The sequence below is a fragment of the Uloborus diversus genome, chromosome 3, assembly GCF_026930045.1.
Source record: "Uloborus diversus isolate 005 chromosome 3, Udiv.v.3.1, whole genome shotgun sequence".
NCBI lineage: Eukaryota > Metazoa > Arthropoda > Arachnida > Araneae > Uloboridae > Uloborus > Uloborus diversus.
This window is the reverse complement of record NC_072733.1, coordinates 191,544,676-191,670,262: the sequence shown is the minus strand read 5'-3', so window position 1 is coordinate 191,670,262 and position 125,587 is coordinate 191,544,676. Positions and strand designations below refer to the sequence as shown.

Here is a 125,587-nt window from a genome sequence, read left to right as displayed (position 1 = left end):
AGTTTTTCCATTTGCTTTTACCGGCCCGTGGGTCAAAAGAGGTTGAGAAACACGGAGTTTGAGCACGATCAGAGGAATTAAAGCAATGAGCACTTTTTAACTATGTGAAAACTCTGAAATATGATCAAATGCTGTAATTACAAGTGTTAATCATTTCCAGTACTGAGTTCAATGTGAAAAATGTCCAAAACGTAGAATATCATGAATAATTACTAACTAATCACATAACTATAAAAAACACACACACAACTGTATTCAAAAACGCACACAATACGGGGGAGGGGGGAGGAGGATCTACAGTAAGGGTGCCATTTCTCTCTCCGAAGGTTCATTTTTTTTCACCGTCTGCCTATTTTTTTAAAAGGTGCCTGTTTTTCATCCTATTTAGAGGTGCCATTTTGGCTCCGTATTGGGTGCCGCTGGTGAATAAGCGTTTCTCCCCTGAAAGGTGCTGAATGCATCCTGTAGTTTTAACAGTGCAAAAACTTTACTTACCAAGTCATATAATCAATTCCATCTCCTCTCCCCTCCCCCCGTTTTTTATTGAGCAATCACGATTGCTAATTGTTTCCATTTGACTGTCCTTGATGTTTGGTTGATTTTTCAACTCCGTCCTCTGTAGGCGCGACTCCTCCTGGTCAGTGGCGTCCATGTTCTACACACACACACGCCAACGTGCATACACACATGTCTGCGCAAATACAAAAGCCTACACATACACATCTGTACACACCTAACCGTCCAAGAGGAGGTACAAGATCCATTTCTAGAAACAAATGAGTAGGGTAGTAACCAATGAGTAGGGTCCTGTAGCAACTCGTGATTGCGAAAAACAGAACTTGAATTCAAAATTTCAGAATTCAAATTAATTATAAACTTAAAGTTTTTTTTTTATTTATTAACAATTAGAAGCTGCTTATGTTTTTGAAGGGTTTTTTTCCTCTCTCTCTCTTTAGCTTTGTATAATAAATATACAAAAGGCATTTGAAAATGGAAATTCTTTAATTGTTGTCTGTGTCATGTAATGCTATAAATAAATAATGACATGTTTGCAACAACTGCTAAGAAACAACTCTGTGGCTGTTTTGCCAAAAATTGATATGTTAAATTTGACATCTTTTCAGGAGAGTGAAAACAAAACATGATATGTAGAGTTTTTAACTTTTGGTGCATAAATGTATGAAAGTTTTTACTATATCATGTTTGGTAGTTAATATTTTTTCCGCTTAACAAATTCTGGCATAGAAAAATACCAATCTTTACACACATCATGATCGGTAAAGTAGAACATGGTCAAATTTGACCTATCATCATTTAGCAAATAACCACAGAACTAAATTAAGATTCTAGTTAGGTATGTATTATGATTAATCGTACCTTTGCTAAAAGTAGTGTTTGCACACTTTTCAATGATAATACTGCTACCAAACTGGGTTTTTAAAAACTATTTATGTACTTTTTTGTTACAAATATTTCGTATCTGCTTCAAACCGTTTAGTTGACAGTGTACAGAATTAATTATTTTGTTATGAAACCATGAACTCACATGATACAAAACTGATCATTCTGATACAAAACGGTATTTTTTTACTGATACAAAACTGTTTGGTCTGATACAAAATTCGCATTTTCGCTGATACAAAGCTGATACAGAAATAAATTTTTGATTTTCCACCCCTGTGAAAACGGAAACGAATGAAACTGAATTAAAAAACACTGCTCTTATACAGTGGTGCTCCTTTCATAGGTGTAACCCCCTCCCCCCCCCCCCCCCCCCCCAAAAAAGAAACTTTTACTGTTTTCCTTAAATATGAAGTTCATACAATTTTCAGATTGCTCATTTGTATAAACTCTTAAATTCACTTTTGATGTCAGTCTCTAGATGAGTCAACTGGAGCAGACTTACCCCCTTCCCTCCCCCTACCTCGTGATGCTACTTTCTTATGTTTTCTATGCAAAATCTACTTTTTGTTTATTTGAAAAAACTGCATGTATGTCATAGGAAAAGCTTTTCTTTTATGAAACTAATGGATTGGTATCCTTAAAATAGTGCAAGAACTAAAATACAAATTGTACGACACGAGTTTGTAAATAAAATTAGAATTTCAAGTTAAATGAATTTTTAAGTATGCATTAACCTAGGGGTTCTCAAACTGGGTGCCGCGGCGCCCTGGGGTGCCGTTGGAAGAGGTAAAGGGTGCCACGAAGTGTCCGTCGTATCAATATAAATGTAAAGTGAGTGTGCCAAATAATGCCTGGTTGACCAGTAATGAAATCCTCCATTTTTTGATACAGTCTAACAAACATGCAGTAGATCCTCTTTCATCGTCATCAAAAAGTCTAACTGATGATGAAGCATTATCAACAAGCCATTTTTAACTACCAGGCAGCAGTATAGCAAAATTTGTTGCAGAAGAGACGTCAAAACCATCTGATCCTATTTTACGGTAAATTTTGTTTCTAGATGGTTCCCTGAAGTTTAACTAGAATGAAAAAAAAAAAAAAAAAAAAAAAGTTGCATACAGTTCTTGAACCTGAATTATGTAGATGATGAATTCAAAAAGAAAAATGTCGTTGGGTGCCGTCATTTTTTCCCGAGGTTTGATAACTTAGAAAAGTAGATTGTAGTACGATAGGACCGTGGCCCGCCTTATTAACACTTATCCTTAGAATATAACACCAGAGTATTTGGGGGGAGGATGTGATCCTGTGCTGCATATGCTGCACATATGTGTGCACGGTTTGGGGAAAAAACCTGAAAATAACGACTTATAAGTTGTTTGAAATGAACTAGGGTGCCGGGTGCCATGAGAAAACTCTAAATCTTCAAAGGGTGCCGCGCGTCGAAAATGATTCAAAGCGTGATGGATATGAAGGATACTTAATGTTTTAGTTTTTTAACATAATGTACTATTAATAAATGAAAATTGTTTACTTCTGCATTAAAAACATTTTTTTTCTTTTTTGTGCCTAGCAATTAATCCAATCAAAGTTAAAATTTAAAGTGTTGCATTTCACACTTGTCAGAAGTCCTGAAAAGAAATGAGGTAAGATTCTCTATATTTCTTTGAATTATTTTCTAGTTTCTCCAAGTTTTACCTCTGTCAACGTATTTCATAACATTTTTTATAAGGTGCCTATGCTTCTTGTGCGTGTTAGTTAGGCTTGCCAGACGTCTCGGTGTGTCCGGAACAGTTCCGGTTTTCAGGCAAAATCCTGGTGTCCGAAGCCAGTTAACTTCACGTCCCCGAAAAAGATAAATTTGATTACAGATCAGGGAAGGACTGGGACCCCTAAAAGGGCGGTGGACAAGCAACTCAAGAGGGAGCACAGTTTCTAAAAAACATAAACAAAAAAAGGGGGGGGTGCATAGTTTTAAAAATAAAGCATTACTTAAAAAAAAAATCTTTTTAATCTGCATTTTTGGGATGGTCTCTGCCAGGAGCATAAGGTGTTAATGCCCCACATGGTGAACTCTGGAGCCCCTATCTGCCGCAGAAGAATAAGAACCGTAACTTGGTATTTGTATTGTTTGAAATGCTTACACCGAAAACTCTTATTTTAAAACGTTTTTTGGAGTGGAGAAAAAAAAAGTCTATTATAGTTTATACTGTTACCTTTTATTTGAATCTAGAACATGAATTTAAAGCATGCAGCCCAGTACAAAAAAGGGGGATATATCCGAAAACGCGATGTAAAATCGATGTCACATAAGAAAAGAAAGAATAATCAGAAAAAAAGAATATTAGGTAGCTCACTGTTTTTTACGCTAAAAACGAATTTTAAGCATTTGCCTTATTTGTTAGTGAAATAAAAAATGCAACATTTTCATCAACTGCAGTCAAATCAGAGCATTTTAAAAAAAATGTGTTTTCTTCATTCATCAAAAAAAAAAAAAAAAAAAAAAAAGCAATTTCTATGCCTTACAGAAATTTCTAACGTATGCTAACCGTTCATAAAATCCGACGCTAAAAAACTTTTCTTTAAAAAATCCAAGGGAAAAAAATGGGAAATGACAGTTGTATAGAAAATAATAATCAACCAAATGCTTTGTTTTAAATCGCATTTTATTGCTTGACAAAATTAAAAGAGAGAGAAAATAACAATTTGTCTCTATCAACTGACTCTCTCAATTGATTGCTTTATTTTATAGTCATAAAACGCACTATTGAAGAGAGAACCAAAATTTTAGTATGTCATTCACAAGAATTTGAATTTTAAATTCATCTTCTAATCGTTTGTCTTTCATTTTGAAAAAACAAAAAAAAAAAAAACAAAAAAAAAAAAAAAGAAAGAAACTTACTAACCCTAATGGCAATATTGATTCTGTTATAGCTTTAAATGAATTTATTAAAACAAATTTTAACTAATCCAGGAATTGTTACCTTTGACTTCATACTTTCGTCCAATATTTGCGTAACTATAAGGTAAATAATGTTGTCCATTTTTAAAATTACAATAATTGTTTTATTAATTTTATGAATTATAGTGAATTTAGGACAATTTTGTCAGTAATTTATCTTTACTGATACAAAATAATATTAAACTGGGTTAAGTTATGAGTAAAACAAGTTGAAATTTTTCGAGTTTATGATTGTGTCTAACATTGCGTGTAGTTTAAAGTTTGTTATTAATTTTGAAAAACAAAGCTACTAACGATCAGTGGGGGCAATTTTTTTTTCATTTTTACTTCCTTTTACAAAAAAGGAAGTATTGTATTTTCGAAAAAAAATTTCACTCAAAAATCGGCTTTAATTTCCATTTTGCTCACCCCCGAATGAATGTTGAGTTTATTTTTCAATCCGACCACACGTGGATATATGCCTAGGAACGTACAGACACGCGAAATATCCATTTTGACGATCCCCGAGTTAATTACAGCGAGTTTTCTCGTGACATCTGTATGTATGTGCGTATGTGTGTATGTATGTCGCATAACTCAAGAACGGAATGTCCTAGAAAGTTGAAATTTGGTACGTAGACTCCTAGTGTGATCTAGTTGTGGCACCTTCCTTTTTGGTTGCATTCGTATGCTCTAAAAGGAGTCCCCCTTTTTTGGGGGAAATCATTGTTAATTTCGATGTAAACTCAAGTGGTGTTATAATTTGGCGGACACTTGGCGATATATCGCCAGTCTTTTGGTCGCCAACTTGGCGACAAATTTGGCGATTTTGTTTATTTATTTATTATTTTTTTTAAATCTGGTTTCAATTTGGCCACTGTTGGTGATATATATGGAGTAAACTATTGAATCATATTAAAACTGCCAATAATAAGACAATGACATTAAATTGGAGTAAAAGGAAGTCATGTGATGCACACATCAGCTCGTTTGGTATTAAATTAACTTATTTGAACACAACATTAACGTAAAATTTTCTAATTACTTTAAATTTTTTGATTTAATTGATGAGAAATACTAAATTTAAAACAATTTTTCAAATTATTCGTTTTTAATTGACGGAAAAAGTTAAATTGAGTTTAACCAATTATTACTTCATTCCAACGAGTTTATATATTATCTGAGTAAAATACCTGCCCACTAACAGTAAGTATAACAAAGGGCATTTTACTTAAAAATTCGTCTCAAGAAAATAGCAATAGGTGCTACTCTGACGTAAGGATTGCTCTTTCCAACGTTAACTTCCTCTTTGTTACATCCCTTTGGTATACCTCTGAAATTGAACATCTATTATTGAGTTAAACAAAAATTTTTTAGACGAATTAACCCGAGAGAAAATCTCTATTGTTTCTACTGCTGTTTTAAAATCTGGATTTCCAATATCCGGACAAAAGATTGACAACAAGGATCTTATTAAATTCATATGTGGGGAACCGGTTCCTCCACCCAGGAAGTTTCGAAAAAGCAGTTGAGCGATGACATCTTCTCTTTTTCTAGTTGCTGAATGAGATAACCACTTTTAATATTTACGACCGGGGAAACAATCATATCGGTCGGAAGAAGTGTGTGCTTAGTTGCGATAAATTACTCGTCCCATGACTTCGAAATCACTTTTTAGCCGATGGAAATGTCACATTTTCGCACGGTTCTGACATTTTTTGAAAGCATATATCCCAATGGCCCATGTAACATTTTCATGCTGCCCGAAAGTGGATAATTGAGGCAGTGAGAAGCAATGGGATGTACGTGAACATTTTCAAGTTTTGAGTAAAACACGTATAAAGATAATTTCCTTGGTAGGCTTCTATTGATTTTTGTATTTTTTTTTTCTAAATCATGCTGTACAGCAGCACCTACCAGGGCTACTAGTACTATCTCTTGTCCCAAGACATAGGAGAGGTTCACCTACCATTTGTACTGGTTATCTTCATTTTTTAAATTTTGCCACTTACATCCCTTTGCTTCTCACTGCCTCAGTTGAACTCACTTACAGAAGTTAAGCTCGGATCGGTAAATATATCGCTCACTACCTCTGAAGCAAATTCAGGCCCGGATCTATAAATTTTGGGCCCCCTGCAACAAAATCTGTAGAGCTTCTCAACACAGGCCAGCAGTGTATATTTGCAACATTAATGAGTCTAAGTGCTAGTTTGTTTTCAATTTCTTGGTTCATTGGGGCTCTCAATGACGTGGGTCCCCAGCACTGCGGGGTCTACGGGTACGCAGATCTGGGCTGGAACAAATTGCAGCCTCTCTGACGAATTTACAGCTTTGGAGGCCGTTTGCTATGAAGTTTTGAGGGCCCCAAAGCCCCACATAGGGGAGGCAAATGATACAACAAAATTAGGGGCCCGATATGGAACATGGATGTAAAACTTAGTTTTCAATGTAAAATTCACAAAACTGCAAGAGGGCATGTACTGGCAGAAATGTGGCCCGTCAAAAACGTTGGTTCTCCTTTGTCTTGTACTCTTAAAATAAGAGTTTGAGAAACGGTCTTTTCGGGGATCCTGTGGTGCCAATTTAGATCGACTTCCGGAAATTAACATTTTTCTTTCTGTGCTTAACTTTAGGAGTGAGTTTTTTCCGAGGAGAATGTGTGACAAAGTAATTAGCTAAGGAAAGTTTTTTTTTTTTTTTTTTAAATCAAAATGAGTAAATTGGAGATTTAATTTGAAAATTACAGAATATAAGGAAAGCACAATGTATTTTAGAATAAAAGCTGTATTGAAATGTAATTTTGAATTTTTTAGTAAATTTATACCTTCAAATATAAGTGAAAAATGATCTGTTTGCTCCATACCGCATGGGAAAAAGAAATAGTTAGAAATATTTTCTAACTAAGTATTTTCACTTGTTTATTAAAAATATTTTTCTTCGAATTTGTTAAAGAACGAGTGAATACATAACTAATTATATTAGATAATGAAATAATTATTGAATGAATAAAAATATTTGATTATATAAATGGGAGAAGAAATTGTTGAAAGATAAATGAATGTGAATGTTTAAATAGATGAATGCTTAAGAATTTATTAATAAAGGAATAAATCAATGACTATCTAATTGAATGAATAAATGAAATAAATTTTTCTACTTTGATCCATTCACTTTGTTCTGTATGCACTTGACAAATTGTACTACACAAATAAAATCTAAGCATGTCTAATATTCAATAAGTACTGCACACAATATCAGTAGGTAAAACAATTTTTAGTGTGCCACACAGCATAATAATTTTTAAAAATGGCTTGTATTATCATTTCGATTGATCATGAGAGGAAACTTTTTTTTTTTTTGAATGGAATCAACATGTTTAATAACATAGTGAAATTATTTCCAGGCATGTGGTGCAGCAATACAGAATAAAATACTCAGTTAATTCGTTATTTCACTTAATCCCACATTCCCCTAATACTTTTTTTTAATGATATAAGATAGCGGTTTGTCGTGTGCATTAAAATAAAAACTACCTTTTTATTGTTAATTTTACCCCCTTGTTTGAATATTTAAAGTTATTATTCGCGTTTTCTATTGTTAATTTTGCCCCAACCTTATGGTTTTTCTGGGATTTTTCCGACGTTCAAGAATATTTTCGAGTTGTTTTTTATCTTTACGAAAAGAAGTGTAATACACAAAATGATCTACCAATCGCTCGATTTCGATTTTTTTTTTCAAAACTTTCTGAAAGTTTTTTTAAGGACCAAATTCAATCATATACCCAAGTTTTGATACATCCTTGACTGGGAGTTTCGCTATCGCTTATTTAATCGAGTTGAAAATTTTGTAAAACTGTATATTTTACCCACATCTTAATTGGATATGGTATGGTACATTTTTATTTCTCCAATGTTTTCAATATTGTATTATTTTGACCATTTATTGATGCTTAGCAAATTTTTGAATTTGGCATTTTGCTGATTCCTTTTTCATTTCGGAGATCAATTTCGCTGCCTCTTCAAGAGTTCCTCTTGTCTTAAGGTCTTAAATGTTTTTCTCTTCGTCAGTTACATGACAATTATAGGTGGTTTTAAGTTATTTAAGGTTTCTATTTCCCGTTTGGTAAATAAATCTTTTAATATGTTTTGGACCTTATTATTTTCTTTTGGTCGATTGCGAGTTGGGTGAATTTCAATGTCGAACTCGCGTATAACGAGTGCGAAGGGACCGCGTTAATTTCTCCTTATTACCGAGTGCTTGTAAAAAGCGGGTTTGTAGCAGATTTAAAAAGAAAAAATGCATATTTTATTTGATTTGAATCTGTACTGTTCTAAAGAAATGAGTTAGTTTGCTTTGAACTGGCTTATTGTCTCTATCTTGCGTTATTGTTTTATGAAGAATTTTCATGGCGCTCCGAAAAAAAAAAAAAAAAAAAAATTCTGGGCGTTAAAAAACTATGGGTTATGGTGAAGGTGGTTCAGCTTGAAATTCTCCACATTCGTTGTTATTATAATCTCTTTCATTCATCTATTTTAGCTTGAACGTTAGTTACAATATAATCAATAGCAGGGGAATGTGGAGCAAAGTGAAATATAGTTAAGTTGACTGAGTTTTTTTCAAAATGAGCAAATTGGAAATTTGTTTTGAAAATTGCAATACACAAAGAAAGAACATTGTATTTTATAATAAAACTTGCATTGAAACTTGTCTTGATTTCGAATTCAGAATCGTTCTCCTGCTCCGTCCCGGTTCTGAAAATTATTGGCTTCAGGAAAAACTTTCTCGATTGCACTTGTATTATTAGCATTTTCGTTTATAAACCAGTGATTGCTAGTATCTCAAAGATTTAAATTAGTGATAGAGCTAACATCTACTTCCACGTAAAAAACAGATTCAGTTTCATTTTATTGTAGATTTCATATTTATTGAAACACCGAGCTTCATTCATATGCAAAACTTCACTGAAACAATTGAATGAATGGTGCTACTATTTCATTAATAACACTGCCCATCTTGCAGCAATGAAATTGCTATGCATTGGATATTTCTTTCAAGCAATAATTAGCAAAGGCCCCTTGGTTTTTGTTTGGGTGTGATTCTGCGCAGGGCTTGATTTCTAACAAAATAAGTGCGAGAGGATTGTAGTTTTCAGAACTTCTCCTAACCTATTGGGACCACCATTTTTCATCACTAGAAGAAAAAAAAAAGTTGGGCACAGTAGGCCTTGGCCCTCACGGGTTGTCGTGCCAGAGTTTGGTTTTTAGAAGAAAAAAAAATGGAAGTGGCGACTGATAAATTTGTTTCAACTCGCCATTGGGGACCAGCAAAACTTTTCAATCTTGATCTTTGCGAACCAACGTTGCAAACATCTTAAAAAAAAAAAAAAAAGAATTATACTCACGTGTTTTGTGGTTATATGAAATCCTTTTATAAATGTATTTAGTTGTGTGAGCTTCGTAGTGGAAGTAATTAGAGCTCTTGGATTGTTTTCATCCTGTAGTCTGAAAAATAAAAAAATAATGAATAAAAAAAAAGGTCAAGGAAAACCTAAATGTGTAAATGTTTTTGAAAATCAATGGTTCATCATTTGTTTTTTCCTTATTAGAAAATAGCAAATAATGCACGATTAGGATCATTATAAATGTAATAGTAAATGATAACTATTAGGATTTGTCATGGCTAGATGATGGCGACTTTTCCTAGCTAGTATTCTTTGCTATGTTTTCCGTCTACCAATTCACCATTCATTCTGCTTCTTTTACATACTTGTGTTTTTAAACAAATGTTTCTGATATTTTTCTCTTTGTCCCTCAAAATAGGGTTATGGTTCGTAACTGTGTTAATCATTTTCCATTTCCTTACCCTAATAAACAGGAGATGGTGACGCCTATAAACAGAAATAAACCGTCCGTATGCGTGACGGCAGTGGCATAGCAAGGGGGGGGGAGGGGGATAACGATTCATGGCGCTCCCCTTCCAAGTGCCAAGACTGTGCAGGGCTCAATTTAGAATATTTAGGACATTAGGCCAGTATGGGCTCCTTTGAATAGTACAATCGAAAAAAAGAGCTGTAGAGCTGCAACTGCACACTTTTTTAAAAATATTGTTATTGCATATGCTACACGTTAAATTACACTGAGGAGGTAATCTATCTTATTGAAATAGTAGATCGCAGAAACTGACTGTGTTGATGCTAAAATAAACATTGCTTTACACTTTACTCGAACGCCCATGGTTTAAAACAATAAAATAAAAAAATGATAACCATATTGTTTATAATTTTCTTTAAAGTCCATCAATTTCGGGGTCCCTAGGCCCAGCTTTATTGACTAAAGGGTTAAGGCCCTGTATTCAGTAAAAAGAAAAGTTAGTGTTTGCCACTGACCACAGAGCGAGTAAGTTAAAAGAATATCGATTGAAATATTGGGAATCGTCACCTCAAAAAATAAATTGATGATCTTAAAGTGTACAAAAGGAATAAAGTGATTGATAATTTTTTTCCATCAAAATCAAGATTATACTTTACGAACTAATTTATTAACAATGAATTACTTTCAGTAGTTAATGCATTTAGGATTATTAAGTTCAACTTTAAAAAAATGTATCGCTTAGGGCTTTGATTTTAGGTGGTCCAGGACACAAAAATCGTCAAATTTTGCAATTTTTTTGTCTGTCATTTAAAAAACTTCTCTGTTTTTTTTTCTGCTTAAAAGGACGTTTAAATCTTGTTTCTACCTTAATTAAAACGAAAGATATATTTATTTTTGTTGCATGCATTTAACTAATATTATACTTAACTTTAAAACTTAAAACGCGTTTTTCCCCATGATGCAATTTTTCCCGATTTTTTGCATTCAAACTCAAGAACTGATAAAGATAAAGTAAGAAAATTTGGAGCATATCTTTTTCAAATAGTTTACTTTAATTTTTTTTCGGCAAATTTGAAAAAAAAAAAAAAAAAAAAAAAACTTTTCTACACAATATATGATTTTCTTAAAAAGAAAAGTATGTTCGAATTTTTCTAAATTTTTCTTCAAATATTTTCTATTCTTTATTGAATTAATGTTTTGTAAATCGCCGAATAAAAATTAAAGTTTATATATTTGTGCACATTTTTTTGAAAAATAACTTGAAAATTGACCAAAAATATTCTGAGTTTTAGCGATTTAAAGCAACCCTATTTTTTTTTCTAAAAAAAAATTGCATTTAAATTCAAAAAAATAATATTTTTGTCATTATTTTGCTTATTAAATAGATGGTAAATCAGTGTAAAAAATTTCAAAACACTGAACTATTTGATGAAATTTTTTTCGAAATGTGCCCCGGACCTCCTTAATTTTTTTTTTTTTTTTTTTTTTTTAAAGTGGCCACTAAATGAAATTGTTGCTTCTGGTGACTAAAGAATTTCTGCAGTTTTTCCCTTTAGTATGCAGGTATGCGTGTGCTATAAGTGAACTCTTACCCCCAATGAATTTTTTTTTTTACAAGGCCTCTCTGCTTGGCGGGGGATTCGAATGGGTTAACTAGCCCCTTGTTGGGTTGAGATTAAATATCGATCGCGGCTTCTTTTACGAAAGGCTTCATTTCCTTTTGTTTTTCAGCACCGAACTGGGGATTTCCTGGGGTGCTTGAATGAGTGGGCCCCATCTGCAGTCAGCTTCACCTGATTTTTCCCCAAAAACCGATTCCATCTGTCGGATTTCACTTTTCTGGGAATCAGGTTGCTCCCAGGCGCGCACCCCCCGCACCTGGTCCCTCTCTGCTTCGTTACGCTTGCGTAAAAAAGCTCACAACTTCGGAACCGTTTCAAGGTTTGGGAGGCACACGCCTGCACACAATGAGTGCTCTCGACCGAAACTCTGCTCAAGACAACACTGCCCTTGCCTTCAGCCTTCCTCTTAATTGCTAAGCTGACCAGAGCCTCAATGATTCTTTCTCCATCCTTCGACGCATCCTTTTCTGCATCGCATTGGAAAAAGACTTCGCGCTTTGGAATTGGCAGTCTGGGACCCACTGTCACATTTGGATGTACCTCTCTGACAAGGATCATGACTTTGTGGTGAGTGCCTCTAATCGTTTCCAAGTTCAGCAGAATTTGCTTATTCATATCGAAGTTTGAATAAATTCCATCTCTAAAATCTCACGTTGCCTTATTTTACATGTTTTTAAATATTTGAAAGTTGCATGCATTAAAGACATTTTTGAAAAATTGATTTTTTCCCCCGTAACATTTAAAAAACTTTTTAATTGCGCACTTCGTCATTAGTCATTGTTATATTTGTACGCAGTAAAAAAAAAACCTCATGATTAAGGATTTATGATATGTGTTTATGATTATGATTTATTATAAAACAGTTTGTGCGAAGTAACAATATTTGCGTTATATCATTGACCATTGAAAATAAAAATTTATGCAGTTATGAAATCAAGAAGCGTAAACTGCCGTATGAATGTAAAGGGCAATATCTGCAAATTTGTCATTTGTTTTTGCGTTTTTGTTACGTATTTGTACTCTAACTTTATTGTACAAGCTTGCTTATTTGGTTTCCGCTGAAACTAAAACGCGAAAAAGGCGTCAAATTCCAACACTTCCCTATCATTTGCATGGAATCCAAAATGCATTTTTTCAAATACCTTTTCTGCAGATACTGCTCTTTACAATTCCACAGCTGTTGATTTGCTCATTGCGTCATTTATCATTGAAATGCGGTTGTTGTTGTGTGCCAGCTAGGCTGGCAATTTTGAGTGCGCTGCTTTACTTTGCCTATCGTATCGTAATTTGGTGTGAAGTCCGACTTCGAAATTACACACATGTCATAAGGACCCGTTTATGGTGTAGAAAATCATTCACACAAAGGAAGGGCTTGAGAGAGAAAGTACATCTATGTCCGAGCCGGGATTCGAACCCGGTACCTCCCCATCGCAGTCACTCCTCTGACCACTAGACAGGGCGGACGGCTATCATTGAAATATTTAAGAGAGATGGGCATCTAAGTAGCTACAAAAAGCCCATATTTCATTGCTAGAAAATCGAAGTGAGTGGGATTTTTTTCCCTCTCTCAAATAGTTCAATTTTCTTGCATTAATAAGGGGTTCTTATTATTCCGAAACGAGTATGTAATTTTAATTTAAGTTTTGAGCTAAACTGCGCTGGATTCATTAATGCCTTACCAGCAACGCAAGCTGGATTCATTAATGCCTTGCCAGCAACGCAAGCTGCATTCATTAATGCCTTACCAGCAACGCAAAATACTCTGAATTCTGCTTGCAGGTGTACTACTTTACTTGAAGGAAAATGACATAATATATCATCAAAAATTATTGGCATTGCATGAAAGACGTTATCACTTAAAAAATGAGCTGACGTAAAATTATTTCAACGAATTAAAATAAAAAACTTTTTCGACCGGAAAACGCATTTTTTCATTGAAAATTACATCTATATATATAAAAATGAATGTTTGTCTGTATGTCATCCATGAACTCAAAAACTACCCGGCAGATTTGGCTTAAACTTTCACCGTTTGTAATTTTTAGTACTGGGAATGTTTGTAGACCAGTTCGAAAAAAATCCGATCATAGTTCCTTTTTTATTCCAATTTAAGTCGCAATCCATTGGATAAATACGAATAAAATTATCGGCTGCAGAAATTAATTCGCGTGAAAGATCTCATTGATAAGAAGTTAGCTGTTGCCATTTTTCTTGAGTTTGAACAAATAAATTCTTTCTTTATTGTTTTATGGCTTTTCATGCAACGAGGGGATTTAAAACTTTTTCTATTTGATATTTTTAGCGATTGATTGATCTTGCAAACTGCGTGAGTACAAAATTTGAGTATAGTCACGGCTTCACTTGATACCTGGACCGAGTATTATGAAAATTGCTATACATATGTATTTTTCCACGGAGAAGGTTCATAATATGCTCATTGAAGCCACTCGCCACCAGGTGGCACTGCAGAGTAGCAACTTCTGCCCCGTTCAACCGATTGTCATGAAAATCAGTATAATGATGTATTTTTTTTGCTGGCGTAGCAACGCGCGTCGGGTACAGCTAGTTATTTATATATTTAAATGAAATTTTTGTTTTCATAATATTTAGCTCTGAAGTATTTATAACTATTCGATCGTACTCAAAATCAATTTATTTCAATTTATAGTCTAATAATATGGCTTCAAAATAATGGAATAATATGTGTAAAACTGGCGCTCTCATCGCATTGCAAACGCACTGTGACAAAATACGAACATGACATTCACCTATTTTCCTTTTCCCCCCAACGAGCTAAATTTCTGTTTTAGCTTTTGTAGATAAAGGTGTTACTTTTTAACAAGAAGAACTTTCACGGACGCGTGATTTGTTGGGCGTAAGCACATTGTGGGCGAGCGGTTGACGACCTCAACCCTGATTCCTAAATACTGTTTATAGTTTTCATGAATCGTATTGAAATAGCGTTTTTTGATCATTCAGAAAGAAATGTTTTGTACTTTTTTCGGTTGCATGCAATATGTGTATGAATAAATCTCGTGCATTAATGTAATCTATTGGGGGAAAAAAATTGAAAAACTCTCACTTAAAAAGTTAAACTTAGACAAAAAAAAATACATAAATAAAAAATCAATGTATTTTTAATGAAGTATCACTCCAAAGCAAACACAGTAGTTTGCATTCATCTAATCTACATACAAATTTCAGGTTTTTTTAAATCGTTGATTCAATTGCATCATTGATGGAGGGTAACGCCGCTCATGGTAGAGTAACTGCATTCGAAATTAAGTACGACAAAAGTCACATCAGGTGTTGATGCAGAGGATATTCATGTGGGATCATACCCCGTTCTACCCAACTTTAAGCGATCAAACAAAGTCTAAAGCTGTGTTTTGGAGACATGTTCAGAAAAAGTCACCCTGCGCTCCCCACTTATGCCCAAAAATAACAATTATGACCCCTCATCCTGAAATGACTCCTCCAAAACCAGAAGCTGGATCCGCTCTTGAGATGCATATTTAGTAGTGTGGGCTGTTCACAATACTGCATACGTGGCGTGACCACCAAATGAGACGTTACACAACTATTTAGCTCATATATTGGTAGCAAAACAATGTTTGGTTACATACTCCGAATTTTCCGAAAAAAAAAAACAGCAAATTTCTCTCTATGTATCCTGTGAAAGCAAATGTGGTAAATAACCATTTGAAAATAATAAAGTACTGTCCGTTCTTGAAAGCAAAGACTACTTACTACTCAGGACAGATTCCACTTCAGAAAGGGGTGGTAGGTTGAGGATGGGCACTCACTGCTCGCACTTGCTGTCTTTGAACACGTTATTTTGAACCTTTTACTTCCGGGTTTTCCTCCCCATTTTGATAAAATGACAGCAGACCTGACGCATGCGCAAATTGGCGCTAAGTCTCGGCTTAGGAAAACGAACAGTAAACTTACATACTAGTTAGATGTTGTAGAGTGTTATAACAAAGCAATTGAACAATAATAATGTGAGGTCACAAAACAGTTTACTCCCGACAATGACTATAACCTTAGTGGACACTTGCAATAATGTTGGCTTTATGAGGGTACCGACATCAGGTTTTCTATCTAGTTCTGCTTAGAGATATTTTAGTGAGCGTGATTGCCCGCTAAGCGTTATTAACCTATTTTTCCCTAACCAATGTACGTTATCACTAATGTATTTAAAGTCATACATTTAAAACTGTTGCACTCAAAAAAGTTGCTGGGTTTCGTTTGTTTTTCGCATTTTTGTAACAAGTTGTTCAAGAAAGTCACTTTAACTCCAAAGTATTTCAAGTACACTATATTTTACTCACTGGATATTTTGTGTTTCAATACGAACAGGAGAAGAAATATTTGTCTTGACTAACTGCAGTACCTTGTCTCTAGTCGATTAATCTTAAAATTCGGCCAAATCACAACTCACGAATGTTTCATCTCATTTTAAGAAACATCTAGTGTCTTTCTAAAATGTTAACACAGAATATCAGCCATTTATCATTATGTTTCAAAATGCTGAGAATAGTACTCCTGACATGATTTTAGCGTGTCTTTCAAAGGTAATGAGCATGTGCCAGTGGAAAGTCTAATTGTTTTGTGGTTAAAAATCAGATCTGCGTTTTGTCATGCGTAATAATTGAGCATTTGGAGCAAAAGTGATGTTGGGCAATTTTTTGATAATTTGAATTTACACCATCAAAATTTGTGGAAATCGCATTCCACTTCATACGAAAGTGTTGCAAGTCTATGTTCAACCATTTGCCGATAGACAGTCATCGTAAAACAGAACAGCAGTAGTGTTAGGTGCAAAAGTAGCTACTGAACCATTCAATGACCCTAAATCTTACCTCAATTGACTTACATTACTTTTGCTCTAAACGGCTCAATTGTCGATTTTAAATCTTCTTAAGTCTTCTTTTTTTTTGCTTTACGAATTAAATTGTCAACAAAAGTGTAATAAGGATTATGTTGCTGATTTAGTATTTAACCTTGGAGACTGATTACAAGCCATCATTAATGAATAAAAGTAAAAATGTCCAGTTTTAGATGCGAAATGATTTAACAAATTTGCTCATGATATTTCCCGATTTCTTGATTTAGATACGCTTATTTTCTGAAAGATTTAGTTAGTAGTCTGTGGAACAAAATAGAAAGGGAAGATTAAAAAAGACCCTGTTCTGATAAATTCGATATTTTTTTTTCTTTTTGTAGTTGTTTCAAGTTTCATTGGAAAATGTCTTCGTCCATGTAAAAAGATATTTTCTTTACATTTATATCAGAGTAAGTGTTTTTCGAGTTTTTCTTCTTTTTTTTTCAAATTTCAAAAGTGATTTAGTCTTTTCCGGTTTGTTACGAATCAATTGTTTCTCTTCTTGAATGGCACTTCACTCTTTTCTTCGCCTATTATCAATTTAAGATAACAAAAGTAAATTAAGAAAATAAAAGAAAAAAAAAATGCTTGTAGATTTACTGCTTCACATAAAAATTAATGGGGGTCAATCAGGGTCAAAGGGTCAGGATAAATGCCATGTGAGGGTGTTAGTAAGTTTTAAAATCTCAAAAATGCTGTCTAATTGCCCTTAAGTTATCAATATGTTAGAATATTTTAAACGGCTTACGTTTTCCGCCATTAACGCAGCCGAATTTGTCTTCGTCTCATTAAAAATAAGCCAGTAAAAAATGGTGTCACTTTGGTCCTGTCGCTGTGTTCGCAACCCAAGGGGAACAACACACATTTGATATTCATTTTGTATTTATAGAAAGACTACAATTCGAAGTTTGTCTGCAATCAAAACGTAAATAAAATATGTACAAACAAAATGATCTCAAAATATTTAGAAATGGAAATATAAATTTTGTGTGTACATGCAAAATGTTTTTTTAATGATACCTCTTGGAAGACCCAAAAGCCTCTTTCGCGTATAGAGTATGGGTTTAAAATAAAAAGGAGCTGTTTCTTTGAGAGAGAGGTACTTAATTGGGGAGGAGTCAGACTGGTCGCATTAGATGGCAGCATTTCCTCCACAGTTAGGGTATATTGCTAAAGGGGGGGGGGGGTGAAAAAGTCTCCAGATACTCAGCATCAATGACAACCCCCTAGTGGCCGATGACAGGACTTATGGACCTACAGAGATAACAAGCTTGTACTCCAAATCTTCTTGATGGGTATTTGGCGGCGTCGAGCTGCGATCCCGAGATCCTTAGATTCCGAAATCAATGCTGTACTCATTACTCTACCCACCTCCATAGCATGTTTTAAACTTGTTAACTCGTTGTTACATCACACGTAGATAAATCGTATTTTAAATGATTCAAGTGTATATTATTAACATATGCTAGAGTAGAAGTTTGCCAAGTTCAAGTGAATAAGTTTCGTTTGAACGAAAGTCTAGTCTTTGTGCTTCACGCTTTTGTATTTTATAAAAGTAATGTCTGGAAACAAAAACTATTATTAAATTAAAGACAAAGAAAACGCCTGACTCAAATGAATCTCAGCTAAGAACTCTTGATCACGCAACCTTAAAAACATAAAATCGATTTCTCCGTTTAGAAGAATACGACAAATACACATGTTAAACTTACAACTAAAGATCAAGCACAGAAAGGGAAATTTTTCTGGTCGCCAGTGGGGGAGTAAAAGTAAATTTATTAGTCGCCGTTCCCTTTTTTCTAGTCAAAACTTCCTTTTTTTTGTAGAAAGGTAAAGTTCCAAACAAAACAACAAACTAGCTTTTAAATTAATACTAAAACAGAATATATCAGTTCAAATAAGAGTTAATATGACATCAACGACAAAACAAGGTCAATTTACTTCAAACCAACTCAATCCAAGTCAGTTTTATCTGTAAATGATGAAAATACTGCTAATTATAAAAAAAAAGAAAACAAAAATGAAGACGTACAATGTGAATGTTTTTTAAACGGAAGAAAAAAAAATGTCTTGGAAATAGTAAGTGGGCTAAGCGTGAAATGTTTTTGTCTGTAATGTAAAAATTTTATAGTTGGTAGAGCTTATTTTGATACTAAACACTTCAATTTCATACCCGTTTATTACAATTTTTCTGGTACAGTAAGGAGTTCAATATGTAGTTTATTTGGACTATATTACAATTCGACTCTAATTCACTTAGTTCTTTTTAAAAACTCTGAAAGGGGATTAATGCCATATCCTCCCTTTTTTATGCTAATGGGTGAAGATACGGTGCGAATTTTCCCTTGAACTTGTTACAATTTCGCTTCATTCTCATTACCCCCACTTCCTTTTTATTGAAATTTGATTTCTCTTGATATTCAGTAAAGCTGGTCTCGCTCGAAGCTTCGTTGCTTTTTGGGCGTTTTCTTTTGGTATGGCTTTTCCAGATGTGCTTTGAGTTTATCTCTTCACGTGCTGGTCTTCCTCTGCGAGGGTTTTTAACGCAGCACCATGGGCATAGGAAGTAAACGATTAAACGTTAGAAGCACGCACGCCCAAAGTGAATTCGGATTTTAAAACTGGAAAATAAACTTGTAAGTAGGTTTTGAGGCTTTTTACCTAAATTACAAAGTAATAATTCAAAAATAACTTCACTTTGTGTTACTTCACGCTGTAATGCAACTATGCAAAATAATGCAAAAAATGTAAATCCCTTTTTTTTAATTCGGTGTTACGTAAGTGATTGTGCGTGCTTAATTACATTATTTTCTCCTGTCTCTATCATGACAAAGCATTGGGATAAGAAAACAAGAGTTTTACATTTCCCGTTTATCTGCAAAAAAAAAAAAAAAAAAAAAAAAAAAAAAAAACATAAACGTTTCGTTGTATGTTGCATGGTGAATTTTATCAGTGAAGTTAAGGTACAGAGGAAGAGTGGGTACAATGAGACACAAAAATTCAATTACATTTTTAATAATGAAAAAAAAAATTGAAAACAATTTTTTTTTTAATTCTACAATATGCGTTACTGTAATAGGTATTATAAAAGTAAGTTTAGAAAATTAACGCGAAAGAAAAATAAAATGAAAACCAAATGTAATTTTGTGTCACTGTTCCTCCAGTGAGTGAGAACAGTAAGACACGGTAAATGGGAACAGTGAGACACACATTTATCGAGATAGCGGATTTTGAAAGTGACAAAATTGACCAGAAAAAATATGAATGCTTGTTGCCGTTTGTTTTATCCTAGGTTACTGGCCTCATCAAGTCACATTAAAAAAAAAAAAAAAAAAAAAAAAAAAACAGAATCTGGTTTTCCATTTAAGGGCTATAATGCACGTGATGAAATTAGCGGGTCTTATATGACCCGAGGGCCGTAGATTGGACAAACCTATATAAAAATACTCTCGATAAAGTATCTTTCAAACAAAGGAAAAAAAATCAAAATTGGTTCATTTGTAGGGGTTGCTATGTCAAACACACACACACAAGTCGCATTTATAATCCACTTCCATTTTGTGTCGGGGTTAACAACTAAAGTTGTATAGATTAAATACGAAATTGAAATAAAAACGCCGTATAATTTATATAAAATCTAGCAAATACATCTATATTATTTCGATCTAATGGCCATAACTCCATTCAATACTCTTACTGTGTTGGTGCAGGGTTTTCAAACTTATATTGCTACTATTTTCGTCAACATTGTAGTTGTAATTAACTCCACTCAACACATAATTTTCCCATTTCGTACATAAAAGTACCATAGGAACAGTGAGGCACAAACTCATGGGGGCTGTCTCACTGTTCCCTCACTGCTATATCTGAACTAAGTAAGCGCCATTTTCATCCAAAGAAAAATAACAAGATCATTTTACTGCTAAAATGAACGTTAAATCACAAGCTAATAAAAGATGACTAACAACAAATATCAAACAAGGAAATAAACAATACAGCAAGCAGTGCAAAAAATTTACTTTGATGGGGTTAGATTAAGATGACGTAGTTATTTTTCTCAAATTTTATCTGAACGCAACTTTCTTTCTGAAATAATGTTCACAGCATGTTGATTTAACTTTTAAGATATTTGAAGAAACGCTTTTTGGATCCATACTAACAACAGTAAAAAGCTGGAATTTGACGTTTTTTTCGTGCTTCATTTTCAGCGGAAATCGAATAAGTAAGCTTGTCCAATAAAGATCAAGTACAATAAATGACAGAAATCAAAAAAAGAAAAATTAAAAAATTTGCAGATGCTGTGGTTTACTTTGCTTTTAACGCCACCTATCTAGTAATATTTTAACTTTGTAGTAACACATGTAGTCTATTCAAGACAAGGAAAAAAAAAAAATACTTCTGAAAATCATAGAATCTGATAATACAAGATATTTTCAGAAATTGATACTCATATTGTAATATTTTGTTGTAAGTCAACAATTATTTTTGGTATTATTAAATGGGTCATTCCATATAAAATCAACAAATTTTCTGGAGTGAAAAAAACCCGTTTTTTCAGTTTTTCTTAAGTTTAAGGAATTTTTTCATAGTAAAAGACTGCCAGTATCGGCTCATTTTTTTCTGTACTTCTAGTATGCACAATCAATTTCAACAGAAAAAAAAATAGTTTCCTACAGTAAGTTCATCATCGGCTTTTTTAGACTCGCAATGACGAAAACGACCTCATTAGAAAATTTCTGTTGGCAAATCGTTGTTGAAAAAAAGCCGTTTTCGTCTTTTCAAGCCTTAAAAAAAAAAAAAAAAAATCGATGATGGACTTACTGTAGAAAACTATTTTTTTTCCTGTTCTAGTTGATTGTGTATACTAGAAGTACAGAAAAAAAAACTAAGCCGATACTGGCTGTTATTTATAATGAAAAAAATTGCTTAAACTTAAGAAAAACTGAAAAAATGGTTTTTTTTACTCCACAAAAGCGACCTGTGGAGGTAGATGATGAAAATTTGAAAATGCTAGGGTAAGAAGTCGTTACACTGCACTTGAAAACAAAACAAAAACTGTCTTGTTTTTCTAGGGCGTAGAAGAGATATAAGCCTTTAAAGCAATACAATAATAACTTTTGCACACTTCTTAAAAAAGGCCAAGTAGACTGGATCAAAAAAAAAAAAAAAAAAACATATAACCATGTTTCATTGCAATATATTTCCAAAATGAAATTTTCAAAAACAAATAGTTTTTTATTTTTATTAACTATATTTACAAAGCATATTTTTTGCCAAAAACATATGCTTTATTTAAAGGTTTGTATCTCTTCAACACCTAAAAACACAAGACAAGTTTTTGTTTCGTTTTAAAGGGCAATGCAACGGCTTTTTACTCTAGGATTTTCAAATTTTTATCACCTAACAAACATCCCGTTTTTTGGGGAGTGAAAAAGCCCATTTTTAATTTTTTCTTAAGTTTAAGCAATTTTTTCGTCATGAAGGACTACTAGTATCAACCTATTTTTTTTCTGTGCTTCTAGTAAGCATAACTAACTACAACAGGAAAAAAATTAGCTTCCTACTAAAAGTCCCTCATCGACTTTTTTAGGCTCAGAATGACGAAAACGGCACTTTTCAAATCATGATTTGGCAACCGAAAATTTCTAATTAGGCTTAACTTTTTTTTTTCTGCACAAAAAAAAGTTCATTCTTATTTTTAAAATAAGATGTGTTTGATCTTCTTACTAATTTAAATAAATTTACCAAAGCTTTTTGAAAAAGGATCAAAAATACCAAATTTTACTCATCCGCAGAGCAAAAAAAAAAAAAAAAAATAGCTATAACTCAGGAATAAAATTTTTCCAAAAATAAATAAATAAATAAATAAATAAATTGATAACAGTTTGGGGGTACAGAATATTGATACATATTACCTACGAAATTTCATCAAAATCAAAATTGGTGCGGCACGGCCCATTTGTTGATTTAATATGGAGTGACCCAAATGATAAAAGTTCTTGTAATTAACACTTAAAAAATTAATTGAAACCTTCTAATATTCGATGCAGTTTTATTATTAAGCTTATTTGTATTTTTATACTATTAGACAAGTACATGCGGGGCAAAGTGAAATACTTAATTCCATTTAATTATTAAATAATTATTTAATTTATTCAATCTAATTTATTAATTTAAAGTATTCTTTATTAATTACTTTATTAACATACCTGAATTTAGTAATTCACTTATTTTCGTGTTCATTCACTCTTTTACTAACTCATTTATTTGTCCTCATGCATTAATTAATTTATTTATATAGTTATTCTTTTCTTTTTTTTTTTCAGTATCTTTTCATTTATTCATTCAACCTTTTATTTACTGATTCATTTGATTAAAATTATTTTTTATAATTGAACAGAAAATATTTAGTTACAAAAATATATCATTTTTCACTTTGCTCCATGAAAAATAAAAAAGTGAAAAATTTATACTTTTCTTTTTAAAGCGAAAATTTGCTGTCCCCCCCCCCAAAAAAAAACATATTTCAATGCAAGTTTTATATAAAAAAACAACAAGGTTCTTTCTTTACGTACTGTAATTTTCAAAACAAATTTCCAATTTTTTTCATTTTGAAAACTCTCAGTCATCTTAACACTTTGCCCCACATTCCCCTATACAGGGTGTTCCGTTTTAACCCGCAAGACCTTTATATTCGCAACCGTTAATCCTAGATGCATACTTCCAGTTGCAAAAATGTTCAAAATCAGATGTGGAGTTAAAATATTGAAAGTTTGAAGCAAAAATAAAAATGTGTCAAAAATACAGAAGTTAACTTTTTATATAAGGTATAGGTCCTGTAACTAATATTTAGAGAAATAATCTCCATTGATAACTACTACTGACACAAAAAAACTTGACATTTGTGATTTGACAAGCTCAAGGAGATATTCCATTTAAAAATTTTAAGGGACCATACAGAAGATTAGATTAGAACTTATCGCCCTTTCAGAAGAATGACAGGGTGTCGAAGTAAAAAAAAAAAAAAAAAACCCAAGGTATTTATATTTTTCGTTGCTATTCAAAAATAAATGCAAATGCTATGTCGTGATACACAAAAACACACTACAAAACCTCGAACAATTTGAAAAACCAACCTTTGCACACATATCATTTTAAACACTTGTTAACCACTATATTTTCCCTCAAAAGGTGTTATTGACGGCGAGTGAAAAGTGGTGTAAGTCACTAAACGCTACGTTTCATATCTCGGTGAATATTGGTCGTACTAATGTCAAACTTTTTGCGTTGGAATTATTTTTCAGTGGAGATTATTTCGCGTCTAGAAATAAGTTAGGAGACCTATAAAAAGTTAAGTTTTGTATTTTTTGACTTTTTATTTTCATTTCCATTTCAAACTTCAATATCTTAACTCTGCATCTGATTTTGAACATTTTTGCAATTCCATACATCTAGGACTAACGGTTGCGAAAATAAAGGTCTTGGCAGGTTAAAACGGAACACCCTGTATAATGAGATGAATGAAAGAAGAAGAGTACAAATGCTACCGTAGTGCACTAGTGCATCAACCAATATATAACTAAAGTAGATTATTAATTTTCAAAATAAGAAAGTGGCAAGTATTTTAGCCCTTCAACAGGAACAAAAGCCTCCTTTTTTAAAAATCTTAAACTCATTTTCACTAATGAGCCATTACTATTCTTATTGCATTCAAATGGGAGCCATCTTTAAATAAGATTTATTATTTAAAAGAAAATTACTACATATTATTCTAGGAAGCATTTATGAGATTTTGACTTTTTTTTTTATAAAGTTGAAAAACTTATTCTACTGCTGAATCTTATTTATAGTCTATTCTAGACTAAATACTAGTGAGCAATTTCGTTATATTCTGTTGGTAATTTACGAGCAAAAGCTGCAATCGGAAATCTTACTCCTATTTAATGACGTTGAAGGTTAACTTGGGACAACCAAAGAGTACTGTAAACTTTTGATAGCTCCCATTCGTTTCAACAGAAATGCATTAAATAAAGCGTTTCTTACACGAATGTTATCTTGACGCGTTATTAGTTTCCAACACGGTATCGTTGTAAAATAAATAGACCGTATGTTATTACCCTCTTTGTGTTTACTTTATTGTTGCTCAACTCATTCAATATTTCTTTTGTCACATTCAGAATAACTTTTCATGTTTAAATTGAACTGAAATTTGTTTTAGGGTAGTTTGTATTTTCATCTAAATGCTGTGTAACAGGAAAATTATTTTACAGATTCTAGTAGGCGAGGAAAAAGTAGAAAGATATTTAATCAAAAAACAAAGGAGGGTAATTGTGTGAGGGCGCAAGTGTTTTTAGGACTGGTTCTAAATAAAGATTTACATTTTGCTCGTAGTAATACGCATTGAGACACAATTAGGTGCAATTTGAGGCTTTATAACTATTTCCTAATTTTTGCTAGATCTTTCAGCAAAGATAAAAAGAAAAATAGTTTGAATTTTGAAATCTTGAATTCAAATTATGTTTTTCGCAATCATGAATTGCAAAAGAACCCTAATCATTTGGTTTCTTGTTTTACTAATGGTTGATCGCAACCATAATTTGAATTCAAGGTGTCCAAAATCAAATAAACTCCAGGGGCTGGATACTGTTTTCGCGCAGAAAGTATTGGGTAAAGTCGAAATGGTTGGGTGTAAATAAAGTCGATTCCGAGGCACATGGACGCCACCGCCCAGGGGAAGGGATATGCTCGTGGAGGCGCGTGCACCAGAGGAGTTTGCATTCTAAACATGGAAAAATAATATCAAAGAACATCAACTACTGTCTAATAAAATCAATAAGCAATAGCGATTGCTCAAAAAATCAAATGTAGTGAAGAAAGCTTATGCCATGAGACCATAAGTAAGTATTTAGTTCGGAGAAATGAATACAATTTCTAAAGTTCTATGTTTGAAATATTACACAATTTATGGCCTACACATTGTGTGTGGTGTTTAACATTATTTTGATATTAGATGCATCAACGAACAAGATGTTAATTCCCATGGTGTTTATGCATGCTCGTTAATCCACACGATGCAAAGTAATGCATTTGTGTAAATAAGGTTTAAGGTGCGATGCGAAAATTTGTCAAATTAAAGCAGTACCGTAACAATGGCTGAAAAGTTTTTCGTAATGATGCTCTAATCTTAGCTTTAAAAAGATATTTTAGGATAATCAAAATTTCTAAATTCATCAGAAACGAAAATGTAAGGGGGCGGGAGGGGTGATTAAGGGCTGATTTTGACGACAGGTCAAAACAGTCAACTAAAAGCTGACAGAAATAGGTTTATTTGAAAGCTCAATACTAGAGATAGAAGTTGAAATGTCCCTCGAACTGAATTTCCAAGTTTTATTTCATTTGCTTATTATCTTTTGCAAGTTATATTTTTCTATTTGCTTAATAAATAGTAATATTAATTATATGCGTATATATTTTTAATGTTGAATAATTTATATTTTATTTATTGAAAAAAAGCAAGAGGGTATGAATTTTGATGATCTTTTCACGAAATCGTTTTTCAGGAGTACTCGCATATAAAGATCAAATATAATAATCCCTTCGTGCTAGTTATAAGCGAGTTCGATATATGAAAATTATGTATATCGTGGAGTGAGCATTATAACTAGATAACTACAATTCAATTTATTTCATACTGCTTTGTGAAAAGCTCAGCAAAGTGATGTTTTTTGCACGATATTTGGAGAATGTGAAGACATTAATTAAATGCTGTCAAACTACCATTTCTAAATTTTATTAAATCTGATATTTTGAACAAAAATTTTAAACAAATGTAAAACACTCTATTTTACCGAACTCATAGTTATTTAGTTATAACACTCAACTCACGGTATACTCACGCACACACATTAAATGTAGGACTGGCTGGGCTTGGGTCCCCCCCCCCTCCCCCAAGATCTAGATTCTTGGGGTTTCAATAGAGATCATGGAATTTTTGAAATTTTGATTGAAATTTTCCGGATTTTGGGTTTATTCACAAAATTATTCAAGATTGGGTTTTGACGACAGCTTGTAAGTTTCTGACTCGACTCAAAAGTCTACCTACAAATAATGGAAGCACTCTATTTTAAAGCTGTGGCGTACCTAGCAAAGGTGACACCCGGGGCGGTAATTTTTTGTGTCACTCCCCCTACAAAAGCAAAAGAAAAAAAAAAGCATTTGAAAAATGAAATTCGTGCGATTTTCAGGAAACAGCTACATTTGTGTTAGAACGAAACTTTAAGTGGGCTAATGTACAAAAAACAAATAAAAATGGGGGTCCGGGGCGTTGTTTTAATTTGTAGTTTTAAAAATTTATTTTAGCTTCATATTTTTCAAAAACTTGCAATTCCACTTTGGGTGTCACCCCCCAGACGGGTGACACCCGGGCGGACCGCTCCCCCTCCCCCTGTAGTGAGGCCACTGTTTAAAGTAGACTTTCAAATGGCACGAAAAGTGTGACATTTAAGTCGAGGGGTGAAAGGTCAATTGAAATGTGCAAGAGATGGTCAACTTTCCCGCCTTGTGTTTGTGTGTGCGGGGAAGACGGATGCGGCGTTCGGAGCATCAGGAAGTAGTATGAGGAGTGTTTGTGGGCCCACGCTGCCCCAAACCTGATTCTGAAATTGGACGTTAGGGAAGGCGAGAAGGTAGCTGCCAGTGTCCTATCGGAACCACGCCGCGCTAGCATCATGCGAACCAGGTAAGGAGATGCTTTCTTCTTCTTTTCACGATGCGCTCGACTTTCAATGGAATGACCGGTGCAAGTGAATATTTCAATGGGGTGCTGCTTTTTTGTTTTCCAGCAATAGAGTAAATATTCCTGTTTTGGATAAGTATTTGTGTCAAAAAGTGTCACGTCGATACCAATTTATGTTTTTTGGTTTCATGACTGTGAATATATTTTGAGTTTCAGTTGTAAATGAAACAATACAAAGATTACTCCAGCAGAGAAATCGTTTTATGATAAATCGTGACTCACAGTAAAATTTTTCTCTTTTCATTTAATTTTATTTTATTATTATTATTTTTTTGGGGGGAGGGGGTATTTTACTGCGCATAAATTTTTATTAATGACTAACGATGAAGAGCGTTTTTTTCCTGTAATGAGCACAAAATAAATAAATAAATAAATAAATAAATAAATAAAAATAAAAATTAATTTAAATTTTGACATCTGGAATTCAAATTATGTTTTTCGCAATCACGAGTGTGTGTGTGTATGTAGGCATGTGTGTTTGTGTCCAGGCATGAGTGTATGGGTAGTTGTTTGTGTGTGTAGGTGTATGTATGTGTGTGTGTGTATGCGTGTGTGTATGTAGGATATGGACGCAACCTCGAGACGGCTTTCGGTAGAGGAGCAACATCGTGAGGAGCCGGTCGACGGTGATGCTGCATAGGGTGCTGGCGGGAAAATAAAACCATAGGAACGCCAAAAACAGTCAAATAAAAGCAATAAGCAATCGTGATTGCTCAAAAAAAAAAAAAAAAGTTTCTTGTTATTTCTTTTATTTACGCAGCTTTTTAAATATTTAAACGTAGCAATCTTAAGATGTCGGAACAGATTCAGAGTAATGTTTCATAAACTTGTAGTATCAAACACCATAAAATGTTTTTCCAATTTGAACATAATAAAGATAAACAATGGAGCAGTATTATTGAGCTTAAATATGTAAATTTGCCAAATAGTTTTAAATCAACGCAGTTTTTTCACAAGAGAGTTTTAAACATTTCCAACGTGATAGCTTAAGAAATTATAGTTATATTGTTTAGATATTTTTGGAATACTTTCTTTCGATGGCTTTCTAGGGAATGCACTAAAATGATTTCTATTCAGTAAATATTCTTTTAATGTGGGCATTTATTTGTAAAATTAAGTCAAAAGTGCTAAGAATCTGTTTAAAATCTCATTACGCTTATTCAACTGAACCTAAAATTCTTTACTTGTGCAAAAAATATTGTTACTCTAGTAGATTTCTTTGAGCAAAGTATGAAGTTTATTTTAGTATTAGTTTCATTCGTGTTACTGGAAAATTTCGATCTGTAACACGTTTCTCAAAAATCATCTTAAATGTAACTTCTTTGCAAAGGTGTACTTATTTAAGTCTAAAAACCACTGGTCTGGCACTCCGTTTTTAGTTCAAATATAAAATCATGGTGTTCTACACTACAAGTTTCGGAAATTTTGCCCTGAACGTGCTCGAATACCATAAAAGGTGGTGTAGGAGGTATCTAGGAAAAGTTACGAGTTTATTTCGTTTTTTGATAAATGTTTTAAATATTCATGCAAATGAACTAAATTTTCAAAGCAAATTTTATTAGATTTCTTAAAATTTAACTGAAATAGAAATAGAACACACTTCTTGTTTCATTCAAAAAAAAAAAAAAATGTAAGTAACATTATCATAAATCAGAAAGAGAGCGGTTAAAATTGATTCAAGAGGTATTAATTTCGGGAACATTTCCGAGAAAGGTCGACAGGAAGATCCTGTTCCATTACTTTAGCTATCCCTTACGGGGCTTTTTCTTCTATATTTTGAATCATACGGAAAATATTAAATAGTGACCTCAAAAACTTCCCGTCTATAACTCTAACGAGGAGAAAAAGTAGTCCAGAAAAGTTACGTGAATGTGTCTGCTCAGACTCGCAGTGCATAAATAATTCAATAACTATACCTATAAAAAAAACAAAATATTCAGAGTTTTTTCACATACGTACAAAACAAAATTAAAAAAATAATAAGAAGAAAGAGAAAAAGTTGAAATAAACTGCAAGAAAATAAAACAATACTGCATTTACATTCAAAATAACTTCTAACTTTTCAGAAATCCTCTCAAAGCTTGGTATTGTAATTTTTAGTAGAATATAATGACAGAAAAAGGGAACTGCACGTATAGGAAAGAGCCTTTTCCTTAATTCTAGCTCCACAAAGAAGTGCAAGTGACCTTGACATCACTAACAATTTTCACATTTTCACATTTAAATGATTAAAATAGGTGCATGTCGGTCAAACGAGCTTGTTTCTTCTTTCTTACTCAAGACGTACTTTGATATATTCTTCCTGTAAAACTTCCTCAAAAGAAATTAATGTTGTAGTTCCGTTTTCGTTTTCGGTAGAACTTGTTTTCATTGTCTTCTTTGTTAAAAAGAAAAAAAAAAAAAGTCTTTGATGTAATATAAATTAGATGGCATATTTTAGAAGATCTTCGTCTCATGTTTTTATTTTATTTTATTTTATTTTTAGGATCGATTTTTGAACTTACGGTATTTTTTATTTTTAACTTTTTTGGATTAATTTCTGAAAATGCGTTTTTTTTTTTTTTTTTTTTTTTTTTTAGAATCAATTTCTGGACAAAAGCGAACCGAAGTATTGCCCTCTCTCACTTTCTCACCGTAACTTTATTTTTATGTCTTAAACTTCTGTTTTGTTTGTAACACAGCTCTGAAAAAAAAAATAAACAAAGGAATGAACTATTGCTCGGTACTTTTTGCTTTCTGGAGCTTGATTATGTAGATGAATGATTCCTCCTGAAATATCTTTTTATCATTGTGATGTGCCCTTTCTCATCTGCCATTTTTCAAATTTCTTTATTTACCGCATTTTCTTATATTTTAGAATATAACTACATAAAAACCATCTTAAAATATTTTTCTAGTTCATGCTTATGAAACTTGTCTTTTATGCATGCGTAGCGCTCGTCGTCATTAAAAGTTTGCAAATTTATGTTTTGGATCATTATAGCTGTGTGCAAAATAAAATTTCATTTTTATGATGTAAAAGTAAGTAAAACTAAATTAATTTAAAGCAAATACCATCATAACTCAAAAGTAGTCATAGTTATTATTAAAAAAATATTATGTACTTATTATAATTGATTTACTTATAGTAATTTTTAGCTTTCATTTTTCACGATTTGTTAATATTTAAAAAGGAAAATTTAAAGTTAATTTATACCACTTTAAAATTCTTACAGTACAGAGAAACATGTACTGAATTTGCGGACATGGCATAGTTGAACTTGAATTATATTATCTTTAAAATAGTAAAAATTTACTGGAGTCTATATTTCAAGAAGGGTGACCAGAAAGTGACGAAACACGGCATATAGAAAGAGAGACAGGTTACGAACAATAAGTGATCTTTATTTCGAAGCGGTATTCAAAACACAGAGTGAGAATAGTCTCCGCTCACTAGAAAGTAGAACCGCTGTGGACCAGGGGCGGCATTTTAGCATTTTATTTGAGGGGTCGAGTTTCTGAAATTATCTCAGTATGGAACAAAACACACATGGCTAACAGGAAGTGGTCGTAAAATGGGTTTAATTTCAATAAAAAATAGTGTTTAAAAACAATTTAAATTTTATGACAAAAATTTTAATTCATTCTATTGTAAATAAGCATACAAAACATCTTGATAGCACAGTTTTTACCTTTTAATCAAGTTTTAATGCACAATTTTTAGAATCCGGAAGAATGTCTTGTTACTAATCCATCAATGACCAATGTCGTATTCTTTTGCCCGTACAGCTAAACCTAAAAGTTTTTTTTTTTTTTTCCCATTATGCTTCGAAAATAGTTCTCCAACCTCCAGACACATACATGAAAATGATCTTTCTCGATTAGTGTAAAAATAATTGAATTAACAAAGTTATATATAAAAACACACTTTTCAGACCTTGCTCTTCAAAACCACCCAGACAACTTTAAAAATTGTGTGAGGCTTCATTTCTCATCACTGAATAGTCTAGTCTCTAGCCGTAAAACAATTTTTCTTTCCTCATGCTATAAATTTTACTCATGATCGGAAAATTTTATTTTTCGTTTTCGTTATCCATTCCAGATAATACAGAGCCAAAAATACAGAAAAATATTTATTATCAAATCTTGAGTTGATTTCATGAGTTGGTTGGCCAACTTGATTGAAAGATACATCTGTGTGAAATTTATATAACAGCTTCAATTGTAGATTGAACTGAAGCTTTAACAGGCCGAAAAATAAGCCGCTGCTGTTCGAAAACTCTACAATAAAGACAAATTTAATTAACATTTAAATGAAGTCACACATATTAAAGGGCATCGGCTTTTCACTATTGAAAGAGTCATTTTCAAAAGAGTGATTTTTTTTCCAGGCGTCAAATCACTGCTTCACTGCTTTGAAATTATCGAGATATTATTTTATGGTTTTAACTCTTGAAGATCATCTGGTGTCACTCCAAGATTGCATAATTAAAGAGCCCCAGAGAAGGTATTTGTTGATGTGCGATATTTTTTTCCAAGTTTCTATGAAAGCACATTGTGCATTAAGTAATTGAAATGTGTTTCCAGCAGAACAAAGTGATGAACACTCATTAAATAAACATACACTTAAAGTATGAGCGTAACAATGAATTTAAAATGCCAAGGAATTATCTTCTGAAAATCATGCAGTCTCACCTCTTGCACGCCCTCGCATATTGGATATAGCCCCTGCTGTGGACTACGATATACGAAGCAATACGCCTATAGGTATAGAGTCCATTAAAATACGGTTGGAATCCTGAGGAATGATTCTCCATGCCCTGTCAACAATTCTCCGCAATTCTTCATCTGCACTCGGCAGTGGCAGGGTTTGCAAACAGTGTCCAATCACATCCCAAATGTGTTCGATTGATGAACGATTAGGAGAGACCGGTGGCCAGGGAAGCATCTGCACAACTTACAGAACACGTTGGTTTTTTCATGCAGTGTGTGATCGGTTGTTATCTTGCTAGCTAAGGTTATTGGGCCTCCCTGAAGGTAAGGGAGTATCGTCAGCTGTAGCTCATTATCCATGTATTATTGGCCGTCATAGTGCCCTGAATACGAACTAAAGTTGATCACGAATCGTACGCAATTGCACCCCAAACAATAATACCTCATTGTCGCACAGGTGGGCTCTCCTCGATTGCTGCAGAGATTTGACCAGTCTTCCCGTTGACGTCATACTCGCACGCGTAGACTATCGTTGGCGAAACAGATGCGTGACTCATCTAAGAGCATGGCTTTCTTTCATTCCGTCGTCCACAACGCTCTAGCTTGGCATCATTGCAAACGCTTGCGTCTATGCCGTGTGGTCAATGGCAGTATTCTTAATGGACGCCCTGAATGTAAACCATTAGCATTAAATCGACGGGAAATGGTTTAGATAGATATGGGATCATCCAAATAGCCTTGAACATTCGACGTGAGTAATTTTGCAAACTAGTAATTAGATAAAATAAGTTTATTTAAATGTGTATTGGGAATTTGAGTTAGTTATTCATCGAATCTAGCAAATTTATTCTGAATTAAAAATTGTTGCTTAACGAAGTTAGTATAGTATAATTTCGTAAATTCTGCTACTTGATACGAGTGTGATGTAAGTAACAGAATGTGAAAGAAACTGATGATTGTTATTTTTTGTTGTGATTAATAATCAAACATAAAAATCATTACGTGATATCCCTTTTGTTTTAAAACTTTTAGTTCTTGAGTAATATATATATATATATATATTTTAAGATTCAAAAGTATTTACAAGAATTAATTAATTAAACATTATCATCAGCAACAGAAAAGCAATAAAAAACGGAAACAAAGAAAAGAGTGATGCTAAAGATAGATAATATATACACTGAAGTAATAAGAAGAATAACTCCCCTAAATTACGAAAAGGAAAGAAAACCAACACAAGACATGAAATGTTATAAGTTAATAGCGGGTTTCTGCTGCAACTTCCAGAGAGTGAGAAGTTTTAACATCTATTTATTTTTTGAAGTACATTATATACCCGTTTCTGCACTATTAAAACACAGTCAAACAAGACAAGGCTGCGTTCGGAAATGATCCACCGGTTACACCGCGTAGTTAGTCCAGGGCGGTCATTCCAAGCTCGTCAGCTTGCGAGATCGAGATTTTCGCTCACGTGATCGGTTGTGACGTAGAAATGTCACAAAGTAGCATTTTAATGTACTCGAACTTAGGTTGCGGGCAGGTTCGAGTAGATTAGAATACTACTTTGTGACATTTCTACGTCACAACCGATCACGTGAGCGAGAATCTCGATCTCGTAAGCTGACGAGCTTGGAATGACCGCCCAGTGTGGTTGTGACCTATTTGGAATTTCTCTAGGAAGCCTGGTAGGACACCTGTGTTTCCGAACACTCGTGGTTACACCGCGGTAGTTTTAGTTCAGCAGCAAACGACGCTCTAATCAAAGCGCAATTTTCGTGATGCGGGAAGTCACGTTCGTTACGACCAAAAATGAAACACGACCGGATTGGCCAACACAGAATTTGTGACTTTTGCGACCTCGCTAACCGCTTCCAGACAGCGGTGCTACAGGTTGCTACCAAGTCGATCGCCGAAAACGACCGCAGCGTTTCCGAACGTGGTTAAGTGGCGTCACCAGTTCCACCGCAGGCGTTTCTGAACGCTTGCAGTGGCACCGAAGCGAACGATCCTTGTTTTCGAATGTACCCCAAGTGAACTCGATAAAATTCCGTCAGTTATGAACGAGCGCGAGCGCATAAATACGGCGGTTCATCATCCTATTCTATAGCTTCCACGCCCCACAACACTCTGGAATATAAATATTTTTGGATGTCACAAGGAAAGATACCACTCAACTGAACTAGAATCCTATATGTGCTGCGCTTAAGGTGTAAACAATTTTCGAGAAAGGGCCGTGGTAGCCCGATCGGTAGAGTGTTGGATTCGGGGCCGGAGGGTCCTGAGTTCGAACCTCGATGGTCGAAGACCCACCGTCGTCATTAAAGGGGACTGGGCGACGTTAAATATGTTCGTGGTCTCAATGTCCTCCAAGTGAAACGATACCTCTGGGGGTGCTAGCACCAGGTAGCTAGTAGCTCCTGGTCTAGTTCTAAATTCTCATTAACTGTTCGATCCGGTGATGGTGCTGCCATCTATCGGTATAAAAAAATAATGGAGGCAAGGCACTTAGTATGCAGTCCTCGACATAAATACAGTTGTAGTCCGTTGTGACTCGGAATTGAATTTTCGACAAGAAATACTTCCATGTGCGGGGCCTCGGGAGCGCGGTTGGTTGGCGCGTCATTGTAGCAATCCCGAGGTGGTGGGCTCGATTCCCGCCCGTTGCCCTCGTTGTAATTTCCTTCTCTATGCTGTTAATTCTGTCCTACACGATGTCCCTGTATTGTACTATCTATAATATTGGACATGAGTTCATAAACGGGGTGACCAAGTACGCGAACTCGAAATGTATGTTGTCAATTAAAAAAAACTTCCGTTTACGTTAGGCAGCAACGTTTGAGCGAAGTGAAGTCCGTAACATTTGTTCAATGTTTCGTACCTATCGAGGTTATTGTTTCGCAGTAAAGGTGAGTGCATATTACGAAAACAATATTAATAGAACTAATATTTAAGCGTTACCTAAGAAGTCAATAGCCAAAAATTAAGTTATTACATCCTAGTAAGTGTTACCCGGTAAATAAGTAGTTCTAAAATAAAATTTTAAAAATAAAGCAAATCTATAGTGGCTCTAACAAAATTTACGTAATTAATTTATTTTCCCCAAAATATTATTCATATATTTGAAGTAATGTATTATGGTATTTTATTTTAATTTTTTTTTTGAAACGCATCATGCACGTTTTACTGTATTTATTTTTGGTTAAGTTAAGTGTGGGTATTTAAATTGATTTTCTTTTACATTTTGCTGTACTTACAATGCGGATTTCAATTTAGAACTTTTTTCTTTTAGGGGTGCGGAATTGTCATTTGATAGAAATTGCGTTGCGTATTTGAGATAAATCCTTTTTTCGACGGGGGAGCGGGATTTTCTTTTTGTTTTAGAGATGATGTAGGGTTGGTTAAGGGGAAGTGGGACCTCTTTTGAGAACAGTTTGTTTTTGAAACCTTGTACAAAGGTTTTGAAAGAAAAAAAAAAATTGAACTTATTGTCTTATTTTATCTTGGAGATTATTGATGAACTAAAGTTTATCATTATTTTCTAAAATGATGCTTTAAATATTCTTAACGATTGTAGTACAAAAATCAGATGGATGTCCCACTTACCCCATAATAAGGGGTAAGTGGGTCACCCCCCTTTTATTTCAATTTAGATCAAGCATATCTAAAAAAGGGGTGAGGAGGTTTTACTTGATAAAGCATGTAAATTTTCAGTATGAACTATGTTTTTGAAAATGCATCTATTTGCGAGATATTTGCTGTCTTTTTAATTTGTATGGCAGAAAATGTTTAAACAAAAAACATAACAATTACGTCTGTGAAATTTACATCTGTGAAAGCCTATAGGTACATATTTTACTTTTAACATATAAAGATGTGTTGAATAAACGTAATACAGTTGATTAAGGTCGATTTCGGTAAATTAACCAAAACGATAAGCTGTAAAAGAAATTGTAAACGCTAAATGGCTGCGTCTGTTTAAAGTGTGTTAAGGAAGAACTATCATCATACTGGACTTCATCCTCAATAATGATTCCAACATCCTCTGCACCAGGCCAATAAAAACTCGCCATTTCTATTCGTTCTTGCAACCAGTGTTTTATTTTTTTTTAGTTTGTATCATTAACTTCCAGCATTAGGCCTACATGATACCTTATGGTTTACTTTGATGTAAGTTTAACATACATAATCACCAGCTTTAGCAGTTTTTGTAGCTGAACTATCAATTCCTACTAGGTCATCATAGTTGTCTTGTATTTCACTAATTACAATATTTAATCAGAATTGTTTTTGATCTTGAAATCCCCCTTATTATACGAGGACCAACTTACCCCATAGTAAGGGGACCCACTTACCCATTATAGCAAAAGTTTACGGAGTAAGTGGAACTCTTCCTCTTAAACACTAATTAATAATATTTTGTATAAAAATTCTTGTTGCTGTATGAACTTTAAGTTAAACTATACGTGAAAAATTATTTATCATAAAAAACAATAAAAACTAACCTGGAAACACTTCTTTGAAAAATGTTGCTTGAACTAAGATTTTTTTTTTTCAGTTTTTTTTTTTTTTTTTGACTAAATATTATGACTCAGAAAAAAAAATTCCACGAACCCAAATATGTACAAAACAAATCACTGTAATTAAATTTAACATGATCAGTGCAAAAAAGTTAGAAAACTTATCCATGTTTCAGCTTTAGGGGGGGGGGGGGACCCACTTACTCCTTTGGAGGAAGGCTCCCTAAATATAATAAACAAAGTTGAATGAATTCCTTGTAGTCTCCCTAGCTGCCCGCTTTTTTAGTAACTCAAAAGAAAAGCTTGGAAATTTCATCTAGATTGCTTATTTTACTTCTAATATTTTCATCTTCAGTTCTTGCTTTGAACTGCTTCTATGAGACCATTAAGCTCGATTTTTTTTGAAAAATATCTTGTTGAGGACCAGTGTACTTACCCGTTTCACGAATGAAAACTGCTTTTAAAACTACTTCTAAGACGTGGGAGCAACATGCTAAATACAGAAGATTTTTCTGTCTGCCGATCTCTGTCTGTACAGAAGACTCTTTTGTAGATTTCTCAGTACTTTTTCTGTACATCTGTTCTAACAAAACGCAGTTTTGCACTGCACAAAGGAGCCATAAAATTAAAATTACCACTTTTTTTGGACTGTTGTCATTTTATCGAAAGCCCTAACAAGTCCACGTTCTGAAAACGCAGACCTTATTTTCTGGGAATCAGTTGTTACTTCTCTAGCGGGTAGAAAGCCCTAACAAAGCTTAAATTTTTAAGCAATTGTTCAGCGCTGACCTCCGAAGAGGAAACAGTTAATTTCAATATGTTTTACATCCAGTTATTTTTTTTAGTTTTGACGCAATGCTATAACATACAGTGGCTCCCAAAAGTGTTTGTACACCTTGAAATTTCGTAGCAAAATCAAAATAACACAAAACTGAATTCGAATACGAAGTCCAATTTTTTTTTCACAGAATTCCCATATCATTCTAAATAAAACTCAGTAGCTTTTTTCCAAATATTGCCAGATTTTATTTTTGAAATTTGTCAAAAAACGAAGAGACACAGAAAAAATACGCCACAAAAGTCATCGTGCACTGAAATAGTTTCGAGTAAATTCATGATTAAAGTTATCATATGTCGTTTTTTTTTTTTTTCATTATTTTTGCATTGTGATGACACTGTAGAGTCATTTGACTTTAGTTTTTGTTTATTTATTCCCTAATATTCTGCTTATTTTTAAATGGCAGTAGATATGCGTAAAAACAACAAACACGATTCGAAATTTGAATTTTTTCCCCTCACAGTAGCCGTAAATTGGTTTGAAATGTCTCTAAATTAGTTAATTTATACCAGTCTACAATGAAGTGCTTGATTAAATGCTTTAAAGACAAGAATCTGATCGAATACAAGGTAAGAAATGGTCAACTGGAAAAGTTAACAAAGCGTGATCGGAGATTTACAGTTAAAAAATTATGAAAAATACACATTTGAGTGATGAAAAAGTTTCTGCAGAATTGAATGAAACATTTCCCGTTTAAGTTTCACCTAAAATTGTTCGCCAAGTTCTCTGATTAGCTGGATTAAATGAGACCTCTTCTCGTAGAAATTTCTTGTTCGTTCGAAAAACAGAAAGCTTACGCTTTCCGTCGTAAAATCAATGACAAATATGCTCAAAACGTTTTGGAACAACGTCTTACATATTGATAAAAATAAATTCAACATTTTGGGTTACATTTTTGTACAATTGTTAAATAGAAGAAAATTTGAGGAATTTAATCTCAAGAACTTAGTTGGATCAGTTAATCAGGACGGTGAAGTTGTTTTTGTGTGAGGGTGCATATCAGCATCAAGACTTGGAAGTTTGGAATTTTTTGAATAAATAATGAATCATGTTGTTCATTTAAAAATTAAAAAAAAAAATTAAACTATTAGCCTAAAATTTGGTAATCGGAAACAACTTTGTTTTTTTATCAAGATAACGATAAGAAGCAAACGTTTGCGTTTGGTGCCTCAAAAATTGTTTTTAAACTTAAAAATATCTCCTCAGTCGCCAGATTTAAACTTAATGGAACATATTTGGAGATATCTAGATGTTGAAAATAGATCATAGATCTTATAATTAAATACCCATTCCAAAATATTAGTTTCAACTAATGAATAGTGGCGTATTTCATTGAAAATCGTAAGTGTACGAACACTTTTGGGAGCCACTATATATTCCGGATAATATTGTTGGTTATGTTTTGATAACATTATAAGGAGATTTCAACCATTAACTAAAATAACTAATACAATTTATATTCCTGAATAATACTCAATAATTTTTTACAAGAATTTAGATGAAGTTAGACTCAAGGAAAAAAAATAAATAAATAAAATAATAATAATAAAAAAAATAAAATAAAAATAAAATTTCCTATAAATTGAGACAGGAGCGAAGTTTTTAGACTGAATAGTTTTGGTTTCAGAGATAAAAATTTGTTGTTTTTCGTAAATTTAACCTCTTTGAGGCACGTGTTAATAATCAAAATTACTTGAAATTTTGAAAATCACATTTTCTAGTCTATTGGCACATTTAAGGGGGGGTGCAGCAAAAGATTAGTTGAAAAAAGTTTTTTCCCCATATACCTTGTGACCACCGTAGTGTATACGTATTTTAGGTTATGAAAATTATTATTTTGTATCAGGGAGGAGGGAGGGGATTTTCATTTATTCAAGGGACTTCCTTCAAATTCTTATCACGGGCATCGCCATGCGGGTACAGATGGTAAATTATAAATTTTCAATATTAGTTAGTGTAACATGTAATACTCTGACGTTGTTAGCGTTATGTCGGATTACATAATAACGTTCAAGTAAAAAGGTAATCGTACTATATGGTAGTCTGCAATTAAGAGATTTGATGTTATAACAGATGAATTAAATTTCTATGTTAAATGTATTGGATTCCAATATTTTCTCAAGACCGAGTAGTTTTCAATATATAGCAATATTTCTAAGTGAGCTGTTGCAACACATTCTCCAGTACGTACAGATTGTGCAATGCTCTTTGTACAAAAATAATGTTATGAACTCACACGCAAGTCTGATCGTAAATTTCAGTTTCACGATTGTGAAGTGACATACCCAATTACCTTAGAATAAAATCCAAACCATTCATGATCAAGTTATATATAAGGTACATATAAATAAATTTTACGGATGAATAGTGATGAAAAAATATGATTTACGTAGAAAAAAGTTAAGGTTTAGGTAAGTTTTTATGTAGTAAAAAGGAAATAAATATACCGCAAATATTTCTGCTTCAAATTTAATAAAAGAAAATTTTCGTAATTAGCCAACAAAAAGCACTAATTGTTGTTGTTAGAATTGTTCGCCTATCTAATCTAACTGCTGTAAATCTAACAATTTGTTTACACAAATTGTTAGATTATTATTACTATTCGAATATAGTTGATTTTTAACTTCCTTTTTTTTATTTTTTTTTTTTTTTTGGAGGCAATAGCGATTTATGTATCTTTGCAGATTTTGTATTTTTAATGCTTTATTGATATCAGGTTTTGTGGAGAGTTAAAGTTAAGGGTTAAATCATTTCACCTCTGAAGCACGGTTGATCGCATTAAAAATATCTATTACTGTGATTTATTAATTTATTTTCTCTTATTATTTTCTCGTTGTTTGAGGATTGATAAATCACAGCCTAACATTTTTTAGCTAACTTAGAACTCAGCAGCAATATATTTCAGATGATATTGAGTTATTTTATGAAACCGTATGACACTGGTTAAAGTTTTAGTTAAATACATATATATTTATTTATTTTGAAGAGGAACAATGATTCAAAACTGTACAGTTTTGATGCGTTGACAAATTTTGAAGTTTAAAAACTTAATTTATAATTTAAACATTGATTTAAATGAATAAGTAACAAATTTCGTGTGGCAGTACACTGTAATTAGTATATTTTTGCACATGTTTAGAGGTTTTTCTTGTAACTCTATAAACATTTTAAGCTTAGATGACCAATGTTTTAATGTTCATTTTGAGTAATTTTGGTAAAATTTGATGGATAGTTTAAATTATTTTTTGATGTAGCTAAGAATTCTTTATAGCAGCGTTTTTCAATGAATTTCTTGCTAAAATTAATATTCTGAACTACACGGACATATTAATAATATCTCGTTATTAAATTGTTCATATTATTACCGGTTTAATATAAGTTGTTCGTTATTCTTATTACTGATTCATTATATATTGGTTACTTTTGAGTTTTTGCTTGTCAATGACACACAGATGGTCTAAAAACTTGCGCAGCCCCCTTCGAAAATTAAACATTTCACCATCAGTAGCTCTCAAATTATGATGAAATACGAAGCATTTTAGAAGAAGTTGAGTCAACAATCTCAAAAATCTTAGACGTATGTCCTTAAAAAAGTAAAAGTGGTCGCTCAGAAGAGTGTCAACATTGCACTTTACTTAGTTAAACAAATTTTAACAAAATTTTAGACTAGTAAACTAGAGTTTAAAATAATATTTTATGCTTTTAATTTTTGAATTTTTGCTTGTATTAACAATTACATATTTTGGACCGAAAAATACTTTAACTGTTCTAAAAAAAAGAGTCCCCACCCATGTTTTTTTTCGCAAGTACTTCTGCATTACTTTTAATTAGATATCCTGTTGTTGTATCAATGCCTGAAAGCCAAGAAAAAAAAACTATTCTAAGCTTTTTATATATAAAAAGTTTGTCTATATTTAAGAGTTAAGAAATTTTTCAGTTAAAAGATAAATACAGTCGCTAACTGAGGGTTGCTCGGCCTCTCCTGGAATACTTTTAGCATTGAGTCGATGGGGAAAAAATCGATGTCTTGGGAAATTGGTTGTTAACGGAGGTGGTCGCTGTATGCCACTCGTTGAAGTTCTACTGTATGTAAATTACATCTTTGCACAAAAATATGACGAGAATTAAACGACCAGGAGGATTTTTTAAAACTTATTTAGCAAAGTTTTCGTTAAATTGAATACATAAATAAATACGTAACTAAAGCGTGAAAAAAAGTTCCGCTTTTGGAGAATTAGTATTCAACCTCATAAAACATTTACGCTGAAAAATATTTGAACTGGTCGTAGATTTCGGTGCAAAGATCACTCACCTCGTGGTTCGAACAACATTTGTCGCCTACGCATTTTTCAGATGGAATTGCCGTTCTGAGGTCATTATTTTTTGCCGGTAGTCATCACTATATATTATGAACTGGGCCAAAAGGGTATTAATGCTTTGATTCTGGGAAATATAGCAGTAATAAAATGCAATGGGACTGCCGATTATAGAAAAAAGAAAATACATATTAACCGTTGGCTGGTGAAGTGATTTTTTTTTTTTTTTGAAACCTTTTAGCGGGTGAAGTGGGATGTATGTAACTATGGGCGCCTTGAAATTAATTTTTTAGGAGGTGGGAAAGTTTCCATTTGCTGAATGAAACTCCGAATTTTACCGGATGTTAAAATATGAGCATAGTACCATTATGTTTTTTTTTTAAATTGAAGTTATGTAATATTCTCCAAATTTGCAGTATTAGGAAATGTGTGGGAGATCACTGCGATTTTCAGTGACCTCTCATCGGGGCGCACCAGTATATAACCCCAACCTTTCATTTCTTGCGCACTCGACAAAACCTAGCAACTGGAAACAAGAAAACCTTCTCTGATTTTTATGCTATTTATTTATAGAAATACAACTGAAACAGTATCTAAGTGTTTATGCATATACAACCTTATATAAAATATTATAAAACTTTGTATGCAAATACAAAACTTGACATTTCTAATTTGTATAACTATTTAAAAACGAAATCCCAGATTAACTAAAGGAAATTATTTTTTCAAATATAAAATAACAATAATTGCATTTCTTTATATGACTTAAAACTACAACTGGAAAAATTATAGCTCTTTTAGTGAGGTGGGTAGGTTCCCCTCAAACAGCCAACTAAGCGACTGCATTCAAATTAATGTGTTCTGTTATGCTCAGTTACTTTCTATTGGGCTTGAAAAATGGTATGTGAACTCCACAGCACGATGTAGAAAAGTAAATGCATATATTTTAGGATTTAAATTTTGCTGGGATATAAGACTCTCTACCTCACCATTTATGGTTTATTGGAGTAAGCACGTCTGTGAGTGGTATTACTAAAAAATTATGCTTAATTTATACATTCCATTTATGCAATTGAAACATTACGATCACAAGTGTTCTAATCGTGGAAAATAAATCCTTATATAATTCCTTCATCCTTATTGATGTCGATAAGATTTCGACACAGCCATTTTTGTTTTTCGTCCGCAATTTTTTTTTTTTTTTTAAGGATAAAAATAGATATCAAAAGTTATTCTAAATAAATAAGTAATAAAATAATTGAAGCTTAAATTTTTGTGGCTACTAACGATTTGGTATTCTGTCTTTAGTATAATAGTCACACCTAAAATCGTAATTTCATTTTATATCACAAAATACAATATAAGCAACAAAAGAATATTTAAATGAGCATTTAACTACGAAAACTCTCTTTCTCAAAGAAAAATTTCAATTTTTTCATAAAATGCAAAAACAGTTAAAACACCGGAATTCAGACATGTATTTACACTTGACGAACAGTTTTCGTATTATTCACGTTTCTGTTAATTATCTCAGTATACGATTAAGATGCATTATTTCTTGGAAATAGACATTGAAAATAGAACGTGTGGTACTGAAAAAAAGAATTGAAGTGAAGAACAGCCTTATTTCTAAAATGAAAACCATCAGTATTGGAGTAAATTGCGAGGTAATGGGCAAAGCACAAAAATTTGCTGTTTTAAGATGAGCGCACTGAATTTAGGGAAGATATTCTTTTCCCAGTTTTTTTTTCTTTATTTCTTTTTTATGAAACGCAGCGTTTAACTAATAGTAACCCTACACGGACCGCTTCAAAATTCCTTGATTGGCAATGTTTTACTTGTTTTTCAGCCTAATGAAACTATGTAGGTCGATAAATATTTAAAAGAAAATAAATATATAGATTATCCTGAGTTCTGTTAGATGATATACAATTAGTATCAATTTGAGCTCAATACAAGAAGCAAACGCGAAAATAAATGTTTATATATGTTAAAATTTAATAGAAAAATGTCCATGCATTGTGCCGGGCCAAAGTCACAAGCGATTTCAATGACATTAAAAAAAAAAAAAATAATTACAATGATAAAGGGTGTCCCAAAATTAACGCAAGATTTGAATTTGCCACCATTTTTTCCATAAATTGTTGGCAGCCATGAAAAAAGAACAATTTGACAGTTGAGAGTTTAGGGTTAGTTAAAATGGGGTGTTATTGTACCATACAGCTAGAGAGAGAGTGAAACATTTCAATTACTGCATAAGGCATTTCCTAGTCGCGTACTCTCTCATTTCGGTGATCAGAATTGGCACCCTAGATCGTGTGATTTAACATTATTAAATTTCTTCTTATGGGGTTATTTGAATTCAAAGGTCTATGTCAACCTGCCCACAACCACCCGTGTATTACCGTGTTGCGATACCGAGCGCCAATAACAGTAACTGCTTGACCTGCCTCAACTTTCATTATTTTTGAAACAATTGTTCAATAATGAAAGCGCGTTATTGTATCGTATAACGCTCCATTTTTGATTACCCTAAACTCTCAGCTGTCAAATTGTTCTTTTTTCAGGGTTGCCAACCATTTATTGCAAAAATGGCGGCAAATTCAAATCTTGCATTAATTTTGGGACACCCTTTATAATTGAAACAATTTGAAACGATTAAGTTTGAATCTAGTTACTGAAACTTTTTGAAGAAAATATAATTATTGGGAGGTAAATTTCAAAACATAGTTAATCACGGACAAAATAATAGTTTCGTTAAAAAGAATAAATCATTTATGTGGATTAAGTTTTCATCGTTCTTGATATGTAGTAGATTATCCTCTTAAAACAAATTTCATATTGTCTAACGAAATAAGATTTGAGCGGTTGAGCAACCATTGTATTTTGCGGTTGAATGATTTTGAGATCATTTTCTGCTTTCTGAATCGCAACAGGTAAGGTGCATTCATATTTGGGTCCAAACCAAGACTCACACAACAATAACGATTTTTCATTTAGATTTTCGTTTGCTACCGGATTAAAAAATATTTTTAGTCTGTCCTATGTTTTAATGACAATTATAAACTGGGCCATTGTTTTCATTTCTTATATCTTTAAAAAAGCATTAATGCGTTTTGCGGAAAAAAATGACTATCACCATCGAATCCAGCACCCTCATCGTAATTAAATTGCTTTGTGGCTAGGCGCTGGCCTCGTGTGTCTTTTGTCGTAAGTTCTGAGCCCAAATTGCAAGTGAAGCGTGTAGCTGCAAAAGTAGTTATTTCCAATTCCAATTTTTCGCGTTTGCGTTTTTCCACATTTTTTTCCCATTGCAATACTTAGGTAGACCAATAGCCTGAGAGTTTCAAAATGGTTCCCTAAATGTCTTTTAAGAACAGGAAAAGTTATTGTAACTCATTTCTTTCTGCAGTGACAGGTATGTGATTTTTTTATTATTTTATTTTCTGGAGATACGTACTTTTACAGGCATACGCTTTAAGTGACTGGTCAGTGAATTTTTGAGACGCGGACTGAATCAGGATCCATGTAGCATAACTTTGCGGCATCATAAGGATTTAGGGTGCCCCCCCCCCCCCCAAAAAAAAAGAAGAAAAAAACATAAGTCAATTTTACAAGTCGCACACCCTGTTATATTTTTCCTTTTTAAGTCAAAACAATTGTAAAAAAAGTTTCATATAATTTGAACAACGGCAACCCGTGGCGACTTGCGCCCGAAAATGTGAAACAGCACTGTGTAATATGCCGAATGGAAAAAAACAAATCTGAAGTTCTAAATCTCATTTTGATAAAACGTTGACTCCTGTAGCCACACATGTACCAGAAAAATATTTATCTAAATTGAAAATTATTTGGGTGTTCAGCAAGAGGCCCAAAATTTGTAGTTTTCTTTCAAAAAATGAATTTTTTTTCTATTTTGAGTGTATATTTTGCTCAGGTACTCTCCGCAAAATTTAATTCCAAGAGGTAATTTCGCATCGTGAGAGCCCAGGTGCCTACCATCTGGTAGGAAACTGTGTAAAACTTATGTGTGCCACTGAGATCTGTGACTTAATAGAGGCTCATTAAAGACTGGGTGCCATATCGGAGAACGCAGAAGGTCTGCAAAAGGATTAATCGCCGCTTACGCTGCTCAATTAGAAAGAAAAATAATATTGCGTGTGTCCATTTCTATATGCTTTAAAGTTACGCTTCGTTTGAAAAGTATTAATTTTTTGCTTAAATTTAAAGAGAATTTTAGGTTTTAGCTTAAGTGTCCGTCATTCTCCTCCTCTTTTCCCCAATTAAAATATTTTCTTGGTTTTAGGCTTCGTCTGATCTTGATCATCCTTTTGCTGGAGCTATGGCTTCAAGTACTTCTTTCGTCAACAGAAATGGTGGAAGTGCCGATTATCGGCAGGAAAACTCAACGTATCGTGTCCCGAGTGACACGTGGCTTGAGACTGCACAAACGACAACTAGGCCGCTTTACACAGCACTTAAAACCAGCGAAAGAAATAGACCCCATTCCAGAAGGTCCAAAGGTACTAATGCCCCGCATTCCACCCGATGACTTGAAGAAATTTATCAGTCAAGCAGCCGATACCATTCGGTTAAGGATGGAAAGCATGGAACCTAGTATTTATAGAAGTGGTAAGTAGAAATTTATTTAGCAGAAGTTAGAATTTTTGTCGTAGGGTGTCATCTTGTAGAGGGGTGTTCATAACTTCTCCCGGGCAAAAATCTGCAGAAAACGAATTTAAGACAAATAAAGCAAAATGAACCTGGCACTAAACACATCAACGAGTTGACTTTTATGCAGTTTGAATCCTTGGTCAGACAGAATATACACTGCTCAAAACAATTAGGGGAGCAAGCAAAAACGTGAAGAAAACCGGGCGAGACGGCTATGTATTGGCATACAATGGATAGTACACGCGTATCAATGCGCACTACAGAAAAAAAGACGTAAAAAAATTGGAATTAAGTTTTAATGCTTTGAAAGTATGGAAAAAACGTAAAAAGATGATTTAGGGCAACAATTTGGTTACATGTAAATGATGAAAAAAGACACTGTTTAGACATGATGCATAAGTTTTAATAAGGCGTGTGGGCTCCTCGAACACCTAAGACTGCTGCACACCTGTTTGCCATGGATGCGATGAGGTTATCTATCTGACTTTGGGGAATACTGTTCCACTCCCCAAGAAGTGCAATTTCCAAGTCTCGAACAGTAACAGGCGGCCTTGATCGCGCAGCAATGCGTCGTCCGAGCATGTCCCAAACATGCTCGACTAGATTCAGGTCAGGAGAGCACGTTGGTCATTCCATACGCTGTATTGTTTCAGCTTCAAGCATGTTCTCTACCAGACGAGCTCTATGCGGTCGGGCAATATCATTCTGGAAAACAACGGAATCTCCAATGGTTCCAGAGTAAGGGATGACATGAGGTCGCAGTATCTCGTATGCATACCTTCGGCCAGTCAAAGTGCCATTCCGAATGCTATGCAGGTCCGTACGTCCGCCCATGCTGATTCCACCCCATACCATCCAACCAACTCATCTGTATTGTGACTTTTCACGAATGAATGCGAGGTTATTTCGAGTGCCCCTGTCCCTCCATACCAGAAAGCGTCGGATGTCACACTCCAGGCTGATTTGGGACTCATCTGTAAACAACACTTGGCTCCAATCATGTTGCTCCCAATCTCGATGTTCAATATCCCATCATCTTCGGGCAGCACGGTGGCGTGGGGTCAACGGAATGAGGACCATTGGCCTACGTGCATAGAGCTCTCCCTCATGAAGCCGATTACGTACTGTTTGGCTGGACATCCTTCGTCCTGTTGCCAAAAGTAACTGTCTTTGCAGCTGCGTAGCATTCTCTGTTCTGTTTCGACGGGCTATTAACAGTATATACTGGTTATCAGTTGCTTCAGTGGCATGTGGCCGACCTTGCCCTGGTCGACGTCTAACATTTCCTGTCTCTTGGAATTGATTCCAAAGCCTTGCAACAACACTTCTGGAGACTCAAACAGCGTCCGCGACACTACGTTATGTTTGCGTCTGCCTATAAGATGTCATGTCATGGATTCCGGTAAATCACTCTGTTAAGACATTCTCAAGTAACCTTGTCTCAAGAAAAAATACTGTGCAATCGAATTTCACAGTTACGGCAATAAAACGGACGTTTCTGCAACATCTCGATTTCTGCTCTTATCTCCTTTTTCTGGTTTTTGACGTCATGAACACTGATTGGCATATAAAGTTTTCTTTTTCCGTTTCCTGGTAGGCTTAAAATTATGGATGTTTATATGTACATACATTTTATGTTATTTATTAGTATGCATCTTTGCGTAATTTTGTTAAAACCATGTGCTCCCCTAATTGTTTTGAGCAGTGTACATCAATGCGATACTAGTTGAGTTCCTGTTAAAAGTGATTCAACGCGATATTCACAGCGCGTGTGATAATATTCGCTCAGTTTTGCTGAACAATATGGCAAAGTTGTTAACAAAGCAACATTTTTTTTTTACCCTATAAGGGCTAGGCTATAGATAGAACTAGAATTGTTTTCTGCAATTAGTGTAAAGTTAGTTTTTACTATACTTGTCTTAGTTCTTTTTAATACACTGTTTCGCAACTCAGATGGGAATTAAGAATATGCTTGTACAGTAGTTAGAAACGAAAATCAAAGGGTCGGAACATCTGGGTGCTGACGAGTTCTGTACCCATGTCACTTAGAAAAATCTAAAATTTTAGCTCAAACAGATATTTTTTACTTCCTACAGCTCGATGAAAATTTGAGATTTTGTTGAAAATAATATTTATTGTTATTTTCGGAAAACTCAATGAACCAAAACAGCTGTGTTCTGAAATATTATGCAGTTGCACCTTCTAGAAAGATTTGCAGTATTAAACTGATCTTTCAGTACCTATTGTCCCCGATGATTGACTGAAAATTTAACATTTTTGTGAGAAAATGCCGATTTCTGATGAATGTTTTTCGGGACTTTCTAAAGCCCTATCATTTAGCTATTAAAATATTTTCGTGAAATGAGTAATAAAAACATGAAACAGAGCCAGATGTCCTTATAACTGCTTAAAACTTTCATGGATAACAGATATTTTGTAACTGCACATACATTAATTATATGAGTTATTTTAGGGGTGCCCCCCTAACAGAAAGGGCGTCTCACCCCCCCCCCCCCAAGTACCGAGATGTCCCCCAAAGCAACCCCCTAAAATTGAGAAAAATACCCCTCAAAACACCCTCCCTCCCCAAATTTCAATGGCGCAGTCTGCGCCCATGACCCCCCCCCCCCCCCCAGGTGAGCAACCCTGTTTATTTAAAGGTTTTGCAGCTCTTCGCTCACCTATAAATCAAAGGATGACTCAGAGTTTACTACGAGAAAATGACTGCACAGCGAGTCTCACACTAACCCTTCCCAAACAACAAACCATTTTAGAATGTTTTTATTGGTTTTCGACTTTTTAGGGACTCTCAACACAGAGAAGATTGAGAAACGACGATGATGAAATTAATTTAAAATTAAAACTTGTTTAGTAATAAAGATGCCATGTGTAAATAGTTGAAATTGTGCCAGTGATCAAAGCACAAAAATTAGAACTTGGCGTCGGTATCAGAGCCTGTTGACAGAAGGCAGACATACGCGTTTTTTTTTTTTTTTCTAGTGATTCCATTAAACTGTCCAACTATTCAGGGTCATCTTAAAAGATTTTAACCGCTAGGTCGAACCTAATGCACGTTGTTATAAGTTCAATGCACTGTAGATGAGCTTTTTTGTAAATATTTATTACATGAATGAACATGAAATTTGAATGTATTTGTATCACGTAGTAAATCCTTGGAACATAATCTATTATTAGGGTTTATTATGCGTTTGCTTTTAAAAACTATTTTAAAAGGAATAGCGGAAAGTTGGGTAATGCCCTCAGCTGGCAGTCCCGCTTATTCAAATGTCATCATACTGAAACTGCATTGAGAACCTACGATCGGTACCTCCATACAACAAACACCACTGTTAGTGCCTAGTAAGGAAGTAATCATTGTCGAAAGTGAACTGTTTTTGAGACTTTACTTTTTTTTTCTCAATTGTTTAATTATAAAATTCAGCAATATCTTACTTGAATGTAATTATACATTATCGTTTTCAAATGTCCATTTACTCATTACATTTTTTAATAATGTACATTTATCTGTGCATTAATGCTTTTATTTATTTTTGTAGTGTTTTTTCCTGCCAATTATAATGTACTAAAATCCAACATAGCAATGTAGGGTAATGGCACTAATTATACTAATGAGTATATGTCACCAACTCAAAAGAAGACTAATGAGACGATGTACTGTGTGATGATGATGATGAGGACCCATATAATTTGCTTCAAATCGGGTGGGGTATGTAGACCGAAATACGTTGCGTTTGGAGAAAACTTGGGATGGATACCAAAACGTGATTTTGCTACCACACGTTGTATAAAGTGCGCTAAATCCACATGTAATGGTCACAAACGTATACAGTAGAGTGGCGCGAACAATAATCGGCGCAAGGTGAAAAAGTTATGTTTTGAACCTGCTACTACACATGTGAATTTATTTCTTCCGGTACTCCAAGTCCGTAAATATTAGCCAAAAATCGGAATTTATGAGATTTTTGAATTGAAAATTATACGTAATGAGTCAAAGAATCGATTTTACAAGGTTAGAAACAGAGACTGGAAAAGGAAAATTTGTTATTAAATAGACAGTATTCAGCACTCCACAACGCTTTTTAGCCTACTTTCCCAGTAAAAGTTGAGAGAAAAAAAAAAGAAGAAAGCATTAAAGAAAACTTAATACCTCTTAAAAATATCGTAAAAACAAATATATATATAATAAAATAATCAAAAAACTATCGAAAAATTAAAAATCGGAAAGTAGGGTTTTGAAATAGGGAAAATGTCTGTCGGTCTGTTAGTCCCTACTTGAACCCCCTAATAACTTTTTATTGAATAATCCGATTTAAATGAACTTTTTTTTTCAAAAGATCTCGGCAAGGACACCTCATTCCCATATTTCACTTTGTGTTCAACAATTTTTCGTTCAATTTTGAACAGTTAAAAAAACTTGACAGTAGTGCATACGGGGAAAATTATGGCAAATATAAATCTCGTGCTTGAGGCAAATTTGCTTCAAACTGGAAAATGCTCTTGATGAAGAACATATATAGAAAATTTCGTTTTGATTTGAACAATTTTCCGTTCAATTTTCAGCAGTTCAAACCCCTTAGCGGCTCAGGTTTCCAAGTGACAAAAGGAACAACAACAAGATTAAAAGGCACGTGATTTGTTGCAGTAAAAGTAACTGATGTGCATACCATTTTCTGTGTGAATTATTTATGTAATGTATGTATTTATCACCTTTATAACAGTGCAAAAATAGAAACGCCACGATAATAACGATTATATTAGTACGATTATAAACAGTAGTAACGATTATAAAAGTTGTTATAGCGATAACAACTTTTCTCTACTTTCAGTAAAAAAGTATTTGCATAGCATATTCTTTCAGTTTTCAGCGCATATTTTAGGTATTTTTAGTGCATACTTGTATGTATATTATCAATCATTTTTTTGGTCATATTCTCCGGACTGCAAGTATAATTAAAAAAGTATCCTGGAGATTTTGAATTTTGAAAACAAATTTTGGGGGCGCATATGACACTTTGCCCCCCTCTGAGGGGCACGCTACTGCCCTCCTCATGGATTTTTCGTTTTTTTTAAAAATGCTCTTGCTGTCTTTTTATTTTTTCATTTGACTTTGAAGTGGTATGAAGTACCAAGAGAATGATACAGTGACACCATTTAACGCCAATTTCAGGGGGTCCTGGGGTTTCTCCCCCGTTGAAAATTTTGAAAATTAGATATAAACTTCTGTATTTTGAAATCCTGTAAGGGGTAATCGGGACTACATAAAGAATATCGGGAAAAAATAGGCAAACATTTTTTTTTTTTTCAAAGTTAAACATTTTTATTCAAATTGAGACAAATCGTTGACTTTAATCGACAGAAAAGAAGAGTGGGAGAAGGGAATGATAACACATCCTCATTTGCTAACATCGGCTTTCGGTGTTGTTAGTTTTTGATTATCTCCTAAAACAACCGAAAAATATGATACTAAAGTAAATATAAAATAATCAATAGTAAAAAATACATAAGATCCTTTGGAAGAAATGTTGTACAGATTTTACAAAAGAGGAAACGAGAGAGCAACATTCAGGCTATTCGGACAATTACTGGTTCATACACTTGATAAGAAATAAAACTGAAGCACTTTTCATGGAGTTTCAAAAACCTATTTTATTACTTTCAAGTCCTCTAGAACAATGAAAATGATTTTTAACCGACTTCAAAAAGGAGGCGGTTATCAGTTCATACCGCATGTATGTTTTTCTTTTTTTTTTTTTTTGTTTGTTTGTCCACTCACAGCGTCTCACCTAGTGAACCGATTTTGATGATTCTTTTTTTAATGGATAGGGGATAGCTCAACTTAGGTCCCATTACTTTGTTTGACCATATTTGTTCTTTAGAAAAAAAGTTATGGGCAAAAAACAATAAATTTCATGCAATTTCCTTATTAAATGATTAAATTTAAAACCCATTGTTATGAAAGTTTGGTGCCATGCGACAGTAACATTAATAGTAATTGTAATGATAATTTTGAATGAAGGCTTCTCTGAAGCAAGCATCAAGTTTCTTCAGGGGGATATTTCGATAATCGGGAATCTGGCGCTGTCGTCTCATTTTTGGCGTAAATAATTTTATTTTCGTAACCCTGCTGATTTATAGTAACCCTATGTGAATTATCGAAATCTTCCCTTCTTCAGTGTTATTGCTCCATAGTGGGGTAAACCTAACCTGGAAGCGAGGTGACGCAGTGATTAGGATCTGCTTAGCCTTCACAATGCTACCATTAGGTTTGCCTCAAAAAGTAGTATTTTTACGGTTATCGTCTATGCCAGTAACAGATGATCAGGGCTAAGTAAGAAGATACATGATTGCATAATAAGCAACTTAGATGCTGTGAAATGAAAATTAGTTAGGAAAAACGTAATACTGAAATAGTTATAATTAAATTAACTACACATGAATTCCAGAGAGGAAGAAAGATAAGTTTTTAGTGCCAATCGCTTAAAGTTTAACGCTTGTTCATAGTTTTTTTTTTTTTTTAGTATGGTGCATTTTTATGAAAAAAATAAGTTGAAGTTTCGTGATGATAACTTCTTACTATTTCTGAAATACCTACATTTACACTAAAAAGAATGAAATAAAAAATTTTTGAAAAAAAATAGAACCGACTTCAAAATTGCTCTAAAAAGTGAAAAATAATTTTATTCTTTAAACATCATCGATAATGCTTTTAAACATAATTTTTGAAGTTGGCGCAAAAACAAAACGTAAAATCCAATGTAACCATGTTTCGTTCATAATTTTTTTTCAGAAAAGCATCCAAAGTTACGAACGAAGCATTTATATCGTTATTCAAATATGTTGTCAGCAATGCATGATGTATGTGATAGTGAAGAAACTGGGCCTGGTTAAATTTATAGTTGCAGTTGAGTTATGTCTGTGAATGATTTTTTCTATCGTTTTTGTTAGTACTTCATTTGTACTTTCCACTCTCTACCATTTTCTTACTTGATTGTGTAGTTTTACGGAATTGCTCTAACGTTGTAAGAAGCAAATGTTTCAAGTTAAAAAAAACATAGCTTAAGAGTAACATAGCTTCTCATAACAACATTTATTTTTTCAATTAGAAGAAATTCAGAATAAGAATACGAATCTAGTTGGAGTAATATTTTTTGCTCGTGCTAAACAAATTAGCAGAATACAGTAGACGTAAGATAAAACAAGCCATAACAGAAGAACTTCCAAAATAATGAATTCTAGATTTTATAAATAGCAAGATATAAAACATATGGGTCTCAAAACTGTATCTCAAGCAGTATGCTTCAGAAGCGCGAGAACATGATTTTTTGCATTTTTAATACAAGATGTTTAAAAGAGTTAAATTTAGCACAATTTGGTAAACCCCGTCAATTCGCATTTATTAGAAATTTTATAATTCAAGATTTAAAGCAAGGTTGGAAAAGAAATTTATTTTATGAAGTGCTTTTTACATTTTTCAAGGAACGAATCATGCATTTTTTGGGGCTTTTATTTAGCTTATATGTAAATCTCGGCTTTTCTCTACTTTCAGTACCCCTTGCACCCAGGAGTTACCCCAAGTTACCCTTGCACCCCAGGAATCGCCGCCCCAGGCGGCGATTCCTGGGGTGCAAGGGGTGCAAGGGGGGGCCCCTTGGGGTGCAAGTTGTGGGGGGCGACTGCCCCCGCACTTTTTTGATCATCAAAGATTGAAGAAGATGTTGATATTTTGATTTCAAAACATTCTGTGTGAGATTACCCGAAAATTAGCGTTCCCAAATATTGTTTAAACTTTCGGCTTTAAAACTTCAAATTTGAAAATTTTCCGGAAAAAATCCCCGTGCACACTCTCTCATTTCTTTAAATTCAAAAATGACCTAAATTTCCGTTATAAAGACTACAGTTAGAGTAAAATAGTTCAGGAAGAGAAACCCCCCTAGATAACGTAAAACTTCGTTTTTAAAACTCCAATTTAGAAAAAAAAAAAAAACGGGAGATCTAAAAAAATACTGGGGGAACCATTGAGAAGGGGAGAACCTTCGAACTCTTTCGTTCCTCCTTAAGTCAAAAAAAGATAAGTCTGAAATAGTGTTTTAAAAGCCGTTTAAAAACGTTTCAAACTTTGCAAAATTTCTCGAGAGAACCCTTGCTCTAAGTTTGCGAAAGATGGCTTTAATTTGCGTCTTTAAGACATTAGTTTAAAGTTTTGGGAACCGGGAACAAACCTCTTTATCCTTACATTACCAAAGACGGTCCAAACTTTTCACCGTTCCCCAAACGTTGACAAAACTCTACTAAAACGGTGTTTTTAAAACTACAATTCCAAAACATAAGAGAAATCAGAAGCCCCCCTCCCCTTCCCCCTAGTCACTCAAGATAGCCTAAAATAGTCTTCGATTTCCTAAAAAAAATTGGCCCCCGCACTTATAAGCCCCACTCGCCACCTCTGGTCTTGTGTATTTCATTTTAAACTGAGTTCTGAGTTCACCGTTCTTTTAATGGCTATTAAATAAGAGTATATCTTGACCTAGAAGTCAGTCGGCCTACGTAATTTTGCTTTCTTTTCGATTACACACCGGAGTGCAATGATGAGCGATTTGCGAACTGACAGTACGACAAGAACTCGATCTTTTCTTCAAGAACCTAGTTTAACTCTCAATTAACCTTTCAACTCTCCAGAATATTATCGTCCAAGCTGTAAAAGTCCTCTTCCGCATTTTTATCTTATGTCTTTGTTGAAGTAAGGATAGTAAAAAAGTGTATTGTGATGAGGTTGAGTTGAGAGCTTTTGTAAATTCTGAGTTTCTTGTTTATGAGAATGTATCTCTTTCTCGTTTAGCAATGTCTGTAATATTTTATGATATTTAACTTCATGACCCTTTTAGCTGATCATCCTCTTTTCGTGATTTGTACTAGTTAGACAGAGGACAGCAAGCTCACTTTTTCTTCCGATTTTTTTAATAAATTTTTATAATAGAAATTAACGTTTCGGGAAAAAATAAGCTAAAACTATCAGCATACCAGCAAAATCAAATTTTTATTGTAAAATTGGAAAATTCTAATCACAAGTATGATTTAAGAGGCAAAGATTAACACCTAGTCTCTTGGAACAACTGGCCACGATTGCGAGGTAAGCTGACCTGCGTCATACATTTATAATTTTGATAATGTTAAAAGTTGAAGAAATGTTCCAGACCTTGATCAAGTAATATATTACTTGATCATTTCGTACAATTGATTCATTTCGTATTTCTCAAATCATTTCGTATTTCTCAATCTTGATTCATTTCGTACAGATGAAAAAATATCATATCCTAAACAAAATTATCCATTATACACGACTAATTTATTGTGCCATGTTATAAATGCGAAACCATGTGAATAAAGAAACTAAAAATACTAAAGTTACAAAAATCAAACAATGTTAAGTCAGATATTGAATTAACTGTCTTCCTCGGCATCATTTTCATCATTGCGATGCATTCAAATATAATTCTCCCGGTAATACCCGAACGGGCCAACTTGCCCCATGCAAAATGGGGCAACAATTCCGGTATCGCCATTATTTTTTTGATTGTAAGATTATTTTCAAACGATTTCAATAAGCAGACAAATTCATTTATTTCTAGAAAATCTTTCCAAATATTATTTATAAAAATGGAAATTTCAATTTATTAATAAATAAAAGTGCGACAATTTGTGGGAGATAATATTTATTCACCTTAGGGAAAATTCTAGCTAGTTCTTTGATGGTCGCTACTTTTTCAATGGTAATTATTTAAAAGTTGTAATGGCACACTCTTGGCTAAACCGACAGCAATACACAATGGATGTTTTAAAAGCATTGCGAGTGGTCCAATGTGCCCCTATAGTCAACTAGCTATGGTCTACCCTATATTCTTCAAACACAGACGTAAGTTTTTCTAGACGTGATCTTTTCTTACTAAGTTTAACCCTAAATAAACACTTCCTAAGTAAATACAATCCTAAATAAACTCTGCAATTCATTTTTCTTAACGATGTGAAGAACAAATTGTGCGTTTTTATCTTTTGTCTCCAATAACAGACATTCATTAATTTCCTTTAAGAAATATTTAAAAAAATTTAACTCGTTATTTGCTTTTGCGTTATTTGCTCGGTTTTATGGAAAAAAGAAAGGAAGAGAGAGGAAGAACAATGTTTTTCTCCAGCATCAAGAATCGATAGATCAATGTACGGTAAGCAGTTTCATGCATCGAACTCATTGGTGAATGAATGCTTATAATTTAACAATAATTATTCGCTAATTACAGTATTCATTTTTCTTCTAGATCAGTCCTGCATTACATTACATAACTAGTGAGTAAATATATTTTGCTTGCGTTCGACGACCTCAACCGGTAGCAACCGGTAGGTTGATCACATGACAGCTGTGACGTCAGACGAAAAACACTCAGGTAAAGAACTACTTATTGATCAAAAATGTCACATGCTTCAATCAACCAATCCACAGCTTAAATTGCGGTCAAGCGGTAGATCTTAAAACGCAACGGTTAGTCACCGGTCACCGGTTGAGCTCGTCGAACGCAAAATTTGTTAAATGAACATTCATTCACTAAGGGACAAAATTAGGTATTGGGTACTTTTTATGAAAATATTGATTTCACTATTGTACAAATCATGCTCACTGCTGAATTTTGTTCATCAATTTAATTAATTTCCGCCAATTGATCTTTTTTATTGATTATCCATTTATTTATGTATAATAAAGTGTAAATGGTTTCTACAAAAGTAATTTACAAAGGAAGTAAAATTTTTGACCATTTTGTGTAACAGAGTGGAGAATTAATACTTTAGAAAATCTTTCTAATCATAAAAAGTCACTATTATAGATCAAGCAAGAGAATAAAATAAAAATTATAAAGCTGTTATTATGTCTGCAAAACTTTTTCTATCATTGATACAAATGTAACATGGTGGACATTAAAAAGTTCAAATTAGCTGTCGGAAAAAGAATTCAACTCACCTTGTTTCTTGACAATGGAATTCAAAGGGGCTAATTAAGCACGGAAGTTATACTTCTTATCATTTCTAAAAATAGTACCAGATTCAATGTCATTGTTTATTTCATTTTCAAAATGACTGAGAGAATGGACAATGCAAAAACATTGAAAATGTAGGGACATAATAAAAAACAATATTTTCCCGGAAACAGGATTTTTTTTTTCAAGTTGTGTCGTAACTTTATTTTTACGTAAAAGATATAAAATAACTAATAAATTTGTTGCATTTCAGCAAAGTATTAAATCAAAGTTTAACTCCTAATCATTTGTAGCTGCAGCACTTCAAATTTTCCTTCTTAGTCCACAGAAAAATATTTTTGAAACCGTTATAAATTACGGTTGACAAGCAATTGATATTTGATGACACGCAATTTAATAGAGAAGAAATAACTTTTAAAATATTTATTTTACAGAAACTCCTCGTTACATAGCGCCTTGTTATACCGCTAATTTGGATATACGTATCGGGCTTTTCTTTTGTCTCACAAAAAATTACATTTAAAAAAATGTTGCCTTGCATTTGACATCACAAAGAAAATCATTTCTCGTCGCCTCAGAGCAACAGTAAGATATCTAATCCCAGAAATAACACTAAGATAATTACTGTTCCTCTAAGGCGACGAAATGTCAAGAAAAGTGTTTTCTTAAAATAAAAAAAACAAAACAAAAAATCAATGCACTGAATTTTCATGCTTTGCGAAGTTTTAATTTGTTGCAATTGAAACTGATACTTTCCATTCGTATTCCACCCTAAAGTCATTGAAATATTTTATTTTTATTTTACCCGAAGTATTGGTAGACTAATTTTCTTTCGTTTTTGCTAAGAATTCGTCCAAATATAATGAAAAACTAATCTTTTTGGAGGTGTCATAACATTAATTTGTACGTTAAATTGATAGTTACTTTTTATGACGTCGTGTTCTGTTACAGTACCCACCCAGCAGAGCTACTAACACCATCTCTTGTCCTAAAACAGAGGAGAGGCTTGCCAACCATTTGTTCTGATTGTCTCCGAATTTTTATTTTTGGCACTTACTTTCTTTTGCTTCTCACTGCCTCGTATAAAGTCATACATAGTATCGCTCATTAATTTCAATACATTTGCAAAAATTCACATTGTTACAAATTTCTTGAGAAATAAGAGACCAATTGCTCTGTAAGTTCTATCATATAAAATTCATGCTCTAGTTGTCATTTTGCAATAAAAATTGTGTCACCCATGCTTTTGGGGAACCAGCAACCAATTGAAGAAACAAGAACCTTTTTTGGGTTTTCCTTCATCGTAAAAAGCATAGAATAAGCTATAAATTTCAGAAATTAGTTTGCTTACCATGTACAATTATCATTTCGCGATAATTTTGCGAAAGTATCATGTATATTCACTAAGATAGAAGTCTTTCAAAAATATCACTTTTGTTCCCAGGTTTTTAGTTCATAACACACTGAGTTTCCCGTCCTGGCTTACCAAACTTTCAGAAAACTTTATAGCAACCGAGAGAGTCATTATACTGAAATTTGAAATAAAAGTTTTGAAAATGTGATGGAATATGAACAATAAAAGCAGTTAATAATTTGCTGCGCATGGGCGAAAGATAGCAATTTATAACTTTTAATATTTTGTAACTAGTGATTGCAATGCCGGTATAACGAATACCGGTATTTCGAGCAATTTTGAAATTTCGAATACCGGTATTTGCTGAGGTAAAATACCGGGATTTTCGGTATAAGATGAAAATAATAGTTTTAATTAAAGAGTTTTTAATTTAAAGTACTAAATAGCTGCTTTTGTTTACGATGTACATTTTTTCCCATGATACAGAACCAAAATCAATCTTTTTAAAATTTGGCTTCAGAAATACGAACTAATAGAATATAATCAAATAAAACTGTCGGAAAAATTTAAAAATGAGATTTTGATTTCTAGATGGTGGGATGAATAACATTTTCGTGCGCTTATGTGCACCATGTTTTTATTTTTTCCGTTTTCCTGACCACTCACTTTCCCTTATGTGAAAGTTAATTTCAAGTGTAATTTTGCATGTATTTGTCCCATTAATAATTTATTCCAACACTCTACTGCAGAAATACTTTATGATTTTTTGAAAAAAATGTATGTGTCTCAACTGTACTGAATTAAAAAAAAAGTTTCGTGTTAGTATGACAAATGGTAATTGCTTATCACTGGTTTGTTGTCCTGTCCCGCTATTTCGCTTTATAATTGGCAAGATACGAAAAGAAATTATATAGTGCTTTAAAAAATTTTATACAGGTAAGTAGGCGTTATCAACTGGAACATAATTTCAGATATTTGCACAATTATAGTTGTAAAGAAATTTTCAAAGACAATGAAAACGAATTAAAGAAACTAACAATATAAAATTTTGCTCAGTTCATCGTAAATTTCAAATTAAAAGCTAATAAATGCAAACACAAACCTATCATGGTCAAGAGAAAATCGTTGAAGATGATGTTAATATTTTAAAATTATCGTCTTTCGAAGATAAATTTTCGTAGACCTATAAATTTATATTTTATTTACCTATTTATATTTTATTTACCTATAAATTCAAAATAATAATAATAATACAAACAATACAAAAGAAACACACACACAAAAGGATTTATCGAAAAATAACACGCAAGAGACAAAATTATTTGAAGATGGAGATCATTGTGGCAATTATAGGAGGTGTATCGCGCATGGTTAACAGTACCACCAACCTGAGTGAATTCAAAAAGAGCATTTTCAACAGCAGGAAAGTTGTGCACTAACATGAGTTCTAGACCTTGAGATAATTCAATAGATGCATTATGTTTCGTACTATTATTGATTTTTTATTATGACATTTGTTCCTTTATTTTATATTTGTTCACAATACGTTTTCATAAACAATGAAGTTTGTGCACAAAATTATGAAATGTGGCAACAAAACAATGAGCTTTAGACCATTTTTGGAGGAATTTCTAATACCAGCATTAATACCGGCATTCCGGTATAATGTTTTGAAAATACTGAATATCGGTATTAAATTTTTGGTCTGATATTGCAATCCCTATTTGTAACCAAATGAATTGGGCTACTTAATGAAAAAATTCCAATTGCATATCTTTAAAACACCTGAGGTGGTCAGAAGGTGGATTTTCGAAATGGAGAAAATCATCAGCGTCAATGTCGTATGAATATGCGGCATTTTAAAGATATTCGGGTACTCGTTTGGCTTTGAATTCCTCCGGCAAAACTAAATTCCATGTGCAGTTTCTCATCAAAAGACGACCCAGATGCCCCATCTGGTTTAAACTGGACGTCAAAAACTACTTGTGTCATGCATCAGTGTCTTAATGGTTGTCAAATTCATTTGGTTAAATATTTTTTTGAAAGTTATTAATTGCTACCTTTCGCGCATAAGCAGTGAGAAATTAACTGCTTTAAATATTCATATTTCATCAAATATTCAAAATTTTTATTTTAAATTTTAGTATAATGATTCTCTTATATGCTATCAAGTTTTTCGAAAGTTTGGTAAACCAGGATGGTGAACTCTGCCTGATATAAGACAAACACATGCGAATAAAGTTGATGTTTTTGAAAGAAATGCTTATATCTTCGTGAGTATAAAGAATACTTTCACGAAAATCTATTAAATTACTGTACGTAGTAGTAAACTAATTTCTGAAATTTACAGCTTATTCCATGTATTAACGAGGAAGTATAATTGAAAAGTCTTTTTGTTTTCTTCAATTTGTCGCTCGTCCCCTAAATGCATGGTTGGTATAATTTTTAATGGAAAATGACAGCTGGAGCATGCTTTTTATGTGACAAAAGTTACAAAACAATTGATCTTTTATGTCTCGAGAAACTTGTACAAACATGAATTTTTGCAAGTGTATCGAAATTCATGAGCAGTAGTGTATGTAAACATTACAAAACTTTTAATAGCAGAGTTCAATCTTTCCTGGGGTGTGAGACATCCCACCTTATCAGTCAAGGTTTAAAAGTAAGTCCACTTTTTAGCGAAATCAAAATAATTTTATAATATTTTTACTGATATAATCATTTATTTCGAAAGCAAATAATTTGCTTCTCGGTAATTTTTCAACTCAGTTTTATTTGTTTGTTCTCCAAAAGCTTTTACTGTGAGTAAAAAAAAATATATTTTATACATTTTCCACAACTGCACACTTTTGTAGATTCCATTTCAGTTTCATTGAGTGTTTTGTATCTCACGGAATTCGAAAACTAAACTCGTTTGAACTCGTCATGTTCCATAGACTTCATATCAAGCAGCAGTCATAAAATGCACGATGCGTTTCTCTCTTTGTGAAAAAAATTGCCGTTTTTTGTATCTCGTGATTAGGACGAGAGTGGCGTAAGTCATCTGAACATAATTTAAAATAAAAAAGGAACTGCCCCTCCCCTACTCGCTTCGCTCACCTACCCTCGTTCGCCACTTGAGGTAGCTCAATTCCGCCTGTAGCGAGTGACAATGGATCATTACTCGACATCTATAGGCTAGATATTCGGCCTCTGGGGTGAGACAGAGTGGAATAACTTTCCTGGATGTCCTGTATCCAACGGTAGTACTAGTATTGACCTGGTAGACATTGCAAGTCCGAATGAGATAGGGTTACAGGCGCACACACACAGATCGACGCACACAAGCTTCAACAGTATAGACAGACGGTTTTGTACAAGGTTAGGCAGGCCCTGAACACCCAAAAGGCTTGGAAAACTTGAGCTTCCCCTCAGAATTTTTAGGAGGCCCAAACATGAAGGTAAAACGGTGCTTAACAATTCCTGTTTCGGCTGTTAACTGCGTTTGTTGCAAAAACTGCTTAACAATTCTTGTTCAACACAAACTGTGCTTAACAATTCCTGTTTCTGCTTTTAACTGCGTTTTTTAACCGTTTAACCGCCGAACTATTGACGGATGATCAAATTTGAGTAATTTTTTGAAATTATGTCTATTTATGTCTAGTAAATACAGAAATAAAATAAAATTTCCAGAAAAAATTTTTTTACTATGATTTTCAGTGTGTTCCATTTTTGGAACATTGGCGTTTTGCATGAAGTTTTTTTTTTTTCAGAGAATTTTTTTAAACTAAGAGGTTTTGAATGCGGTTTTTATCTTAGCATACTTTATTGCGGAAAAAATAATATTTTAAATTGCATTTGTGTACATATCAGAATTCAGAAAATCCAATACTGAAATATCTAATGCCCATCATATGAAAGGAAGCGTTGCTGGTGAAGTCGTTTGTCGCAATGGAAACATTTCTTATTCGTATTTTTTTTGCACACCGCGCAACGTCCTTGGGATGCAGATACAATATAATGTCCGTCAGACATTCTTGACCGTTTATGTAAATGACAACGAGGCCCTGGAGGACTTTCCACTCGTACTTTTCTTCTTAGGAGGTGAGTTGTTATTTCTCTTCGGAACTCTAAATGCTTCATCTTGACTTCGTGTAAATCACAATGAAGTAACCAACTAGCTACAACTGAAATATTCAGCGCATTACTAAAAAGATTCCACCACCATTTTTTACTCCTCAAATGAGGTCTGTAGCTCCCTAAAAGTTTATCCAAGACGTCCACACCCCCCATTCCTTCATTGTATCTCTTGATAAGATGAGGTTGTGGCACATCTATCTTGCATTTCTGCGCATTTGAGTAACATTTTACAGATGCAAGTGTCTCATGTGTATAACAATTAGATGCTACTGTAACCACTGCATTATCTTTCCAGCTGCACATGTACACTGATCCATCAGATCGATAGTCAAAATTTCCGCGATCTTCTTTAGAAAGGGCTTTTTTTGGATTTCCGTGGACAATGGCCAGTTCGGTTTTCACGAATTGTTCCTGTTGCTCGTACACTTTTTTTTTTGATAGCTGAGAAATTAAGTCATATGATGTAAAAAAGTTATCAAAGTATACTTCATGCTTAGACGTGTCAGTCAAAACTGATAATAGATCATTTATAACTCTGTATCCTAATTGCAGATCAGGGGATCCTTCTTTTTTGCCTGAATAAATCTCCATGGAATATGGGTATCCACTTGAAGAGCACAGCATCCAAATTTTGAAGCCGAATCTTATTGGTTTTCATCTAATAAACATTTTACATGAATGCCGACCGTAGTAGGGAACCATAGATTCATCTATGCTTAATTTTTCATGAAATACACCAAATTGTTGAGGGGTTTTACACAATTCTTTGTAAATAAGGAAAACTTTTCTTAGTTTGTCATTTTGTTTTAATTCATGGTTGTCCATCAAATGAAAGTTGTTTTTTATTTTTCGAAAACGATTTTGAGGCATAACTGTTAGTACAATTGGCACAGATGTATCTTCTGCACTGCTCCAATACATATCTTCAGAAGAAACAGAATGGTACCCACTCAATAGCAACAAACCAAAAAATTGTAGGATTTCATCTCTGTCAACATCTATTCTTCCTCAGTGATATTGCCTAGTTCATCAGGGGGTAATTGGCATATATCTACATCTGACAAATCCGAATCTGACAATGTCTCTAAATAAGCCACAGCTTGTTCTACAGTAAGAAATCTTGTAGACATTTTTTAACATTTATGAACAGTTGTATACGTCAAACAGAATTTCGTTTCGCCCGAAAACAAAGCTAGCGAATTATTGAACTGCATTTAAAATATGAAGAATAAAACTCTCACTAATATTATTTTTTATTATTACGTGACAATGCAGCTGTCCGAGCAGGTGTGGATTCGGAGCCATATAGTCCGTCAAACAGAAGACTGTTATTATTTTCTTTGCTTGTCATATCCTTTCAAAATATAAACTTACTTGGTTTTGCCAACATCTACGTCAGAGTACATTCAAAATGAGAAGAAAAAAGAAACATATATTACGAAAAATGAAATTTCCCCTTGGAAGTCGAACGATTTACTTCTTGGAAATTTGACTCCCTAAAAGCGCCAATGTTCCAAAATTGGAACATGCTATTTTGACGGGGTACACCTTTCGGAAATATCATTGTACATTTCTACAAGCATTTTAAAATCATACATTGAAGTATTTTTCACAACTATAATAAATATCATCACATTTTCTGAAAAAACCAATTTTTGGTAAATTTTATAAGAAAAAGTTGCAAAAAGCTAAAAAAACACTCATCTTTGAAAAATCGCAATAAATAATTGAAAACATATAAACAATCAAGTAGGAAATCAAAAAATACTTTGAAATGAGACTAAACTGTGTTAAAAAAAACTTGTTTATTTTAACGTTATTTCTTGGGAAAATTTTCACTTAAATATGATGTTCCATTTTTGGAACATTGGCGGGGAAACGGTTAAGGAGATTGCAAACAGAAGTTGCTAAACAAAAATATTCGAAAGTATTAAATAATTATAGAAAGTGAGAGATTTTCTAATGTTGGATTTTATTCAACTCTGTTACATTGTACTTTTATGACATTTAATTTCCTTTGTGGTGTGTTAAATATGATTCAACATCAACATGTTACCACCCATATTTTCTGAGAATTTAAGTGCAACGTTTGCAGAGTAAACAAAATTTCTGTCAGTCGGTAGGGTGGAATAAACTCACGTCTGATTTCTGCTAAGCCACTTAGCATCAGTCAGTGTTGTATCAATGTGAATACCCAGTTGTTGGAAGTGAATGATAATTGAACTGATTTGCGTTATTCCGAGAGATATATAGAAGATATTAGAGTGGTATAAAATGAAAGAATTATCTTCTTTTTCCAGGTGCGGTATTGAAACCAGGTACGCCTGAATGGTATGCATCTGCTACTACTAGGGTGAAAGTCATGGCAAAGAATTACTCCCGCATCGCTCTCACTGCGGAAGAAGCCACGAGAAAGATCGCCAACACGTGAGTAATGGAAATGTTTTTTTTTCTCATTATTTTTTTCAACCTTGTGCGATTTATCAAAAGTAAGTGAACTTTCTCCAAGTATGGAAATAGAAAAATTAATCTTATAAGGAAATATACCAGTAGAAGGAATATTTCTGCTTGAATTAATGAGAAAAGCTCCGTAAAAGACTTGTCACTGTTTTCATTGCCACGTGACCTCATGAGCCTATCTCTTGGCTAGAAAATTTAGTAGCGATCATTGGTTGTTATTGTATCAATTTTGTTAACCAAAGGGACAGAAAACCTTTTTGACTGAAAAAAAAATTCTAGTTTCATTGAAATTCAAAATTTTCCGGCGTGACGAACTGTCATGTCACAATCAAGCAATAAGCGGTTTTAGGTTGATGACTGGAATAGCAGCACCAAATTTTCTTTATCTATTCCTTACGTCTTAACTGAATCCCATGCAGTGTGAAAGACATTCGCTATTTTTTCAAACAGTAGCGCAAGGGGCTGTTTTACTCATTTCATACCGATGGATGTTAAATAATTTTGTGGCGTTGCTCTATTGTTTATTTTATATTTATAAGTTGGTTATCAGATGGATAACTATTGTATATTTCAATAAATGAAAGTTCAGTTAAATGCACAAATAGGAATAAAATTCGCACACACGTGTTTTGTTGTAACAAAGCACTAATTTGTCAGCCCAAAAGGTGTGAGATTTTAGGTAAAATGTCTTCTATTACAGTAGCTATTTTGAGTAACTGCGTATTAGAGTTTATTACAGTAGTTGATTTCCAATTTCAATAATGTAATTGGATATTGAAATCTAATATCTTTTAGATTGAAAAAGAGCATCCTTAAACGCTGGAATACCCGTGTTCAACTTTTGCTTTCATTTGTACATTCAACGATATATTTTTATATTTTCCTTCAAGCTCTGTCTAAGCTATGAAACGTTTTACTACATTTTTACCGTGTTTCAACCCGTGTAAGTGTGTGTGAAGGTAATAGTCTTTTGAGTATGAAGCTATATTACTGCACTAGACGTCATCCCCTTGGTAGAAAGCAAGCGATTTAAGAACGCTTAGAAAGTTTTGGAATGCTTTTGAGCCTAAAAAGGAAGCATTACATATGTTCCATAAAATGTTTTTTTTTTTTTTTTTTTTTGCTGATATGCGCCTCATCCAAACAGCGGATAAAACTTATTGACGCACCACCTTTCTATTAATAAATTGTCGGACTTGAATGAAATTCCTTCAATATTTTTTAGCCGATAGCAATCTCTCTTTAAGTTGAATGAAATGTTCTCTGTGAACAGTCTTTAGAATTGGATGAGATGCATTTGAACCGTTGAGAGTGAGATGGTGAAGATTAATTTTTTTATAATATGTATTTACAAAATTAAAAATTTGTTTTAACCTCATTCTAATTCAGGTGAAAGTAGTGTAAGTCTTGGTCCTTGGCTTCTTGCGTAGTGGGAAATAAATGTGATCACAATTTTGTTCAGCATCTGTACTAAACCTTTTACTTACTCAAAATCTTATTTTATTGAATCACAACACTTTTGCTTTCGATGGCTCATTTAATGTAAACGATGAACAATTTGTGCAATTTCCAGCATTTTTCCGAAACCTAAAATAAATGTGTTTCTGTTATGTTTCTTTCTTCCCTCCTTATTCGTTATCGATGATCTTTGTCAAAGTTGCTCATGAATCGTTCTAAGCAGGTTTCAGGGTCACACGTATTATTTATTTTCACTTCTCTTATTGTCAACCTACACACGCGCATTACGGAAAAGGTGTGTGTTCGATTGCTGTCGTTGAACGGGGGAATAAGTTATTGCACTTACCATCCTCATTTTTCATACCTGTAACATCCTAAATTACTGTATGGTACTAGAGTGTTTGATAATTTGATCACTTTTATTCGACTTGTTTAGTATCAAAACCAGCTCAATCCAAGAATTTTCAGAAGTGTTTTTTTTTTCATAATTTGATATTTTTGTACACTATCACACCGGTAACCGATTTGTTACATTTTCCTTTTAATCAGATCGAAAAGCACTGGCAAAAACCCGTTTTTCTTTTAAACTAACCCAATCCATGCTTTTACCATGGGCTCACTACAAAAACATGCGGGTAACATTAACGAGATTATTATAAGAAAGTGCTTAATCAATTCACAAATTTGATCGTGGTGGCAAGTACATGGCTTAATATTGAGAAACTACATGAATTTTAGCGGGATTTGAATAAAAAGTTTAAAATGTATTTTTTTTATGGCCAATTTTCTCCAAAACCAGATCAATCCTAACTTTTTATCAGTAGATAATCAGACAATATTGTTAATTAAATAAAAAAAGCAACAATGAAGAGAAGGAGTACAACGAACTTTTACAAATGAATGAAGAAAAATAATTCGGAAAGAGGGCAGAGCGTGACTTGTTTTTGTCGCTCCTGTAAAATTTAAAAAATGGGTGAATATTGATAAGCTTCATTTCAGCTAAACATTTTTTTAAATAATAAAGAAAAAAAATGTACAGTGAAGTCGAAAGTGACGGTAGACAAATTTTTCGTACAGCAACTGTTGCTTCTTATTTCTGTGAAATGTCTTGGCCTTTTCCCTCACTTCCAATTATCACTTCTTGGCGAATCATAAATCAGGGAAGACGTGAAATATATGAGCATCCATCTAAACGTATTGTAATACCTCGTTCCGGATTGTGGCAGGCGGAAAACCCAATTTGATTTCGCCATTTCGATGACTCTTCCTTTTTGGAAGAATCCCGTTTTCAGTGTGTGAGTGGGGGTATTATTAGGTATGCGACGTTTTTCCCTAAGTCAGTTAGGCGTATCTCTTTCAAGCTCGGTGCCCCCATTAATTACCGTTAGACGGAAAGAGCAGGTGGGGAGCAAAATTGTGTCTTCTGTGTCCATTCTAGAACCTATGTCTCGACAGCATTTCGACTTCCTTGATTTTCACGTGCTGGATGTGGCCCATTTTGGTTTGAGCTTGTCACTTTTCTCGTGCCGCGAAGATAAAGAAGCGGAAATAAAAAAGATTTACTCTTGACAAAATGTATTCGCTTGTATCACACGTTGATTCGATCACAAAACAATGTGTAGCCACATGTAGTGAAATGTCATCTTTTTGAGGGTTTATAAAATGAGGGAGTTTAATAGACAAACGTGTTAAGTAACATGTTTAATGTGCAGTGAGAAAAGGATTTGATGCTTTAATTAAACGAAGAATGTCTTTCTCCCCCTTGCTCTTTAAATGCATTTCTCCCCCACTCCAATACTCGACCAAGTTGAAGATGTTGCGTGAGAAAGGTACACTGCCACCAGAGCAACCCCCCCCCCAAAAAAAAAAAGATGTAGCAATAACTTTTTTATGTTAACTCTACAATATCACATAGAAACTTTGGTTGTGTAAAGTAGCAAAAAAGAAAAAAAAAGAAGAAAAAACAGACACCTCAGAACATTAGAGTTGAGATTTCCCAATTACGATATGTAGCATACGCAATTCATAATTCGTCTTTTCCCTGCATGGAAGTCTGCAATAGAAGATGAAAATGCTTTCAAATGCCATTGGTTTTCTAAGGAGTATTAGTACATGTTTGTAAAATATTTTCAAAACATAAAACACCGATCAGTCAGAATTTTAAAGAAGTTTCTTAAAAATTAATAATTTGCCATGTAATGTTTTTTTTTTTTTACTTTGAATGTTAAATAGCTTTCGATTTTATTTATTTATTGTTTTTTAAATCCTTAATTTCCTCTTGTGTATCGATTCTGAGTTAAAGCTGATACTCAAGGGCGTTCCGATGACAGGTCACGGAAAGTCACCGTGACCTCCAAAAGTGTTCCGTCTTCGGCAATTTTTTTCTGGCAATTCGGATATTAGAGACAATATTGCAATTTTTTGGACCCCTAAAATTGGATTTATGAATGTGTTCATGCTCGTATTTTATCATTCGGTGAAATTCCGAGTTTCATTATGTGAATTGAGAATTTCCCTCCCCCAAAGATTTAAGTTGGGGCACCTCTGTTGATACTTCAGACTCAGTTTGGGATAATGTTCTGTTTAAAGGTTCCCATCATCAAAACAGTTGAAGAGATAGTTTTTCGGACAAAGTACAAATTGTTTGTGATTATTTGAAACGAAAGTCTTTACCTTTTATGTGTGCTGTCGAAGTTATTAAGATTTATTTCAACTTCTCTATGATTAGTTTTACCTACAGTTATTGTGTGCTAGAAATAAAAATGTAAAGGATTAACTTCTTTGCATACCGTATTGTAAAGGAAAATAACTTCAACTTTTTTCGTATTCTTTTATGTGCTCTGTACAACACATTTGACCTTTTTTTTTCTGACCTTAAAAAGAAATCATGGCATTTTGTGTAAGCAAAAGGTAATTGATGACTCATAAATAAAACCCAAATTAGTCCATCACGTATCACATTTGCGGGAGATTCACTTCTTCTTGAGAAATGCGCACTGATTTGAATGCTGGATGGACTTTCTTTTCTGCTTACAGCAGTGGTTTTTAAACCAATTTTTTTAAGGTAATTACCTCTAAATATATTAGCAGTTAATCCCAAAAACGTGTATTAAAAAAAGCTGCTTTTTTAGTACAAAAATAAATAAAAAAATTTATATTAATTTTCAAAACCCAAATTAGTCCATCACGTATCACATTTGCGGGAGATTCACTTCTTCTTGAGAAATGCGCACTGATTTAAATGCTGGATGGACTTTCTTTTCTGCTTACAGCAGTGGTTTTTAAACCAATTTTTTTAAGGTAATTACCTCTAAATATATTAGCAGTTAATCCCAAAAACGTGTATTAAAAAAAGCTGCTTTTTTAGTACAAAAATAAATAAAAAAATTTATATTAATTTTCAAAACCCAAATTAGTCCATCACGTATCACATTTGCGGGAGATTCACTTCTTCTTGAGAAATGCGCACTGATTTGAATGCTGGATGGACTTTCTTTTTTGCTTGCAGCAGTGGTTTTTAAACCAATTTTTTTAAGGTAATATTACCTCTAAATATATTAGCAGTTAATCCCAAAAACGTGTATTAAAAAAAAGCTGGTTTTTTTTAGTACAAAAATAAATAAAAAAATTTATATTAATTTTAATCGTTCAGAAAAAGAAAGCATCCATTTCTTAGCAATTTGTTATAAAATCAAGTAGTTGGGATGGTTCATTGCTTAGTTATAACCATTAGTTTAATAGCTGTTGCTTCTGCTTGTGAACAATGTAAGTCAAGCTCCAAGTTTATTATCGTTTATTACTCATTAGTTATCGATTAGGCAGATTTGATAAACATGATTTTTAATAATTTTGTTTCATGACCGAACGATGACACCGCCATCTTAGTACCTGTTTTACCCCTCTAAACATTCCACTTACCACTGGAGTGTATTTTCAATTTATTCACCATGAAAGACGGCTTTAATTTGTGGTCCTAAAAAATCACTCTTTTAACTTTGCCCCCCCCCCCACCTCATTTTTAAAATTTGGTCCTGATATGCGAGAGCGCCACTTCTTCTCTGTCTAGTGCTTCACAAGTATAGAGGGATGTGAAATAGGCAAAGTAAAATAATGGAGCTCAGAGAAATGGGAGAAAACATTTTTAGTTCGCTGCATCGCCTATCTAGCAATATCATGTTCTCAAACATGTAAATGATTCTTGTCAAAAAACAAATAGCTCTAAAGATCAAGAGATCAAGGTAAATAATAATACAAGTAATTTTCAAAATTTGATACACGAATTGAAATATTTTGTGGTCTTAAATATATTTTTTTGTTATTACAAAATACTAAAACATTTATAATTAAGGTCTCAAGTATTAATCGAAATCGACTGATATCCAGTGAAATAATTAAAAACGAGCAATACTATTTGTCAAGTGCACGTAGGGCAAAGTGTATCCGGCGGTTCCCATAACGTGTTTTTGTTGCGAGGAATACCGTTTTTTATTAGACGCCGCTATTTGGAGACCGCTACAAATTTCTCACGAAAAAAAACTTGAAATGTTGATTTTTGGGAAAATGTTGCGTTGTAAATAAATACATAAATAAATTAACACAGATTCGCTATTCTCAGTCAAATGCACGAAACAGAAATTTTCATTTAAAAGACATTTTCCAGGATGTGCAATGCCTCGTACCGTTATTCAAAATTTAAAAGTTATCAGCAACTTTTTTTTCCTAATGGGTGCAGCGGGATTTGTCGCTCGTTTCCTGATCGGTCATTGATTCCCTTCACAATTTCTCCCCAAGTCATTAAAAGAAAGAATAAAAATCCGCCAAGACCCAATAACCCATACTGGTCAATTCAATGTCAAAACAGGTTGCGTCAAACTGAGAAATGCCGGAAATGTTTTCGCAAACAACTCATTTAGTAACTTAACTAGAGAAAGCGAGTTCTTTTTTTTTTTGTGTGGAAATAATGCAGTTCTGTTGCAGTGGAACACGTTTAAGTGTACGTTTTGAGAGGTTAAAACAATACAACTAAAAGGTTGCATTAGTGAAGTAGTGTTAATTGAATTTGAGGTCATTTCTGGTAACACAGTGTTGCGGAATTTCTATGATTTTTCTCCTTTAACTCATTCGATTGAACTCTCATGCATCATAATATCATCCTTTGTGTTACATATTTTATTTACTGTGTTGTACTAACAGTTATTACTCTTGATGAAATAATAATTTTTCCGCTAATCTGTTTTCATTATTTGCGTTATTCTACATTAGAGATCATTTATTTTATTAATTGTTTGTTTATATCTGAATGTTAAATAGGTTTATTTTTTGAAAAAAGCATCAGTGTCTTCTCGCATCTCGTTTAAATTGAAAGAAGTTTAAAATGTTCGTGCAAAGTAAACTGTTACACGACATTTGAAGACGTAATTAAGAACAGAATCAACTTAGCATGTAAGAACAGATGCAGATCTATGTGAAGCAATATGATAATAGCAAAAAAAAAAAAAAAAAATGCAATTTTAAGAGTCACTAAACTAAATAATCTAAGCCATTATTCTCCTTTGAGAAAAACTTATTGTTTGAGAACGTATCTTTTTAAAATAAAACGCTTGCTTTAGTGAATTTTATTCCCTGCTAAATTTACGTGCTGTATTTTGCTATCAAATTTCTCTGGTTTATATTGCGCATACCATAGTGTGTAGATTGACGAATTCTCGTTGGACGAAAATTGAATGATCTTAGGAAATCTTGAAGATTCTATAAAAGAACTGTAGCATTTCATATCATCTATACGAAAATAATAACTACACGAAACTAAACGAAACCAGATTTACTTACAACCGGTGCAAAAACAATTATTTTCAATTCGTTTAAAATTGATGAATTTTGATCATTTTAGGACAGTAGTCATCCGTACATCCTAACTTTATAAACATTTCTTTTCTTACCTAAACAATATCAATTTTTCGTATTTTATATCTGGTTGCTTTGATCGGAAATGTCTTCAAGCCTTTTGAGGAGCTCACGTGACTAAATCTTAATACTGTGATTTTCAAAATTGATGCTGACTAATAACCCTCATAATCTCGTTGTACATTTCTTACTATTATTTCTTATCTTGCCAAAGTCAATAATGATACTTTTTTTTCAAAACTGAAATCTTAATTGACAAATAACATTGAACGTTTAAATGGGCTCGATATTTGTGGTTTAAAAGAGTGCATCATTTAATTTGCAGTTACTGATTCAATGATAATACAGAAAAAGAAAGTAGATAACCGAAAACTAGTAAGAAGTAATTTTATATAGGATATGAGGTCATCTGACCGGGAAATGAACATTTAAGCACAATTTCATTTTCGAAAGTCATAATATGGTTAACAGCTAGCTTTCGGTACATAACTGTACAAAAAAAAAAAAAAATGATAAGTGCAACTATCAAGAAAAACTGGGAGATCTTTTTTGATCAATTTCAAGTTTTTCAAGCTATTTAGTTAAAAAATGTGCCTCAAATCTATCAATAAACACGTCGAACTGATGGATAATCACAAAAGTTTCCAGTCATTTCTTTATTGGAACTGTATATGTTGTTGCCGATTCATGCAAGAAAAAACTGTTCAATTCTTATTTTTAAACACAAATGGGAAATTGTTCATTTAGTGGACTGTATTCGTTCGCTGCTCTATTTACCCTACTCGGATAGTTTTATTTGAAATATACCTTTTGCATTTAATGTGGAAAGCTCTTACTTTTACTATTTACAGTTTGGTGGAGCGCTCTTTCATTTCTTATAAAATTTAAAGTGAATCTGATCGTGGCAAAATGTACTAAAGGACATCCATATATGGTACGACACTTTTGTTTACTTATTAATTCTCCCCCCCCCCCTTGTCGTCCCCTCTCCCTTCATCACATGTCACCTGTCACACAATATTACACATCTGAAATTAAAACATTTATACTCTTGTGAAAATATTTTAATTTCAACCAAAATTTGCAATTTAACGCTTCCTGTTACTCTTTTCCCTTTCCCCTTGTCGCAAACTGTCACAAATTCATGACCCCTCTCAAAGCGTGATATCATTTTTAGTCAACCAAGGATGTTCGGGACACATTTTGAAAAAAGAATTATTAACAATTTAGGATTTTGAAATTTTTTGCACTGATTCACCACCTATTTCATAAACAAAATCATAACATAAATATTTGAAAAAAAATTTATTTAAATTCAATTAAATTTCTTGGGGTTGCTTTAATTCGTTAAAACTCAAAACATTCTTCGTGAATTAAAAAAAAAAAAATTCAAGAAATTATGCACAAACATCTACGCTTTAATTTTTTTTCGACGATTTAAAAAATATTAGTGCGTGCAATAAAAAATAAAATAAAAAAAGAAAAATTTCAAAAAATTCGAAGATACTTTTTTAAAAAAAAATCATTTTTTGCAGTAGTGGTTTTTTTTTTTTAATTCGCCGAAAAAAAAAATGAAAGTAAACTGTTTGAAAAAGATACGCTCCAAATTTCATTACTTTGTCTTTATCAGTTCTCGATTTATAAGAGTATGAATGCAAAAAATCAGGACAAACTGCATCATGGAGAAAAACGCGTTTGAAGTTTTAAAGTTACAAATAATATTAGTTAAATGCATGCAACAAAAATAATTATATCTTTAGTTCTAATAAAGATAGAAACAAGATTCAAACGTCTTTTTAAGCAAAAAAAGACAGATTTTTTTTAAAAAATATTAATAAAAAAATTTGCAAAATTTGACGAATTTTATGTCCCGGACCCCCTTAACAAGGAAAAGAGACCTGAGCGAAGTGATCGCTCTATCATAGGTATTACTTGAGGGACAGGGCAAATACATCAATTCTATATTTTTTTCTTCTTTTAGTAGTTCAAAACTATGAAGGAAAAAATTACTTTTGTTCCTTTTTTCTATGACTAAAATATCTTATTTTGGTTAGACCAGAGATATTTAGCTACTGGGGCATGTTTGTCTAGTAGCAATATTTTTAAAAATATATATTAGATGGTGTTAACTGTCTAGTCAAGCGTAAGCCGTTCCATCTCCATCCACACGCAAAAACGTTTTTGAAATATCATCTTGCTTCAAGAAACTAATTATGGATTCCGATTTCTTGTTAAGTCGAGTAAATTTCATCTTTTACAAATAATCGGTTCTTTTTTGTTTATTAAAAAGTTGCACTGATCATTATGACAAATAATATTTAGAAATACAATTTTTTCTCGCTATAATTGAATCTGTCTGGGTTGTTGAAACACTTTAAAAATAATTTCTTACAATAATTAAAAGAAAAAAAATGGCGATCTATGGGACTAGTCGGCCCATTATGGCTTATAGCAAGTTGGCACGGCGGGCCAGGGTAGCGCGCCGCATTTTCATTCAATGCAATGATGAAATAATTTATTTGTACTTTTCATGTATGATCTGAATAAGGATCAGGTAATTTATGATATTCCAATTATTGAACTTAAGGGGTACAATACTGAGTAGTCAATGTCCATTGGAGGTGGATTTTCCCTATCAGTCAAGAAAATACCGAGCTATCAGTGTGGCTATTTCATTCAATGCATTGATGAAGATGATGCCGGAGACAGTTAAATCAATATCTAACTTAACATTTTTTGATTATTGTAGATTTAGAGCTTTGGACTTCTGTATTTACATGATTTTGCATTTTTAAAACATGACACCATCAAGGAATGGCGATGTATTGCATTTTTATTTATGACAGGTTATATTTTCCTTTTTACGAACAAAATGTAAGATAAGATTAAGATCTGTTCATTTCTTTCACTTTTACATCAACAAAATATCAATAGCGTGGGCTAACTCACTCTGCAATGGTGGTAATTTAACCCAAGCGACTAGGTGTTAAACTTTGCGTCTCAATGAATACTTGTAATTACTATTACTATTTTACAATGAAAACTTGTTACTGAATATATGCTGATATTTTCAGCTTAACAAGTTTTCTAAAATGTTAGGTTCCAGTTTTTTAAAAATTTGTAGAAGAAACACCTGGCAAAGTTATATTATTCATTGTCTATTTCATTTAAAGTCATAATTTTACAGGTTTCCCCTGAAATATTTTATTTGTACTTTTCAGGTATGATCTGAATAAGGATCAGGTAGCTTATGGTCTTCCAATCGCCGACATAAGGGGTACAATACTGAGTAGTCAATGTCCGTTGGAGGTGGATTTTCCCTGTCAGCCGAGAAAATACCGAGCTTTCAGTGGCTATTGCAATAACGTGCAAAATCCGAGCTGGGGGAATGCAAATCGGCGGTTTGTTAGATTTATAGCACCCGATTATTCGGACTGTAAGTATAATAGTTTCTTTTTCTGTTTGTATTTTAATCACTTAACTAATGCGTTAGGGATATGGATCAAATGGTTCAAATCAGAAGTTTTGCAACTTTTCTATCTAGAAAACTACTTCTGAAGAGGGGGAAGGCAAAAGCAAAAATACAATTTGCAACACTATACTTGATAAACTGTTAGTATTGGATATAATTGCCTTTTTGTAAGTAATTCAGAAAAACTGTGGATGAAATTAGATTTTGGATTCATTTTATAAAAATAAAGTACTCCTTCCGGCTCAAATTAGTCGGTGCGTTTAGGTTAAAAATTATGTCCAAATAAATTGCAACATTTAACCACTTTTGGTCTAAATATTGAAGCTGGTGATCTTTATTTAAACATTTTTCAGGGATTTCAAGGTGCTAGTGCTAAGCTATGAATCAGTAACATTTACTACTAAAACATCTCACTCCCCATTCCTTTCTTACATAGATACCAAATTAGTTTCTAAAATCCAGGGTTTGCATACTCTTAAGAAAAGCACCATTTTGTAAAGATTCTTGCACCCGAAATCGCATAAAACTATCTTCTACCTAAGAAAAAATATTTTTTCAGAAAATAAATTGATTTACCTGGTATACTGGTGGTTACAGTCCTTTGATGAATAGAGCGTGTCTTAGAGCGAACGAACTCTGGATATTTTTTACTAATTTGGATATGATTTAACAAGGTAAGGAGGAAATGCTTGGTGCATTACCTAGAAACTAATATTGGATGAAGGGGGATTTCTTTTTCTTCCTTTTAAGTTGTGGTTTTGTCTGTTTCTTCTGAAAAATTTAATAATTTTTAGTATGATCTGTATAAATACTTGGTGGCTGATAATCTTTCTATTGCCAACAAAAAGTTTTACAACGCTTCTTAGCCTAAAATCATTTTTAACGCACATAATTTCAATTAGCCTATCCCTTTTCACATGGTATTTGCTAATGTTGACTTAACTTTAGGAAGATCTTCAAGTTAATGAGCTTCATCATTCCCAGACAGCTAATTTCAACCATCTTCTTTCCAGACGTATCATTACCTCGTCAGTCTTTGAATAACGAGTTTTTGCCCAGTGCTAGAGAAGTGAGTATGGCGGTACACACGGATTCTGATCGACCCCACACTCACGTGACTGCTGTTTTGGCCATCTTCGGAGAGTTCGTCTACCATGACTTGGCTCACATAGCTCAATCAGCTGGTAATATGTTATTCATAAAATTTATTTTAGCTAACTGCTCAAAAGAGACTGTGGAAAGTAATCCGAAAAAAAAAAAAAAAAAGATGAAAATAATGCAAGTTTTACTCAAGAACATTAATCAAGTGAATCGGAGAAAATTAATAAGACACTTAAGAAAGGTATTTAGTACTTAAAATACACCACCCGCTCAGTTATTCCATCCGAGTACTGCAGTTTCGTGCTTTTTAGCACTCATCAGCCCGGAATAGGAATCACATGAGCTGGAGACGAAAAACCTCTTAAGGGAGCCAAGAGAGCCAAACAAACTGGTAGCTAATGCAGAATTAGACAAAATACCATGCTTTGCCATCAATCTTTGAGTTAAACCGCTCCATTGCTGCGATCGCTCATCTGGTTTGCTAATTCTGCATTAGCTACCAGTTTGTTTGGCTCTCTCGGCTCCCTTAAGAGGTTTTTCGCCTCCAGCTCATGTGATTCCTATTCCGGGCTGATGAGTGCAAAAAAGCACGAAACTGCAGTCCTCGGATGGAATAACTGAACTGGTGGTGTATTTTAAGTATTTGTGCCTTAGCCCTGGCTTAGGGCGGTAACTTACTACAGAAGTATTTAATGTTTTGTACTGGTGAGCTTGAATTTTATGTCAAAATGTATAATTTGGCACCTGTTGCGCTAAAAAGAACACATCTCAGGGAAATCAAGTGTTTTTTATAGAGCGTAATGTTGTAAACAGTCAGATTGGTGATAATGCTATTTTCATGATAACTTACCCCAAATTGGTCAGCTTCGTAATTTAAACTCGATCTTCATCGTTTTTGTGTGTATTCTTAGCTTGTAGTGGGATTCCTTCAACTTGTTGAATTGACGACATGGACTGTGGGGCAGCATAGTGTACAATGTTAAATTTTCTACAGTTCTAAGACTATATGCACATTTCTTTGTCAATACTATTGCATTTCTCTAAATACTGATGTACTTTTTCTTTGACTCATGATAAATTATATTTGAATATTAAATGTCTGTCATGCAGGATATCAAGGAAGTCGCATAAAATGCTGTGGAGTTGAAAAAAACCAGTTTCATCCAGAATGTTATCCTATTCGAGTGCCATCTAACGATCCTGTTTTTGGACGCAGCAGTCAGAACTGTATGGAGTACGTGCGGTCCTGCTCTGCACCACGCATTGGGTGTACATTAGGCCCTAGAGAGCAGATCAACCAAGTGACGTCTTTTCTAGACGCTTCCGTTGTCTACGGTTCCTCAGTAGAAGAAGCCAATGTCCTGCGAACTTTTCAAGGAGGACAACTGAAGATGCAAAGGACGGCAGCTGGAAGAGAACTTTTGCCAGCAGATGTAGAGCAAGCCTACTGCAAGAATTCTGGAAAAACTAGGTGCTTCCAAGCTGGTGAGTGCGGTATTTAATTAAGTCGTTGAGAGCTAAAGTGGTGTAGGTAAATGTTTTTAAAGTTGCCTTCAGAAATTAGTTTAACTTTAAAATAGTCCATGCAAAAGTAGCTGTAGCACATCCGAAAAGGATTTTTTTGGAATATACCCCCCCCCCCCCTTTTCTGAAATTCAGATTTTTTTAGCCATATCAAAGGGCTAAAATTAGCCATATCCCTTCCAACAAAATTTTCTAGTCAATCAACTGGAAAGTAGTGTAAGTCTAGGTGCATTGCCTGACAGCGTGTACAGTGGGACTTCAATATGATTAGAACACTAATTTGAACTTCCTTTCTACAAAACAACTCAATTACTCAAAATCTTATTTCATTGACTTACACCACCTTTGCTCTCAAAAGCTCAATTATTACTAATGGAAAGAGCAATAATAGGAAATATTTATTTTTTTTTACTGCAATTTCTAGCTCATTTAACAGCACATAGCAATGCATGCTATTAGAGATGCTAAATGTTATTTGCATTTCGGGAAATTAAACGAAAAAAGTGTATATCTAGAGTTATTCGTTACTCGAAGCTTAGGAAGCGAAAAATAACATTCGTTTCTCTGATTATCTTACTTTCAACAATTTAACTTCATTATATTTAGCCTGATTATTTATTAACTATGTACTTTTTTCACACTTTTTTTATTTGGAGTTTTTCTGAATTTTTGAGTGTCGCAAAGGCAACGTATCTAGTTGTGAAGCTTCCAACTAGTCTTGCTTTTTTCCTATGTTGCCATTGGTTTTTTACAGAGAATCTGTCATTTCCCTCTTCTGTGCTTTAATTGTACTTAAAAGTGGTTTGTGAAATACAAACAAAAAGTTTTTCAAGCATGGAAACAATGCTGCAGATTAAACTTAAGGCTTATCAATATTAGGCCCAGAACAAATATTTTTGTTATGTAACAAAATATAATTCAAACGCACATTTCGTATCAATAAACTAGCAGTTTTCCTTTTTGAAGTGTCGCATAATAATATGAACATGGACGAAAAATATGGCTTGGTAGCCAGTGTAAGCACTAGATTTGCTAATTAATGTAAAAACACTGTCAGCCGAAGAGCGGGCAAGTTCTTTTAACGTATTATGGAGCGATTTTTCCAGTGTGAGACGATAGAAGCTTTTGAGTTTGTGCGCCATATTGCTTTCAATTTGCATAAATTGCTCTAACCAGTAAGCCAGTTAGCTTCTAACGTTTTTCATCGGGTTTAAATCAGGATCAACAGTTGACAATAAAATTACATGCAAACTATTACTTAGAATCCATTTCCAAGTGTTATTTACTGTGGATGGATGCCCTGTCCTGTTGGAATATTCAAAAAGCTAAGCTAATTTCCTAGACAACAGGTAATACATTTTCTTCAAGTAGATTTTGACTGCTTATTGCAATCATTCTCCCAGAGGAAAACTCAGTGTCAGCTATGAGTAACCCTCCATCTTCCTATTGGTTTTGAAAATATAGGGTGCCCGAAAATACTTTGACACCTTAAAAAAAATCATACACAAGCAACAAATTGTCATATGGGTCATTCTTCAAAAAGTGTAACTTTTCTGTCACACGCCTTTTACAGAAAATTTTTTAAGGAACAATTCATTTAACAATGCGTTTTAATTTCATCAAAAAATATATCTATTTAAACCTGCCAACAATTTTTTAATAATAATTTTTATTTTTGTATATTTTTGGTTCACAACATGTTAATTCTCACCTCCGTGGCATGTCACACACCTTGTGTGACTGTTTATGCTGCTTAATAACTTGTTTAATTAAAAGTATGTACTTATTTATTTATTATTCCTTTCACAAGTGTCTCAAATACTAATTGTTTAAGTGTATTTAATTTTTTAATATTGTGTTTTAGTTCGTTATAGTAGAACAAGGAGTCATGTCACACAATAAATTCTCATCTCCGTTACCTAAACACAAAATGCCATTCCTCATTAACACGTGGCAGTAATGACATCAAATTTTATTTTCCATGATACAAAGGATCCCCCTTGTTTATTTTCAGCCATAGTTGAAGTTGTGAGATTTCTGTCGAAAAACAAGAAGATAGATTTTGCTTTAAAAACTTAGTGTGGTTATTCAGACTTCTCACCTCCGTTGACTTGAATTTCAGGGATGTAAATTAATGTAAAAAAAGAAGTGAACATGTTTTCATATGCTTAATATGTGCAAATTGTAGCAACGGAGAAAAAAATTTCCATGAAAAATGTATCTATTAGGCCTATATTAATGGAAAATTCCTCACCTCTGTAAATCTCTCCTCCGTGACAGACCCTTATCAGTGTCATTATTTTTGAGGTGAAAATAAATAATTCAATGGGAAATACATTAATAATAGGCATTCTACCAAAATTATAAATTGCCAGTATATCCTCAAATTTACTAAGTACTATTTTTTGATATACATTTGAAACTACTAATTAATTCGTACTTTAATTAAGAGAGCTTACTGTTATATTCCAACTAATCATTAAAGTAGTTGATTGTGTTGCACAACTAACACAATTACTACTTTGATATTAAATTTGCCTCGATATTTAAATACTGAAAGTGTTTTTCTTTTTTTTTATTTCCGTGAACAAGACATTTTTTTAATTTTTTTTTTTAATTTATGGGTAAAATAATTGGAATTTAGCTAGACCACTGTTTATGGTTACTTCTAGTAGGTAACACTTTCATGTAAGAATAAAAAAAAAAGAAAACGAAAGGTTTCAAAATTGAAAAATATTTGCTTTCAAAAGTTACGCTTTCTGAAGAATGACCCATATGAATTTGTGGTTTGCACTAGAATAACCACAAACTTCACAGATTCAGAATTCTGCTAACCAAGTTGTAGTAAGAGTGCAGTATTTTTAAAATGGCGGCAAAACAAGAAGCGTGGTTTTTTGTGTGGCCTTCGATACCCGTGATATTCGTCTGTTCTTTCAGTCCTTTGTGCGCACAACTTTCTTTATGTACCTTCACTACCAAAAGCATTAGAACTCAAGAATAGCATCCACGCCGCAGTGATCATGGCCCAGACATTATCGGGACCACGCTAGACGTTACCCGGACGTAACACACACACACACACAAATTAACACCTTTCTTGTTTTGTTTTTGGGTTTCTTTACATGGAGATTCGGTGTTCTTGATTAGTTTATATGCTCGTATGAAGAAAACTTCGATTACTGTCCACATAATTTCGCAACACCATTTTTTAAGATAATTTATGCTTTCAATAAAGTTAAAGGGGTATATTGATTATCAGTATGTATTAGGTGAGATTATTGTACTTTTTTCCGGAATAACATTTACTGATAATGGTTTAAAACTTTTTGTCTTGTTATACTAAAATTATTAGGTGTTCATATAATTTTGAAACCCAATGTATAAGCATGTATGATACTTCAAATCAAAACATTCTCAAACAGCATTCAATTCTTATTCGATTTCAGGTGATATTCGTGCCAATGAAAATGCTGGTCTTGTCGTCATGCACACTATATGGGCTCGCGAGCACAACAGGCTTGCTCGAAACCTTGCTGTTCTCAATCCTCATTGGGACGATCATCAGCTTTTTGAAGAAGTTCGAAGAATTGTTGGAGCTCAAGTAAAATTTTACTTTTTAAAACTATGCGATAAACAGTTTTTATATTGAGAGAGGGGGTGGAGTAAAGAAATGTAATGGTACATACACCAATCTTGTAAAATTCTGAAGGAATACTTTTGGATTGCATTTTAACTGGAAATTCTGCTGTCACTTCTTTGAATTATTTGAAGAGGAAACATTGCAGTCTACTTTTCCGTAAAATACTTAAAAATAACCTAAATATTGATATCAGCTTTAAAGAATGCAAAATCTACTTTAAAAAGACAAAAGAACAAATAAAATAAATACATAAATCAGAAATGAAAACAGATATGGGAGAGTGGCACCAGCACTGCATTTATGCTGAAGTAAAATGGGAAAAAATATTTCTAGCTTGTCCAGTCGATGTAGCAGCAAGAGTCTAAGGCTGCTAGCTCTACTTGTAGAGCTAGAAATAAGTTAATATCTTTTATTTCAGCAAAAATACAGCGCTGTTGTGACAATTCCAGCTGACTCTGCTCTAAATTTAAAAACTAAGTAAGTTATTGTGGCAAAGAAAATAAATATCGTCAGCACTTTTGTCTTTTTGTCAATTTAAACTAAAGTAGAATCAAATGCACAAAATGTTTGTTTCAAAACAATTGGCCACGACAGCTTCGTTTTCTAAAACATACCACCGACGAAACTTTTTGTCATTGAAAATAAGTGTTGAAATAACGTGATAAATCTAACTTTATGTTCAGTTTCCTGTTTCCTGGTTATATTTCTCTTCGTGACATATTCTTTAAAGATTTAGCAATTTTGGAAGACAAACTATTTTTTTTTCTTTCAGCTTCAGCATATAACTTACAAAGAATTACTTCCGGCAATCTTGGGACAAGATATTACAGACAAGTACGACTTGCAGCCGCAAGGCAGTGGCCATTATACAGGCTATGACATTAACATGAATGCCGGATTATCGAATGCTGTAGCAACAGCCGTATTTCCCTTCCTGTTTTCCATGATGCCCTCTCACTTCGATCTCTATTCCAAAGAGTACAAAAAAGTGGGCTCACGAGCTATGAGCGATACTTTCTTTCGCACAGATGAAATGTACGATTCGAACACCTTTAACGAATATCTCATCGGATTAGTTAGCCAGAAAGCACAAAATCGGGACGAGTTCATCTCCAAGGAAATGACGAATAACGTATTCTCTGATGTGCGTACTGGTAAGTCATTCACTAAGACAGGCTTAGCTAACAATTTTTCTACAATTAGATGGACTTTAGCGAAAAGTAGCGTAATGACGCTCAGGGAACATATGAATGTTTCTTCAAATTTCCGATACATTTTAACAAAGGATAGGGAACAGTTTACGATTAACCAACTTGCATAACAGTTTTTGGAATTTCATTTTAAACATAGTTAATTGCACTATTGATTGAGCGGTAATGCCCAACATGGTGGTATGGATAGAGCACTTAAGCAAGGCAAAAGTCACATATGTGTGGGCAATTCACACCATTTCATCCGTGTGTGACAACTACATGAGGCTTTATGCAACTATTTTCATATATTGTGGTAGCAAAAAATGTTTCTTTATCTATCCCGAATTCTTCGCAAAAGCAGCATATTTCTGTCTTCATATATTGTCTGATTAGAAACAAATTATCCGACTAATCAACGTCAGCACAGAAAATGATCTTTTTTCAGTCGATTGATATCATATACGAACTACTTTAAGTTAAAGTCCTAGATCGTAGCTTAAGTAGCGACACGTCCGCCATCTTGGGGCTAAAGGCCGAAATTCTTCCTATTCAGCTATAACGAAGTAGCGTGTTTTGCTTCTTGATTGTGGATAAACATACAGTTAATAAGAAACCACAACCGATTCCGATTCGATTCCGATTCCGAGTCACATGACTACAACTGCATTTTATGTGGAGGACTGCATACTAAGTGCCTTGCCTCCATTATTTTTATACCGATAGATGGCAGCACCATCACCGGATCGAACAGTTAATGAGAATTTAGAACTAGTCCAGGAGCTAATAGCTACCTGGTGCTAGCATCCCCAGAGGTATCGTTTCACTTGGAGGACATTGAGACCACGAGCATATTTAATGTCGCCCAGTCCCCTTTAATGACGACGGTGGATCTTCGACCATCGAGGTTCGAACTCAGGACCCTCCGGCCCCGAATCCGACACTCTACCGATCGGGCTACCACGGCCCAAACCACAACCAAGAAGCAAAACATACTGCTTCACCGTAGCAGACATTGGAAGAAAGTATCCTTAGCACCAAGATGGCGGACGTGTCGCGACATTAATTCTACGATTCAGGGCTTTATCTCAAGTGAGTGCCATTAAAATTCATCGTCATGTTGGGTTTTAATACATCATCGTTGGCTTAATGAAACACTACCGAAAGAAATAAAACCATGAACGCATAACTAAATGAACAATGTATATACAAAGAGAGATAAATTAAAAAAAAGTTTGAGCCTTTTGTTAAAAATTCATAAAAAGATGATCCATCAGTGTGAGGTTCTGTCAAGCAAGAACTTTTCTTGTGTTTTTAGCTTTAGTTAAAAGATACTTAAATTCGTACAAGCAAGCGTCAGAAGAGTTGTCAAATTACGTACGATGAACTATAAATCAATCATGATCGACTGTTGATCGTGATTGAACTGTTGACCACCTGTACTCTAAAACAATGCTATTTTGGATAATCAAGAATTAAATAATGAAAAATTTCATTTAGAGTGTCACTTATCAATGAAAACGTTTTTATTCAGTGAAATATAATGAAACAAAGTGATTGCTTTTTGAAATTTAAATTAAGATTGGGCGTGCCTTTGAATATTGAAGTAGAGTTTTGACATTTGACCTGAAAGAGAAGGAATACAAAGTAAAAATATGAGGCATAATTAAAAAACACAAGCATATCCGTGTCAAAAACAGACCATTAACTATTCTCCCTCTGTTCCGGATCCAGCCAAAAAAAAAAGGTCATTCGATGCAGGTTAGAACTGTCATATCTAAAGAGACTATTGAATTGATTGTACAGCACAACCACGTTTATCCGAATTAACTGGGATAAAAGTCAATCCGAATGATCTAGTTAATATAACTAATAATAAAAACAAAATCTTAAATATGCTGACTTATCTTTTATTACATCAAAAATAATGCTTTGTAACAAAATTACATCGGATCGTTTTGAGCTAACATATTATTATTTATTGTTTAGCTACAGTGGTGTCAGACTGACGTTCCAAAGTACGCCATGATGTTTGTTAGATTACTATAATTTATTTTTACGATCTATGCAGGAGTTGGATATTTAAGTAAAATACAAAGCGAATGTTGGGTGTACTTGTAGTTCCGTTCTTGCTATCACTGTTTAAAATTAGTATTTGAGTGAAGATTATGTTTTTAAAAACTCTAGAATAATGATCCGGTTTAACAGGCGATCCAGATAAATGAGAACCGGATAAACGAGGTTCTACTGTGTATTGAAACTAAGCTTTCAGAAAATTGATTAGCTGTATTTTTCTTCAATGTGAACCAAGGTCTGTTGATTAGAGTACATGACCAGTGAAAAATGTCATTCATTTGACGAAGTTTGATAAATCAAGAGAGCCAACGAACTTTAAAAAGATATTCAGCGTTAATGAACCTTTGACTTCAACTGTGTCTCAGATTTTAGCATTAACCCTTTTTAACCGACTTCAAAAAGGAGGCGGTTATCAGTTCATACCGTATGTATGTTTTTTTTTTTTTGTTTGTCCACTCATAGCGTCTCACCTAGTGGACCGATTTTGATGATTCTTTTTTTAATGGATAGGGGATGGCTCAACTTAGGTCCCATTACTATGTTTGACCATATTTGTTCTATAGAAAAAAAATTATGGGCAAAAAACAGTACATTTTATGCAATTTCCCTATTAAATGATTAAAATGATATTGTAGCGAAGTTCGCGATTTTCATCCGTGGATAACGGTGGCTTAGTGGTAGAATTCTCGCCTCCCACACGAGCGACCCGGGTTCAAATCCTGACTAGGACAAAGTGAGTTTTACTAAAATTTCGTTTCTACTGTTTTCCGTATTTTCTCGAATGTTCTATTAATTTCTGTATCTTTCCAAGTCTGGAAAGTTTCAGCACTTTCTCAAGTTGTATATAAGGAGATGTAACGTTTATTCGTGGTTCTGAATAAAGATCTCGGAGTTGAGACTAACGAGTATTCGCTTCATTTGGCTTTCACATTGTCTTCGCTATCTTCATCTACGCGACAATATGAAACTCATTGTTATAAAAGTTTGGTGCCATATAACATTAATAGTAATTGTAATGATAATTTTGAATAAAGGCTTTTTTCTAAAGCAATACAGTGATATAGAGCCGAACTTCTTACTAGGTAACTTCTTACTTTTACTGAAATATCTACATTAACACTAAAAAGAATAAAATAAAAAAATTTTGAAAAAAAAATAGAACCGACTTCAAAATTGCTCTAAAAAGTGAAAAATAATTTTATTCTGAAAACACCATCGATAATGCTTTTAAACATAATTTTTGAAGTTGGCGCAAAAACGATAGATAAAATCATTCACAGTCATAACTCAACTACAACTATAAATTTAACCAGGCCCAGTTTCTTCACTATCACATAAATTATGCATTGATGACAACATATTTAAATAACGATATAAATGTTTCGTTCGTAACTTTGGATTCTTTTCTGAAAAAAATATGAACGAAGCATGGTTACACTGGATTTTACGTTTTGTTTTTGCGCCAACTTCAAAAATTATGTTTAAAAGCATTATCGATGGTGTTTTCAGAATAAAATTATTTTTCACTTTTTAGAGCAATTTTGAAGTCGGTTCTATTTTTTTTTCAAAATTTTTTTATTTAAAGTCGTTATCATGCACTTCACGATGACACGTAACAATTACATTAGGCAAAATGTACATAAATATGGGTCGAAAGACACTTTAAAAAAATTTCTTTTTCATTAATTTATTTATATTTTTTGTGGTGATAAGTTTCTGAGGATCTACAGAAAACTTATATTCGAATAAAGGATAACCTCTTGTGAGGTACTGGGTTCACATTTACGAGTAAAACAAGCAATATTCGTGTATATCTGAAAATGCAAAGTGTGGCTTTAATTTTGCGTTATTTTTACAATATTTATCCGTTAATTTCATTCACTGTTGCGTTTAAAATGATCATTGCATTTATCTGTGTGATATCATACAAAATCCACATCAAAAACTCCAAATCTGAAACATTTTTTACTATGATTTGATAGTAAATTCATTTTATTTTTAACTAGGCTATTGTATAAAACTGTCTTTTAATAGAGAACTCAATGAATAGTACGAAATGAAACAATTACTGTACGATTTCTTTGTCACTTTCCAAAGGTTAGATTCTAAGTATTTTGATTTTTTTTTAAATCATTAAAATCTTGTCGTTCTGTTTTCAGGGTCTGGAACAGATTTAGCTGCCTTCATTATTCAGCAGGGACGTGACCACGGTATACCGGGTTATACTTATTGGAGGAAATTTTGTCGCACTGAACCAATAGTAAACAGCTTTGATGATCTGAGAGCAGCTATGCCAAGCGATACAATACAGAAACTGACTAAAATATACAGGTAATTTTTAACAGACTCAATTTAAAATCCTGTAAGTTCTAAGGACTCTTGCTCTTTTTAAACTAAAATCAAACTCTGCGGCAAATCCATATACCAATTCAATTTTTCAGCTTTCTCTTTCAGCAGCTTTGTTAGCATAACATGTTAATTATTATTATTATTATTTTTTTAAATTTCGTTGCATAGGAGTGTACATGATATTGATTTATTCACTGGAGGTTTGGCCGAGACGCCTTTGAACGGAGCAGTCATTGGCCCTACCTTTGCTTGTTTACTGGGAAGGCAATTTCATTACTTGCGACGAGGAGATCGATTCTGGTACGAAAATGATATTCCACCTTCTTCTTTTACAAAAGGTAAGGAATCGTGCTCTTCTTTGTTAATTTTAGCATAAGATAAGATGATAATTGAACAAATATCCGTGTCCTGAAAAGTAAGAGAAAATGACACATTGCTAAAATAGGCAAAAATTTGCAGGAAACTGCATAAGATGGTTTCTGATGTATCTGAAATCTTTCTAACATATGTGTTCTCAACTGGTGGTGTAGTCTGGCTCTGGTTATAAGATTCTTAACATTGGACCAGCTTATTCATCTTGGTCTTGAAAGAGGAGAAATTCCTTGATTGGTACATCGCCAATAATCTTTATACCAGCAACGAAGTCGACTTTCTTCATTTCTATTTAAGCAAATGAAATCGTTTAAGCTTCAACCCTCCGAAAGTCAACTTATCAATGCCAGACTATACGCATAAACATTGGAATGTGCGAACTTCTGTTGGGGTTGGCGCTAGTCCATCAAAACGTATACTGGATTCAGAATTATATTGATCACGCTAGCATTTAATTGTGACAAAAGTTTGAGTAATATTGTGTGATCTTACATTGAAATAAAAGTGTTGTTAATTTACTTCTGAACTGGTATTGAAAAAAGAACACAACTTACTGAGCTTACCCGCGTAAAGCGTATACGGTTTATCCGAGCCTGGGCAAGAACTTGAAACTGCTGCCCTTACCCTTCCTTCATGTTTTTATACCGAGGTTTCCACGATCCCCCCCCCCCCCCCCGCAGAAACAGTTTTAATCCCCCACCCGGGTCCCACAGAAAATGCCACTCGAGGCAATGGCCCCAAACATTAGACTCTGCTGAAGGATAAGTATGGAAACAAGCTTAAAGTTGAGGATAATTAATGGCTTTATCTGTGTGTGTGACCAAGAGGTAGCCGAACAATGATAACTTTGTACAGAACAACAATCCCAGTGTTCCCACTTTTTATTTCCTGGGACAAATTTAGTTTTAATGCCTGATTAATATAAACTTCGTTGTAACAAAATGTCCACCGAAGTAAAATTTCTTGCTTTTAATTTAAGTTTCCTATTCGTTATCAAATTCAAATAATTTAACAGTAAAGTTTTAACTATAAAGTTTAACCCATATAAATGAAACTAAAGAACGGGGGGGGGGGGGGGTGCATAGTTATGCACAAAAAGGGGAAGCGTGGGCTGTAAAAGGTTCAGAACTCTGACTCGAAAACGAATACCTTTTTTTGTCGGTAGACGATCCTGACCTGAATAATGAATAAAAGATTTATAATACTAGGATTTAAAAAAAAAAAAAAAAAACTCGCTTTATAAATAGGGGACACATAAAAATTTAGTGTGCAAATTTGAATCGACAGGCAGCTATTTTTATTCACAGAAGCAGAATTGTAACTAAAATTAAAAGTACGAAAGAGAAGGTTTGACATTTGTGTCAAAATCAATTGCTCTAGATGAAATAACGTCGGACATCGAGCGGCAGTTTTTACGTTAAGGCTGTGGAAAACACTCATGATTATATTAGAGAAATATTATACACATATATGTTTTAGAAAAAAAAATGAAACGCGATTGCACAACCATTCAAATGCTACGGACAAAGAAAATCAAAGAATAAGAGCCCCTCCAAAAAAAGGAAAAGACTTTAAAAAACAAGACCCTAAAAATTGACACAGTCTGCACCATAGACTCCGCCCCCTTTTCCATGACGCCCTTGAATAATATTTATGTTTACAAAATTTCGGGGATATTCATTTTATAAAAACTCCTTACTCATGGATTCTTGTTTAGGTTCTGAAGCACAACAGTAGATAGCGCCACTTACTATTGTTGCGTCCTTTGTAGTTTGAAATTCACTTTTCCGTAGTGCTGCTATCTAGTGTCGTAATTGGGAAATATTAGTTTAAGGCAATTTTTTTTAATGCTCACTTTTATTATTGTTGTTATTGTTGTTGTTGTTGTTATTGTTATTATTATTATTTACAGCTCAGTCTCCTCCAGTCTTAATTCTGAATTCCAACAAAAATATTTAAGAATTTTAACATTAATGAATAATTGCTATTAATTTTTTGTTGTTTCGCTTTTATATTAGAATGAAAGAAATTTATTAAGCTTAAAATCCAATTTAATATGATTTGTTTACGGACTTAGTGGCGTAGCGAAGGAAGGGAGGGGAGAGATTAGGAGTAAAAATGTCTCCCAGAAGCCTCGGTTTCAACATCATTGCCAATGCCAATCCCGAAACAGTAGTATTTTCGCGTGTAAAGTCTGTTTTGACCCCCCCCCCCCCCAGAACGTAATTCCAACTGCGCTCGTAGCTAGCTGCGCTATGAACTTACCGCAAAATGTTGCGTTTGAAGTAGTAAACTTTCTAGTTCTATAGGTTACAGCGATGCAATCAAAAAAAAACTCGTTCCTGTTCGAAAAAAAAAAAAAGGATATGAATATATTTATTATGCGTATTTTATTTATGAAAGATGCAGAAAAATTAGCATCTTTTCCTAAGAAATTCTTTAATTTTTCATATGATAAAAAATGATATAGTGCAGAGAATAATTTAGGACACCTTTATCGTCCATACATTTATAACACGTTGGAAAATACTGGGATTTGTGATTGACGTAACAGAATGCCACGGAGTTGTATAATAAATTATGCACTTGAAATGTATCTTATTTATTTTGCTACAGGTGTCAGAACAATGAAATGAACTTCTAAGTTTCCGAATAAAGCAAAAAAAAAAAAAAATTACATTTACAAGCAATGAGACATAAATAAGTGCGTAATATTAAGTATCCCGCCAAAAAAAAAAAAAAAACTAATAATCAAAATATTGATTTTTATTTCCTGTTTTGGCCCCCAAAAAATATTAGCGAATAATAAATAAATCAGTAAGTTGCATCATAAAGAAGATTTAATGTATAGTCATTATGAAGGATGTACCTGTCTATGTTGAGCACACCCGATTTTAACTTTTCTCCAAAAGCCTGTTTTTTTCTTTTTCTTTTTTATCTTTGGTTTACAAATACTGAAAAAGAAGCGTCGCACGGACGTGAAGATAGAAAAAGAGAAATATATTTGAACACTCTATTAAGAAAACTGGAACCATCCAAAACAATCTATTTCTTGTTTTTACAGTTATGGTTTCCTTAATTTAGGAGCAACTCAACACTAGGGAGATCTTGCAATTTTAAAGAAAACCTCTTATTAGAACCACGGTCTTTATTAATGGTACGACATCGGTGAAAAACTACGATGCTTAAAATTAAAACATCGATGGTATCGATAAATCGCCTCAAAAACATCGATGTTTTGAAAAATCAATGTTTTGTAACTTGAACTTTTTACATACATTTTAAATCTTACAAATTCTAATAAATGCTTTTTTGAGAAAAATGAGCGTGTATAAATGAATTATTATTAAAAATAAATGAATTATTTGAAATCTTAATTTTAAATCAAGTAGCAAAAAGTAACTCATGCATATCTTTAAAATAAAAACATTGGAAATCAAAATAAATTAATTGGAATAATTTTATTGCATCTCTTAACATGATTCCCGTGTCATATAAATACTAATTAGTTTGAGAAATTGGTTATGTTTTTAAGACTAGGTAACACGATAAATAAAATGAATCCTAAGAAAAAAGTGTGTTCTAAGAAGATTTTCTGCTGAATTTTGAATTGTATGAAGTACATTTAAAACACAAAAGTTAGTCCATGATTTTTTAAATATTTATAGCAATTTGAAATAGGTACTGCTACTAACATGGTACATATTTAATATACAATTTTGATTTATCTATTTGAATCAACAATTTAAAGCGGAAAAAATAGAAGTAATGTTGAACTTCCATTACATTCAATAATCTTGTTGACAGTGTGCTGGAAAAAATAATTGTGAGCTTTTCTCTAACTTAGGTGCAATTTTTCATTCAACTATATTTGAAAACTTTGTCCAATATGAATGATGATGGAATCCTTGTTTCATGACGTAATTTTTATCATTACGCATAGTTGCGTAAACATAATCATTCTAGTTTTTTCGCATAAAAATTGGCACACATGCGTAGGGGAATGCGGAGCAAAGTGAAATAGCGGGGCAAAGTGAAATGGTGAAGTATTTACTTTGAGCAAGAATTAGTAAATGGAGGGAGCAAGTCCAATCAATGGCGTAGCAAATGCTGAGGCGAAGACCCCAAGTGACATGACTTAACATCGACGTATGATTGACACGTTTTGCTAGAAACTAGTGAAGAAAAATCTGATTTCTCCCTATGCTTTGCTTTAAAGTCCATCACGTGACTTGGGCTCTTTCCATCACGAACGAAAGTATTCACTCCCCCCATTTTATCTCTTCTCATTGAGTATTTATTCTGCTTTTAACGCCACTTATCTAGTATTTTAGCTATGTAGTAACACGTGTAGACTATTCCAATCAAGAAAAAATTACCTCTGAAAATAAAAAAATATGATAATGCAAGCAATTTTCATAAAATGATACTCACTCATTTTTTTATTTACTCATTTATTTGACAAAAAAATAAGAAGGGAAAAAATTCCACCCTTTTTTGAAGGTGCAAATTTACCGCCAAAAATAAAAAATATTGTTTCAGTGCAAGTTTCATAAAAAATATATTGTTCTTTATTTATGTACCATTTTTCAGAACAAATTTACAATTCGTTCATTTTGAAAAAAGTAATTTAGCTTAACTATTTCACTTTTCCCCCACATTGCCGTACTACTTCAACGGGAAAAACGCTGATGAATTTTTGCCACCAATCATTTCAAAGAGGTTACAAAAGAATGATTTTCTCATCAAACGGTACTATTTATAACTCGAAAAATACGAGAGTTCAAACAAAAACTGAAATCGAAGCGAAACATTTGAGGGTTGATCTTCCACTTTGGCCGCTATTGCACAAGGTCCGATCAAGTCGATTTTCAAGCTAGCTCCAGAGGTCCAACTAAGCACTTTTTTCTACTTAATGTCATCCTGATGTCAGAAAGTTAGCGAGGAAAATTGAATTTACCAGTCGCGCATTTATAGCTGCGAAAAAATATTGCTTCCATGGTTTGTATTAACTGTTTACGACTTCTGAAAAGATATATTGAAACTGGACTATTTCTTCTACCAAGAAAGGACACGTGAATGAAAAAACTCTAAAATAGAATCGGTTCATACTCTGGAATAGCATTATTAGACTTATAAGAGTTAGTAAACACCTTCAGGGACGTCTTCGAGTAAGCAGTTGAGACTTCTCAGTGTTGGTCAATCAAAAAATAATTCAAGAAAAGTTCGATTTTCCAGTACTAACCATGGAAGAAATATGTTTTGCAGCTATGGATATGTGCTTGTTAAGTACGATTATCTTTGCGAACTTTCTAATTGTTACATCCATTTTTGGTGCACTAAAAGGAACGAATGTAAAACGTAAGTTCTTCTCACAGAAACAAACTCAAGAATTGAAGTAGGGAGAAGCAAAGGGATGTAAGTGGACTTTCAAAAGTTGTGAGTAAAATGCGAAGAAACTTTTCACATTAGACCATAGGTAGGCTTTTACTGAAAAAATTCCTAGATCATGCTGTTTAGCGACATCTACCACGGCTACTAGCACCACTTCTTGCCCCCAACAGAGGAAAAGTTAAGTAAGACAAAACAACGTTAGATGAAGCACAAATTTGCAAATTTGTCGGATGTCTTTTCATCCATAAGCTCATTATTTTTTGCATTGAAAAAGGCGTTCCCTGTAACGCCGAAACACGTGTCTGCTGTAATTTGCAAATTTGTGCTTCATCTAACGTTGTTTTGTCTTACTTTACTGTTCAGCACAAAGGTATTTATTTATCTTAGAGGAAAAGTTGTTATCACTTGCACTAGTTATCTCCAAATTTTGAATTTTGGAACTACATTCATTTGTCTTCTCACTACATTAAGTGTTCAATACTTAATTGTTTAATATTTCTCATCTAAACATAACTAAACAAAACAAAAAGTTGATGTACATCACTCTTCGAGGGTTCCCTGTTCCTGTCACTAAAGTTGACATACAGAGGATATTAAAGCAGATGCGTTTAGTGTACAGTAGTGTTTGTGCAGTAAAGCTGAAGTAAAATGTATGACAAAAATGCAAAAAAAAAAAAAAAAAAGAAAACTTTGCAAATACTGCTGTTTAGCTTCCCAGGGTAGTATAGCTTTTGGATTATACATCAGATGAAACTTTCTGATTTTAATAGTTAATCTTTCTTTTCAAATAAAAGTGGACTTTTGTAAAAAAAAAAAAAAAACTAATGTTTTGTTTTACAGATCAACTTGCTGAAATCCGGAAGATCACTTTAGCTCGTGTTATGTGCGATAACGCAGACTCGGCAGATTTCTTGCAACCTTCTGCAATGTATGTCAGCGATCCTTTCCTGTGAGTAGTTGTTCTTTTTATGGCTACTTTATATTAATGGTTGGGCAGTTAAGGAAATACTGCTTCCGTTTTAAATTAGCCGCTATATTTGAAGTTTTTTGGACTATATATTGAAACTGATAAAATTATGATTTTATTTCAACATTTTTCAGATTTCAGGGTGCTATGCAATCGGTCAACAACATTGATTTATCAAGCACTCCTTCCTTAAGTTTCAAAATTTACTTAAACTTCCAAATTAGTTTCAAAAATCCAGGTTTTGCACACTCTCAAGCAACGTCCCAATATGTAAATACTTTTCCACCAATAATCGCATAAAACTATTTTTTTTGCTAACGATTCTCATTGCTGAATTCATTAGAAAGCAAACCGATCTTTCTGATATACAGTTGGTAGTCATTGCAAAAATGGGACGTGGATTAAGAGTCAGCTAGTTTTGGGTTTTTGAAACAAGTTTGACACTGATTCAAGGAAGGAAAGAGGGAATACTTGGTAAGTAAATGTCAATTAATAGCCTAGCAACTTTGTCTTTAAAAATGCTCAAAACAAGTCATGAAATCGTCATTATCAGTAATCAGTGCGAAAATATTCAAATATAGCAACTAATTTTGGACGGAGGTATGCTTATTTTCCGAAAACTGCTTGTTTCTGAGAATTTATTGAACTTGTAACTGTTTTCAAACATCTTTTCGGCGCATCAATACTGTAAAATGTGTTATGTGAATTACTTGTGCGCAATTGTCTTGAAGTTTCTTTGAAGTTAACCACAAAGCTATTATTTCAAGCAGGCTAATTCAAAGTTATTATTTTAAAGACTTTCTGCAGTTCATTAGCAACTAATTGCTTTAACAGCGTCTTCTGGAGTAGTCTATATTAAGTTTAACAAGAAAAAACTGTCAGAGGATCTCCATAAAACATCAGCAAAGCATTGTGAAGTTTCTAAAAATCTTTTCCTATTTATTAATAAAAATCTAGTTTCCTTGGCACATTAAACTTGTTTTGACTGAAAAAACTCGCATCGTTTTTATAGTATTTAATCTCAGAAAAAAAAAAGCATTTTGATTGCTTAGTCAATATTATTTTCTCTTCAGTAGTTCGTATTGAATACGTCCTGTAACTTAATTTTCAACTTGCGACTAAACACGTTTCCCCGTTACGTAATGTAGAAAATGGCAATTTTATTCATGGATTTTAAATTTTATTCCTTTATTAAAATTACCAAGCAATGACAATGTTTTACTAGTTATGATTTTAAAACTAAATATTAGCTATGTGGTTTTTTTGGTAGAAGGTCAAAGTGTCAGCGCTCATTGTAGTTCAAAATGATCCCTTACCTATTGAAATAGTTTATATCATAAACTTGTTTGAAATTTCTCTGTAAATCTTTTCTTTGCTATTTAGGAATGCATATCAGACTTGCAACTCAGCTGACATTCCAGCTATGGACTTGAAGAAATGGAAGACACGTAAGTTTAGACGGTTTCTGTAACGACCGAAAATAGTTTCTGTTTAATTGGGCTAATGATGAAACTTAATCTAATTGAATGGAATTGTTCTCTTTCCTTTCAGTATCTCCCCGCGTCCAAGTCTCTGCAACTCTTTTGAAAGATTCTCTGTCTCGAGCAAAACGCCAGGCGGCTGAACTCATGACAGCTGAATCACTGTCGATTAAAAAAAGTAAGCTAACTCTTTTCTTAAGTCCTTGGTAAGGATTTGTGCAGAATTTTCAAAACATCCTGTTTTTTTCCAAGTAACATATTAATAAATAGAAAGCTAAGCGTGCTTTTATTTCTAGAATTTATGTGATAACTTTATAAATTATGACCTGGAATGACCATGGATAATTCCGTCTAGACAAAATCAATGAATCTATTGATGGTTGTTAATTTAAAGTTCATATATTTTTTACAGAACACAACCATTTATTCTTGATTTCATTGGAGCGCTTTTGATTCTGTAGCTGCATTCAACGTGATTAAAACATTCTAAATATTTATATTAAAACATGAAATACAATTTGATTAAGCTATATTTCCCTCTAACAACAATGAGACATTTAATCTTGAGACATTTAATTTTTTTTTTTTTTGTTGCTTGACCTATTTTCATACTGATTTTGTTTTTGCCGAAAATTGAACTCATGTAACGTGTGCATACTATAGTCGGATGTTGGCTGTTAAGCTTTTCCTTTTAAACAATTACTGAGTCATAGAGTTAACTTGAGTACCGTCTGACAGAGGTTTAACATTGAAATCGACGATTGGTGAAAGAATACACCTTTTTCCAATAAACTCACACTAGTTTTAAATTCAAGTGTGCGTGACAACACTCTTCCTTCTTTTCAGCTGAGTTTTTTTTTTTTAAACTGAAACTAATGATGAATCAGTCATATTGCTGCACACGGTTGCCCAAAGTTTTGATGGCACATCGTGTACGTATGCAAATTTGTATGACTTACTTAACGATAGGTCCCGTTCTAATGTGTTTGTTTCAAGGACGTATGGGATGAAAATGAATAAGATTTCATATTTTGTATGAAAAGCAATGTTTTACTTTATGCACAAAAAAATTGTGTTGGTATTTAAAATGGAAAGTAAGTAAAAATAAAACTTGAGATTCAATGCAAAATCAAAGTTTCATTTCAAGCTGTTATTTGGTTCGAGCAGACAACGTTAGACTGTTCAGATTGCATTCCATTTATTTACAAAACTCGGTATCTATAGTAAGATGCAATTTTATTTTCACTTGGTTAAATTTTTGTAATATTTAAAGCACATGTACATTTAATATTTAAAATCAAGCTGCATTACATGAAAGAATGTATATGTATGTTGTGAACTTTTTTTTTTAATTTTAAGGACAAGGTCTAGCAGCAGATAAAAGTCCACAAGCAGTGCATTTAAGTTTCTTGCGGCCGAAACGTCAAGCTCAGCAAATCACAAATCAGTCCATTGTATTAGAAATCGCATCGCAAGGCTTTGCCAGTGATTACCTGAATAGGTATGATTATTTATTAACATTCAGTGACCAAATTTAAATGATTGTTTATAATTTCAGCCCTCAGTCGGAAATTTAAACACAAAAATAATCATCAGTCCGTATGGCATGAGTGTCGATTATGGACTCCTGTCATGTGTCTCAGAAGCGTTTCGTGACCATCTACGTTTCAACTACAGATCTCCAATTCCCGACTTTCACCGATTCCAGTGTCTATTGTAAAAATAAAAAAAAAAACTTTTATATTTGATTTCTTTCTCAGGTGACGATTCACTCATCTCTTTCTGATGTGTCTACAAAACAGTTACTGTTATATTCAGTAAATTACCGCCCATTAGCCAGGGCTAAAGCAGAAATACGTGAAATACACCGTCAGCTCAGTCATTTCCAGCCGAGGACTGCAGTTTCGTGCTTATTAGCACTCATCAGCCCGGCATAGGAAAGTGACTGAGCTGGAGATGGAAAACCTCTTAAGGAAGCCAAGAGTGCGAAACAAACTGGTAGCTAATATAGAATTAGCAGACCAGACGAGTGACCGAAGCAATGGTTCGGTAAAACTCGAAGATTGAACGCGAGGCAAGGTATATTCAGTAAATTACCGCCCATTAGCCAGGGCTAAAGCAGAAATACGTGAAATACACTGCTAGCTCAGTCATTTCCAGCCGAGGACTGCAGTTTCGTGCTTATTAGCACTCATCAGCATATTAGCTACCAGTTTGTTTCACACTCTTGGCTTCCTTAAGAGGTTTTCCATCTCCAGCTCAGTCACTTTCCTATGCCGGGCTGATGAGTGCTAATAAGCACGAAACTGCAGTCCTCGGCTGGAAATGACTGAGCTGGCGGTGTATTTCACGTAGTTACTGTTAGTTGAACCAAAAGTGAGGAAAACTAATAATTCGGAAACATTTAAACGTAAAATTATGTGATTAAACACGAAGGAAGCTCAACGAAGATAGATTTTTTTTCTTATGCTAAGTATGAGATACAGAAATGGAATAATTGTTTTAAATTTGTTAATAGGTGATGTTCAAATTTGAATGTTATCTTACACGTTATAAATCAACTGAGAAACGTTTAATGTGTTTTCCGTTTTTCAGCTGACACAGCTGTCAAAAAGTCATCATTAAAATATAAATCTTTCTTGAGATACAGTATACCCTCATTGGTGTAATGCATTTTTAAATATTGACAGTGAATGTAGTCTACGGGAATGCATCGATAATTAATGTTGCAATTACATTTCTTGCTGCCCAACTCCCAGCATCTTCTAGAGTGAAGCCGCGTTTTGTAGTTCTTAAGCATGTTGGAGACCGTATGGATATCTTATAAGACTTTATTCAAAGTATGCACCGTAAGTCTGAGCACCACCGTCTCACTGATTAACTGACTGAAGGATGTCTTATTCCCAGAATTTCTTTGGCCGTGACGAGACACAGTTCTTCACAGTGTTCTTGAGTTCGTTGAAGCGCTTCCGTTTTAAATGTTGGATCAAACATATGGAAATCGTAGGGTGACTTGTCTGGGTTGTAGGGCGGATGGTTAAGCTGCACCCACTCAAAAGGCACCATGCAGGCCCCTGTGCCGCCTGGGTAACTCTGGAGACGTGAGGAGGTGCATCATCAAAAAAGCAGAACCCCTCTCCGTAAACAGCCCTGGTCTTTTGTTCTTGATGAACCTGCGTAGGATTTGAAGTGTCTCATAGTACACATCAGAGTTAGTGATTCTCCTGTGCTCAAGGAATACGACAATGGTGTAGCTTGACCATCCGCCCTACAACTTGGAAAATTTGCCCTGTGATTTCCATGCGTTTTGTTCTCTGCAAAAGTATATGAAAAGATAGCTTCAAGTCGGACGACGAACTCAAGAACACTGTAACAGACTGAGTGTCGTTACAGTCACAAAAATTCTGGGAATAAGAAATCCTTCGGTCAGTTAATCATTGGGATCTTGGTCCTCAGGCCTATGGCACATACTTCGAAAAAAGTCTTCAGTTAGACCGACAATATTGTTTGACACTTTTTTATTTGAACACCCCTCATAATTACCGATTTGAAGATGATTTCAGCTTCAATGAGAGCCTCTCTGCCTTCAGCTCTGTTGAGACTATTTCAGATTAATGAGTGAATAGCAAGTACGAAACTGCAGTCGCTGGATGTCGTAACCAGACTGACGGTACATTCTTATATATCATTGGATCTATACTACTTCATATATCAGGCAACCATATGTATGCTATTCCTCACTGGTTTTCAAAATTCGTCATTCTCGTGATCAAGTTCAACTACCTGAGCATTCTCTGGGAAAGACAGAATCGCGATCAATTTAATATGTAAAAGATTTTTATTTTCTCTTAAAAGCAGCACCGGAACGGCGTTCCGGCATCAAATCACTTCCAAAGGTTAAGCTACAACATGCTTTAAAAAGTGAGAAACGCTGTATACTGCGTGTCCTATTTGCCCAGCGTGTCCTGCAAAAAAACTCTTATTTTCGCAAACTTCCAACTAAAAAATTGCTTAAAATGAGGTGTAGAATTGAGTTACTGAAAGTTTGAAGCGAAATAGAAATTTCGTGAAAACATACAAAAATCTAGCTTTTTAAAGACTGGCTGAATATTGAAGCATTTGCGATTAAAACTCAAGGAGATATCAGAGTTCAAAGTTTTAATGGACCGTGCAAAAGATGAGAATGAATCTTATCACCCTCTCAGAAGAATGACAGGTTGTCGAAGTAAAAAGAACAAAACACAGAATATTTTTAATTTTTACTGCCATTGAGACATAAATGCAAACGTTATGCTATGATACGTGAACACAAACTGGAAAACCTCTTGCAATTTGAAAAAAAAAAAAAAAAAACCATATTCTATGTTCATTTTATTTAACGCCCTTGTTAGCCGCTATATTTCCCCCTGAAAGGTGTTATTAACTGCATATCTAAAGTCGCGCAAGTCAAAAAACGCTGCGATTCATATCTCGGTGAATTAATATTGGTCGTATTAATGTCAAACTTTTCCGGTTAGAATTGTTTTTTATGCTTTTGATTTCTCTAAATGCAAGGTAGGGGACTTGGAGACCACATAAAAAGCTAATTCTCACATTTATTTCAGTAATTTCATTTTCGCTTCATACTTTTCATACCTTAACTCTGCATCTTATTTTGAGCATTTTTGCAACTGGAAATATGCATCTAGGATTAATGTTAGCGAAATTAGAGGTCTTGCAGGTTAAAGGGGGGGGGGGGACGCTGCGTATATGAAGCAAATTCTCCTGTCATAAAAGATTTGTTAAAATTTCAATGCACAGTGTAAAATACTGTAAAAGCAGTGCATAGTTTTAAGTTGAAAAATAGAAAAATACCAGTTAAAAATGTGAGATGGGGAAAATGTATCGGTCAGTATGTTTGCCTTTGCGCCTACATCCCTCTCTTCGTTAAATACTTAAGTGGAAATACTCCGGTTTGAGTGAAACTTTCTTCACTCGAAAGACACTTAACAAGAAACTTTATTTCCATGTTTCAGTTTTTTGATATGAACAATTTTCTCTTATTTAGAACAGCTTTTAAAGAACAAGCCAACCTGACTTTAGGAAGTTGAAATATTTTAAAAATCCTGATACAACGGGCAAATGTGCTTCGGCCAAACTAATAGAATTTTTGATGTAGAACATGCATTAAGAAGGATTTTCAACTGCATAATGTAGAGGACATTTTTCGAATAATTCAGAAATTGTTTATATGAAAGCCTACAAACTAGAAAGTACTCAAACATTTTTAATTAAAAAAACTAATTACAGTAGATATGTTATACAATAAATAGAAACGAAACTTGTTTTCTTCAGGAACCAAAGAGATGAAGAGAAAGGAATGTCGTTAAACTCTGTGCAGGAGTTGATGGCTGCTTTGCCGAATATCGATGTGGCCGACTTGCTAGACATTCCGAAAGTGTTTGATTGTGATGATCAAACCTTGCCATGTGACCACACGACGAAGTTCCGGACAATCACAGGATGGTGCAATAATCTTAATCATCCCGAGTTGGGTAAAAGCATGCGAATCTTCACTAGACTTCTTCCCCCCGTATATGCGGATGGTAAAATATTTTCTTTATTTTATTGATGAAAAAATTATTGTACATAATGTATGCAAAAAAGTTTTAAAATATTTATCTGGTTTTACATCTCAATGCAGTGGTTTAGCAATGAAAGTTTTTTAACTTCTCTCTTCTGTTATTATACATTTAGTATTGATCTGGAATTGGTTAGTTATGAGTACGCTTTGAAAAAAGGATATTTGTTTTCCTCAGGACTCTTTAAGTTGCTCTCTCAACAGAGTCATTTTATGTTGACTAGGAAATGAGTTTTTATTTATTTTATTGGAAAAAAAATTTTTAATATTGCTGACTTCAATTGTGCTATATTCAATCCGAAAACAACACGTACGAAATTGCTTTCACTTAGGATTTACGGACTTTATTGAAATTTAATATTGTATGCAAAGATGCACAAAATTAATATTGAAAGCTGTGTGCAACCGCATAATCTGAGGGGTGGATTTTCGTTGCTGTTTCGCCCTGTCTGAAGCCAGATGACTTGTTGATGATCTATTCTTAAAAAGGAATCTACCTTTGCCCATCGCAAATTTCACTGTGGGAGGTTTCATCTGACTAACTTACTGTTACTTTTAAAGTTAAGTTATTTAGGAAGCTCTTGCAGACAGAATATAGAAATAAGTTGCATATATTGAAGGAATATCGGGTGAAGTTTGGCAACTATCTCAAGTTATGTTCTTTGTTATTGATTTGTACAGACATGAGTGCCCCGAGAACCATAGGAAGACTGGGAACTGTGTTGCCCAGTGGCCGTCTCATATCAACACACATACATGATGATGTGAAAGCACCTCATGTTCGTTATTCCCTGATGATTATGCAGTGGGGGCAGTTCCTCGACCATGACATTACATTTACTCCTATGAATGCAGGTGAGTTGCTTTATTTTTACAGAACTCTAATTTCAAAACCAGTTATGAGCATTAAAGCTGTAGTCGGTGCTATTACTGTACAAAAATGCAACAAGATTAAAATTATCTGTTCTAGCTAACGGAAAGCCTTTGGACTGTTCTGACTGCAATTCTGCTAAATCGATTCACCCCGAATGTTTTCCGATTGTAGTGCCGTCAAACGACCCCTTCTATCCTCCGATCAACCAAACAACCGGCAGACCCACTTGCATATCCATGGTTCGATCTCTTGCTGGGCAACTCACTCTTGGTAAGATATCTTCTTTTCTTAGCTTAATATTTCTAAGAAAATGGTTAAAAATTTCCAAAGCATTTAATTTTTGAAATCAACTACTATTACACTTTAAGTAGCAAAGATAGCAATTTATAACTTCCAAAATGTCTTTGGCAATAGATTTGGTAACTTATAAAATAATTCTAGTTTTTAACTTGAAAATTTACCGATAACCTAATGAGCTGCAGTTATTCTCGGCTAGGCGACGAAGCGTAAGGGATCGTTCCTAAACTTCCAACTCTTGCCTACAGTCGTTCATTGTGATGATTTGTGTTAAAAACAGGTTATTTGTGAACGATCCCTTACAATTCGTCGCATATCCAAGAATGATTGAAATTTGGCTCATAAGGTCGGCAATATATTTTTAGGGAGACGGGAGCAACTGAATCAGGTAACTGCTTTCGTTGATTCGTCGAATGTCTATGGTTCGGACCGATGTGAAGCTCGAATGTTAAGGACGTTCATCGGGGGCAAACTAAATGTTACTAAACATCCACTTGGTCATAAAGATTTGTTGCCACAGACCAGCAACCACAAAGACTGTGTTGCACCTTCCGGGCTGTGTTTTGAAGCAGGTAAGGAAAAGAATCACATTATTTAATGAAAGATACATGTCTTTTTAACTACCTTAAGCCATATTATATGGCCAATTAGTTTCGTTGTCTTACATTTATTATAGCGTTATTCTTATATTTATATTTAGGAGGATGCACTGCGTCCATCGTTTTCCACCATATCAAGAAGTAATAAAAAATGTTGCCGGGGAATCTCTAGAATTAATGCTATATTATATGCATGAGGTAAACACACCGGTGTACACAAGTGTCCAGTGCTTCAGAGCGCTTCAGTTGTGGAAACTTCAAGGCTTATATTTGAAAAAATAATATTCCAAGTTTCCCAATGCATTCAAACGTGCAGGAGGTAATACCTCCTGCTCCTTTGGTGCACTTTTGAATCCATTGGGACATCTGGAATCATATTTTTTCAAATATAATCCTTGAAGTGGCCGCTACCGGTGTGTTTACCTTTCTTAAGATCATTTTAATATAAATTATGTCTGATAATTAAGTTGAATAATACGGGGAAGATTTTTACTGAAAATCTGAGATGCGACCCTAATTATGCAAAATACGGTGGTTCCAATATTTTTTACTGCGTGAAATTTTTTTCGGGTACGGACTCATGAGAGTGAATCCTGTGCTCTGATTTTATGCCAAAAATTTGGATAACAAACCATTAGAAAAAAAAAAAGGTTTTAATGATTTTAAAAATATTTTAGAAGGGAGTTTCCCAACTTGACCCTATGAGTTTCCCAACTTGCTTCATATGTTCATGTCTTTAAACTTTACACCTCTCCGTTTGCAAACTCTGTCCCTATCTCGTACAGAGGACGAACTTTGGCAAATCCAACTGAGTCGACGCCGTTCTCGTTCTGCAATCTGAATATCGGTTCAGAATCATTTATCGTTCCTTGCTGCCTCTGTCTTTTTGCCAAATTTAATCCCTTCTGGACCACTCCTTCTTGGTGTTGCATTTTCAATGTCGAACTTATATTTCTTGTTCAAATTTTCAATCGTTAATAATATAATTTTCATTTACCTACTCAAATTCAAATACATTTTTTTAAACTTGTGGTAAATGACACTTGATGTTACTAGTCTTTTTAAATACTAATTCATTAATTAAATTTTATTTCTAATTTTCCACTTAATATTATGTTTGTCATATATTTCCATTCATAAGTTTTCCTAAACTATGAAAATGCCTTTATCATGCAGTCCTTGTTCATTTTTTAAATTCAGTTTAAATTTAGATTTGAGCATCCAAAGCTGAAGACATGATATCTCTTTAGACATCTACAGGACTTTGTGAACTGCTCCTGGTCACCTAAATCTGATGCCTTACTGTTACATCACCAAGAATGATGATGCATATTTATATTAATTGTAATTATTTAGTAAAAAGAAACTAAAGCAAAATTGGTCTCTGTTGGTCTAAGACTTTTTTTTTCAGTGATTTTTAACAATCCTTGACGGGGTCATTGCAACAGCCACAACAATTCTTAAAGATTTATTTCTCTCGCAGGTGATTCTCGGGCCAGTGAGCAGCCAGCATTAGCTGCAATGCATACAATATTCATGAGGGAGCACAACCGAATCGTAACACAGCTACAAAGAATCAATCCTCACTGGAGTGATGAAAATTTGTATCAACACGGTAAGTTGGACATTCGCTGCAGGCTTCGAAGATATCATTTGGGGTGTAAATGGGGCCGAAATGTTTCCATGTATGATACACGATTTCTACTCGAATGCATTGAAAGGATTACTTCTATTTCTTTCTGTCGGGGGAGACTTATATTTCAGGCTGAGAAATTAGGAGTTTAGCTTTTTCTTGTCAGTGTTTGCCAGAGAAATTGCTGTTAAACATTAAATGGTTCAAAAAATTCATAAAATGTTTTGTATATAATTTTTAAATTCTGGGACAGGGAGCTTTAACTCTGCTTCAAGTTAGGAAATTATAAGTTTCGGTTTATCATTTAGCATTTAGCAAGCAGCCCGCTGTTAAATATTAAATGTTTTTAAAAACTCATAATTATTTTGTGTTGAAAAATCTTAATACTTATAGGACAAGAAGCCTTATTCTGCTTCAAGATAGGAAATTATCAGTTTTAGGTAATAAGTTTAGATTTTTCTTATTAGTATTTGGCAAACAACTTGCTGTTAACAATTAAATGCTTCTAAAAATTGATAATTAATTTTTTCTTGAAGAATCTTAGTAAATGCAAGCAAAGGTGAATCCATTTAAAATTTTTGCATTGTCGTGATTTCTATTTCGAATTTTTCCAGCCTGTCGCTTTCGAAAATATTATAATGGAATACATTTCAACTGTTTATTTCTTTTTCTAAAGTTATTTATAAGTTTAATCCTGTAAATGTTATCCATATTATGACAAGATTTATACTTTCCCTCTAAATTTGTATGTTGAAAGTAAGAAAATAGGAAATCTCTCAATGTGATTTCTCTGAATCAAATGAGGCGACAAAGTAAGCATTCAGCAATCATTGATCTATAAGCATAAGTACTTATTTTCTTAATTCTAATACGAGTTATTAAGCTGACTGCAGTAAAAATTTCTCTTATAAACTATCCACTTCAACTTTCTAGGCCACCGCTTAAGTTTTTTTCAAATTATCAAAATTCCAATAGAGTAACGCCGTATAGAACCAAATTGTTCATTGTCTACACTGTACGAGAAAAAGTTTTTGAAGTTCACTAAAAGTAAATTAATTCTTCCATTTGAACTGATCGAACAGAAGCTCAATTACAAGTTTAAACTTGTAAAACTCTTTAAAAAAAACTATTAAACAGATCAAAAGGTGAAGACTCTTGGATTAAATGTGCAGTGTGAGTATACAAAATTTATTTTTCCTTTGTTTCATAGTGACTTTTGAGTGTCTCAGTTATAATTATTATCAAATCTTGAAACTCTTGACGGTACTTTAAGTAGAGCAGTATTTTTAATTAGTCACTAAATATTTGATTTTAGTCAATTTAATTTCTTGCCTTATTTAAGGACGTTTTAGTACAGGCTATTCAACGATTTACCTCTTATTAGGGAAGAAGCTCATTTTCCCTTCCTTTTCTCTTCCCGCTCTTTGTGTGTGTGTGTGTGTGTGGTTTTGTGCACACAGTAAAAGTCTAAAGGTTAAATATTTATTCAGGATTCAAAATATAGCATGGAACGTAATTCAGGTTTAAATGTGTGTATTATTTTGTAAGAAGCGCTGTAAATTAAATACAATCTTCTAAGAACGCTTAAATTTACAAAGGTATTAAACAATCTATACTAAAACCAGATTTTTCTCCAAAGGAAATAATCCGTTGTCACGTTTATTTCAATTTTCGTTATGAGAAACAAAAATTTTGATCGAAAAGTCACTTCTTATTGTGATTTGTCACATTTCTGACCCAAGCCCTTCAATTGAATGTTCCTTTTAGGAACCACTGATGTACAGTCTCGTGTCAATATTCGGATACAAATCCCAAGGGAAAGAAGATAAAACAATTTCTGTACTTCGTAACAGGAGAACCGCAAGCTCTTCTGTTCCATAACGGTCTGTTATTAAATAAACTCTGAAACTCAATTTTTGAGGACATTTTTTCGTAAAGAGCCGAAATTTATGAAAATAATCGCAAAGTGAAATATTATTAGGTAGTTAATTTAAGTAATTCGGTTTAAAGAAGGAATACTTTGCTAATTGTAAATATGCATCCATAGTTTTCTTCTCTAATCTGAGTCAATTTGCCGAATGAAACTCCAAATTTTATCGAATAATAGCATATGAGCATGCACACATGCCATGCAATCTAAGGAAGGAACAATTAAAAATGATTTTAGCAAGATTAGTCACCATTAAAAATTATTTTAAAAATAGTTTAAAGTAAAAAAAAAGATCTCAAAGTTGCAGTATATTATCTCCTAATTTACTAATCGTCAGCAAAATTCACCGGATAAGGATATTTTAGGACATTACAGTGACCTCTCGTGACTTCTTATTAGGGTACATCTTGTGCCCCCCCTCTCTCTAAATTTTTTGTCTCGCTACGCATATGCTTTTTGACGAACTTCTTCAAAGTTTGGAATCTATATGAACATTACCCATGACATACAATAACGTCAAAGAATATGTAATATCCCAGGAAATAAATGGCGTCTCTAAGTCGTTAGTGACGTCTCGCAGACGTCATTGACGTCATCGCGAGCATCAAAACATCAGAGGGCACCGAGTGGTAAATTTTAACTGTATAATTATAGCTTATTTGATGTTATTAATTTTTTTAAGGGTTTTAAGATTTTAAGATAATAAATTTATTTCAGCAGCCGCCGAAGGCATGGCAATCTTAACGTGAAAAGGTAAATAACAAGCAAGCCGAAACCCTTGTTATAAAATCAGATAAAAAACCTTAACTACATGTGCGAATTAAGATATTGTTTTCCGTGATTTCATTTCTAAATGGAATTTTACGGTTCTTTTTAAACAATCTTTGGTAACTATCGTACTTCGTCTAGGAAAGTGACACAACTCCAATTTCGGGAAAACGCAATATAGCTATTGCTTTAAAATCTAAATTAAAGGCTCTTTTTTGCCACAAAAATCGCACAAAGTTAGCCTACTTTGGCGGTGCGTGGTTACTAACTGGTGCATGGTGGCTTAAAATTCACATCATTAAAATTTTATAACTTAGAAGAAATATTTTCAAACTTTAAGTATGCATTAATAATTTAGCCAACGATAATTAACCAGTAAGCATCACAATATAAATGTTTTTGTACATATTGCAATACTTGACTAAATCGCTTAAATCTACTACATTACGTAAAACCTTGATTTTCTCCAGTGCTGTTTTTTCCCTGTGTGTCACTTTCCTTGCCGGGTTTCGATATGTTAAATAGCATTGACAGACGCATTATTTAGTTAACTAATATTTAACTATAAAACTTGACGCTTTTTTACATTCATTATCCTACATTAATTCTTACATTTCTTTAGGGAGAAGAATTCTTTCTGCCGTCAATCAGCACTTGACATACAATGAGTTTTTGCCCAGAATTTTGGGGAAAAGCTTTGCCAACAAGTATGATTTGTACTCCCAAGTAGAAGGGTATTTCGATGGTTATGACTCGACTTGTGATCCGACTGTGTTTAATGAATTTGCAGCGGCAGCTTTCCGATTTGGACACAGTTTACTAAAGCCAGTTTTTGACAGATTGGATCGTGGGTATCGTGTTCTCAATGAACCTTTGCATTTAAGCAAGAGCTTTTTCAATTCTGACATGCTATTTTCATGTAAGTGTCTTTAGATTACTTCAAGTACTACAGTAAAACCTGTTTAGTTGACCATTCTTGTAAGTTGATCACTTTTGCCAGGTACAGAATTACTTTTTCATGCATATCAACTGTTATAAGTATGTCTAAATTGACCACAAAAGTTCTGAACCGCAAGTGGTCAACTCACTGAGAAAAATGAAGTTTTCAAAAAAGAGTACATTCATGCTTTCAAATTTTCTTGAAACCTTTTGTTTCAAATATGAGTACCTATGTTTTCAAATAGTGTGCTGAATTATTTTATACTCAAAAATGAATACATAATACTCAGTTTTAAAATTATTACATATTCAGAAATGAGAACAAATACCTCAAAAATGAGCACACATGTTGATTTATTTGATGAGTATTTGTATGTTTTAAATTTGAGTACCACGTAGTCGGAGCCATTTTGACTCGCGATATGTTCAAATTTGAGTACTTTTTTCGTCATTTTTGAAAATTTTGTTTTTAGACTGCTTACGCAGGTTTCACTGCATTTATAAAGCGAAACTTCCACAAAATCGGAATTTTGCAAAAAATTTAAATTTATTATTTTAATTTCTGATTTCATGTTTTGAATCATCTATGGTCACATTTTCTGAACTCTTTGTAATACATTCACCAAACACGAATGATTTTTAAATATTTGTTTCAGCCAATGCCATTGATCATATACTTCGAGGTCTTGCCACAAGCAGCATGGAAGCTTTGGATCGTTCCATTACTGAAGAAGTGACCAACCACTTGTTTGAGAACAAGCATGTACCGTTCTCTGGCATGGATTTAGCCGCCCTGAATATTCAAAGAGCCAGAGATCATGGAATCCCAGGTTATAACGAATATCGGGAGTTTTGCAACTTGACAAAAGCGAAATCCTTTGATGATTTGACAACAGAAATCCCATTTCAAATTGTAGAAAGATTGAAAAACATCTACAAGTAACATATTTTTTTTCATTTTTGTAACATCTTTTCAAAACTAAATGTCATCTTGTCACTCAAACTCTTGTAAATGTGTGTAAAAAGTTCAAATAATTGAAGTTTTCAAACAGGGGCGTCCCTAACTTAATTTTTTAGGAGATCCGAAATTCTCAATTTACCTAATAAAACTAAAAATTTTCCCTAATGAAACTCCAAATTTCGACGAATGATGATGATTTTGCCGAATCATCAGATATAATTTTTGAAAGCGAAATTTTTCGGAGGTCACAGTGACCTCTTGTGATCTTCCATCGATCGCCCCTACTTTCAATTGTGATTTCTAATAATTTCTAACTGAAGCTTTACGTGCTTCTGAAGAACTTTAAAACTTGATATTTACTTGTAAACCAAGAAAAATTAGAAATAGAAGTAATAAACTATGTGTTTTGATAAATCTTTCAAGTATAAATCTTAGTTCCATTTTCCTCCTTCGAATACAGTTAGTTGCGCTTACAATTAGCTGCGAATTGTGCTCTAAGTTGTACACGGCTTTGTAGTTTCATGAGATGGCTTAACAAAAAAAAAAAAAGAAATGATGATGTCTTAAACGTAAGCAGTTAATCTAAATATTTTTAGTTTTAAATTATCTCTATTTCAATCAGAACTGATTAAAATTTTTCTTTAATGATTAACTTTAGTAGGATTATAAATTCATTCCAGTTTCCTTTTATCTATAACTATCATTCAACATAAATGAGATTTTTTATTCCTTGGTTATAATTTCTACTTATTCAAGGTTATTAAAAAACCTGGATTTTGATCCGGATTAAGAATGGCAAAAGGTATTTTAAATATTTTATCTTCATTCATTTTTTGATTTATTTAGTTATCTATTTATTTATTTGTTTGTATAGAAAGCTTTAAATGATAAGCGCATGGATTGGAGACCATTGTACCAGCCATAAACGAAAACCTTTCGAAACGCAGTTCAAAAAAAAAAACCTTTTTTTTATATTGTTACTGAAATTTTAATGTCAATTAATAAAAGGCATTCAAACATATGTAGGAGAATGTGTGGCAAAGTGAAATAGTTAAGATAAATTACCTCTTTCAAAATGAACAGATTTTATATTTGTTTCGAAATTTAGTTTTACAGTACAAGAAGAAAACAATGTATTTTGTAACAAAACTTGTATTGAAATATTATTTCTCATTTCTGGAAATAAATCTGGGCCTGCAAAAAAAGTGGACAATTTGCCCCATGTATGAGGGAGTTAATCAAGTTCAAAAATTCAATCATTTTTCATATGTTCTTTGCTTATAATTTCAGTGTGAATGTACGAAACTGTCAGTAATAATTTTAATGTATAGTTTAAGTTACTTTTTGAAATTCGAAATGAAAATGCTAAATAGACATGAGGATATGAGTTGTGTGAGATAAATTTTCATTGAGCATGAGCAAACAATATTAAAAAAAAATACTTAAACCGTATTTAACAACTAATTTAAACATTTCAGTTCAATATCATGAAAATTTGTAAAGGTAAACTTATTAAATTGCACTTGACTTTAAATATTCTCTGAAAGCCGTTAAATGGTGAGGGATTGTCTCAAACGATTGTTTCAAATATGAATGTTATTTTGAATTTAAAACATAATAAAGATATAGTGACTATCGTTATTATTTATTCTTACGTCAGTAACTCATTTCGAAGATTTTGTAATTGATGTCAATTGTTTTCATTTGCGTGTTATATCTCACCTACTAGGTTTTTCATAGCCTTCATCATTATCAGGGTCGCCCAGAGGATATGTCAGCCAAGTCGGAAACTAGGACCGCGGCTCGGAATTAGAATAGTGTAAGATAGTAGAGGGTAACGTTAAAAATGACATAGCTGACTAGGCTCTCGGCGGCCCTGACCGTTGTACGTGCACACGCACACAGGGAATGAAAGGGGAACATCTGAAAATAGCTACCATCAAGGATGTATAGTCGCGAACTCACAATTTTTGGCGCCCGGGAAATGACAAAAATAAATCATTTTATGTACAGGTACACGTCACTCACGAAATTGTTTTCAAACAACGATGCTCCACGAAGGAAACTTGTTTCTCAATGTTAAGCAACTCTGGCTTTTCTGTACTTTCAATCGGCTTTGAAGTTGATTCGTTCACAAACAAATGCCAACAATGTGAGATGAACTATACCAATCTAACGCTTCATCCCCCTCCCATAGTGGGCAGTATAATCAATTCTATCCAAAGGTTATCATTAGCACTTGAATAGTAAAGTGACACTTCACATGTAAGGCAAGCTAAGGCACGTTTGATGAAACGAAGTTTTTGACATAAGCCCCGTTCATTTTACTTGTGCAATTTGTGTGTTTGTGTGTGCCTGTGTGTTTGTCTGTGTTCGTCTAAAATGTGTTCTCTATTAAGTACTAGATTTCTTTAGCATTGTCTGATCCTTAATATTTTAAAAATTTTAGCCACGTGGATGACATTGATTTGTTCACTGGAGCGTTGGTAGAAAAGGCTTTGCACGGTGGCTTAGTTGGACCCACTTTCGGCTGCATCATTGCAAAGCAGTTTTCTCTGTTGAAAAAATGTGACCGATTCTTTTACGAAACATCCAACCCTCTACTGCGATTTACAGAAGGTACAACAAAAACTTCCTAATCCTAAATCATGGAATTCAATGCTTTCGTTCTTTAAGTAATATTTACATTTTATTCCTTTCCTAGGGTTTTAAACTTTGCCAACTTGGTGAAGATGAAATTGAATATTGATACTATGCTTTATTAAACGCATGTCAAAATGTATCTTTAAATTGTATCTCTTCTTGAAATCAATGAGTAAAATGCAGGAAAGAGAAATAAGCCTTTTTTATTGTACGACGAAATAAAAGAAAAAATTAAAAAAAAATGGTATTAGAAAGTGTAGTGTATAGGGGTGTTTATTTAATATGTCAATTATTATCATATTTAAAAGCTCAACCAATATAAAGCAAACTCAAAAAGCCTAAATTATAAATATGCGTACTTAAATGAAAGTATGTATCACTACCTGTGTACTAAGTACAGGGTAACATAAAAAAGGAAATTTTTTTAACAATCAAATAAAACCAATATTGATAGAAGAAAACATTTTATTCATAGTAATTAAAATCATAAAACTTGACATTTTTAGATAAATTAATGAAGTTATCATTTTTAAAAATATACATCCTTTAAATCAGGGGTTCTCAATCTTTCATGTGCCCCCTTTTTTAACGCTGATGTCAGGTCAAGCTCCCCCTCCACGTGTCTTTTCACCATATGTAATCAATACTTATAAATAGTACAATTGAAGTTTGAAACTGAAGCTAGTTATTACGGCTGAAGGTAGTTATTAAATGAAAATAAAGACAGTAATTTCGTATACAAAATTGAACATTACTACACTTGAACAGATTATTATTAGAAGACATGAAATCAAAAAATCAAGGACCTGAAAATAAAATCAATTTCAAGTGCCTAAAGTGAGGTTGGCATGTAATACCTATCACTTTCACAGAATGAATTGGAAGGATGCCACTGGTTACCTTTCACAAATTGTTGAGTATTAAGTTGTGACTGTGATAAAACGCACCTTTAGGCCACTTTCAATGTCCAGCCTTGCTCGATATTTGAACGTTACACATGCTAGTGGCTGAAAATCCAGATTCACAGATATGACCTTCACTAAAAACATCAAAAAAAAAAAAAGCAATATTGTCGAAAGTAGTTACACGTGATTACTAAATTAGGTTATAAATTGTTTAACTTATTTACTAATCTTTATTTTTTTTTAAATACATTCACGCCCTTCTTGTTATTGTCCACTCCAGTCTATGGAGCTATGGGGGGGGGGAGTTCCCCCCCCCCCCAAGTTGCGAACCACTGCTTTTAAGGGTATCCTCCTGTACGAATTATAATCTTGAAATCTGCTACTGCTGTTGAGATTCCTCATTGATAGCTGCAACATCTCATCTGAGATAAATATTGAAAAGGGAGAGGATTCTGATGATTACGTGACATTGTTCGTCAGATCGAGACGAAGTTCATCATTGATTTACCCAGTTTCATTTATTGATTTACCTTCTTCTTTGAGGGGGCGGAATTTGCCACAGCAATAGTTAGTTCACCAGCCTAGTATACTAGTTGGCCAGACTCTGAAGAAGCACCCAGATCCAATACACCAATATGCCATTGTTATAAACGACCAAATTTCTATCGTAAAAGATTTCATATTTTGAAAACGTCCTACTTTAATTCATTTCATATCAGTACCTAATGTGATATGTGTTCTGAATCTCGGTTTGAAATGATTTTATTTATGAAATTTCGTTTAAAAGGTCAGCAATTCATGTGAATTTGTATTTAAAATATAAATGCTAAAATTTGCTAAGTATTTCCCTATTCATTGTGATATTAAACGTATTTCAGCTCAACTCACAGAAATAAGAAAGTCTTCACTGTCCAGGATCATTTGTGACAATGCTGATTCGGTTGATAGTATTCAACGATCTTCGTTTGACCTTCCTGATCCTTTCATGTAAGTTGAAGTGAAACTTTTGTGTTTTCTCTAGCAAAGCAATTATAAGTAATGTCACTGACAACATAGAAAAAAAGAAAAGTGGTTTAAAGATTATGAGCCCTCAAATGGCTTTTATTTTTTTCATAAAACCTCAAAAAATAGCAAAAATATTAAAAATTCGTAAAACGTTTTCGTATCTGATATCAAAAGAAATAGCGATGGTTACTTAAAATATTAGTTTCAACTGCTTTTTTTCCAGACAAAATAGTCCTGTGTGAGCTTTTAAGTTTTGTAAATGCTTCTTTTTAAAAACTGCAGTATATATATATATATATATATATATATATATATATATATATATATATATATATAGGGGGATAACTAAAAAAAATCCATTTTTTGCCAAAACTTTTCTTTTTAGAAAGATTGATGCTTTTTTGCTTTTTATGAAAAGTACTTAAAACGTTTTTCAATCCACCAATACATTTTTCTCAAAGCATTAGATACAGTATTGTGGTAATTAATTGGGAAATGCATTTGTTTCCCAAAAAGATCAGTTTTATTCAAGTTTTTCATGAATACATTTGAAACTAATAATTAACATGACATCATCGAGACTTAAGAACATCACAGACACGTTTTGGCATATAATGTACAATACTGGCACATATAGTTTTAATTTCAACGTCATTATACCATATGTCGAAAAAAGACGAAATTAGCTCTTCCATCGTAGTACTGTCAAACTTATGAAGACGTTTTTTAACAATAGCCCACAAATTTTCAATCGGATTTAAGTCCGGGGAGTTTCCAGGCTAACCCAGTACAGTAAGTTTGTTTTTAGAGTAGAAATTAAAAAAATTGCTTCAATGTGTGACATCGCGCTGTCTTATTGAAAAACGTAATCTCCGTTCGGCCAAAGTTTAGACATGGTTGGAAGCACATTTTGGGTCCATATCGACTCTTATCTGGCAATGATCATCATTCCTTCTATGGGAACAAGGGATTTTGTCCCTGAAACGCAGAAACAACGCCAAATCATCTTTTTGGGTGGATACTTGCGTACTTGATTAATGTGGCGCGGACGAAAAGATTCTCCTTTGCTTCCTCACGAACCTGGATCTAAATCCCTGAACCACAGAAAATAAAACCTTTTCCCCGTCCTCCTCAGTCCATGTTTTATATTTCCGTGGATTCATAACACTCATTCGATGTAAACTTTTGTCGTCACGAGCTTAAGTTGATCTTTTCCGGCTTATTTTCCAATACGGTTGGTTCCAACATTTCCTGTTGTCTTAAGCCGCAGCCATATCCTCCCGACAATTGAATTACTCACTCCACATACTTTGCCTATTTCCTCTAACGTTTTAGAAGTGTGTTCTCTAAGTGCAATCACTTTAGCACGTGTTCGAGCAACTAACACTGCCAACTTCTAGCCACTTGGAGGAAGAATTTATATGCCTGCAACTTACCTGATGCGTACAAACAACCACTAGTTTGAAAATTAGTACCATTTGAACTCTGAGCTGAATTTGAGTGCTTATTCATTCGCTTGCGTGTGATAAAGCGAAAAAATAAAATTTCCAAATTAATTGCCACAATACTGTAGTAATTATATTTGTTTTCCTCGGAAACTAATCAAACGCATCAACGTATGGTCGAAAACTTCCAGTAATTCGATAACCAGTTAATGCTTGTCCCAACATTTGAGTTTGAACGTATGATATTAAACGGATTAGTAAGTAATAGCTTTATTTTTGAAGTAGCACCTAAGAAATGATTAAATAAAATTATTTAAAAACTAGATCACTTTTTCGCTGTATATCGATTGAAAACATCAAGCTTTTACCCTGAAGAAAATCTTTACTGTTTTAAAAGCAGTTTTTTTGTCGTAATGAAAAGGATCTTTACACGTTTCGTTCAAAGTTAAAATCGAATAATGTGCTACCTAACTATTGCTACTTTTTCATTTATTTTTAAGGAATCCACGAGTTTCATGCAATCTCTTACCTAACCTGGATTTAGAGCAATGGAAAGAACGAGTTTCTTGTGCCGTAGGAAAAGTAAGCATTGATGTGGGTTCTGCAGAGAGAATATCTCCTTGTGTCATGTGCACTTGTACTAAAGAAGGGGTAAGTGCATTTGCGCAATACTTTAAAATTTCGTTCATCAATAATCTGCTAATGGTACAGAAAACAGTTCACTTGTACGTAAAATTCAGAGTCCAAAGAGTGAATAACTTTTATTGCTTAGAAAAATATAAAAATACAGTAATAAAATAATTTTCAAATTGTAGTAATTATGAAAGTAGCATCATGGCACTTGTACTAATAAGCCAAAATATTGCTTCCGTTTCATAAATTGTCTTTCACAGCTGTTAACACTTTTCAATATTTTTTCCAGCCAATCTGTCAGTCTTTGAAGATCAATAATTGCCTTCATCTGGCAAGTACATTTTCCAAAGAATCAGTTCTCTCTGACCATGTGTGCAAAGTGCAATGTGCGTACGCCTTTCGTGCCTTTCCTCAAGTGGATATAGCCAGGAATGGTAGACTCATCAATTCTCCTGGTAGCAACGTACTTGGGTTCAGCAGCAATTCCTGAAATGAAAGAAGCAGAAGCATTTACAATTGAAAGCGAATGGGGAGCCTGTGTGTGTGTTTTAGTGCCTCTATGACATTTAACAAGAACATGTCCACAAGTTTGGAATCAAACTTGGATGTATGTGATATTTATTGTAGAAAACTGTCAGCGATCCGTGGTGATCGTAGTTACTTTTTATAGGAAATTGTTTTCTAAACAGCAATCAGTTCTTAACTCGGTGATAATGCGTTTGTTCTGTTGTGATTTTTTGTAAGTATTTTGTGTTGTAATTATGTACTTAAACAACGAGTTCTAGAAAATGAAGTCAGGACAGTGTTTCAATGTTTCAATATCTAGAGTATATGTTTTAGTTTATGCAAAAAGGAATCAGTAATTCTAAAGGCTATTTGCAAAGGGATTACCAGAAAAAAAATATAGCGACAAAGTACTTGCAAGTTACAGTTCTTGTAGTAAATTATAGAATAGTCTGACTTTGATAGATTATTTTTCGATTGGCTGAAGCTTAAGTGAACGTCTTTATGTCGCCGAAAACAGTTATTGGCTTTGTGTTAAGCTAAGAGTTTTTTTCGTCCAGTCCAAACATAAATGAATACGACCGAGGCCATCTTTTTACCGAAGCCAGACTATATCATTTAATATTTTTTTCAAAGTGCACCAAGAAGCCTTGGTTAAAGTTATCAGTTAAATTTCACAATTTCTATAAACAAACTTTTTTTAATGTTTCGCCCATTCAACATTCTTTTTCAAACTAGTTTATATATAAGCCTAGGAGTATGCGGTACAAAAAAAGTAATATTCATATTTATAGTAAAGTTATCACTTTTTTTTACATCGTTTAGTACCATAGCTAATTTGTAAAATACAAATTTTATCAACCATTTTATTGCTGATTTGGTATGGAGCCTTGACAAAAGATGCAACGATGATTAAGATTTTCAAGACTAAGGGGCCATCTTAAAACGTACGTTCCGTGTTTTAATGCCAAAATTCTATCGTGTAGTGTATGAATTAATGTGTAATTGAAAGAACAAAACGAATATCACTTCGATTCAACCAAATGGGGAAAAAATGAAGAACTTAAGAGATCAATATGTTTACAAAAATGGAATTTTTACTTCATTTTACAAAAAGGAAGTATTGTATTCGCGAAAAAATTTTCATTCAAAAATCGGCCTTAATTTCCATTTTGCTCACCCCCGAATGAATGCTGAGTTTTTTTTTTTTTCGACCCAACCACGCGTAGATATATGCCTAAGAACGTACAGACAACCGAAATATCCATTTTGACGATCCCCTAGTTAATTACAACGCGTTTTCTCATGACGACCGTACATAGGTATGTGTGTATGTATCTCGCATAACTCAAAAACGGTATGTGCTAGAAAGGTGAAATTTGGTACGTAGACTCCTAGTGGGGTCTAGTTGTGCACCTTCTCTTGGTTGCATTCGGATGTTCCTAAGGGGGGTCTTTTACACTTGTTTTGGGGGAAATCTTTGCTAATTTAAATGCTAACTCAAATGGTGTTATAATTTGTCAAACACTTGACGATATATCGCCAAGCTTTTGGCCGCCAAATTGGCAAAAAATTTGGCGATTTTTTTTTGTTAATTTTTAAGTCTGGTTTTAATTCGGCCAATGTTGGTGATATTTAAAGAGTTAACCACTGAATCACATTAAAATTGCAATAATGGGGAAATACATCTGTGTAAAACGTTTTTTGGTTCGGTTTGCAAGAAACTAGGGGTGAAAATATTTAGTGTTTCCTTGCTTACTCCAAGGCGCTATTATCATTAAATTGGCGTAAAAAGAAGTCATGTGACGCACACATCAGCTCGTTTATACTGATGAACATATTATTCCCTCGTTAAGGATGCGGGGATAGTCTGACCTATTGCTGGACTTTCACACATGACTACGGGGTAGTCCAAACGTAAATTCCTCTACATATGAAGCTCCAGCGGTCTATCCGCTGAACCAATCGATCCAAAATTTTAGATTGTTTGAACGTATGCGTGGGAGATTGTGATGTTTCTAAACAACGCAGTGCTCAAGGTTGTGGTTACAGTGAACAAATTTTGAAACTTTTGAACGACAACACCTATTTCTGTTCTGGCATACTCAGCGTTATTTAAAGACCAAAAATGGCATTGGAAATTTGAGATGAAAATTGCTGGAGTAAAGCATTTGCAAAGAAGAGCATTATAAAGGAATAACGACAACACAAGAGAGGATGAGCTCTGATTAACTTTGCATAATTATAGGGATTAGATAGTAGTAGAAGCAACAATCGCAGAACATGACGTTTCTTAAATCCAGTTTCCGAATATACCAATGAGCAGTTTTCGTCACACGCCAGTCTTTGAAACGCCATTTGTGATTTTTCAATACCCCGTTTAATTTGAGCAATGGAAAAATGGGTTTTGCTATTCGAGACATTTTTTCATTGTAACCGTAACTATGATAACTGCGTTGTTTAAAATCATTACAATGTCGAGTACATAAGTTCATATAACCATATCTAAAGTTTTGGTTCAATTGGTTCAGTGGATAAACCGCTAGGACTTCGTACATAAGGAAAGTTATTTTTGGAAGACTCTGTACTTAGATTAATAAAAAAATAAAGATCCGTTAAATTTGATTAGTTGCATTGGAAAAGATCACTATATATGTATAAACCAGAATGAAAAGCCCCTAAAATCACTTGAAATCTCAATTACAACTTTCATGTATTTTTTTTTTAACATTAGAGTATCATTCAAGAAAAACACAGGTGTTATACAGTTAAGAAAAGTGCAAGATGAAAACTTGATATTAACTACGATTAATTCGTGACTAATATGCAATTAGTTTCTCGAAAATTCACTTAGTAGTTACATTACATCGTAATTCACTAAGCTCTTGAATTTACATGAAACAGTAAAAAAAATGTAATGTTAATATCAAATAAAATTATATTAAATACAATGTCCATGTATGAGGTTGAATGCCTTGAATAATATAACTAATCGTTACATCTTCCGAAAATGATCATTTTAAGGGGGTCCGGGACGCAAAAATCGTCAAATTTTGCAATTTTTTTTTATCATGTAAAAAATTACTCCGTGTTTTTCTGCTTAAGAGGAGGTTTGAATCTTGTTTCTATCTTAAATAGAACGAAAGATATAATTATTTTTGTTTCATGCACCTAACTAATGTGTACTTAACTTTAAAACTTTAAACGCGTTTTTCTCCATGATGCAATTTTTCCCGATTTCTTGCATTCAAACTCTTATAAGTCAGGAACCAATAAAGATAAAGTAATGAAACTTGGAGCATATCTTTTTCAAACAGTTTACTTTAAATTTTATTCGTCGAATTTGAAAAAAAAAAAACGTTTACTGCAAAAATTACGATTTAAAAAAAAAAAGTATCTTCGAATTTTTCGAAATTTTTCTTCAAATATTTTTTATTTTTTATTGAATCAATATTTTTAAAATCGCCGAATAAAAATTAAAGCTTAGATATTTGTGCGTAATTAATTGAAAAAAAATTGAAAATTGTTTTAGAATATTTTGAGTTATAGCAGTTTAAAGCAACCCCATTTTTTATAAAAAAAAAAAACTAATTAAATTTAAATAAAAAATTTTCTTTTTTTCATATTTATGTTATGATTTTGCTTATTAAATAAATGGTGAATCAGTGCAAAAAGTTTCAAAACTCTAAAGTATATAATAAAAAAAATTTCAAAATGTGTCCCGGACCCCTTAAGTTTTGATGCACATTTAAATACATAATTGATTTTCAATATAAATCATATTTCTCAGTCGAAAAATTTTAATTTGTTAAACTATATTTAAGACCACAAATGGGTTACTTATTTAGTTTATGGCGATTTAATAATATTCTTTTATATTTTTATCAGTACTTATTTTTCCCATGAAGCATTGTTTAGTGCTGATGCAATAAATGTTTCACTGTCGGTTGTTAATATTCTTTCATAGAACTTTAGTTTTGAAGAGAAGAACGGGCAAAATGTTAAGTTACTGAGTGTATTTGCTGTGGGAAATCGACATGCAGTACACTGCTGGTTGTATTTGCGTTTTTAATCGGGTAGAATTTTTGATTGTTTTTAGAAAAGTTGCAAAAATTAGCATGGAAGTACAAACTTGTAGGCCTTTAAATTACAATTTGAGTTACATTTTTGAAGAATTGAGCAAGATAAAAGTAAATTATTTTCTGAAAATAATGTTGACAGCGAAGAAAAAATTAAAGTTTTTAAGGCACGACTCAGTCAAGGTACGTATTAATATTTTAATCAAAATGCAAAGAAATTGTAGCAATTACGTGGCTACCTTGTGAAAATAAATTGTATTTATTATTATGATTTTTTAATTTGCATTGTATGTACTATCGGAGAACGTATCAAATGTTTTTACAGATCATTTAATGATTTTTTTTTTTTCGATTCAATAAGAATTGAAACCTAGGCAAAAAATCAAGTAGTTTTTAATGCACTGATTAAGCATCAAGTTTGTAGTTTAAGTTACACATATCATCCATTTTTGTGTTAATATTTCGTAATGAGTTTATGGAGCAGTTGTGTAAATATAAATCTTGATGTAAAAATAAAATATTACCAAACATTGTCTATTTCATTTCTAATGCTTTAGTTTTCTAGAGCTGTTGAACATTATTTTAAAACACTGATCCTGAAATATACGGATCCGAGAAATATTTTTGCATTTCTAATCATTAATAACGAAAATACTAACAGGTGAAATTAAACTCTATTTGCTGCAAAAGAAAGAGAAAAAAATATGAAATCTTTTCTGATATTAATTGGTCTGGATTGGACGGTGGTAGCTGCTAGCCAGTTGCGAAACGAAATGAAAATGGCGACTGTGTAGGCGGATTCGCTGAGTGCATTGTGGTTAGCCAAAATAATAATAATAATAATAATATCCGCAAAAACCGTACAAACAAATTTTTGACCATTAAGATCCACAATGTGTGACATTGGATTTTTGTGGTATAAATTTCTTTGCGTGGTTTTCGGCGATTTTGTTTTGACTAACCACAGTACACGCAGTGCTTTCTCCTGTGCTGTAGTCATTTTCTTTTATTAATTTACTTATTTATGCATTTATTTCCTTATTTTCCTTTTCATTTTCTATTTTATTCACTTATTTATTTTTTTCTCGTATGTTGATTAATATATTACTTCTTTTAATATTATTTATTCATTCATTTTAGAAAAAAATATTTTTAATAATGAAATAGAAAATATTTCATCAGAAAAACATTTTATTTTCCACTGGGCCCCATACATGTAGCAAACTGAAAAAAAATCTATTCTTTTTTTTACGTTCAAAATTATTGCCGAATAATGTTTGAATGCAAATTTTATGAAATAGTTTTTTATGAGCTGCAATTTTCAAATGAGATTTCCAACTTTTTGATTTTGAAAAATGTAAGTTGTCTCAACTTTTTCTCTTTGCCTTACATTCCCCAACTACGAAGCGGGATATGAATAAGGTGAACGAGAACACAGCTATCGAACATTGTAGTTCAAGTAAATTGTAAAATGAATTTTAAAAATGAATTAATTTGCTTTAAGTTTTGGTTGAAATTCTATTAAAAAGAAATTGGAGAATAATAAATTTCATTTTCTTCAAGCTTCACTGCTGTTTCAAGCAAAATATCGCTGTTCTTGATCCCTAATGCAAAATTAGTCTTTTTCATGTGTTCAAGTATTTTTGTTACACGAATGCATGATTAGTAATCCTGTATGCGATATTTTTAAGAATCGAAACTTGTGTACTCGAGTTACGATACTAAAGAACTCACGGTTTCTTTTAGAGATTTACTAGATCCTGCTCTGTTATGACTACTCCAGATTGATGACCCCAAACAAGGTAGAAACTCCAGTCTCTGGATGATGCAAGAAACTGCTTCATTTTAAAAATTTCCTTGAGAGCAATTGTTTGATGCATTGCTCTACAACTGTTTTGAAACCATCGTTTATTATCAGTGGCGGCGGTTCGGGGCACAAAGAGGGAGGGGGGGCAACCGTCCCTCGACCTTTTATGGTTCATTTATTTATTTTGCTTGTAATAAAACTAAGACATATCTATAACAAATATTACGTATGAAAGGATTGAAATTCTTCAATTTATTGACAATGTATGTTAACACTTTTGTGCGCTGACCTTAATGCGACATCTTGGTACGATTTCCGTCTTTTTATTAACTTATTTTTTGAAGGGTTGAGAGGAGTTGCACACAAAGGCAGTGAAAAACTTGTGCTTAAACACTACTGTACAAAAAGTTGAAGAACTTCACATTAGTGAGAGGACTGCGAGCAGAGCGCCTCTGATAAGAATATGCAGGAAAGACAAATATTAGCACCGCAAATAAAAGGAAATAACACTCGTGGCATTAGGTGGATATTGAACCCACGACCTCCTTCGCTGCTTTTAGGCTGCTGTCGGAGCAAGCGCTTTTCGCCGCTGAGCCAACGACGTCCCATTTAAACTTATTAATCATAAAAAGAAAATATTTTAGAAAATTTCTCATAGTATAAAGCCAGCCTTTTAAGAACGATGTGATAAGACGTACGGGCTAATAGGATATAAATTTAATTTCCTTTATGAAGCTACAAGTTGCAAAATTTTTTTTTTAATTATGATCAGTTTTGACCATTGCGTAAAGATAAAATATAGGGAGTGAAGACTTCGATGCATAAAATCAAGTCCCCAAGTCATGTGATAGATTTCAAAGCAAAGCATTGGAAGAAATCAGGTTTCTTTCGCTCGTTTCACACAAAATGTGACAACCATTCGTCGTTGTTGAGTCACGTGACTTGGGATCTTTGAGTCAGTATTTGCGAAGCCAATGATTGGACTTGCTCCCTCCAATAATTCCTGCTCTAAAGTTTTGACTGATTTGCAGATATTTGTAGAATAGTTTTATTGACCGTCACTTCTCTTTAATTAAACAATGTTATCAAACCCCTGTTTCTCTCTTAATATTCCTAGCCACAACTTTAACCATAAGCTTTATTTGAAAATTATTTAGAAATATATAGTATAAGTAATACAATATACTCCGTGGTCGATTCGATTCTCACTAGTGCCATTGGTATGATTTCTTTGTGATGTAAATTTTTCCTGTGCTAGCTTGTCTATAATTAAATAAAAATTTGGAAGATTTTTGCTTTTATCATACGTAAGAACGGAGGTACGTGTTTAGTATGCAATCCATTTAAAAAATTAGTGAACGGATGCTCCCGTGTGAAATCTGAAATACATATATTGATTGAGTGGCAACATACAAAAATTACTACAACTGTTATGTGTTTACCATTTGGGGCCGTGGTAGCCCGATCGGTAGAGTGTCGGATTCGGGGCCGGAGGGTCCTGAGTTCGAACCTCGATGGTCGAAGACCCACCGTCGTCATTAAAGGGGACTGGGCGACGTTAAATATGCTCGTGGTCTCAATGTCCTCCAAGTGAAACGATACCTCTGGGGGTGCTTGCACCAGGTAGCTATTAGCTCCTGGACTAGTTCTAAATTCTCATTAACTGTTCGATCCGGTGATGGTGCTGCCATATATCGGTATATAAAATAATGGAGGCAAGGCACTTAGTATGCAGTCCTCGACATAAATACAGTTGTAGTCAGTTGTGACTCTGAATAGGAATAGGAATAGGTTTACCATTTGCTTCGCTCGTGCACGAATTCATTTGAACTTAGAATTAATTTTTCAACTTTTCATTTGGTTATTATTATTTCATGCATTTATATATTTTTCAATTATTTCTCAGTTATAAAAACGTACATGAAGACAAATATTTTAAAATGTGTCGTGGAGAAAATCATTTAAGAGTACCAAAAACTTGGCATCGGATGAGAGTTGATCGTGAGGCATTTCTGGAAAGAAATTAGGACTATTGAGGCGGTGGGTTCGACTCCCACCCTCGCTCCGGTTGTACTTTCCCTTCTTTGTGATGTAAATTCTTTCATGTGTTGTTTATATGTCTAATAAAAAAATATATCATGCGTAAGGGAGGCAAAACACTCAGATTGTAGTCCTCATCAAAAACAAACCTGTGCAATTAAGCACCAAAAGAAGAAGAAGAAGAATTAGGACTAAAGAAAGTCTTCATAGCTGCATTTGGAATAAGTAATTTGATAAATATAGTTTTAGTCGTGGAAAGACTCAAACTAAAAGAGTTAAGACATGCATATTGCAATAGTGCAACGCGTGTATGCCTCGCGACTAAGGCTGAACTTTAACATGAAAAAAAAAAATCTTAGGGGAAAAATATGTTACGTAAATGGATCGTTTTGTACCATCTATATGTGCAAGACAAGCAAGTGAGGCAAGCCGAGATTTATCAGGTATGTAGTGT

At 33.4% G+C, this 125,587-nt stretch overlaps 1 protein-coding gene across 1 annotated transcript; it reads left to right on the top strand.

Moving 5' to 3' along the window:
- Positions 1-27,449: 27,449 nt before the first annotated feature.
- On the top strand, positions 27,450-117,193 carry LOC129219104 (uncharacterized). Its single transcript, XM_054853423.1, has 25 exons — positions 27,450-27,460; positions 46,187-46,512; positions 65,364-65,490; positions 76,107-76,321; positions 77,371-77,541; positions 78,569-78,943; positions 82,429-82,583; positions 83,395-83,776; positions 88,048-88,219; positions 88,406-88,575; positions 94,844-94,952; positions 96,354-96,418; positions 96,522-96,629; positions 97,811-97,952; positions 101,786-102,036; positions 102,753-102,926; positions 103,042-103,215; positions 103,608-103,814; positions 105,325-105,456; positions 108,795-109,091; positions 109,768-110,050; positions 112,522-112,691; positions 114,499-114,607; positions 116,571-116,721; positions 116,993-117,193. The coding sequence occupies exons 1-25, from the start codon at positions 27,450-27,452 to the stop codon at positions 117,191-117,193; spliced, it is 4,677 nt and encodes a 1,558-aa protein (XP_054709398.1).
- Positions 117,194-125,587: the final 8,394 nt, after the last annotated feature.

Coding starts and splice junctions, on each gene's coding strand:
- LOC129219104 (XM_054853423.1), top strand. Junction 78,944..82,428: donor AACTAGGTGCTTCCAAGCTG/GTGAGTGCGGTA, acceptor ATTCGATTTCAG/GTGATATTCGTGCCAATGAA. Junction 83,777..88,047: donor ATTCTCTGATGTGCGTACTG/GTAAGTCATTCA, acceptor TTCTGTTTTCAG/GGTCTGGAACAGATTTAGCT.